The sequence below is a fragment of the Setaria italica genome, chromosome III (assembly GCF_000263155.2).
Source record: "Setaria italica strain Yugu1 chromosome III, Setaria_italica_v2.0, whole genome shotgun sequence".
NCBI lineage: Eukaryota > Viridiplantae > Streptophyta > Magnoliopsida > Poales > Poaceae > Setaria > Setaria italica.
In genome coordinates this window covers 34,334,873-34,479,051 of record NC_028452.1, presented here as the reverse complement: position 1 = coordinate 34,479,051, position 144,179 = coordinate 34,334,873, and the positions used below count along the sequence as shown (strand labels likewise).

Genomic DNA, 144,179 nt, shown 5'->3' with positions numbered 1-144,179 from the left:
CTATTGAGCCCATTGTCCTGGACCCTGTCTCCTCCCACTACATCGGATGGGGTGACCTTGTCCTCACCCTCAAGTGCAACTCCCTCGCTAGCCACATTCTCACCGATGCAACCTATCGCTGTTGAAATAATTGGGCCTAGCCCATTAGTAATTTCAGAATTTCAATTAAATCTCAAAGGCCCATGTGGGCAAGAGGTGGAGTGCAAATCTTTAGTCCCACATTGCTAGTGGAGGGGAGGGATGACCAACTTAAATATGGAAGTTGTCTCCACTCCTCCAAGCTATGTGTGTGGGGAGGGAAGAAAAGCTCCACACGCGCGCGCTCGCTCGCCTCGCCACTCCACGCCTCGCCGGGCCGGGCCGGGCCGGGCCGGGCCGGGCGAAGGGCGCGGGCGCGCGACACCTGCGTGAATGGTCCGCCGAAATCCGGCCCCCCCCCTTGCGGGGGCGCGGCTTCCTTTTGCCGTTTTATTTTTTGGTTACTTGGTCGTTAAGTCAGCGAGATATATGGAATCCTAACCGGTTTAGATCACGATCGCGACGTGATAATCGTGGGCTCTCCTATATATGCGACCTACCGGCCTCTACCAGAAATAGATCTATTCGAGCTAGGATTTTTGCCTCCTCTCGCTGCTGCGCCGCCACCGTAGTCTACTCCATCCCGATTGTCGGCGTGCACCGGCGATTGGGAGAGCAGGTCTCCGGAACCGTCGTCTTCAGCGATCCTGCACCGGGAGAGGGCGAATAAGGTTTTTGGGAAGCGCTCTGCGCGACTGCTCGATCGCTTCCTCCGCTTCGTCAAGTTCTTCGTCGACTCCTTCACCACGGCTCGTCTACCTCTTCGTCGCTTGGGCCTCAGTCGTCGTCGCGAACAACGTCAGGCTGCTGATCGTCGTCGCCTGCTGTATCCGGTAGTCGTCCAGGAGCCGGTTTTCATCAAGAAAGAAACGTACGTTCCCTTAACTCACATTATGTCTTCCATACTAGCTATTATGATCTGTTGCAGTCTGATAGCACTGGATAGTATGGTAGAATGTCTGATTCTATTTGCTATGATAGACTTGTCTAGATCTTGCGTAGACATGTCTAGTTCAATCTCCTGCTGGTTCATCATATTCATGATTTATTTCTGGATTAATTTAAAACTAAAAGTGCTTATATATCCAACAATCGCGACGTCCTAGCATGGTGCCGTGTGGATACAGTCGTACTGTCCTGGTTGTTTGGCAAGGTCACCACTGAGCTCATGGAGATCATGCGCGTCCGTGGTGGCATGGCATGTCGTGCCTGACTTGGAATCAAGGAGCAGTTCCTCAGAAACCGTGAGACTTGTGCGCTTCCAACATCAAGTTCTACGTCTTTGTCCAGGGAGAGCTCTCCATCGCTTACTACTGCTGCAAGATGAATGGCATGGGTGACGCCTTCGGCGAGATCATCCAAGATCGTGCCCTCATCCTTGACGTTCTTTGTGGCCTCAACGAGAAGTACGACCACATGAAGGCTCTCATGAAGTGCTTGCATCTGTTTCCCATGTTTGGTGAGGTGTGCAGTGATCTCCTCGTGGAGCTCACTTTAAACCAATCATCGACGACACCCTCCCGACCTTCCTTCCATGTACACGGTACACCAAAGGGGCCGAGCTCTCCTCCTCCTTCGGCCTCTTTGGGCATTGGATCATCTTTGGCTTCATACAATGTGTGCAATTCCTCCACGTAGCAGATGGACTCCCACTTAGCCTTCTATGCGCCATATCTTCCGTCATGATTGTCGTTGTTTCTGACAATATAATGATGTATATGACTTCACCTTGTCCAAGACTTCTATACTCTCTGGTGAGTTTATACTACAAATACAACGCCCATTCTTTTTCACCATCGGCTGATCAAATGCCATGTATAAATTCACCGTTCATCCTCGGTCTTGACTTAATCTCCTTCCTCAATACAACATCATGTACTCAAAACGGTACCACCATTTCAATATGGTGTGTACTTCTTGACCATACCCAACTTACATTGTCTTTGACTAAAATGATATGTCGAATACAATGTTGTTCACTGGTTCCATCGCTGTTTCATATTGGTGTTCTCTTTTTCACTGTCCCTTGTCAAATACAATGCCGTTCACTTTGTCCATTGGTGGATCATACGATGTTCACAAAAAACATTGTTCACTGGTTAGTTTTTCGCAATTATTTGGACTTTCACTATGATTTGGATGACATGACCATGGGACCATTGAAAGCCTGTAAAGATATGTCCTTGACAGACATGTTAGTCCTATTGATTACGTATACGCTGTCACCCAATCACCAAAATCACAACCAATGCCCTTGAGGGCCATTTTCTTTACAATAGCCCACATTGATTTCTCATTTACAAGCAAGTAACCATTCACCTTCAATAGTGGCTTTCTAATGATCTGAGTCTTGCTTTCATTATTGTCTTTGTTAAGACAACCTCCTTGCAAGATTTCCATGAAACAATACCATCTCCAAGAGTGAATACATATCCATTTGTGGCCTTAAAATCACATGAGCATTAGATATCCAGTTTGAATCACTATAACCGATAACTTGTAGTGTTCTAGTGCCTTTAAATAGCACATTACTCTTAAGAGAATGCCAATGGTCATCTCCTAGATTTGAGACAAAGAGGCTTAGTTTACTCATAGGAAACAAAATATCATGCCTAGTCCCACAAGCTTATGCGTATGCAGGCCAATGAAATGGAAATATCTTGATTGATCCCTTTTTATCATTCGTTTTCTATAGTACCACACTAACATCATATCGTATTGGAGACCGCTTGCAGTCACTATATCCTAAACAACTCAAAGCTTTTTCCACATAATGGCTTGCAAAAGTATAACCCCATCATAACCTCCTCTCAATACTTTAATGTTCAATATAACATCAACTACCCCTTGATCTTTGATCCCAAAATTTTGGGACAAGAGGTCCATGACTTCCTATATCACATTAAGATAGTCCAAAAGGTCAATATGTCATCGACATACAATCACAAAATAAGTCCTCGCAACCACCACAACGACTTCATTCATAATATACTTGTAGATGTTGAAGTTCTCTTCAAACTTTTCATGCAACTGCTTAGGTGCTACTTAAGACCATACAAGGATTTTTATAACTGACACAATTTTCTTTCTTGACTTTCTACTATAAATCCATCTAGTTCCATTTAGATTTCCTCATTCAACTCTGCATTAGGGAGAGTCTTCTTAATGTCTATATGATGGCCGAGTGTTGGTAATCCTTAGCTTAACAGAATTAATCCGCATGTTACGGATGCTGATGCAGCTTTAACCTATGAGTATTTCGAGGTATCACATCCACAAGGAACTAGAAGTGCACTAGTAGCGAAGCTAATTTGTCCAGTGGATATGACGAGAGTGAAGAGGACTAAGTTGAATAGAGATATTTCTAATGCCATCTAGCTAACCAATTACCAAGAGAACTTGACTTTTGCTAACTCTAGCTACTTCAGGGAGGGTGACCCCAAACATGGATGAAAATGGGACTACCGGATTCCAGCACTACTCCCTATGAAACTACCCAAACCTGTTGGCTACAAAGGACCACGGTACCACAGGGGTCTGAGGCGGTCTAAAGTGTAAGCACCCCGCTTACACTATCAACTACTACTTCTATCGAGATGGCAATGGGTACACAAAATCTGAGTACCAGACAGGTTTACCTTATAAGTAGGTAGGTATGGATAAATATCTTCACCAGTGGGTGTGCTAATGAGCAAAAACCTCTACCCATCGGGTGAAGTGTGTGCCAGTAGTGTGCATACTACCCATACACGTATACCCGTGGATAAAATATACTTGGCTATAATATTTGGTGAACTCACAAACTTATATTTTGTTGGTGAGTAGTGACTTGGTAACTTGGTATTGGTAACAAACTAATGATCTACTGATTTATAAGACTATTAGTTGCTGGGGATTTATACTACTGCCTTGGTGATTTATAAGACTTGGTAATGGTAATGAACTAATGATCGTGCTTTTATTTACTCATATTTATTACTATGTGCTTTTTATCATGTGTTATATCCATGATTCCTTTAGTCTACAAAGGATATGCTATCGGGTATGGGTTATGTGCCGGATAGAAATGCCCGTGCGGGTGCGGATATGGATATGTTTATGTACCCTGGTGTGGGTACGGGCATCGGGTGGCAATACCCAGCGTAGCTGTTGCCATTTGTACTTCCACCACCTCGAACGATAAATGCACTATGATAAAACTCGAACAAAGCTAGCTACTGCAGCAGGGAACCCACAACTAAAGTGAGCAAGTATTCAAGTACTATTAAAGTAAAAGAAAAGTACGTGAAGTTACCGACAAAATATGAGGAACTTACTCAAACTCAAGCTTCATTCCTCCAAGGTATAAAGTTGGAGAGGGGCCTACATATCCTGCTCCTCTCCATAACTCTCACCTGGCTTCTCTCCCTGTTTTCTAAGTGTATGTGGGTAGTGCTTTGCTTCGCCTTGGCCTTCCTTTAAACCTATGTGCTTCCAAATGAATAGGATCCTCCTGTTTATAGCCCAATGTAGTGAGGCAATACTGGTATGCAAAGGACGAGGCGGTTCGGTGCCGATGCGGGCTAGCCGGCTTTCCGATCCACCGACTTTCAATTGGACGTCCAACGTTCTTTTTTGCATCAGTGCTTAAGTAACATTCATGGTGGTTGATGCGAATGCCCTCTAAAGTTAATTAGACCGGCCAGCCTAGGGATTTTCTCCCCAGCCTTTGGATCACCGCAATCGGCTCCTAGACGGTGAGGATAAATTCTTCAAGTCGGTTGGTCGTTGTTCGAGTCAACTAATCCTGGAAGTGAACCATTCAATCCCTGTGCAGAGAGATGTACCACGTTTCTAATGCATGCTTGGGACTCATTGACAATGTGTTTCTTCGCATGTAGGAGAAAGTAGGATACATGATGGCTTAGTTGGTAGGCTTGGTGACTTGGGCCGGTCGGCCTATGTTTTTCAACATTTTAAGTCCATCCTTCCTGTGGGTGTTCTTGGGCTCTTACTCCCTCTGTTTATCTTTATAAGGCGTAATATGACTTGACATGGGCTCCCAAATTACACTTTTGACCATTTATTTTATCTTATATTATATTGTTTATGGCTATAAACTTATCATCAGAGGATAGTACATCCAACTACAAAATGGTGGCTAAATTGTTGGCCAAGGATTGTAGAATCTTAATATGGACATACGCCTTACAAATAAAAACGGAGGGAGTATCCTTCACTTGTATTAGGAGGTATATTGTTTACGCGGAGGTGTCAGGCCGGTTAGCCTATCATTGCGGCCATTTTAGCTCAAAATTTGCTCCATATACTCATGCATTCACAACTCAACCAAAACTCGTGGAACTTGTTAGTTTAAATAAAAAGTCGGACGAGTGTTGTCACGAAACCTTTCTTTTATGGAAATATTGGAGGTCAAAATCAATATAAAATGACCACCAACGTACCCCACACTTAGAACTTTGCTTGTCCTGAGTAAAGGGTAGAATTAAGAACAAAGGGCAGAGCAAGAACTAAGGTAGCTAGCATAAACTCTATTCCAAAATGTTCCTCATACTTATGGGGTTTGAAGTGGCTATGATGCTTGCTTCTGGTGGTTGACAGATGGAACTGCTCGAATGAAGATATGATTTCCCCTTTTCTAATTTCAAAAGCAGAATACAATTTGCTTGACCTTGAATGTATTCTTTGGGGTGTTTGGCTACTTAAGTCCACATCTTTAATGAAAGTAAGCATTGCGTACAGGCAAACCATATTAGTCCCACTGGCCATGTGGATATTAATCACCAGAACCCCATGGAACTTAAATCAGTACTGTTGAGCTTTTAGGTGCGGACAGGAGCATTTGTGTCTACAGATCAGATGGCATCATCTGTCCTTGCGTTAATATTTTATTTGAAGACTCATTCATGTGATGCTCCTATACTGACATAAAAGTGCTTACCCTTCAGTTTTGTTTATGCAGAAACTTTCTATTTCAGCACACCAAGATAAGCTGTTGGGATCTTCTGATTTTAATGGTGTTGAAGTTACTCTTGATGTGCTTGCCACACCAGTTCACTGCTCCGACTCCACAATCCATGAAGGTGAATTGAACACAGTATTTCCTGTCTTGGTAGTGGATCTATTTTTCAATCTTCATTTGAAGAAAAACTTGCACTATTTATTTCCTTTATTTAAACAGCTAGTATTTACTTCCTTTATTTGAACAGCTAGTTAAATCTTAACGTGCAGAGCACCACATGATCTCAAGCACGTTAGAACAATTTTCACGAACCTCAAATTGTGCGCACAAAAGAAATGTTGAGATGGCAAACTGGGATGATGTAACCAATGAAGTACTGCAGCGCAAGAAGACCAAATTAGACGGCAGAACATCTGGAAAGAGTTCAATCCAGGTTAAGTAACAAAACTAGTGATAGAGACTACCATGTTAAGAATTGAATTTAGTGAATGATGCATGATCTGTGAACTCCTGTAATTATTAGTTTCTGCTAGTATTGGATGTAGTGAATCTGAGCTGATCGAGTTACTAGATAGTTTAGCTACTAATGTAGTTTGCTATGTAATTTGGGTGTCGGCGCCAGTTGGTTTCTCTAGAGTTTTGCTCTCTTTTCTATCATATTGTTTTTCATATAATGATCCTTACATTTCCTGCTGATTGTTTGAAAAAAAAACCCGGCACCTTACTCGCAAGAAAAGCTGTTCGGACAAAGGTCTGCTGCTATACAGTTCCTCGAGTGCCATCTTGAGTTCTTGACGATCATAAGATCGTTGAGGATTTCATCACATCAGCTGCTTACGTAATCGAGTGACGGGCATGTGAAATATCTTTCGCATGGTTTTTGAGATGTGATAACAGAGAATGAAGGCTGTTGGTGGCTACAATAGCCTAATAAACAATTAAGTATGGATTCTAGAGTAGGAAGGCAACTCAAAGAGTTGAAAACGGAATGTGGCTTCAGAATGTTCAATGTATTCAATTTAGACCTCAAAAATGTTTACAACGCTCTTGGGTTCTGGTATTTAAAGGTCTAGTGAAGGACGAAGGATCCTCTTGTTTATAACTTTACTCCTCGCTAGTATGGAAGGTACCGTGGGGCATGTTCTTGCTGCATTTGCATTTTCCATCCTAGTGTTTTGGGCCTCTGAGTGAAGGATCGGTGGATACTTGTCTTGTACATGTGGTTTCTTCTGTACCTTCACCTTTCGTCTGTACATCTGGACGTTTGAGTCGTGTTCCGATGCCCATCTCCTTCCGGGAGACTTCCGCCCTTGCCGTGTCCCGGTGGTTAGTTGCCTCTCTGTTACAGGTCTTATGTTCGTTCCCTGAGGACCCCGCGGGGAAACCAGCTGTAGTCCTTTTCCCCAACAAAGGCACAACAGTCCAACTTTGCTAAGCCTTGGGCGTTGAGTTGGCATGTTCTTCGTTTCTCTATGTCATATTCTTGAAGTACGTTACCTTATTTGTGAGCGAGAAAGGGAGCTTAGCGATTCAAGTCCTACAAACTTGTCTCTTTACACATAATCCAATAATTTCTATTTCTGAGTCAAATGAACTTGCAGGCAATGAATATGATAGTTACCTGGCTTCACACCGAATCTGTCAGCTAACTTATTAAAAATTATGTGATGTCCAATTAGTAACTTATAAATAACTTGTTTTTGAACAACTTTTGAAAGCATAATTGATACGGAGCAATCTGCCTTTCTCCTATACTTTAACATTTGTATAACAGTCATAACTTATTATAGTACTTTGCAAACAATGCCAATGCATGATTGAAGTAATTCTTCTGCACATGCCACAAGATGGCAATATCAGCACAGCTCTGACCGAGTTTAACCTTTCGAACAGTGACTTCTTTGTGCTTGTAGGTACGAAAGGGTAACACAAAGTTATAACTAAGGAGGTAAACACGGTGGTATGACTAAGGAGCTACCAAATTTTAGTACATAGATACCAATTTTTGCTACATCCTGCTGGTATCACACTACCACCTAAGACGGTAAAACTATGAGCCTTAGAATTTATCCTGAAAGCACTGAGCAGCTAGCATATGGACATGGTAGGCTGGGTTTTCATGTGGCTTGGTTGGCGAATCAAGACAGAATTCTATATATGTACAGGCTGCACTACGCCCATGGAGTCTTGAGACTGAGAGAATCATATGCTTCTTTGTGATGTCCATAACCAGTTGTGAGATGTGGAACGAGAGCTGCATGCACATGTACAAGTGAAACTTGTCGGCAGATTCAGTAGAGCCATGGAAGTACGTGGTCAAGAAGGAAAAAACACAATGATAGGAACCAGTATGTCTGACAATAGTTCGCAAAACAGATGGTTTGTATACACTAAATATGGCTCAGGGCCCGTGTTCATCACTCAGTTTCCCTTCTTTGCTATCGGGCTATGCTTTGGACTGCAGAAGTCCATGTCGAACTTAGAATTTATACAAGAATTTTAGCATTCTAGATGCAACCTAAATAACCACAAAATCCTAGCTAAAAGTTGAAATGGCACAGGGAAGTTGTTTGGTCGTACACACTCTTCAGCCAACAACAATGGAGGAAGACGGATCATGGAAGGACTGCGGCAGGAGTTTGGCACGGCAGGGGCAGCATATCCCCATGTCATGGCCCTGTTCGTCTTTTTTTTAAAAAAATTACTAATATAAAAACAAAGTAAAGGTAATATGAAATTCGATGATATAAGATTATTATCTTGTACTCATATTCAATATCCTAATGGGACATATGTATATAGTTAAATAGATTCTTCTCGACGAGCTCTAGGCATACATGTTTCTTGGTGGCCCATACGTAGGGGTGGCAGTGGACCGTAGCCCTCGTGCCTCCTTCACAATCCAACTCAGCCCTATATATTTTTAGTTTAAAATCATATAATATTGTGGCCCGGTCTTTATTGAACCTAACCATTAAAATTTGCTAGGCTAAATTAGAGGGCTCTTTACCACCCCTACCCATACGACCTACAGTTAATGATGATGCCAGCGTTTTGCCCTATTTTTAGTCTATGTGGTCAATGTTTAGTTTTTGTAACATGATACAGTTTGTTCGTAGTTTGATTTTAATTATCATGTAGCAGGGTTAGTTGTTGCATTGGTACTATGTCTTCACTCTAATATCAACTAGCTACATAGGTACCTGCTACTCTGCTAGTACGATTCCATCTCTGTGGCTCCACTTCTCCAAGGTGTACGCCATATCAACATGGGACGATTTTTTTTTTAATCAAACCAAATATGTACATGCACCATTGAACTCATCATGCTCGGTCTGGTGTGCTGAATGAGCTTGATCTGTCACAAGCCATCACCGTTCAAATAAACGCGTTCGCCATTGAATTCCATACAGCTACCTCTCCCACAGACCCAGGCACACTGCTCCACCCTCTCATATCTCGACGAATCCTGCCGACAAGCTATGGCCTCTCATTGGGCCACGTCGTCTCTTCTTCTCGATCGTTACATCGCTGCTCATGTTTAATCGGACGGAGATAGCAACAGCTAGATTCAAGGGTCTGTTCAGGAGCTTCCCGAACACACCGGTGCCGCATCGGTCTCCAACGCGTGGCGGCTCTCCCCTGTCTCGCTGTCTGCCCGGCGCCCCCGGCCTCGAGTCGTTTGGCCATGGCCTGGCCCGTATATCAGGCGGAACAAACGGCGCGATGGCGCCGGGCCGCCAATTTTCTGGTGGCCGCCCAAAGCTATCATCGTTAGCACTCTCGATAGGGTAGTAGGATAATGGGCGCCGGGGCACGGCCGCATGACCAAGACGTACTCCAGTCTCCAGGTCAGGACGGCAGGACTCCAGGTGACAGGATTACAGGACGTCAGGGCTGCAGCGTGAAGACTAGCGTGTATTCTCGCTCGTTGCCTCACTGCAAAGGTAAAGGTAATTTGCTAATTATTCCTTAATTATGCATGTTTAACTTTTGCATGCATGTTTACAAATTGTACCTTTTAATAGTTTAATTGTTAGTTACGTTACCTTTAGCTTCTGTACGCATGTTTATAAATTGAATATTGATTTATGAGTATTATTGAACATTTCATTTTAAGGAACACCATAAGAATAAAGCAATTGAAATCATATAGGTATGATTCTTGATGTATTCCATTGGTATATAATACATTATACCATGTCTGTTATGTTATCTTTCAATTTTGCTAGTCTAATAAACCCAATTCCGTACATGGTCCGGTTTGTGCCGGTCCAGCCCTACTAACGCCACATTATTACATACATTTTGATTATTTGCATTTTGAAAATATAGGGTCACCATTTTTTTTTGTGAAAATCCATTCCCCTTTCTCTGTTTAAACACATCAGACTATAAAAGGGCAGAGAGACGTGGACCTAGTATAATTTTTAGTATTTTCTTGACCAGGCAAACAACCATTGTGTCTCCACTAGCAGATAAATATCTGTTCACAAAGCACCATAGCATCATATATATCTGCTAGAGCGAAATTCTAATAAGAAAACATTAACGAAGAAAACAAACTCCGAAACTTATTCAGATGAGCTGCTGTCATCCAATTAAGGAAGTAGCCATATATGCCACAATAATGTCCAATTAAGAAAGTAGGCTTTATTGCTGGGAAAACTTCAAAGCACAAAGAAGAGTGCTAAGGAAACAAAGTAGTACCCCACCACAATTCAGTTTATTTGTGCAGAACTGGGTGGTTGGCCCTACTGATTGGATATGTTACAAATGAAAAAAAATAGCAGAAGAAACACTACTACGGAGCCGGCCCTGGAACCCGTCACAGCCGCTTATGGGGTTCGTTGGATAAAGGGCGGCGGTGACGGGTACCTATCAAATTCATGTCAAATTTTAAAAACTAGCCAAAGAAACAAGCTAAAAATTTAAAAAACTTAAAGGATTGTTAGTTACCAACAACCTTAAAATAAGATCACCATAAGAAATATGTTGATCTATGAAGAAATTTTTATGACACATTTGTTCTCGAAATAGATCTACGATGTTTTTGGCTGAAAACGTCATAAAGTTTCACATCCGAACAAATTTAGTGATAAAGTTATAGAATGTCATAAAAGTTGCCACTACAGCAAAAAAGAAAGTTTCCTTTACCTCAGAAACCATCAATTCCCAGATCAGAAATCCTATTTCCAGCTCCTCTAGTTTTTGTTAAACCAGTACTGTTTCTTTTTCCAGCAGGGATATTATCTAAAAATGGGCTTCCAAGGGTTTAACCCTCGTCCCTTACCCACATAGCTTTCTCTTGGTATACCTACCTCTGTGCCTCCTAATTCTGTGAAGTCCTGGGAGCATATGTGCGATTTATTCAGGCGGATTCCGACCTTCTAAAGAAAGAAGTGAAATTACCACTCGCTGTTACATGGTGGTTTTGTGACGATACAAGGTCCGCAAAAATGTCATAAACCAACCAGGATCCCACATGTAAGCATTTGTTGAAAAATAAGGCGTGCAAAAATATCATAAACCGAGGGGATCCCCCATGCAAGCTTGAGTTGAGAAATAAAGTGTTCCAATTCGTCATAAAATCTAGCAGGGTCCCACAAGTTAGTAGGGAGGAAAGTAAAAAGGTAAGAGTGTCCAGAGCCAGATTCGAACTTGTGACCTCTTGATTCTAAAGAGTCAGCACTACCACTGAGACATAATGTAGTTTATGGTTTTTGAACAAGGTAGCTTCTTTATATTACAGTTCTAATACTTTCCACTTCCTAGTTGCAGGCTAGAGCAATGGGTATATTTGCAACAGCGTACACTGCGAGGGACTCGCCGGCACACTACTGTTGGTTGTGGCAAAGACTAGCCTAGAGGAATCGGTAGATCTACAATGGGCCGTGGGAATGGCACATCCTAGTAGCAAAGGGAGAAGTAGGAGCTACAGTCAGGTCAGTCCCCTGTTTTGTGCCGCTACTTTCCCTTTTCCTCGGAGGGAAGGGGATTTTCTAGAACTGGGAATATGGGTTGAGGGCAGTACATTCTGATTTCATCATACACTTAGGTTTGCATCCGATTGATGTTAGAAGTTGATAGGCTATAGTTTATGAAGTGCAAAACTAAACTTTGATTTCAAGTTGCAATGACTTTTTTGAAGATTTTGAGGATTCCATCATCTTCTTTCGTTGGTAGCTACTGCTCGATGACATCTTCTTGCGACACTACCTGTTGGCATCCTGAAAGCAAGTGCGATCACGGGTTGAGAGTTTTGGTGAAGTATTCTTGGACCTTTCTCAACCCAGTCCGTCGGTTTGCTTCCTGCCCAAAGGTAGTAATGGCTACCTGCTTCATAGAGATTTTGGTTCCGTGGTTTCATGTTACAGTTGTCAATGGCAATTTGCATTGTAAAGGGGCATTTAATTTATAGGATGAAAAGAAGCAATGCGGTTACATGACCTAGGTTGATCCAGAATGGGATGATAGGACCTTTGGTGTTCTAGTGAAGCTCATGAAGAATAAGGTGCAAGCTGAGAAGGATGCAAAGAAGTGGAGAAAGAATTAGCAAAAGCTAACAGTGAGCTTACAGAGATTAGGAATGAGCTCAAGATGGTGCAACAACAACTTCAGAAGACTACTGTCGAGCTGAAGTTCATTGGGAATTATAGGCATAATGTCAAAATCGCGCATGTGCTACTTGCTTTATTTGTTGTTGTCGCAGGATTGATGCTTGGTGGCAAGTCTAATTAAGTAGATGGTGAAGTTTGTAGCTATGGTGAACAATCTTAACATAGTTTCCTTTATCTATATTTGGGATGTTCCCATCCATGGTCAACCATTTGGATTCTATGTGAATTTGTCAATTTGTGTCCCGAGGCACATGCCAAAAAAAAGTTGTTTGTGAAGTTGTTAGTGTTTTTACTCCAGGAGTACCTGATGAAAAATTTATAAAAAATATGACAACAAAAAAGTGATTCCTTAGTAGTTGAAACCGAGACCACATGTTTGTGGTGGGCAATCCATGCCACTAGATCAACTGCACGCTTGTGTAGGAAATGGATTTTATAGTTATTCATGGAATGAAAACATGCCACCAAGGTGGGCATTGCCTACTCCTTGTAGCCGTTCATCGGCACATCAACGATTCATATCAGCTATTCGTTGCCACGGCCTCCGGTGGTTGCCGTACCAATTCCTATTCCCTCACGTTCTTCGAGGAGTCGGTTGCCATCCTCGCGAGGTGTCGGTTGCCTAGCTTCCCAGGGAAGCTGATGAAACTTCCCATGGAAGGCGAGGAACTCCTTACTTAATCGTCATAACCCCCACCATCGGCGTCGTCGCCAGTTCCACTACCATCTCATCCTCGACGTGTGCGCCTCACCCTGCAGCCTGGCCGACGCCACGAAGCGATCTGTCTCCACCTTGGTCCCCACCTCCTCTGGCTCTCTGTTATGCTACCTCTCCCCCACAGGCTCCCTCGCACGCATCGAGCGATCCTCCAGCGCCTCCTCATCGTCGCGCTCCCATGATGGTTTCTCATCGTGTTTCCCACCATGCCGCCAACCGCAACAACTTCTCGGCAGCACTACAGCACTACATCGACATGGACCTCAACCCACCATCGCGCTCGTCGTCAGGATCGCGCTCCGACACCACTGACCTCAACCCGTCGTCGCTCGTGGATGGTCGTTGCGGAGCCGCTAGGGGCTCCCCGGCACATTCCCAGCCTCCTCTAGCAGTGGGGGCGGCTTCCTTCACCCTCGCGGCCTCGTCGCCGCTCCATAAGTTGACCTTGTAGGTGACCCTTCTAGCTGATACGTTTGACTCCGAATCCGAGTCCCAAACTAAGACATACTCGTCTGACGACCGTTGCCACTGCTACCCCATGCCCTTCCCCCGGAGGGATGCTCTGCGTGTCTTCTATCATGCAGACAACACCTTCGCGTGCCTCCTCTGCCCTGGCAGGAGGCAACGGTGGAAGATCTTGAATGATGTCAAGGACCACGTCGTGGGGATGGCAACGTATGTGCCCCTAAGGGGCAAGAACAAGAAGAATTGGAGCCGCCACCGTGTCATGGTCCGGAACGAGGGGTGGATGGGGTGAGTGAGCCACGGTAGTGGAAGATCAATGCGGTTATTTTTGCTATGTTGTTAATTAGTAACTTTAGATTTTGTTAGAACCCTATCCATCTTTGCTAAGCCGTTATCTTTTGTTTGTAAGATCAATGGATTATTTTCTATTTTCCTGCTCTGTTTTCTCTGTTTTCGTGCTCTCTATTTCCTCTCCCTCACCCTTTCTCTCTTCCTTAGTTCCTGTGTAGAAATGGTTACTCGCACTTGAAACCAATTTTCGGTGTTCCCTCATTTATTTGCCAAGGGATGGTTCTCCTACTCACATAGCTCGAGAGGCCAAGATAGATCGAATTTTATGTTTCATTTTTTTGTGATTGTAGTTGGAATAGTGCATTGATTTTTTTAGAGGTTGAAAATCAATATGAGACGAACATTAATAAATAATGTAATCCTATTTGGCTCTCTCTCAAAACTAAGAAAATCCTTGCTCACCTTTGTAGCGACCGACCCCTAACCTTTCCTAGTCAGGTTTGATCTCAGCCCTTAACCTCAGTCAGTTGTTCTGTTGACCGCACCTAAGTGCTCAGTCTTCTGCCAGTTCCGACCCCTGGATCCGACCCCTTCCTGCTTCGCTTCTCTCCCGACCCCGGCGAGTTCAACCCGCCGTCGGATCCTGCTGATCTTCCTCACCCATCCGATCTTTTCCCCCGATGGACCCGTGAGATCCTTTTTCCAGATCCCCCGCGTCAGCTGCACTCGAGTTGCATGGCCGCCTCAGAGTTTTCCTGCCGCGTGGCTCGTCTTCTCCGACGCCATCGCCCAGTTTTGTCTCTAGCGAGGAACAGAGTTGGGTCCCGCGCCCTTTTCCCCAATGGCAGCGGAAGCCCTCTGCACCCCTTTCTGCAGACCCTCGTCTCTCGCGCCCATCATCGCGATACCAGATCCTGGCCCCGGAGACCGATGTCGCCCGTCTTTTCCGTCCCTTCCAGCAACAGTTGCGCCGCCCGGTCGTCGCTACACGACGATTCCCCCACCGCCAACCCCGACCGCGGCCGCGACAGTTCCTTTCCCCGCTCTGTCAGAAGCCGCCCGACAATCTGTTGTTCCGCGCTCTCCCCCGCACCGCGTCCGCTTGTCTTCCCACCTGTGCGCCCTCGATCCTAGCGCCATTTAACCGGTCGCTTCTATCACCTCTCCCGCACGACGACGCCCGCTCTCCGCCAAATCCCAACCACCGGTCTACCTGCGCCTACGCCGCCCTGACGGAGTAGCGCAATGATCGCTGGCGTCACCCCCGGAGTTCTGCAGCACCGCCCGGTTTGCTCAATCGCCGCCACGGCAGAGCACTCCATTGCTTCTCCCCGGCCTTCGCGCCGCTCCCCTCCTCTCTCTCCGCGACGTTTCCGTTCCTCTCCTCTAGCAGCTATAAAAGGAATGCCCCCGTCGCCGGAGTTCCCTCCGCCTTTGTTGCCCTTAGCCTCCTCTAGCTCCCTGCTCAAGCTTCTAGCGCCACCCACCCAGTTCTTGAAAAGTTCTTCTCCCAGTTCCTTCTCAGTTCCTCCAAGTCACCCCGCAGCTTGCTCCCTTGTGCTGCGTAGAGCTCTCTTGTGGTCCGCAAGAAGCGCCGCCGCCGGAGCATCGCCGGTCTTAGTCCCTGTTCGAAGGTTTAGTTCCCCGCCCAAGTCTGCCTCTTCCCGACCCCAAGCCTTCCTTTCAGGAAGAAGGTGAGTGCCGACCCTAAGTCCGCCTCGCCCGACCCCTCCTATCCGCCCGACCCCAGTTCCGTCTCGTCCGACCCTGTCTGTTCGCCGACCCTTGTCCGCCTCGCCTGAGGGCTTGGCTGTGATCTTTTCTTCAACTCGATGGTGTATGTATAAAACGTGGGAACCCTTCAGCGCCTACGTCTGAGGATCCCAGTTATCACATCCTCTAGTTCAAGGATCAGACCACTAGTTCCCTTCCTACCCTTACCTGTTGATCATCATCAGCTCTCTCAAACCGCCTCAACCTTGCTCTTGTCGCAAGTTTCTGGGCTCAGGAGAGCTAGTGTTGCTGTCAAATCAAACGTTAAGCTAACCCTTGCATTGCATTCGTGTAGAGCTGCATCTCGCTGACGGCTTCTACGAGCTGCACCCGGCGCCCGAGGAAGAAGCTGTAGCCGAGATCCTGCCCACGGAAGTCGAAGCCGCCCCCGAAGTCGAGCAGTTCCAGCCCTCCTTGTTTGCAGGCAAGCCCCGGTTGCATGAAGATCCTACGTGTTTTTGCCAAACTTGCACATGCCTTCCGAATAGCATGTTTGTGCATTTACGTTTAGGAGTTGTGTGAAACCCTAGATACATGACTTAGTAACCCTTGATATGAGCACTAGCTGTTGGACCGAGTAGCTGCATTGCTTAAATAGGAGACGGTAAAAGCCGAGTGATCTCCTGTCACTCGCGAGTTGTAGGAGTTGCATGTTTACTCTCTGCTACAACTATAAGGACGGTGGACGGGGCAGGGTTTTGGGTAACTCTTTGGTGGTCGGATGGTTGCCCCGTCTGTCTATGAAAACTTGCTAAGGCCCGACAGTGGTGGTGTTCGTGATCAAGTGTTTGAAAGTACTAGCCTCATACTTAGTATGGGATGAGGAAGCCTAGTACCTGATTGAACCTAGACGTGAGCGGTCGCCCCATTGTTCTTGGAATGGAGTTTCCCCTGCTGGTTGTCGCACGTGGTGGCAAAGCGTGGTCACAGAACGGCAGAGACCGGGTCTGTGGAACCTTGCACCAAAGGAAATGGGCCCGACGCGGGTTAGGGGATTGATGGGGAAGGCCGACACAGGAAGCGACCTCCGGGTGCGCGGATGTCGTGGGGCTAGGTTCACCATGCATGGTTAAAGAACTCGAATCGATTCGTCTGCCTCTCACAGTTTGAGATTACTTGATCGCTATGTCACCCTGAGTAAATGAGGAATCTGATGATGGCAATGTTGTTGTTTTTATCTACACACCTTGATTGGCTCGATGTTTGCTTAGAGTAGGTTGCGCAACCTAGACTGGCAAGTAAATCTAGAACCGGAGCTAAAACTTGAAAATAGGTTACTTAGTGCTTTTGGCAAAACAAACCCCTCAGCCAAGAAGCCTTGCATGTCTAGTTGGAAGGAGTAGTTTGCTCCTCCCCGGTTAAGTCTTGTTGAGCTTAGTAGCTCAGCCTTGTCGTGGCTCTTGTTTTTCAGGTGAAGTTGCAGTTCCCGACCCCTCCCTTGTTGGCGCTTGGCCGCCCCAGCTCCCGCCAGGCTGGACGGTCGAGTGGGATCCTTCCTCGGACGGCGAGGAAAGGAGCCAGTGATGTCCCGGTTGGCCTCACCAGGGATGTCCGACCCCGACGAAGTCTTCCGCTAGTGTTTTCTCTGTTGTTTCTTGAAAACTTGTAAAACTCTAATGTTGGATTTTATGGTGGAACCAAAATGAGTAAAACTTGTTCAAAATCCGTGGACTCGTTGTATTCTCTGTAACCGCTCACCTTCGTGTGGGTTTGCTGAACTCGATCCTGTTTAAGTGGTTAAATCGGACGAAATCCGACGGCACTTCGTATTAACTCGGTTTAGGCAGGAGTGTCGCATGTTAGGCGGCTTAACCCTGCTTAATCAAGCTAATCCGAGGTAGTTCCGCCACAGCTGGTATCAGAGCCGAGTTTAGCATATCAGAGAACCCAATGAGCCCTAAACACTTCTTTGAAAACATAAAAGTTGCAAGAACCTTTCGAAAATCTCGTACAAACGTTAAGGATGACTTAGTGCGAGAGGCCCTAGGGGATTTTGGGGTTGTTTTAGGTGACTAATAAGTATCTGGTTATGTTGCTAACTCCTCCAGCACTTCGCCACGTCTATCATACGTGTGCCGAGTTCCGCATCCCGAGCATGCGAGGGTTGATAGGGAGTTCCATTCAAGGGACCCTATCTTCGCGGTTGTTTTCGCCCACGTCTATTATACGTGCGCAGGTTCCGTATGTGATCCATACGAAGGTTGATATGGTTCGATTCCAACGAACCTATTGGCACGGTTGTTTCGCCACGTTTGTCATACGTGTGCCGATGCCGCATCACGAGTATGCGAAGGGTTATGTGGTTCTATTCGGAAGGAACCTATTTCCACGGTTGAGTGTTGTCCATGCAGCCTTAAACGCATGGGTGCCGTTCCTATAGTGAACGGTAATGTTTGGGAACGCTTTCGTGGGTGCTGGCACGAAAGGTTCGTGTGTGTGTTTTCTGCAGGTTGCTAACCGCGTTCGTTAAGACGTTGCTAGAACCGACTAGTTAATATAGGGAGAGACGTATTGTTGCCTTGTCACCGGCGCTGACCGCGTAAGACCCAAGGTTCGGGCAGTTGTTTTTGGTTAAGAGTACGGTAGGCCGTGCATGCGTCATACCAAAAATCTGTAATGTTCTCTTCTCAACAGCAACCCTGTCCGACAGAGTTCTTTTGGATCTAAGGATTTCTAGCTCCTCTTAGTTGCTCTCGGTTAAAGCCCTTCTGCTTCTCTATCCGATCCCTGATCCTAGGAGTTATCTCAGGTGGCTTCGGTTTTCTTGGTTCCAGATGGCTGCTCCCGGGCATGTGGTGTTTGGAGCGGACGGTACCTTCCAATCAACATGCCTACATTTCGAGGGGTTTCCCGCGATCTTGTGGGATACGTTGAGATGGTTTGGGTATCAGTCCCCACCCCTGTATTCTGGGCAGCTGTATGTGGAGCAGGGCATCCAGACATGCCAGGTGCAAGCGCTGGTACCACCCCCTTTTGCGCGGCCCGACTGGCCCTCTCTGGGCATCATAGCCTACGGTCTTTCTCCGGAAGATACGTGGGAATCCGCCGCTCTTCAGTTGCTCACGCAGTTCTGTCAGTTCCACCCTGTGGAGATCACCCTGGACCCGATCGGTCTTTTTCCCGTCAGGAGTCGGCTGGACCCAGCCTGGCTGGACCGCATCGGAAACCTCAAGGTGTTGGCCACTACCTGTGCCACGATCACCATCTCCACCAACGTCCGTTGCATGGCTGCTTTCTACCGGCTGATAGAGCTCCAAGGAAGAGCCATGACTCTCTTTGCCCGGACGGCTGCAGACACCCACGGGTACCTCCAGGCAGCTAGAAGAGACCTGGTAGGCCAAACCTACCAGCTGATCCAACGTGGAATCCAGATCCACGACATGCAAGACCGGATCTCCGAGCTGGAAGGAGAAGTTGCCGACCTCGTGGACGGCATGATCGAGCTCTCAGAGGAGAAAATGGAGGTGGAAATGGAGTTGGCCGTTGGCAATGCCCACCTAGAGGAGCACCAAGCTGAGCTTGAAGATATGCATGCCCTCAACATGCAGCTTGAAGCTCAGGAGGACCCTGAGGAAGACGAGGGAGCGTCCAGCATGGACATAGAAGAAGATGGCGCCCCTTCTCCGACTCATAGTGTCCAGTGGTAGCTTAAGGGTTCTCAGGGAACCTTCTTTCTTTCGTTGTACTCCTCGGCAGCCTAGTTTTGGAATGTTGTAATAGGTTAGCCTTGAGTTGAGTACTCCCTGTGTTGGAACGTCGTTGTGTATAAGCCAACCCAGTGCAGTGCATAGTTTTATCCTTTTCGTATGGTGTGGATGCTAAGGTTGAGTGAGTGGTGCCGTAACCCTGTGTTGTTTTCGGGGAGCCTGTTCAGTTGGCCGACCCTAGTTTGCGAGCTAGAGTGCGCCGACCCTTAAGGCAGTTACCGCCTTATCCGACCCTCTTTGAGTACGGACCGTATCCGACCCCTTGGGTTGCGTGGATCAGATCCTAGGAGTCTGTGTGTGGCATGGGTGCCTGAAGTGAAGTGCCAGGGCAAGTAGAGGTTATCTATGCTGAGGACAGGAGGAATGTCTTCCTCTATGAGGACGTGTGATGCACCATTGGCAAGAGTCGCATTAAAGGATTTAATTCATACGTTCCCATTTGTTGGAGTGCACCTAAGGTCGTGAGCATTAATGGGGCGTTAACTCTTGCAGATGGCGCACCGCACCAGGTCAGGATCTGTGCCCAGCGATAGTGACCAGCGCCAGGATCTTCCCCCGCCCCCGCCACCATCGCCATTGGAGGCAATTCTAGCAACTCAAACCGAGCTGCTCAGGCATCTGGTGCAAGGACAACAGCAGCCACATGGTGGTAGAGCACAGCAGCAGCAGCATATCGCAAGATATGAGGACTTTCTGGGGACGCAGCCCCCGCTGTTCCAAAAGACCCAAGAACCACTCGACGCTGATGCATGGGTTCGTACGATCGAATCCAAGTTCGAGCTCCTCACCGCTCCATGCCCTGACAACAACAAGGCGCGGTTCGCAGCTCAGCAGCTGCGTGGTTCCGCACGGCTTTGGTGGGACCACTACCGTGCCATGCTACCTGCTGGCCACGTGGTCAGTTGGAACGAGTTTAAGACGGCGTTCAAGGCGCATCACATTCCTGAAGGTCTCTTGGAGCGCAAGCTCAACGAGTTTCTGGCCCTCACCCAGGGAACTCGGGATGTGCTGCACTACGCCCAGGCGTTCAATGACCTATGCCGTTATGCGGGATATCACGCGGACACCGGTGAGAAGAAGCGGGACAGATTCCACCGAGGACTGAGCTTGGAGCTCAGGGAAAGGCTGAACCCCATCAGGGTGGATACCTATAACGAGTTGGTCAATCTGGCCATCTCACAGGAGGACTGCATGCAAGCTCTCAAGGCCGACCAGAAGAGGAAAGCCTCTGTGGCTCTTCCGAGCCCGCCAGCCCGAAGGTTTCGGATGATCCCTCCACAAGCCCCTGGCTGACCCCAACAGTTAGGGAAATGGATCGCCCGACCCCCGCCGGCGACAATGCCTAGTTTCCCAGGCCCCCAACCGCAAGTACCCCGGCCGACCTTGCCAACGCCACCTCGTCCGGCAGCCAGTAACAGATGTTTTACCTGCGGCAATGAGGGACATTTTGCAAGGGACTGCCCCAGGAGCAAGACTCAGCAGCAAGGCCAGAACCCCATGGCAGCCAGAGGAAGAAGGCCCAAGGTGCAAGTCCGACAAGGCCGACTCAACTACACAAGCTTGACCGAACTTCCCGAAGGTGCGTCAGTAATGACGGGTACTTTTCTTGTTTTAAATCAAGCTGTTGTGGTGTTGTTTGATTCGGGAGCCTCTCATAGCTTTATCGGAAGTAAGGCAAGGGAAAGATGTGGGCTAAGTGTAGGTCACACTAAGGAACCCTATGTGATCGCCACTCCTGGAGGAAGGATAACGTCGGATCAGGTCGTTATTCTTGTACCTCTCCAGCTAGGCCCCACCCTCTTCAAGGAAAACCTTATCATCCTTGACCTCGAAGGCCTAGACGTCATCCTTGGCATGGACTGGATGGCCCGACATCATGTTGTTTTAGATACATCAGCCCGATCTCTTTACATCAGCTCACCCTCTCATGGCAGTGCTACCCTATCCTTGACCCATCCTGAGTCTTTGACTCCTTGTGCCTATCCTCTCTTGGGAACCCGTTTAGAAGACCTCCCTGTTATCTGTGAGTACCCAGATATGTTTCCAGAAGACTTGCCAGGCATGCCACCTGACAGAGAAGTGGAGTTTTGTATAGAGTTGGTTCCTGGCACAGCCCCGATATCTAAGAGACCCTATCGGATGCCACCCGCTGAGTTAGCAGTGTTGAAGACCCAGTTGCATGATCTGTTGGAAAAGGGCTTCATTCGACCCAGTACGTCATCTTGGGGTTGCCCCGCCCTGTTTGTGAAGAAGAAAGACGACAGTTTACGGATGTGTGTGGATTACCGACCCCTCAATGCGGTAACAGTCAAGAACAAGTACCCACTGCCTCGCATTGTGTCTTGTTCGACCAGTTAGCCGGAGCAAAAGTGTTCTCCAAGATCGATCTTCGTTCTGGTTATCACCAAATCAAGATTCGACCTTGCGACGTACCCAAGATAGCTTTCTCTACCAGATATGGACTGTATGAGTACCTAGTCATGTCCTTTGGACTCACCAATGCACCCGCTTACTTCATGTACCTTATGAACTCGGTGTTTATGCCCGAGCTGGACAAGTTTGTGGTGGTGTTCATTGATGATATCCTAGTGTACTCAAAGGACAAGGAAGAGCATGCCAACCATCTTCATATAGTTCTCCAGCGACTGAGAAATCACCAGCTTTATGCAAAGTTCTCCAAGTGTGAGTTTTGGTTGGATAGTGTCAAGTTTTTGGGACACACTATCTCCAAGGACGGTATTGCCGTGGATCCTAGTAAGGTGCAAGAGGTCATGGAATGGAAGTCTCCTGTCTCGGTACACCAGATCCGGAGTTTCCTCGGACTGGCAGGTTACTATCGGCGTTTTATACCGGATTTCTCCAAGATAGCTAAGCCGATGACCGAGTTGTTGAAGAAAGAGGTCAAGTTTGTGTGGGACACCAAGTGCGAAGAAGCTTTCAAAACCCTGAAGCACTTGTTAACCACCGCCCCAGTTTTGGCTCAACCCGACCCCTCTAGGCCGTACGACGTATACTGTGACGCCTCTGGCACTGGACTCGGATGTGTTCTTATGCAAGACAGCCGAGTCATTGCCTATGCCTCACGTGTGTTGCGACCTCATGAGCTGAACTACCCGACCCATGACCTTGAGTTGGCAGCAGTGATACATGCCTTGAAGATATGGAGGCACTACTTAATGGGAGCTCGCTGCAACATCTATACCGACCACAAGAGCCTCAAGTACATCTTCACGCAAGCCGACCTCAACATGCGTCAGAGAAGATGGCTGGAGTTGATAAAGGATTATGACTTGGAAGTGCACTATCATCCTGGCAAGGCCAATGTGGTGGCCGATGCCCTCAGTCGCAAACCCCGTTGCAACTGCTTGTTGTCAACAGCCTTCACCAACACTTTGTGTCACGAGATGGGAAAACTAAGTCTAGAGTTTGTTCCCCACGGAACCCTTGATCACATCATCCTTGACTCAGTTTTGGAGGACCGGATTCGGTCAGCACAAGCTAAGGATGAAGAAGTAAAACGGATCATCAGTAAGGTCTCGGTAAAAGACGAGGGATATAAGCTTTTCCGGCAGGACCAAACGGGAGGTGTGTACTATGGAGACCGACTAGTAGTGCCCGCTGACCCTGAGTTGAGGAGGCAGATCCTAGATGAAGCTCATCTTTCCAAGTTCTCAATCCACCCTGGCAGCAACAAGATGTACCATGATCTCCGTCAGACCTTTTGGTGGAGTGGGATGAAACCGGAGATAGCTCGTTATGTTTCAGAATGCGACACTTGTCAACGTGTCAAGGCCAGTCACTTGAAGGTAGCAGGGACCTTGCAGCCGCTACCTATTCCCTCTTGGAAATGGGAAGACATCAGCATGGACTTCATAGTTGGGTTACCCCTTACAACTCAACGGTATGATTCTATCTGGGTTATAGTGGACCGTCTGACCAAGACAGCACATTTCTTTCCTGTTCGTACCACCTACACAGTCAGGCAGTATGCAGAGTTGTATCTCGACCGCATAGTTTCCCAACACGGTGTACCCAAGACCATCATCTCTGATCGAGGAGTTCAGTTTGTGGCACGTTTTTGGGAGCAATTACAAACATCCATGGGCACCAAGCTCATCCGAAGCTCAACATATCATCCTCAAACCGATGGCCAAACCGAGAGAGTAAATCAGATCCTCGAAGACATGTTAAGAGCTTGTGTCATCCACTCTGATAAAAACTGGGACAAGTGCCTGCCCTTAGCAGAGTTCTCCTACAATAACAGCTACCAGGCCAGTTTGAAGATGGCACCGTTTGAGGCCCTGTACGGCCGAAGATGCCGAACACCCTTGAACTGGTCCCAACCAGGAGAGAGACAGGTTTATGGCCCTGACTTAGTGGCAGAAGCCGAGGAGCAAGTGAAGGTAATTCAAGCTAATCTCAAGGCTGCCCAATCTCGACAGAAGAGTTACTCCGACCGACGGAGAAGACCCCTGCAGTTCAACCTTGGTGATCATGTGTACCTTCGAGTCTCCCCAACCAAAGGAGTGCAACGGTTTGGAATAAAAGGCAAGTTAGCTCCCCGCTATGTTGGCCCTTATGAGATTGTGGAGATATGTGGACCCGTCGCTTACAGGATCCAACTCCCAGAGCAGCTGTTGGCTATACATGATGTTTTCCACGTGTCTCAACTGAAGAAATGTGTCCGAGTTCCAGCAGAGATCCTAGAACAAGAACAGCTTCAAGTAGAACCTGACCTGACCTACGCCGAATACCCAGATCGAGTTCTTGACCAGAAGGAAAGGCACACCCGATGCCAAGTGGTAAAGATGTACAAGATCCTCTGGAGAAACCACACCGAAGATGAAGCAACATGGGAGACAGAAGAATATCTGAACAAGTGTTTTCCAGGTTTTCTATCCCATCAAGAAGGTAAGAACAGCACACCCTTGATCTTGAATCTCGGGATGAGATTCTTTTTAAGAGGGGTAGGCTGTAGCGACCGACCCCTAACCTTTCCCAGTCAGGTTTGATCTCAGCCCTTAACCTCAGTCAGTTGTTCTGTTGACCGCACCTAAGTGCTCAGTCTTCCGCCAGTTCCGACTCCTGGATCCGACCCCTTCCTGCTTCACTTCTCTCCCAACCCCAGCGAGTTTAACCCGCCGTCGGATCCTGCTGATCTTCCTCACCCGTCCGATCTTTTCCCCCGGTGGACCCGTGAGATCCTTTTTCCAGATCCCCCGCGTCAGCCGCACTCGAGTTGCATGGCCGCCTCAGAGTTTTCCTGCCGCGTGGCTCGTCTTCTCCGATGCCATCGCCCAGTTTTGTCTCTGGCGAGGAACAGAGTTGGGTCCCGCGCCCTTTTCCCCAATGGCAGCGGAAGCCCTCTGCACCCCTTTCTGCAGACCCTCATCTCCCGCGCCCATCATCGCGATACCAGATCCCGGCCCCGGAGACCGATGGCGCCCGTCTTTTCCGTCCCTTCCAGCAACAGTTGCGCCGCCCGGTCGTCGCTACACGACGATTCCCCCACCGCCAACCGCGACCGCGGCCACGACAGTTCCTTTCCCCGCTCTGTCAGAAGCCGCCCGACAATCTGTTGTTCCGCGCTCTCCCCCGCGCCGTGTCCGCTTGTCTTCCCACCTGTGCGCCCTCGATCCTAGCGCCGTTTAACCGGTCGCTTCTATCACCTCTCCCGCACGACGATGCCCGCTCTCCGCCAAATCCCAACCACCGGTCTACCCGCGCCTACGCCGCCCTGACGGAGTAGCGCAATGATCGCTGGCGTCACCCCCGGAGTTCTGCAGCACCGCCCGGTTTGCTCAATCGCCGCCACGGCAGAGCACTCCATTGCTTCTCCCCGGCCTTCGCGCCGCTCCCCTCCTCTCTCTCCGCGACGTTTCCGTTCCTCTGCTCCAGCAGCTATAAAAGGAATGCCCCCGTCGCCGGAGTTCCCTCCGCCTTTGTTGCCCTTAGCCTCCTCTAGCTCCCTGCTCAAGCTTCTAGCGCCACCCACCCAGTTCTTGAAAAGTTCTTCTTCCAGTTCCTTCTCAGTTCCTCCAAGTCACCCCGCAGCTTCCTCCCTTGTGCTGCGTAGAACTCTCTTGTGGTCCGCAAGAAGCGCCGCCGCCGGAGCATCGCCGGTCTTAGTCCCTGTTCGAAGGTTTAGTTCCCCGCCCAAGTCTGCCTCTTCCCGACCCCAAGCCTTCCTTTCAGGAAGAAGGTGAGTGCCGACCCTAAGTCCGCCTCGCCCGACCCCTCCTATCCGCCCGACCCCAGTTCCGTCTCGTCCGACCCTGTCTGTTCGCCGACCCTTGTCCGCCTCGCCCGAGGGCTTGGCTGTGATCTTTTCTTCAACTCGAGGGTGTATGTATAAAACGTGGGAACCCTTCAGCGCCTACGTCTGAGGATCCCAGTTATCACATCCTCTAGTTCAAGGATCAGACCACTAGTTCCCTTCCTACCCTTACCTGTTGATCATCATCAGCTCTCTCAAACCGCCTCAACCTCCTGCTCTTGTCGCAAGTTTCTGGGCTCAGGAGAGCTAGTGTTGCTGTCAAATCAAACGTTAAGCTAACCCTTGCATTGCATTCGTGTAGAGCTGCATCTCGCTGACGGCTTCTACGAGCTGCACCCGGCGCCCGAGGAAGAAGCTGTAGCCGAGATCCTGCCCACGGAAGTCGAAGCCGCCCCCGAAGTCGAGCAGTTCCAGCCCTCCTTGTTTGCAGGCAAGCCCCGGTTGCATGAAGATCCTACGTGTTTTTGCCAAACTTGCACATGCCTTCCGAATAGCATGTTTGTGCATTTACGTTTAGGAGTTGTGTGAAACCCTAGATACATGACTTAGTAACCCTTGATATGAGCACTAGCTGTTGGACCGAGTAGCTGCATTGCTTAAATAGGAGACGGTAAAAGCCGAGTGATCTCCTGTCACTCGCGAGTTGTAGGAGTTGCATGTTTACTCTCTGCTACAACTATAAGGACGGTGGACGGGGCAGGGTTTTGGGTAACTCTTTGGTGGTCGGATGGTTGCCCCGTCTGTCTATGAAAACTTGCTAAGGCCCGACAGTGGTGGTGTTCGTGATCAAGTGTTTGAAAGTACTAGCCTCATACTTAGTATGGGATGAGGAAGCCTAGTACCTGATTGAACCTAGACGTGAGCGGTCGCCCCATTGTTCTTGGAATGGAGTTTCCCCTGCTGGTTGTCGCACGTGGTGGCAAAGCGTGGTCACAGAACGGCAAAGACCGGGTCTGTGGAACCTTGCACCAAAGGAAATGGGCCCGACGTGGGTTAGGGGATTGATGGGGAAGGCCGATGTCGTGGGGCTAGGTTCACCATGCATGGTTAAAGAACTCGAATCGATTCGTCTGCCTCTCACAGTTTGAGATTACTTGATCGCTATGTCACCCTGAGTAAATGAGGAATCTGATGATGGCAATGTTGTTGTTTTTATCTACACACCTTGATTGGCTCGATGTTTGCTTAGAGTAGGTTGCGCAACCTAGACTGGCAAGTAAATCTAGAACCGGAGCTAAAACTTGAAAATAGGTTACTTAGTGCTTTTGGCAAAACAAACCCCTCAGCCAAGAAGCCTTGCATGTCTAGTTGGAAGGAGTAGTTTGCTCCTCCCCGGTTAAGTCTTGTTGAGCTTAGTAGCTCAGCCTTGTCGTGGCTCTTGTTTTTCAGGTGAAGTTGCAGTTCCCGACCCCTCCCTTGTTGGCGCTTGGCCGCCCCAGCTCCCGCCAGGCTGGACGGTCGAGTGGGATCCTTCCTCGGACGGCGAGGAAAGGAGCCAGTGATGTCCCGGTTGGCCTCATCAGGGATGTCCGACCCCGACGAAGTCTTCCGCTAGTGTTTTCTCTGTTGTTTCTTGAAAACTTGTAAAACTCTAATGTTGGATTTTATGGTGGAACCAAAATGAGTAAAACTTGTTCAAAATCCGTGGACTCGTTGTATTCTCTGTAACCGCTCACCTTCGTGTGGGTTTGCTGAACTCGATCCTGTTTAAGTGGTTAAATCGGACGAAATCCGACGACACTTCGTATTAACTCGGTTTAGGCAGGAGTGTCGCATGTTAGGCGGCTTAACCCTGCTTAATCAAGCTAATCCGAGGTGGTTCCGCCACAGCCTTGCCAAAATTCAAATAATTTTTCCAACAAAGGATGGAACATTTTTGTACGTCCTATTCACTTTTCCTATAACGGATCATACGTCTGTTCATATTTTTCGCAAAAATTGTAATGAATTCTAATTTGTACCCAAAGATTAACGTGGCAACCGTCTACGTTCCAACGCTGTGTAATGTCACATCTTCCACATCCACGCAGCCAGTCTTCCTTGGTTCTCGTGTAGGCATGATTACTTCAAACCAACTTATGATATTCCCTCATTTAATTCCCAATGGGTTGTTCTCCTACTCGCATGACCCGAGAAACCAAGATGGATTGAATTTTATATTTCATTTAATGAGATTGTAGTTGGAATAGTGCATCCATTTTTGAGAGGTTGAAATCAATATGGGATGATTATTAACAAATATTGTGATCATATTTAGCTCTATCTCAAAAGCAAGGAAATCCTTACTCACCAAGCATCTCTTTTCCAATAAAGGATCGCAATTGTTAACCCGGCCTATTCAATTTTCCGACAACGGATCATACGTCTACACATTGCCAAGAATTGAATTCTTTCTTTTACCCGATTATTAATGTGGCAACTGTCCACATTCCAGCAACGTGTAATGTCATATCGTCCACGCAGTCGGTTATTTTGGGAGGCTTGCCGGCGAAGGAGTGGTGGTTTTGTTATAAATGCGACACGCCTCCACTTCTTCTTCTTCAGCTGGCCTCAAACATAAGAAAACTCTTGGGCATCTCCTCTTAGCGCAAGAAAACCCAACCGCATCTCCTCTCAGCTCAAGTACAATGCTCTCTCCCTAGTCTTTGTATCGATTTGTATGTGCATTCGACCTTGCCCCCTCTTTGATCAAACTAATTTCTATCTGCGTTTAAGTATCGTGGACATGGCTGCTACACCTCTGCTGCTGGTCACCACCGTCTCGTTGCCTGTGCTGCAACATCCTGGTCTCAGGGAGGGTGAGGTCAGACTAGGTGGTTGCGGCTTGTGTCAGAGAGCAGCACCAGTAGGATCCTTGGTACACCACGTCGGTCTGCAGCGGCGCTGCACTTGGCCACCACAACTTCTGGATGGCGAACGATGACACCTTCCCCCTTGTCTTCATCATGCTTCCATTGTCCCAGGATGTTGATCGCCTTCACAGTCACACCTGATAGCGGTGGAATGAGATCATCATCTTCTGCCGCGTGAGCCGCTTCTACCTATTCATGACCCGCTTCTAGGAGGGCCTCGGGGATCCTAAGGAGATTAATTAGATCGTTTATCTTTGATATGATGTTAATTAGTAACTTTAGATTTTGTTGGAACCCTAGCCATCTTTGCTTTGTTGTTATCTTTTATTTGTAAGATCAATGGACTGTTTCCTTTGGATGGAACATCAATCCGCTATTTTCCTACTCTGTTTTATGTTTCATTTAATGTTATTGTAGTTGGAATAGTGCATCAGTTTTTTTAGAGGTTGAAAATCAATATGAGACAAACATTAACAAATAATGTAATCATATTTGGCTATCTCTCAAAACTAAGGAAATCCTTGCTCACCTTGCCAAAACTCAAACCATTTTTTCAACAAAGGATCGAATGTTTTGGTCTGTCTAATTCACTTTTTCTATAATGGATCATACGTCTGTACATATTTTTCCCAAAAATTATAACGAATTCTAATTTGTACCCAAGGATTAACATGGCAACCGTCCACATTCCAGTGTCGTGTAATGTCACATCCTCCACATCCACGCAACCAGTCATCCTTGGTTCTCGTGTAGGCATGGTTACTTGAAAACAATTTGTGCTATTCCCTCATTTAATTCCCAATGGGTTGTTCTCCTACTCGTATGCCTCTAGAAACCAAGATGGATCGAATTTTATATTTCATTTAATGGGAATGTAGTTGGAATAGTGCATCCTTTTTTGAGAGGTGAAAATTAATATGAGACGATTATTAAGAAATATTGTGATCATATGTGGCTCTCTCTCAAAAGCAAGGAAATCTTTGCTCACCACGCCAAAATTCAGACAAGCATTTTTTTTGCAATAAAGGATTGCAAATGTTAGTCCGACCTATTTAATTTTCTGAGAACGGATCATATGTCTGATTGATGCTAATATAATAAGAAGAATATACAAATCTTTCTTGCATGGATTACAAAAGGATTAAGGTAGTACAAAAGTTCACATAACATCTTCATAATTTATCTTGCAGTGAGAGCACTAACAGAAAAGGATTAAGGCTGCATCTTCTCTTTCTAGGATGATTCCATTGCGTCGAGGTAGCGTTGGATGTCGGTCCTTAGCGCGTCCAACGCCCTGACGAACACCAGGAACTTGTCCGCCCTGAGCGCTTCCACATCCACCTCCCAACAGTTCTGTTTCCCCGCGCTTGTTTGAGCCGCCAAGATCTTCGACCATGCGGTAGCTTGAAGCGCCCTTTCCATCTTAGCCTGGAAAACGGTCTCCTCTACCTCCCGCTTCATTCCATCAACCCTGTTGGTGGCCTCCCTTGCTATTTCAGTCAAAGCTTGAGACGACGAGCTATGGATCTCCGGGAGGTAGTTGCATAGGATGGAGTTCGCGGTGGGTGCTCCATAGGCTTTGCGCTCGCCAGTGGGGGAGAACGCGATGACGGCAACGTGGGCGCCAAACTCCTGGGAGAGGTCTTTTGCTATGGAGAAGAGCGTGTTGGTGCGCTCTGAGAAGCTTGTCTGGCTTTGAGCCATGCTGGTGGATTTGGGCATCGAGGACGAGCAGCTCGTCGGGCGGCGGTTTAGATTGGAAATATGGAGAGAAGAGAACAGAGGCAGCGAACAACATGACATTTCTTTTGCGCCTTAAATAGCAAGCAAAGTATAAAGGACTATCAACTTATATAAGAAGATACACAATATAAGTTCCTCTATTCTGAAATAATGAACAAACCATGACCGTTCTTATTAGATCGCATTCTTCAGTACACATACATAATACATCCCCATAGATCCACACTAGTACAGTGGCACAGGCACACACACACACAACAACAAAACCATATATATTTGAAATACTAAACTGGTGCACTGTCACCAGGCATCGACAGGCTAAAACCACTGATCCAGACGATACAAATAAAGTCATCTTTGTTATACAAAAGTGTCACAACATGCTGATGCAATGCATCGGACACGGACATGGCAACAAGGAGACAACGGACACGGTCATGGAGATGGATATGGCATAAGCTTATTCCGACATACCTGCGGCAACATGGAATGCAGCAAAACAAGCGTCGCTACGGAGGTAGTCCTCCAATGCACGATGCCTAGCCCTAGAGTCTAGGGTAACACGACCCAAGCAACAAATGCTAGATGCATGCTGCACGATGTTACGAATACCCCAAACCTGGTGAGCACGATGGCAGATTGGGTAGACAAAGCAACCATGGCAACGCACACGAATGTGACCGTGGTCCTGTAGCCAAGCGGACATAGATCATATGGACCGTGGTCCTTTGTTTCATCCTCGTCCGCTTCTTCCATGTCATACAAATCATATGGACCAACGAAGCCTGGCTGCTGTGGAGGTGGCACAGCATCGAAGTTGCCTGCTCCGTTCGCTTAACCAGCCATCCTCCTACAAACAAGATGCGGAAACTATGAGCTCACCTCTCACAGGGCGCAGAACCAAGTAGGTCACCGAGCACAACCAGTAACAATGAGTGTAAGATGAAGAGCCGATGAGCAAAGGCCTTGGGGGCACGCCTATTTATTGAAGCACCATGACCGATCAACAACGCAGTGCACCTTCTCGCAGCTCACGCCTCACGGGATTACAGTAGCCATGAAAATACAAGGGATTCTTGGAATACGTAGGCCTACATTGATTAGGAATCCTACCACAAGTATAGGGTGGAATATGCAGGCTTTCGTTTATTGGTAGGCACGCGAAATATTCGGTGGGTACACGAGTGCGCTTTGGTTAAGATCAAAAGAAGGAAAATCCTGACATCCACATGATTTAAAAAAATAGACGCATAGGCATTATAGTTGAAGAAAGCAGTTGTTCCCCTTTGTGGTCAGCGACTGGAAACGCACCCAAGTTCACTGAAGAGTGGGCCTCTTCCAGATATTCATCTCCCGCCTATGTTGTATGCAAGATGAAACGCACCCAGCTTCGCTGACAAATGGGTCCGATAAGAGTGCAAAATCTTGTCAGTGACCCCACAGCAAGTGCACCCTACCAAATTTTCATTACGCGCCCAAGAACTTGAAAGCGGGATCTTCAAATTTTATATTCCCTCACCTCCCCACAAATAATAAAAATATGGCTACCGCAAGTGCCCCTCCAAACTCCCGCTTTGTATTTCCAAAATCAGCACTCTCCTCTATGCTGGCTGTAAAGTCCAACTAGATCTGCGGTGGCAGCTAACCTTGGTGGCCACGAGGTACCTCAACGGCGGTAGCAAGCTCCACGGGCGGCGGGCGTCAAGGTGTGGCATAGTTGGCGGCACTCTTGGAGGAACATCTCAGCATCCTTGCAGTGGCTCCGCCCCATGCTGGCGCAGTTGAGCAGTTGAGCGAGGATGTCGCGCAAGCACTAGCTGCCCCGTCCAACCATGCACCACTGCATCTTCTGCTTCATCATAGAGCACTCATTTCTATCTGAATCTCATTTCTTTTCTTTGTAGTCCCCTCCAATTTTATGAATCTACATCTGCTTCACCGAAGAGCACTCTGCTCCAGTTTATTTCTATCTGGGGAGGAGCCTAGTTACGCCTAGATGTGTCCACGACCCCCATGCTGCTAGAGTATTTCTTTAGCGAACATTAAATTTCACAGTGTATTGTGTTAGATTTGAGATCCTTCTCTTACTTTGGCCGCTATAGATCTATCTGCAAGGCCGACATCTATATTTCTATGGTCATGGTACATTCTGTTTCTTATATCTAAGACAATTGACCAAATACTTATTATGCAGGGCCTAGTACTACGTTCCTACATTGCTGAAATTTAATCACATATCATGGTATGTAACTTGTCCTGCTCCTGTATTCTTTACTTTATTCAGTTGCTTTATTTAAGATTGAAGTTTGACTTCTGCTCCTTTCATTTGTAGGCTGAAATATTGAAAACAATCCTTAGGGTTGCAATACCAAATTCTGGTTCTCATGATTTACAGTCAAGTCCCTTTCTTGATTATGTGGCCGTGCAGCTAGCCTCAGCTACAAATATGAAGTTTCTTTAGGAGGGCTACAAGAAGCTACAGAACTAAGACAACAAGTTGTTGAATAGGAGCAAATGTTGAGCGACTTGAAGATGAAGGCACAAGCTTCAGATGCAGCAATGAAAATGCAATCTGAGAAGATTGAGAGTTTGAAGAAAGAAGTAAGAGAAACTGAGTACCTCCTTCGTCAACTGCTAAACTTCAGAGGGTAAGGTCAATGTGTTTCTTAGGCATCTGCTCCTGTCCTCCCAGCTGCTTGTGCTGGTTCGTGAGTACTGTGGTTTGTGGTCAATGTGTTTTTAGGCTAGCTTTGTTCTTGGTCAGAGAGATATCATGTATAGTGGTTTGTGATCTCTTATGGACAATATGCTTGTGCTTGTTCTTTGGTCGTGAATAATAATGCGTGAAGTGTGCTGAGAAACATTTATTTGTATATGTGGTATATACAGATTAATTGTGCTGTCAATTACAGAATTAATTTCTATGTAATATTAAATTATATTATATTTTAATTAAGCGTTACCTGGGCTACACCCAAAAATAACTGGGTCCAAAATTTCGTGGGCTCACCCCGTCGGCCCATTATTTCATGGACCTAAACAAAGTTTCGATGCTAGTAAATGTTCGGCTAAATTCATTAATAATTGAGCCTAAACAAAGTTATGACATCAGCATATATTGTGCTTCATCCAACAAGAATTGGGTCTAAATCAAGTTATGATGATAACAATTATTGGGCTCGGTCCAACAAGGATTGGACCTAAACCAATCTATATTACGGTTGGATGAGGCATGTGACCTCCGATCGAGACATCCTTAAAAAATAATGCAAGTTACATCTTAATATTGAAATTTCTTGTCTCTAACATGCAGGTTCTCACCACTATAAGTAGTTCTCCACCCGCTTAAGTTAACCCTTGTATACTAGACCTTCGCATCTTTTTTAAGGAACATTGATTTTCACCTCGTAACCAAGTCAAAAATTAGGGCATGATATATTGGTTTTAACATCGCGTTGGTTTTCATCAAGTGATATATCTTACAAACCTTTGGCTCTCATCAACTATTGTAATTTTCTCTATTGGCTTTCATCAATTATTGGACTCTCAATATAATGATTTTCAGAGCACCAAGTCAACCTTCAGAGCACCAACTCAACCTTCGGAGGTTGATTAAAATGATTCAGGGCACTACTCTATTGCGTGCTTAAGTTTTAATCTAAACTACTTTCTATTGGAAGGTTGATGATATGACCAACTATGAGATATATCCTTGCATATGCAAGCATTTCATTCATATGCATCAAAGCATCACATTGCATAGATGCATTACTTTCGTGCATGAATTAGAAAAACCCGAGAGGCTACTACATTGCATTTCTGCGCAATCGAGACTTTGGCTCTCAAACAGTAGAGCAAAGGTTTGCCAATCCCCACAGTGGACGCAAATACCTCGAACCTTGCGTTTTTGCGCAAGTTAAACCTTGTGTTTCCACGTAAGAAAAAAACCTTGTGTTTCTGCGCAAGTAAAACCTTGCATTTCTATGCAAGTAAAGCCTTGCATCCTGTGCAAGCTCGAGCCAAAAGCAACAACACAATGTTCTAATTTTCATAATCAAAGCAACCAAGGGTTGTGAATCCAACCTTACTTTCTCATTTAATTTTCTAAGTCCACAAAACTCGAAGCAAGTTTTGTCAACTTCCTTTTCTCGCACTTACATCTGAGTTCTTTACTAAGGTTCCATATTAAACCTCGGAGTTAAGCAATATGGCAGCAAAGTTCCGAGGATGTCCAAAATATTTTTTACTCAAGAGTAAAAGTGTTTAATGTTTAGGCTCGTCACCCTCACAACTGCCGGCTACCGCATCCATGGCGCCGGCGCCGAGCGAAGCTGTTGCCCAGAGAACACAGCTAATATTGCTTACATCGGCACATGAATGCTCGTCACCCTCGGCGGCACAGTAAGCTCAGGACCATTAGCAAAAAGCGAAGGAACCTCGCAGCTTTGACGGACCATCAGCAACAAGCGAAAGGAACCTCGCAGCAAGAGTCAACCCTCGCAGCAAGAACCCTTATCGCGAGAACCCTCACAGCAGCAACCCCAGCCGGCAAGCGCCGAGCTTCGCACCAAGCTAAGGAACCCTCGCAGCCAGAACCTCCACGCACCAAGCTAAGGAACCCTCACAGCTAGCACCAATCTCTATGGCAAGTTCTATCCTCGCAGCAAACATCAAATCTCCACGACAAGAGCTGAACCCTCGAGGCTGCAAGAACCCTCGCAGCAAGCATACCCTCCGCGGCAAGAGCTCAATGCTCGAGGCTGCTAGAAGCTTCTCTACCCTCGCAGCAAGAACCTTCGCACCTAGCGCCGACCTGCGGCAAGCTCCACCCTAGCGGCAAGCCAACCTCCGTGGCTAGCTTAACCCTCGCGGCAACCCTGCTACCATCACCTCTGCATGCATGCGAGGTTGCTAAGGCACCAAGACAGAGTGAAGCATCAAAGCTACCGAACACCACAAATGGCATCGAAGCTGCTAGGCTTACAAGTAGCAAAGCTAAAGCACAGCTTGTTACCTGCGAGTGCATGGCTGCATGCTCAAGCAACTAGGCCGCGCTCCGTCCATCACCTTAAGCCTTGCAACTAGAACCTCCGCATACCAAACCCTCGCAACTCTCCGAGATGTGTGCATGCGTCAAACAAAAACCACGCATGCATACATTACCTCGGCATGCATGCTCTGCTGAGACCAACTCTCCTGAGGATAACTGCCCACCAAAGCGGCCAAAATAAGTACATAGGCAATTATGTTAAACATCGATGGTTATGATCCTATTCTAGAGAAAAATACAGTTTCAAGCTTACCACCTTCCATGGTTATGATCCTATTCTATGCATGCCAGCAATTGCTAAGCACAGATGGGTTGGGCAATCTTTTTCCCTTGATTGAAGGTATCTAGAGGCACCGGAATGCAACAAATATGCTAAGTTAATTTGCCACCATGACATGCAAATCTGATCAGCCACCCCACTGTTAGAGAATACATGTGCACTATATTGCTTCACTTCAATCACTAATATTTCTGTTTTGCAGGGTGTATCCTTTAGAGTGCTTATTACTTAACCATATGTGAATTTTGCCATTTCTTTTAGTATTCTTTGCTATGTTGCAACTAAGTTAATTCAATATAGTGAGAACTCGTGTGCTAACCCCTCTATGGAGGCCATGTTACCTATAAAATATGATACTTGGTTTTCTGAAAAAGCCAATAGTGAAGGTCGTGACCTTATTGGTATCCCGTCTATATTAACCTATTTCAAAGGTCTGGGTTTTCCGAAAGGATCAGGACGATCAAAGGGCTTAACCTCGGAATCATCCACTACACCGGCTCGAGGGGCTCCACCTCGGCATCACCCTCGACTTTGCCTTTGCTACATCAGCTCAAGGGGCTCATCCTCGGCATCACCATCTACCTCGCCATCACTACGTTGCCTCAAGGGGCTCACCGTCAACTTCAACATCATCACCGACTACACGTACGATTCGACCTCGGCCACCGCTATTATATCTACTACATTGAATACTTCGACTACTTCCACCATATGCAGAGCTTCTCTCACGAACACCAGCCAAGAGAGGCTGGGGGGTGTACTGGAGGATCAGTCCATCCTAGTTGTGTAGTGCTCGTGAGAGAAGGCTTGAAGATGTTGGAGCTACCTTCGCCTACAACTACATCAGCTCTTGAAGCGAGGTACGCTGATCGAGGCTTAGGAGTAAAGCCGTATGCAGATCGAAGCTCATCGTTCTAGGCACTTGGAGGTGTAGTGTCTGGAGTTGGCACATGTAAACCCAAGAGTGTGCATGCTCTTTTCTCCATGCCTTTTTTCTGATTGGGTTTTTGGAATGGAGTTTTTAGCAAGGCATACACGGGTTCGTTGCAAAGGGCATTCCTCGCAACCGGAGTCTAAGTTGTCGGCCTCTTTTAATAGGAGCAACTATTAGGTCTTGTTGTGCTAGCCAAGACCGAATAGTTGAAGGGCTATTGTTGGGGGTGAGTCTTAGGAGACTTAAGGCTAGGGACCTCCTTGTGTGTAAAAGAGGCTCGAAATGGGGTCTAAGAGCTTATTTGTGAGGGTTAGGGACTCAGTTGTAACATCTAGGGATCTTTTTGTAAAGTCTAGGGACCTATCTGTAAAATTTGACCTCACCAATAAAATTAATATAAATAGCCACCTCCTCCTCCCTATAAATAGAGCTCTAGGGCTAGGAGGAGAGGATTTTTGGTCATTTGTTCATTTGGTTCACTTATTCACTTGACTTGTTTTCTCTTTTCCCTTTTTCTATTGTCTGTTCGGGATTCCTAATTCAATCTCAATGGAAGGTTTCATAAGAGTTTCATGAGCATTAAATATGTCTTATCATCATTTTTCTGACTTGGCAAGGCCATTATGAGGAGATAGAAGAAGTTTTCATCCCCATGATACTCATTAAATTGTATGCCTTATCATCATTTTTCTAACTTGGCAAGGCCATTATGAGGAGAGAGAAGAGAGAATTTCATAGATATGAGAGAAGAAGTTTTCATCCCCATGATACTCATCAAGCACAGTTACCAAATTTTCAATTCTAATAACTGTGTAATGAAACTGTGCACCAAGATTGACCTTAACCTTAACCAAATACATCGGCTGCCTTTACCTAACGGGGCATCGTATTATCCGATGTTATATAGATTCTAGTACCTCATCACTGCCGAAACTCCGATGCTCTCAAAATAGACCCCATTGGTCATCGGATCATCCGGTATGCATAACTTGTTCTGGTGACTTGTTCATCTGTATCCAATCGGATATCAAGATCAAAGTCATGATCATGGTATCCAAATAACAGTATGATCATGGCATGGATCTTGCAAAATGAACAGACGAATGATAGTCACTGCCACAAAATCACAAATTGTTAAGAGTATATTAAGCAACACCGAATATGATTAGTTTAGGATTGTAATCCCAGGATAACCTTCCTTATCGGAAAGGCTACTTTGCCCTCCTAACCATATACTCCTATATAGTTGACCCATGAGGCTCAAGCTGTAGCCCATGCATTATACACAATCTTACACAAATGATAATTGGTAAAAGTAGCACACGAGTTTTCAATATTTTATAGGTGACAAGGTTCATATATCATCATCATGATCATCCAGGTGACACTGAAGTTGGATGAGGTTCCAAATCCAGGGCTCCAGCATTTGTTTAATTACTATATTAAATATGAGCGTCGTCCTCCCTCTGCAACTTCATATCCTATTCTTTTAGGGGAAGGCAAGATCGTACTCTCACTGCTAAGCATTACAATAACATCTGGCATGGTGGGTCGGTCTTCCGGCCTCGGTTCAACACAGAGTAGTCCTATCTGAATGCATCTCAGAATCTCAGCCACTCGATCTTCGTCACGCAGAGATGGATCTACGAGCTCCAGTGATCTCCCTGCCGTCCACAATTCCCAGGCCTGCAAGGATTCCCATCAAATTACAGTTCCAAAAGGTAATAATATAATAGCCAGGGGCAGCATGTGATTTAAAGGGATTCCAAGGCACACATTTTACCCATTAATTTTACATAAATTGGAAAGAGAACATGAAAATGCATGTTTAGAATGAAGCAGTGAAAGGGATACAGTGAATTACCTACAACTGAAAATGGCACTGCAGAATCAATAACAGATATTACACGCAATAATTTGTCATATCACTATTGTATTATGAGTTCGATTGCTTTTTATTATTGCAGAGTACATACGCATGCTATAAAAAATTTACTCACATAATGCTCCGTAGCGCCATGTAAAGGACGTTGACAAGAAGGTTTGAAGCTCCTCTTTCCCATGATCATCTCAATAAGAATGACACCGAAACTATATATGTCAGACTTAGTTGAGGCCCTACCCACCAACAAGTACTCAGGAGCCACATAACCACTACACAAGGAAATAAGACGAAGTTATTAGCAAGAAAAACTGGGATGGATAAGAACATTAGCAAGAATTTCGTGGTGGATGATGGAGCCATGGCCTCGTGGGAGTGCCAATATTCCCATCGTTGCCAACCTGTTTGCATTGCGTGTGTACTGGTGTGTTCATAGCTGCACGCGTACTTGTTCCATGTAATTAAAAAGGAAAATCAAAATAGGATGAGTGTGTGCTTAATAGGTCTTACAGTGTGCCCTCAATCACCTCTTCATTCAAAGCACTGCCCAGTAATCTGGCTATGCCAAAATCTGTAATCTTAGGATTCATGTCAGAATCCAAGAGAACATTGCTAGGCTTTAGATCCCTATGTAGAATGGTAACGCCACAGTACTTATGTAGATAAGCAACACCCTGTGCAATCCCTAAAATAATACTGAAGCGCCGAGTCCAGTCAAGCAGCATCCCTGTTCCTGCACCTAAAAGTATTAAAGATAAAGTTCTGTATTAATCAATGAAAGACAAACTAAGTTATACTGGAAATGTACCGCTTATATATTTGTCCAGACCACCATTTGGGATGTACTCATAAACCAAAATCATCTCCCTTCTTTCAGTGCAATATCCTAGAAGCTTAACTATATTTATATGTTGAAACTTCAGAAGGCAGTAAATTTCAGCTTCAAAACATCGTGCTTGACCTTTTCGGTATGAAATTGAACCTGAAGTAGAATATCTTTTGATTGCGACAAGTCGTCCATGTATTTTACCCTGAAAAGCCAAGTCCAAACAATTGTTAACCCAAAAGGAAAGTCTCTACATTATTCCATTTTCAGAAGAACATAGTAATATAAAAGAAGCATATTAAGAACCCTGGTAGGAGAACTTTGACAAAAGTACATCCACCACACGTGCCTTTCAGCTTAAAAGATAACAAAATTCAGCCTATGTTCATGTTCTCTTAATAAGTATATATAAGGAACATTTAATACTTCAAAATTTTCATCATCTTATTCATTTATCATACTCTATCTCTTCTTTATGCTACCAATCTCACTTCCATACTTCCATGTGCTTGACTACTGATTTACACACCAACTATGTTAGTTAATCATTACAAATTTCAAATGCAACTATTCTTGTTCTCCTATGACATTTGCAATTTCTTGGTAGAGCTTCAATTTTACAGGGAAACAAAGAGGCCATGTAGCCGATGGTGGCGTTGGATAGGGCACACAAATTCTGTTATTCGAAGTAAGGACAAAAGTACAAGCAAGGTCATATTCGTACACAAGCTCACCCTGTGTGTGGGCTCCTGGTCAGTATCAGGACATACAATACATTTTTTTCTCGAACACGCAGAAAAGCTGCGTATCATTTATATTAAAAAGAAGATACAATGCATAATTTCATAGTCAAATTTTTCTATGATATGCAGCTGAATGGTAATTTAGCCTTGAAGTAATATTTTCCTCAGAAATTTATTTGTAAGAATAACAGCAAAGAACAAAGATAAAGAACATAGTAATACTGGCCTCATCAAATCTATAATTTAACAAGATTAATCTCATAACATGCATGGTGAAGGAAAGAATGTAGATGTTTAATGAACAACCAGGGGCAACTATAGGTTTGCACAGCAAGCACGCCAGGGATCACTTGTTTGGTTGTGTGAAAACTCCAGTACATACTTCTAAATGTATCACACTCATGGTGCACAAAATTTGAAGGTCCAAAAATTTTTGAGCATAACAAAATGGAAACCAAAAGAAAGAATTTATATAGATTACAACACAACATTGGCATGGCACATACAGTAACACGACTTGCATGGGAGGTAAATTGCTAAAGTTACAGGAGATTGTGATTTTTCATTTTTAAAAGATACAGATTAAAAGGTATGCTTTCTACCTAATTTTAGAGCAATGAGTTCTACTTGGAGTACTTCCTACTCAAGTAATCTTGTACAGAACCAATTACATGAGCAACGAAACATTTCCAAACAATTAACAATCCTGATGATCAACTTAGAAAGTTAGAATATTTGAATCTGTAGAATAAGGATAAGTTTGCATCTTCTAACTTCTATAATAGAAATATAGGGTAAGATAAACACGAGGAAAACGAAACCTGTTAGGTTCTTTTCAAATAACAAATAACTACCTTATAAACGGTAGCGGAACCACCATGTCCTATTTCATTTTCAAATGAGAAGTTATCCGTAGCAGCCTTCAGATGACAGAAGCGGAAGACTGAAAACCCTGTTATAAAGAAAACACTTCAAATAAGAATGAAATTTTCAGATTAAACACTCCACCTTTGTCCATGTTCATGGTTGTTGTTTATCTGGTCTGCTTATTTTATCGTATCATCAAAAAGTAACTGTAGTGTGCTACGAACTATGGCTGGAAACTACAAAAGCATTATTCCCTTAAAAACTAGACACAGAAAATGAAAGGGATGAACAGCCACATAATTAACTGTTTAGTTGATGCTGATTGCTAATACCTAGTTCACGACGATCTAAGGACCTAGGAATATACGGTAGTCTTATCTTGTCTTGAAGCCACCAAAAGGACCATGTAAATCTACTCTTTCTTGTTGATCCAATTTCATTAAGTTCCTGGTGACCTACAAACATAAGCGTAACAAAAAGTGTCATATTTAACGTACAAAGAATTAGCTTTGTTATGCATCTGTATAAATATAACTTCCCACAACAGTATAATTATAATCCTAAAACAAAACAAGTTACAACAAATTTTCTCATTAATAGTCAACAAACGAGAAAAATCTGGTTGAACCAAAGTCTAACTGTTTACTCTAATTACTTACATATACTTATTATAGCTATCACAGTTATATAGACAATACTATTGAGTTTGCATAATACTGTTGTGTCTAGTCTCGGATTGGAGGGCTTGCTCGACAGGATGACAAGGCTCTTTCCTTGTCTCCCTGGAGCTGTGGTAGATGAAACATGAACAGGCACAAACAATTTTCTTGCTTTCCCAGATGATCAGTCCCATATATACAAGGCCAAACCTTTTACAGATCACTCATGCAACAACCAAACAGCTAGAAAACTGAATGCTAACAACTGTGTGCAGATCCTAACCAACCGAATGCCAAAGTACAGGCCAAAGCTTACAAAACAAAACGGATCGAATAATGGAGATACTATCGTCAGCATCTACGCAGCTGGTGCTGCATGCTTTTTGCGCCATCGTTCGTAGACATGGCCCCACATAACACATAGGTTGTAGAAATGTACAGAAACTGCTACACTTGCATTTATTTTACCCACACAATTTCGGAGGCAATCCAACTAGTTTGTTGTAAACACGTAGGCTTTTTGCCAGTTATTGTAACCAGGACCAATTGGTACCAGGTGGACAAAAAATGACTTTCATGGATTCAAAAATCATTGTACAAGTGTACAATTTTGTATATGAAGAAGTTGGCTAGAAAAATAAAATAATTTGCCTGCTCAAATAGTTTACATAGTGAACATAATTTGATATTCAACCTTATATATCATTTAACTTCATGATTCAATTTCAATCCTTAAAATACAGAAAAGAGTACCTCCCTGTTGGTGCTCATCACTTTGATAATGTTCAGCTGCTGATTGGACCGTTTGTGATTCAGTATGTTGTAAGCCACTTCCATCCCGTCCTGTCCTGAATGTACAAATTAATTCAATAAACTACTATTCCAAATGGTTTAGATGTTTCACGAAATGCTTTAATCCAACAATATATATTTCATAAATCACGTTGTGAATAGTTAATTTTACTATTGCTATCCGAGAGTAAAATTTTTTTATCGAACACGCAGGAGAACTGTGTATCTTTGCATTAAGAGAAAGAATAGTCCAATTACAATAACACCACCTCACCTTGGACTAGAGTGAGAGATGTGGGTTTTAAACAGAAAGATAAATCTTACAGAAAAACGAACTAAAAGGGCCTGACCAAGAAAAAAAAACTGATCCAACCACTAGACTACAATCCTACCAAGATCCAAGGCTGCCAGCCCCTTGGCTCCAGCTGATAGCCACCATTGAGATTCATCCTTGAAGACCTGTAGAGCTCCCTGGATGCTAGGAGCAGATCCATCAAAAACACAAGCATTGCGGTGTTCCCAAATGGTCCATGCTCCAACAATGACCACAGAATTAGAACCCTTTTTTTGCTGCTTCTGAACTTTCTTCAAGGATTTGCACCACCAGACAGAAAAAGAACTGTCCCTGTGATTAGGTACCACACTGGACAAGTTCAAATGCCCTAGGATGCTATACCAGAATTGCCTTGCAAACACGCAAGACGTAATAATGTGTTGAACCGTCTCATTCTCCTGGTCACAGAGACTGCATTGCTCTGGGTGAGGGAGCCCTCTTTTCTCCATGCGATCAGCTGTCCAGCAACAATTTCGGATGGCCAACCAAATAAACAATTTGCATTTACCCGGGGCCCAAGATTTCCATATCCGCTTCCAAGGTTCAAAGGAGATAGAGCCGACAAAGAAAGCTCTATAACCCGATTTGGTAGAAAATTGGCCTGAAGCTTCAAACTTCCACCAGTGCTGATCATCAGATTGGTTCAACACTATGTCTGCTAAAGCATCCCACAGATGCAGATACTCGGTTAGACCAACCAGACTGAGAGCCCCTCTAATGTCTGCTACCCAAGCATGATCCATAAGGGCTTGGGCCACTGTTCTCGTCTTTCTCAATCTCGGAGGGACACACTTGTGACTTTCAGGTGCTAATTCTTCCAGAGAACAACCATGCAGCCATCTACAGACCAAAATAATGTGCTTGCCCCATTTCCAGTAGATGTCACCACCGAGATGGCAAACACAGCCAAATTATTGGAGTGCACTGCTATTTCTAGACCAGCCCATGGACAGTCAGATCGAGTCTTTTCTAACCAAAGCCATCGCATTTGATATGCCCAACCCATGATTTCCAGGTTATGAATTCCCAGGCCCCCGAGATCAATGGGTCTGCTGACCTTTTCCCAAGCTACCAGGCAGCAGCCACCATTCAACTCCTTTCTTCCTTTCCACAGAAACCCCTTTCTGATTTTATCGATTGCTTTAATGAACCATTTTGGGACCTTGATGACGACTAGCAAGTATAAGGGGAATGGCAGTAAGGACAAAGCGTACCAGCACAGCCCAACCAGACATATTCATGAGAGAGGCTTTCCATCCTGGGAGCTTATTTGCTATTTTCTCAATCCAAGGTATCAGGTCACATTTCCTTAGCTTCTTGTCAGAGATAGGCAGTCCCAGGTATGTGCAGGGGAAAGATGTGGTTGTACACTGTAAGGTGTTGTTCACAGCCTCAATTATCTCCCCTTCACACTGAATAGGGATCACACAGCTCTTGGACAGGTTGGTCTGCAGGCCCGAAGCTTCCCCAAAGATGTGAGAGTAAAATATAATGTTGCTTTGCTAGTAGGCAGTAGGCACACATAAATTATTGGGCCGTGTATACATATACATACTCCAAATGTATAAGCAATAACAAATCAGCTTTCATCAATCTTTTGTAATGCAAATCATGCAGTATGATTTTTTCAAACAAATGTAAATTAGGTACTAAGATAATTAGTTAGAATCTGTACATGAAAAGTAAAAGAGTTTCATTGCTTCTTCTGTTGTAAGATACTTGTCTTGGCACCATATACGTTCAATGATGCCAATGAACAACTAGTGGGAATCGAGTTTAAGTAACTTTTAACTCTGATCATTTGGAACCATATAAACATGTGTGGGCATTTCGAAATTTTGATAATTAATGTATCAAACAGATAAATCATTGCGAATATCCAACCTTGCATCATTGTTTGAACAACTCATTGATGACCCCAATCTATCTCCAACACCCTGAAATAATAAATAGATCTTCAATTATGCTGTACTTGTAGTGCATGCCAAAAATGAGAACCAAGTAATAGCTATGTTGGTGAGCAATGGCTCAAACCCAGGTGCTCGCAAGTCATGTGAGTACCTTCTTAAAGGTCGATATTCCCCTCTCTTAAGGCAAGCCAGGGGAGTTTCTTGTCCCCATAGTCAAGGGTTTGTTTTGTAAGGTAAAGATCATAAGTTTTTTTCTAACACAAAGAGCAGCTGACCACAGAAGTGCAGTTCATCACTTCTTCAGTAAAGTCAACAAAGGTTTTCTGCAACTCAGGACAATGTTTCAACATACAATTCAATGGAGTCACTGGATCTTGATGATGTGATATCTCTATCATTTCAGCCAAACTGCTAGCTTTTGCTGCCCAATGGTTAATTTTTTTCTGCTGGCTCTTTAAATACCCATTTGGCTGACCATTTGAGGATGCTATAACCCTTGGAAAGGTTATGCAAAAATTGGAAAGGGCGTGGAACACTTTGGTGATAATATAAGAGTAAAAGCAGTTTTTAGCGTAATATTAATGATTGATTGTTGCTAGTTTAGGCCTGGTGCACATCTAGCTAGGTAATTAGCTTACAGTTCCATTACAAGAGGAAGCCACATTTGTTTCTTTTGGTGCTTGCAAGCATCTAGATGACTTTACAATGTTGTAACCTTGGGAAAACTTCTAACTGAGTTTGTGAAGTAGCGGCAAATCTTATGATTGGGATAGTGGCACATGCCTAAGTGGCGAGCATTACCATAGTGAAGACGGCAAGTAGCAACCAGGGAAAGGCCCATTAAGAGATTTTCTGGTGTGTGGAGACCATTCCAAGGGGCTCAAGCAAGGACTAGTGTAAAAGTTGTCATGCCAAGTTTTTATTCTCTCTACCTTTACATTCCATATTTAGTTATTGTTCACAATTTACCTTCCCAATGATGGCATTATGTAGTTTGGTAGAATTGGAGCTACTGTCATGAGCATGGATCAAGGTTGGCCACGGCCAGCACTGCTGTGGACCAGCCCTCTATCACGTACAAGGAGATATGATTAATTCAACTAGAGATTAGGATGTTAAAGACTGTTTGATGACTATTACCTTCTAATAATCACAATGAAACCAGAAAGTTAGTACTCTACAGTCTACAGTTAGATTCATCTGGTTCTTTTTACTCATTGACTGTTTCACAATCAAACAAGACTGTTTCATTTTAACAAAGATGAAAACTAAAATTAATTAATCGTTGTACTACAAGAGCACTCAGACTTTAAGGCTCCTAAACTGACCTGAGCCTGGGAGCATGACAGATGTTCATTTTTGCAAAGTTGATCTAGTCGACGAGTAATATCAATATGACTGATAAAGGGGTAGAGTTGGAGATAGCTATCAATCTTCTTCTGCACCCCTTGAAACTGTTCAGCCTGCTTCCAGCCCATTAAGAAGCGGTATGTGGTGCTACAATTCTGGCAGGAAGCGATGAGCACATATGCCTCCCGGAGCGCATCATCCAGCCCATCAAGCGGCCTCCTGATCTCTGGTTCCTGCATCATATCCCATCCCTGCAGCTTTTGCAAGAGGTCACCAATCATCATAGCCCGGCGAGCAAGATGCCTGCAGTCCTCTTTGTTGCGGCTGACCGTCCGCACCGCCTCAAGAATCATTGCAATCAGCCCACTGGCATCCACTCCAGTAAGCTGCGCAACAGTAGCCACCTGCCCAAGGCCATTCCAGAGGGCCATGGTTCCTCTTGCACCTTCCCCTCCGTGGCCTTTGAAAGGTAAGCTTTTGACTTGCTGACAGAACCTGCAACATCAACTGCAGTTGCGCTGCAGAGAAAAGGCATGTTGGTTTTCTTACGCAAATAGCAACAAATGGCAAACACCAACAAACAAGAACTGAAAAGAAAGTGGCATTACAGCTCTAGTTACCATTGAAAGGTACTAGGAGCAGCTCTTTTCCATGGGAGGTCGCCTCAGTTAGCCACTTGCCAAGCTAGGTCCACAAGACCACAAGCCTTAGGAAATAGTTGGCTTGCAGCAGCTGCCGCACACAGCACCAACTGGATTTGAACGCAGATAGCTCCCAAGGCGAAATTTCCAAGAAGGCGGCAGGGATTGCAAGAATGCCGCCGAACCGGAGACTCTGGGACCGAACAAGACGGGACCACCACCACCAAGTCAACGCTTGTGGGCGAAGACGTCGACGGAGAATCCGCGTTCGCCGGTGAGGCATTTCCACAAACACGTTGCGCACGGCTCACGCATCCGACGGGCAACAAGTCAGGAATGTAGCTTAGCCTCCCACCCGCCGCCTGCCAGGGTGATTGAGGTGGCCGTGCCGACGCCCTCTGCTCTTCCGAGCGAGCGGAGCGCGGCCACAGCGATCCCATTTCCAAGCAAGGCACAGGGGTCGCCCTTGACCGTGGTTGTGAGTTGTGTGACTTGTGAGCAGCATGATTGGCTATGACAAAGATGGGGTCATGGGGAGTGCAGGATTACTGGCCCGTCGCCAATGTCGCTTGGTGCGGTCCGGTTGGAAGCTGGTTCCAATCAAGTTCAGGAAGTATTTTACGTGCCAGCATGTTCAGTAAAAACCGGAATTTATATTTTTTAAGCTGCAAATCAACCCCAATGTAAACAGTAATATTTTTTCACGCAAAATAAACGCAGGTGCGGCAGCCTTCGAACTTATGACCTTCCATTATGACCTTCACATCTAAATGACTTTAAATTAAAAACTTCCAACTACAACATTGTAGATCAGGTCCAAACCAACAATTTCCACATAAAATTTGTTTTCATGCAAGTCCATATAAAAAAGTTACAAACATCCAAATAAAACATGAAATTCAAACTACAAGGATGGAAAATATATGCTAGAATTATATTTTTATTATCTAAACAACTTTAATTTACAAAAATTTTAGCTACAGAGTTGTAGATCTCATCAAAATCTACAATTTTATATAAAGTTTATCTCCATCCAAGTGCATCCGTAAAAGTCAAATGTTACTTTTTAAATATTGGAATATTTCATAAATTTGAGTTTTAGTTTCTTTTTGATTGACACGATATAAAATGCAAAGTGTGAAGCAATAGATAAATCCTATGTACTTGTTTCTTCTACTCAACATCAAAAAGTATCTACATATATAGCTTACTGCGTATTTACAATATCCGTCGACCATAACTGACCGTTCATATCTACATCTGACACGTATTCGTGTCTGAATCTGAATCGGAAAAATAACTATCAGTATCTGCTCCATTTTCATCCCTAGCGGTCACCATGGCTTCCGTTGGACATAGTGAGAAAGAAGAAAATGACAAATGAATTGTTATTTCACCAGGGATGGAGGGAGTATGCATATATTTAATAATTTGTGGAATAACCATAGTTTTACAGATAAGCGTGAAATGGTAGTAGCAATAATATATTTCTGGATGTGTTTCAGTGAGAAGAGGGAGATGAAATTTATACTCGATCAGGATCAATATTCGCGAGGAACCCTAAACTGAGTCATTAGGAATAGTATTGATGAGGATGAAATAAAATTGATATGAATATATTAGCAGCCTATAAAAGCCACCTAAAGAGATTTTGTATTAGCGAGGAGGCAATTAATGCATACATATCAGAAAGATGTGCCATACAGATACGGTTTCAGTACCAATATTGATGAAAGGAGTACCAATAATTTGGGAACAAAATAAATTGCCAGCAGTTGAAGTTTCAAGGTAAAATGGCAGGAATCGATTGTCTACGGTTACTTTGCTTGTGGCTCCACTCTATATAAGCAGGTACCTGCAGCATGGAGGAGCATCATCAAGAAACCATTACTCTCCCAGTCTCCCTACATACGAAAGTCTAGCAAGCCCCATGGCACAGTTCACGGCGTACTCCAAGAGGACTACTGTCTTTGTTGTCGTTCCGCTGTTGATGGCCCTCCTCACTGGCGCTGTGTCAGCAAGCAGGGACAGCTTCCAGCTGCAAGAGGGGCAGCCGATTTGCTCCAAAGTTAGAACCTGTACAGAAGCAGTGTGCACCGCAATGTGCGGTGCCTCGGGTAGGACTGGTGCTGGATCATGTGAGATGGTTGGGCAGGACCCCCACTGCTGCTGCCACCCAACATCTTCCACCTCCATCCCTGTCCAACAGCTTGTTCATTGACCTGTCTCTTGCTTGATGGTCGAGCAATTGGAGTTTTAATAAATGTATGACCGTGTGATTGGTATGGTAGAAAATGTGTGGTGTGAATCTTGCATATATGCAAGCAAGCATGCCTAATAACTTGCCTTTGTCAACACATTTTTTATCTTGTTTTTTGGGTAAAAATTTATTGAAATATAGACTTAGGATAAACTAGTCCATCAACCTGTGCATCCGCATGGGCTAGTACTTTTAGATGACATATAATAAATATTATAAGTTCTTATTTAGATTAAGGAGAACAATCAATAATATTTTCTATTTTTTGCTTTCTTTGATGTGTTATTTTCTTAATGCTTATGACATACAATTTAAATAGTACATAATACATTAATGAGCATTGGTTGATATGATTGGGTAGTGAGACCAATACATTTTTTTATAGTGCATACTATGCTTTAAAATTGGTAATAAGTACATTGACAATAAAAAAAAGGAAAATCACTATGTTTTGTGTCGTCTCCTTGGTACTTCCCAATGTAGCACATATTAATCAAATTTGAGTATATGAGCATGTGGGAGGCCCGCCTTTTGGAACTCAACCATGTAGATATCTACATTAAAAATGGATATTGTTAGCTCACCTATAAATAAATAATTAGCAACATACTTGGATATGAGATGTTCATATTTACTTGCAATAGGTTCCCTACATTGTAGTCCATGTTTTATGTCTCTCGTCAATTTCTTCTTGTTATCTTGAAACACTGTACTGTTGATGTCAGGTAATGGTCTTTGACCTTCTCCTTCCTCAACGACGTTATACATAAATGACACAAATAGTTTAGGGTGTTGAACAGAATGACATGTCATCATAGCATCTTGGTAGTTTTGTTCCCTGTAAATAGTATGCCCTTGTAAAGGAGACGATAATATTATCCTCTTTCCAACATGTCCATCTCTTGTGTCTTCTTATAGGAATGTTTTTTTCTTGGTAAAAGGTTCGTCAGTGTCTACCTCTTTGTTTTCAGTAGTTATTGTGTAGCCTATATATAAGTTGTCTTATACTTTGTTCAAATAATCAAAAAGAAAATAAATTTAGGTCAGAATTTATTTCATCGATAAAGTAAACTTATCAAATAGTAAGGATTCAAAACAAAAGGTGCAATAAAAAATACTTAGTAATAATGAAAATATCTTTGGAAAATATCAAATAAATGTGTTACCTTTTTGACACTTTGCATGTCAATTTTTGAACTGCTCTTTTCTGTTGGAAAAATATCTTTGGAACAGTATAAGCAGGTCAAAAACTTGTCAAGTTGTAGTCGGTCATTCTGAACTGAAAAATCAATATTTGTTCACATATCTGCTAATTCGTTAATTACCATTTGTGCTTCCTTGTCAAAAAGTACACAAGTTGCAACTGCTGTTGGATCACTTATTTGAAGCTTAATTTTATATCTACACACATTGTTCTCCTATTAGAAATAGGAGTACTATAATAAGATTGTAAAGTACTAAATAATTTACCGCGCTATAGGTTCAGCTCTCTTGTCACATTTATTGCAATAGTAGTGATCAAACTTCTATTCAAGTTGCTTCTTACAATCGCCTCTACTACATGAGATGTAGTACAAATCAAAATGTTGCATTAGTTTCATTTATTGTTGCTTCAACGGCAAATATCTTATCCTGTAAGTAGAAACAATACCATCAGTATGTATGTAAGTCTTTAAACAGGATAGTCTATAATAAACAAACTAATGCATACCTGATTTGATGTGTCAAACAATATCGAATTAAATTCTTCTAAAGTTCTTTTGTTGTACTGCATTTGGTATTCCAATGTCCCTTTTAGATGGTCCTTAATATGAATCTCTCTTTGATAATATTATCAATTGAACTAATGCTTTTTTCATACAAAATAATTTATCATGTTAGAGTGCATGCTACATAGCTTAAAATAGAAAAAAAATATCTAAATTTGTTTTTACCTGTGGTGTGCATCCTTAGTTTCAGCATACTGTACCACAGTGAGTACGCAACATTGGAGAAGTGTCCAAATTATGATGCTAGCCGTTATAAAAGTACTGCCAATTTCTTTCAGGACGGTGCAGATTCCGCTATTGGGAATAAGATGAAGAAGGGTGCAAACAAAAGTGCTGGTGCTCAAGTGGAGGACGAGACCTGTATAGGTACTTGTTGGGATACGAGGTAGGCTACACTAGCGCAAATCAAAATTTCTACCGCGTAAAATCAGGAAGAACTGCCGTATAAGGATCACGGGATTACCACTCGACGCACTACTGGTGCGGAAGATGTAGATTTGCGTCGATGCAGCGAAGACGATCAACGTAGTCGTACGTAGTCGATCAACGTAGTCATACGTAGTCGATCACGTCAACGTCCAGCAGCTCCTCAGCAGCTCGTCCACGTGCAGCAAGATCGCCCTCGTGCCGCGGCTCATCGTCGGCTCGTCGTGGCTCGTCGGCGGCTCGTCCGAGTGCTGCAGGTGCAACACCTCCAAGGTATCCACACGTGTAGGGAGGAAGCATCGCAAGCTGGACTGCTAGATCCGCGAGTTGCAACAGGCGAGGGCGTGGGAGGCGCGGCAGATGTGTTTCGCCAAAAGGTGTAAACCCTAGGGCGCCCCCACCCCTCTATTTATAGAGGTTCCTGACGGGCCTCTGGGTCCGAGGCCCATTAGTACTTCTAAACCTAATCCAACTCGGATCAGACCCGAATTGGGCTTCCAGCCCTTTAAGTGTGTGACCCTATGGGTTCGGATACGTATAGACATGGCCCGAGTACTCCTACTCGGCCCAATAGTCGGTAGCGGCCTCTAGCAAGACGTGCCAACTCCTATACGCACACGAAGATCATATCAGACGAACCATCACAACATAATATACATGCTATTCCCTTTGCCTCACGATATTTGGTCTACCTTCAAGCCGACCGTTCTTTCTCGATCCTGTGATTCGGAATCCCTTTGTAGGTTAACTCTTAACCGTACGTAGCATGGCCATGCATTTTCGGATCCGATCACTCGAGGGGCCTAGAGATATCACTCTCAATCAGAGAGGGGCAAATCCCATCTTGATTGACCATGTCTCATAGCATGCTTCTTGACAAACCCGAAAGCTACCTTTATAACTACCCTATTACGGCGTAGCGTTTGATAGGCCCTAAGTAGGTCGATCCACATCTTGAATACATGCGACAATCTCAGGTCTAAGGACAAAGCGTATATGTTGTTTAAAGACAGAACTACTTCTCGTGTTGGGTCAGTCCTAGCACATGTCTCCACATGTGTCCACATTATTAGTTCAACATCTCCATATCCATGACTTGTGAAACATAGTCATCAACTAATACATGTGCTAGTCTAATATTCATGTGTGTCCTCACATGAACTCCGACTAGGGACAACTTTAGAATAACCATACAAGTAAAGAGTTTCACATACAATTCACATAATTGCAAATCAATTCAAGTCGCCTTTAATGGATATTCAATGAACACAATATACAAATCATGGATACAAATGGAATATCATCATCTCTATGATTGCCTCTAGGGCATACCTCCAATAGTACTAACACAATTCAGCGCAGAGTTCCTACCTTAGTGACATGGTACTTGCTGTAGGATCTAAGATACGGACTACAAGGGGTGAATAGGCGGTTTCAACTAGAAAAACAACACTAAATAAATTTAATTAGTAACATAAGAGAAATTCTATTCTACTCTTTCTAGAACTAGGTGAGGGTTTGCAACCTAGGGTCACAAGATACAATTCAATCTCTAGGAATGTAATTGCTCAAAGTAAATTGCAATAATAAAATTGAGCAAACAAATAATCGAAGACAAGAGACAAATTTATTCCATGGTGTCAATGACTTGCCGGTCACCCCTATCCACGTTGAGCTTGATTCAATGTTCCAACCGCTCCTCTATCAAGACTCCGCTTGATCTTGAGCCGCTTGAATCTGAGAACCTCTCCAAACCTCGATTCCACTAAAGTTGCTCTTCACCACTCCGGTGAGGTGAGCACAAGAACCTCTCACAAGAATAGCTGGGGCTCCTTCACAATCTTCTTGAAGGGCTCAAGGACTCCACAACCTCCAAGTCGTATAGGAGGCGGCATTCTCCAAGAGTAACAAGCCAATGATGTTTTCTTGAAGACTCCCTAGTGCCACAAATCTCAAAATCTTGATGCAATGCACTAGAATCCTCTCAATCTCACAAGAATGCAACCTCTAAGCGAAGTGAGTGAGAGAGAGAGGAGGAGAATGGCTCAAGTATGTCAAGGAAACTTTCCAAAGTGCTGAGAGAGCACACTCACGGCCGGGCATGAGCTATTTATAGAGCCATCCCCAAAGCTACCCGTTATGTTCAAAATGTGTGAAAACAGGGGATTGGCGGACCATCCGCCTTTACAAGCGCAGACCGTCTGCAGTTCATCCTAAGAGCTATAACTGCAATAAATGCATGTTAGAAGTGACCCTTGCAGCACAGGCGGCAAGTCTGCCCTTACAGGTGTCGACCATCTGCGGTTCAAAATTCCAACCACGCAGAGTAGTTGTAGGCATGTCTAGAACAGGTTTGTCGAGAAGATTAGTACGGCAGACCGTCCACCTCACATTTTCTCCCAACACTCACAACCAAAATGGGTTTGTCCATCTTTTTCAATTAGCCGGTGGACCGTCCGCCGTTCCCGTCCAAGGACCACTCAGAACCAAGAATGGTTATGTCCAAATTTCAGTTCTAGTGGCGGACCGTTTGCCTCCCACTTTGCGCCCCACATTAACATGTTCTATCTAAGATTTGAGTTAGCTGACAGGCCATCCACTTGACAAGGCCGGACCGTCCGCCGTTCACCTTTTTCAGCACAACAGAACAAGATTGAAAATGGCTAAGTCAAAGAATGGTCTGCCTCAACAAGGGAGACTGTCCGCCATACACTGCGCGTTAGCCATTTTCCAAAACCCATTTTGCAGTCGTTCTATCCACTTTCCAAACAAGATAAACCTCTATGCATGCAATGCAATTGTTTGAGCAAAGTGGCGCTATAAAACCGTCAAGCAAAGGAAATTGACCCCTCTTGATAGTACGACGATCTAGCCTATTAACCCAGTCAATTATCATCCACTAAGCACCTCTTGACTGATAAAATAGAAAAGCCCTACCATATACCTTTGCCTTGAGCTTTCCAATGCAAATTCATCCAACCTATCACCATAGCATCCTTTGAAGCTCAATTCATATCCGGAACTAACCTATACTCATATCTCCAATGAAATTGTTAGTCCACAAATGTTGTCATTAATTACCAAAACCCAAATTAGGGGTCTGGATGCTTTCAATCTCCCCCTTTTTGGTAATTGATGACAACCATCCAAAGAAGTGATATAAAAAAGATTCAAGCCAACTTTACACATAAGGCATAAGGTAGACTTGAGAGTGAATCTTGATGTCACTTAATATAACAAGTAACTAATATAAGAGAGATAAGCACATAAACATCGTTCATCACATATTACAGTACTAAGTTATAGTGCCATGCAAGCCACACAAAAGAGTGCATAATTATTACAAACCAAGTTCATGCAAATGTAAACCACAAAATGCAAAGGTTCAACACAAATGCAAAGTCCATCGCAATGCAACACACAAGTATCATGAGCTCTCCCCTACAAAGGTGAATCATCCCATCACCTCTTCATATACTTCTCCCTCCTTTGGCATCAAGTACCAAAAGAAGCAAAACTAGTCATCTTGAGGCGGCAGTGAAGGAGGAGGATAAAATGGCCGATGTAGATAAAACTGAGGAGGTGGCACATGAGCTGGATAAAATGAGTAGAAGTGATCAGTGAAGCTCGAGAAAGCGAAAGAGAAAGTGCTGAAATCATTTTAAAGCCTCTGCTACTTGTCCACAAGCTGCTGGTGCTGCTCATAAGTGGTCAAGTCACTGAATCTAGCATCCAAAGCCTCTATGTCAGTGTGAAGACCTTCCTGCACATTTTGCAACCTTTCCATCACAGGCTCATACATAGTGGAGTGAATGTGCTGCCCAAAAGCTTAAAAACCAGCATCCAAATGTCCCTGAAAGCTCTAATACATGGTCTGAAAACCAGTGACCATTTGTTGTCCAAACGTCAAACTACGAGTTAAAACCCTGTTGCATTTGCTGCCCAAAATTCTAAAGATTTGCATTCGTATTTAGCTGCATAGTGACAAAGTAGGGATCAAAGAAACCAGCTGGAGGGTCCCACTATGGCTGCATCGGTGGAGCAGGTGGAGGCATAGCCCGAGCATCACCATGACTTGCATTATCACCTCCCTCACCTTCCTCGTCAACATTTCCTCCTTTGTCGGAAAACGAAGTCAATTCTCTGTTAAGAAATACTTTATCAACCTTATAAGGCTTAAGTAAGTGAGCAACTTTACATGGGCCTCTAAACCCTGTCTTTGACTTGACGAGTGACATGATATATGGAGCAAAATAAATATTGATCTCAAAATTGACCTTCTTGTCTGCAATTCGATCCATTAACAATGAAACCACATTCACATTCCTCCCAAACATCACATGATTAACAAAGTTTATATGATGTCCAATAAAATCAACCTTGTTTCCACTTTTTGGGAGAACACTCGCTCTAGCAATTTTATTCATAACAGCAGGATGATCCCTAAGTCCACTTGTTTTCCCAAAAACACATGCAATTCCAGTTCTAGGATGCTCATAAAATTGAATAATGTCATCAACCTCTAGGGGATCCTCCAATACAATATTGTGACTGGACTCATCAGAAATGAAGGCATAGTTTAGTTGATTGACAGCAAAATTAGCAAATGTAGCCACATATCTATTTTTACCAGTCATCCACTCAAGTTTCTATTCTTCCATATTAGTCAGCAGAGGCAACAGATAAGGCTCGGCCTGCTTGGGCCCACACTTGCACAATGGGCGCGGACGGTCCACCTAGTAGGCGTGGATGGTCCACCGTTGAAATTTTGGCAACCCCTAGATCCGTGAACATTTCTGTCAAGTTTTCAATCAATACGCGTGGTTGGTTAGTCCGCCTATCAAAAATTTTCTAGCTGCAGTTCTGCTCAAATTTTGTCCAGATTGACCATGGTTTCAACAATTGTACTGTGAACGGTCCACCTTTTGCTCGTGGACAGTCCGCCACTGACTGTCTAGAACAAGCATCGACCTGTCACTTTGAGATGATTTTGGGATTCAACTTGGGATCATTACTCATGATTGTTCTCAACACTTCCACTAGCATCAATAAATCAATGCAAACAATAGTCGGAGTGTCTTGAATCAAAATTCATTAAAATTTTGCATGACCATGGATAGAGATAAAAATAACTCAAAAATGCTCCTATAATGCTAGTGAATATATGCTTGTGAATGCAATATGCACAAGCAAGCATTTGTAATAATTAGTTTTGAGCCACATTTGAGAAATTAATGATGGTAAGCTCATTTCTCAACTTGCAAAACCATTGCTCATCTAAAGGCTTGGTGAATGTATCTACCAATTGATTATTTGTATTAATTCTATCAATCTTGATATCTCCCTTGCTCACATGATTTCTTAGAAAATGATGCCGAATATCAATATGCTTAGTTTTAGAATGTTAAACTGGATTGTTAGCAATCTTCAAGGCACTTTCATTGTCATATAAGAGAGGAATTTCCTTGAAGTCCACACCAAAATCAAGAAGAGTTTGTTTCATCCATAATAATATAATTGAGCACAACTACTACCCGCCGAGATATATTCCGCTTCGGCGGTGGAAAGAGCCACATAATTTTGTTTCTTTGAAGACCATGAAACAAGTGACCTTCCAAGAAGTTGACAACAACTGGAAGTGCTCTTTCTATCAACCTTGCAACCAGCATAATCGGAGTCCGAATAACCAATTAATTCAAAGTGAGCACCCTTTGGATACCAAAGACCAATATTTGGAGAAAACTTCAAATATCTCAAGATATGCTTAACGGCGGTCAAATCACATTCTTTAGATGCAGCTTGAAACCTCGCACACATGCACACACACTAAACATGATATCGGACCTAAATGCGGTAAGATAAAGCAAACTACCAATCATAGATCTATAAAGCTTTAAGTCTACCGGTTTACCTCCCTCATCAAGATCAAGATGTCCATTTGTAGCCATTGGTGTCTTGATTGGTTTTGCATCTTCCTTACCAAATTTCTTCAATACCTTCACATATTTAGATTGGCAAACAAATGTTCCATCCCCCAATTGCTTGATTTGAAGACCAAGAAAGAAACTCAATTCACCAATCAGAGACATTTAAAATTCCCTAAACATCATCTCATAAAATTCCTCACAAAAGATTTCATTAGTAGACCCAAAAATGATATCATCAACATAAATTTGACAAACAAAGATATCTTTGCCTATTTTCTTAATGAACAATGCAGTATCAACTTTCCCAATTTTGAAGCTCTTAGAAATGAGAAAGTCTGCAAGCCTCTGATACCAAGCACGAAGAGATTTAGAGAGCTTATACACATGATTTGGCTTCTTAGAATCCTCAACACTGGGAGGTTGTTCAACATACACTAGTTCACTAATTCTACCATTCAAGGAAGCACTTTTAACATCCATTTGATAAAACTTTATATTATGTGAGCATGCATAAGCTAACAAGATTCTTATAGCTTCTAATCTAGTAACGAGAGCAAAAGTTTAACCGAAATCCAAACCTTCAACTTGAGTGTAGCCTTGTGCAACCAATCTTGCTTTGTTTCTCACAACAATACCATCTTTATTTTGTTTATTTTGAAAGTTTTGTACCAATAACATTGTAATTCTTGGGCTTTTCAACTAATTACGAAACTTGATTTTGGGTGAAATTATTCAATTCTTCATGCATAGCATTCACCTAATCTGGATCTTGAAGTGCTTCATCTACACGGTTAGGTTCAAGAGAGGATACAAAAGAATACTGTTAAAAAAAAGCAACACGAGGTCGAGTTTGAACACCCTTGCTAATGTCACCCACAATTTGATAAATAGGGTGATCTTTGGCAATAGCATGATGAATTCTTTGTAGATGGTGGAGTAGTAGAAGCCAATTGATCATTTTCTTGAGAAATATCATCATTGCTTGCTTCACCAACTTTTTGAATTTGATCATTGGTTGTAAAAGTAGATGGGTTTACTCTAATAGAGATAGATGGACCAACATCCTCATCTTCTTCTCTTGGATTGATATACCCAATAGACAAAGTCTTGATAGCCTTGCCCAAACCTTCATTTCTCACATCATCCAAGTTTTCTTTCTCTTCTTGAGAACCATTAGTTTCATCAAATTCAACATCATAGGCTTCCTCAACAAACCCTTTTGACTTGTTATATACTCTATAGGCCTTTTTACATGATGAATATCCAAGAAGAAATCCTTCATCACCTTTTCTTTGAAACTTGGATAGCTGGGTATCCTTTCTTAGAATATAGCATTTGCAACCAAAAATCTAAAAATATGAGATATTTTGCCTTCTTCCAATGAGAAGCTCATAAGGTGTCTTGTTGAAGAATCTATGACAATATAGCCTATTTGATGCATGACAAGCGGTGTTGATTGTTTTGGCCCAAAAAAAATTCGAAACATTATACTCCGAAAGCATTGACCTTGCCATGTCAATCAAGGTTCAATTATTCCTCTCAACTAAACCATTTTATTCCGGTGTATACTTAGTTGAGAATTCATGCTTGATGCCCTTCTCATCACAAAATTCCTCAATTCTTGTGTTATTGAACTCACTACCTTTGTCACTTCTAACTTTCTTCAATTTAAGATTAAACTCAGTTTTAGCCCTTGCCACAAATTTCTTAAATATATCACAAGTATCAACCTTATAATGAGGAAAGAATGCCCATGTGTGAATAATCATCCACAATCACAAGACAATAGCAATTTGCACCAATACTTCTATATGTACTTGGACCAAATAAATCCATGTGCAACAATTCCAAAGGTCTTATGGTTGACATAACACTTTTTGATGAATGAGAATTTGCAGCTTGTTTTTCAGCTTGACAAGCACTACACAATTTATCATTCTCAAATTTCGCATCTTTCAAACCTACAACAAGATCATGTTTCAATAACCGATTGAGTTGTTTTCATTCCAACATGAGCGAGCCTTCTATGCCATAACCAACCCATAGATGATTTAGAGAATAAGCAAGTTGTCAACTTGGCATGGATAGATGATATAAGCTCTCATGCCTAAAACCCTTGAATATGCAATTATCTCCATCTATACTAGTAACTTCAAATTTATCACTAGTAAAGGTGCACTTGTAACCAAGATCACAAAGTTGAGCAACCGACAATAAATTGAACTTGAGGGAATCAACCAATAGCACATTTGAGAGATAGTAATTTTACCCAATTCTTTTACTTCACCCTTGCCATTATCACCTAAAGTAATGTTGTCATAATCGGATGCTTCATCATCAAGAAAAGAGAAAATTTTTGCTTCACCGGTCATATGTTGAGAGCATCCACTATCAACTACCCAATGTCTTCCTCCAGCCTTGCAATCCACCTACAATAGAAAATTAAGCTCTTTTAGGTACCCAAACTTGTTTGGGTCCTTGGATGTTAGTGGCTAAGGCCTTTGCACCCAAATGGCATTCTTTTTAGCACCAAATGTAGGCAACCCAACATATTTTGCACAAATACTACCATTAGCATTTTTCTTAAGAACATAGCTAAAATCAAAGGATATGACCTTCTTCTTACAATCTTTCTCAACGTGACCAACACTCTTGCATTTTTCACAATATTTTCCCTCATTCTTTACAAAGATGGTCTTCTTAGGAACAAAAGCTTTCTTCCCTTACTTAGGAACATAGCCAAGACCTTCATTATTTAAAATGAACTTTTGGTTTGTCCAAATATGCTTGAATTGAGCTCTACTATCATAGCAATTTTTCAAATCCTTAACCAAACAATTAACGTCATTTTTCAACATTTCATTTTCCATAATGAGTGAAGAATAACAAGAAAACCATCACTCATGCAAAATATATCACTTGATCTACAACATAGGTTAGATGAACTAGGTGCACAAGATTTATCATTTAGATATCACATCCAGCACCCATGCTCACTTTACCTTTGACCTCATGTGCAAGAGAAGAGTTGTGAGTTTCCTCAAGCTTTTCATGAGTTTATTTTAGATTCTCATGGGAGGTCTTTAGCTCCTCATAGGAACCTTGAAGAGATTGATATTTCATCTTCAAGTCCCTCAACTTTTTTTTCTTTGTGCATGTAGTCATCGGTATCATTGAGCATTCTCACAAGATCATCATAAGTAAGTTCAAGTTCATCATCTCGTGATACCTTTGTGTCACCTTTTGCCATAAGACAAAAGGGCGTAGAGAAGAGTGATGGAGCTTCCTTGATGGCAATGCTGACAATTCCTTTTGAGGGCTTCTCATCATCATCATCATCCGAGTTGGAGCTTGCATCGGAATCCCATTCAACATAGTAAGCTTGACCATTCCTCTTCTTCTTATAATTTTTTCTCTTTTTCTTGTCATCACCCTTCTTGTTCTTCTTCTTCTTCTTGTTTGGGAAATTCACAGCAATGTGACCCGTTTCATCACACTCAAAGCACTTCTAATCTTCAAATGGATTCTTCCTTGATGATTAGCCCTTCTTATCATAGTTCTTATTCTTCATGATTCTTTTGAGCCCTCTAATGAAAAGAGTCATTTCTTCATCAGAGTCATCAGCATTGCCACTCTCATCATTATTCTTCTCTTTTGATGATTGAGCCTTAAAAGCAATACTTTTCTTTTCTTTATTATTTGCTTGGCCATGAGCTTCCCTTTGTGATTGTTTGAAAATGTCATGAGTGAGCAATTCACCTAGCACTTGATTAGGTGTCATTGTCTTCAAGTTTGACCTCACAAGCAATGTAGCTATTGTTTCATATTTCTCCGGGAGGCACCTAAGAAACTGTAACGACCCAACCTAGGAAAACGGCTCATGCCCATTCTACAAACTAAGTGGACCACACTTGCTTACGCTTTCATCCTCGCTTTGCGTAAAAGGGTTAACCTAAGGTTGCAATGCTTTCTAGAGCTAGTTATTTAAGTTAGCTCATCCCACTCTCCACTTCCCATTTGGGACTATTCTAGAGCTACCATGCCTTATACATGGCACTTAAATTGTTCGGCCCAATTTGGCCTATGGGCTGTCACAGAAACTTATGAGAAAAATCTTCATCCGAAACATTGAAATCAAGATCCTTGAGCTCATTCACAGTATCATTCAACCGATTGAACATAACGGACACATCTTCATCCTTCTTCATAGCAAACTCACTAAACTTTCCCTTGTATACATATAATTTTGCTTCGTTCACGGTGGATGTTCCTTCATGAATTTCCATAAGCTCTTTCCAAAGTTCATGAGTGGTTGTGAGATTCTTCACCTAGTTGAACTCACTAATCTCAAGAGCACCATAAAGCACATTCGTAGCTTGATCATTGAGTAACTCATTTTCATCATCATTTCCAATTTTATTTTCCTCATCTAGAATAACATATCCATCATTCACAATTCTTCAAATCCTTTTGCCCATAGCCTTAAGATGAACCATCATTCTAGTTTTCCAATAGTCATAATTATTCCCATCAAGGAATGGTGGCTTCCTCACATGAATATTGTTATCACTAGCCATTTATCTTACTCCGGGATGGTTAAATCCTTGATACACGAAGACCACAAGTCTGATACCAATTGTAGGATCTAGAATACCGACTAAAGGGGAGTGATAGGCTGTTTCAACTAAAAACACAACACTAAATAAATTTAATATGTAACACAAGAGAAATTCAATTTCTACTCTTTCTACAACTAGGTGAGGGTTTGCAACCTAGGGTGACAACATACAATTCAATCTCTAGGAATGTAATTGCTCAAAGTAAATTGCAATAATGAAATTGAGCAAAGAAATAACTGAAGACAAGAGATGAATTTATCCCGTGGTGTCGATGACTTGCCGGTCACCCCTAATCCATGTTGAGGTGGATTCAATGTTCCAACTGCTCCTGTATTAAGACTCCGCTTGATCTTGAGGAAGCTTGAATCAGAGAACCTCTCCAAAACACGATTCCACTAGAGTTGCTCTTCACCGCTCCAGCGAGGTGAGCACAAGAACCTCTCGCAAGAATAGCCGGGGCTCCTTCACAATCTTCTTGAAGGGCTCAATGACTCCGCATCCTCCAGCCATCTAGGAGGCAGCAACCTCCAAGAGTAACAACCAATGACGCTTGCTTGAAGACTCCCTAGTGCCACAAAGCTCAAACTCTTGATGCAATGCACTAGAATGCTTTCAATCTCACAGGAATGCAACCTTTAAGCAAAGTGAGTGAGAGAGAGAAGAGGAGAATGGCTCAAGTATGTCAAGGAAGATTTCCTAAGTTCCAAGAGAGCACTCACATGGTCAGGCATGAGCTATTTAGAGAGCCAACCCCCAAAGCTAGCCGTTATGTTCAAAACGTGTGAAAAAAGGGGACTAGCGAACCGTCTACCTTTACGAGAGCAGACCATCCGCGGTTCATCCCAACGGTTATGACTGCAATAAATGCATGTTAGAATTGACCGTTGTAGCACAAGCGGCCTATCCACCCTTACAGGCATCGACCGTACGCGGTTCAAAATTCCAAACACGCAGAGCACTTGTAGACATGTCCAGAACACGTCTACCGCAAAGATTAGTACGACGGACTAGCGGACTGCCCGCCCAAAACTGGTGGACCATCTACCTCACATTTTTGCCCAACACTCTGAACCACAATGGTTTTGTAAATCTTTTCAATTAACCGGCGGACCATCCACCCAAAGGGGCTGGACTGTCCGCCGTTCACGTCCAAGCACCACTCAGAACCAAGAATGGTTATGTCCATATTTAAGTTCAAGAGGCAGACCGTATGCCTCCTAGGGTCGGACCATCTGCCTCTGTAACTTTGTGCTCCATCAGAACATTAAAAATATTATGTCTAAAATTTGAGTTAGCCGGCGGACCGCCCACCTAACAAGGCTGGACCGTCTGTCGTTCACCTTTTTAGCACAACAGAACAAGCTTGAAAATGGCTAACTCAAAGAACAGTCTGCCTCAACAATGGAAACCATCCGCCATACGCTGCGGATTAGCCATTTTCCAAAACCCATTTTACAGTCGTTCTATGCACTTTCCAAATGATACAAACCTGTATGCATGCAATGCAATTGTTTGAGCAAAGTGGCAATATAAAACCGTCAAGCAAATGAAATTGACCCCTCTTGATGGTACAGCCATCTAGCCTATTAACCCGGTCAATTATCATCCACTAAGCACCTATTAACCGGTAAAATATAAAAGCCCTAGCATATACCTTTGCCTTGAGCTTTCCAATGTGAATTCATCCAAGCTATCACCATAGCATCCAATGAAACTAACCTATACTCATATCTCCAATGAAATTGTTACTCCAAAAACTTTGTCATTAATTACTAAAACCCAAATTAGGGGTCTAGATGCTTTCACTTGCCACTTAAAGCATTGGTTCTCAAACCCAAAGACCACTGAACTGATGACAAGGCATGTTGATCGCCCCATAAAGGACGACAGAAAGCTTCAACACCCCTCCAATGCTTGCTAGTGGAGGACCTTCGATGACGATCATTGAGAGTTTTCAAATGAAAAAAAGGAATGAACAGTTCGCATTGAGTATAGATGACATGGCCAATGCTGATGACCATATACAACCTTTCCCCATGGCTATGACACAAGAAAAAGTTCCTTTTACTAACCATTCTCATACAAGGCCTGAAGCAACCTGGCATCGATATAGATATTTTCCTTGAGCCATTGATGGAAGGTATACATACACTTTTGGAAGACAAGGTTCGAATGTGGGATGAGCACAGACAGGAACAATTCACACTAAGGGCCATTATCTTTGTTACCATCAATGATTATCCTACCCTATTTGCCCTAACCGGTCAGGTAAAAAGGATGATGGCATGCGCAGTTTGCTTGGATGGAACATCATATGTGTACCTTAAGAGATTTATGAAGACAGTGTTCATGCGGCACCGATGCTTCTTATTGAAGCCGCACAAATATCATAGGATGAAGGATTTTTTTTATGCACCAATGAGAATGATTTTGCTTCAAAACTGGCTACACTTAAATGGTATTTGGGATGTGCTGGAAGGTCATGTTTAAAGTCAGGAAGAAGTCACTAGTTGGTGTTGAAAAGAAAAAGGGAAGTAAGCAGGCTAAAACTACAGACGTCGCTGATGTGACATTTAAGAAGATGTCTATCTTTTTTAAGTATTTTCCATATTGACAAGAGTTGGAAGTACACCATGCCATCGATGGCATATTCAAAAGAATGTGTTCAGTAGCACCATCTATTTCTTGGGCTTATCAGGCAAGGCAAAGGATAGACTAAAATCACGCAAGGATCTGGTTGCACTTCAAATCAGACCAGAGCTCGACGTGCAAGAACTTCCTAATGGTAAGCAATACCTTCCCCAAGCTAGCTACAATCTAACACTAGATAAGAGATTGGCTATGTGCAAGTGCTTGCGTGGGTTGAAAGTGCTGATTGGATTCTCATCCAACATCCGGTCACTAATCTCGTTGAAGGAGATGACGCTTACCAGCTATAACTCTCATGATTGCCATGTGATGATCACAGTTTTTCTCGCTATTGCAATTCGAGCTATCAAACCAGTATCGTTAAGATGGTTATCACATGGATGTGTTACTTCTTGTGTTACTTCTTCAACGTTATTTCGCAGAAAGTAATCGATTATGTCAAATTGGCTAGACTTTAGTTGTTTGTGTCGGAAACTCAAGCCAGCTTGAGATGTGCTCCCCTCCATCCTTTTTCAATATCATGGAACATCTCATGATCCACATGATCCAGCAAATAACAAATCTGGGGTCTGGGGCCTATGTACTTCCATCAAACGTGGATATATGATCGATTCATGTCAACTCTAAATGGATACATGAGGAACATCATCTTTCAAGAGGGTTGTATGATCGAGAGCTATCGTACAGAAGAGAATGTTGATTGTTGCATAGACTACATAACGATAATAAAGCTATTGGTTTAGCAGAATCTCGACATGAGGGGAGGTTGTTCGAGAGAGGTTCCATTGGAATGAAAAGATTTATCGACAAGGACAACAAGCAATTTGGAGAAAGCACATTTAAGTGTTCTACAACAACTCACAATAATGGAGCCCTTCATCGAGCAATCAAGCACATATAGAAGAAAGAAAGACAAAGGAAGGGAGCACGGGGCCACAAGGTGGATCTAGTGGGGTTGTTTTTGGAAGTGCCGGTGTCGCCTCCCGGGCCACCCTAGCAAGCGACACGGGAGTCTCTCAGTGCTTGGTGGGAGTTGGTGCACAGGTTTTAACAGTATGTTTTTGAGATAGGGATTAAAACCCTGATATGAAGTGATGGCAAGGGGGGTCCACTCTATCCCGGGATGGAAAATTTCAGCCTGAAGATTGATACCTGATATGTGCATGTTAACATGGCACATTGATACCTGTTTGGAGGGGAAGTAATTGGTCACATCCGAAACATAGGGGAGGCTACTGCCAAGAACTGGAATATCCCAAATACTACTTCTCAAAGCCTCACTACAGAATTGGATGTTAGGATGGACCTTTAGTAGAGCTCCAGTGATCTTAGCTCCAAAGAATGACCCATCCAGCTTCTTTGCGATCGCCATACCTATTGCTGCCATCCTTGGGCAACTCTCCTGAAAATCTGCATCTGGTAAAGCAAGCGCCTTGAAGTAGGACCAGAACAGTTCACGGGGTAGGATCCTAAGTTTGATCCGTTGCACAGTTCCGATGCTGGCAGTGTGGTTGTGAGTACTGGTGACAATGATCTTGCTCCCTTGTTTACAAGATCCTAGTTCCGATAATAGCACTTGTAACATCTGCTTCTTCTCCGAATCAACATTCTCAAATACATGCAGGAACCTTTTATACTTCAACTTGTGTTTGAATGTTTGCAGCGGCTCATTTAAATTGCCAAAGTCACCAATGCTATGCCTAGAACCAAGGACAATCCTTGGCTCACTATTGTCCATAACTGTCAAAAAGAAGAAATCATACAAGAAGATTGATGAGAAATGGCAGTGCACCCTTTTATCGTCACAAACATTCTGCACGAGCGTTTTCTTTCCAACACCGATATTGCCAATAATAGGAAGAATGTCTAACTTCCTTTCTGAGGGGTTGCCTTTGTGTAAAAAAAGATTGATGACCTGCTCTCTTTCAATATGCCGGCCAAACATCTCACAATCCACATAAAGGTTAGTCCTAAGAGGCTTAAAGATTGGTGGGAACCTCTCCAACAGCATGACAAACTCTTTTATACCAACAGATAAGCTCTGCAAATTTGCCAATACGTTGTTGAACTCAAGAATGCTATCATCATGGAAAATAAAGTCTTGATACTACTCGCAGAAATATGTGAGTGCTTTGCAGGATTGAAAGACGACAATAAGAAACGATAGGGTACATCCTTGTTGTCATTGACATCTACAAGGTTTTGCGATACCTCATTTGATATATCAAGGAAGTAGCGACCTCGGTACATACCATTGACAAGCTCTGAGAGCCACTCAAGAGTTCCATGATTAGTGATCTGCCTCCCCTTGGCCTCCTCAACCACACTTCCAATCTTGATCAGCATATGACGTATCCTTTGTAACTTCGCACTGGTGCTGTCTTGTCCAGTAGAATGACCAATAACAAAAGAGATTGCTCTGCTAACCATGTCACCAATGACTGCGGATATGACAGCCTCAGCCATGGTCAAACATTTCAGATGAAAGATTTTTCTATAGTATGGGGAACCTGAGTAGATTTTAAGCGTTACATGTATATCTTCTCTAGAGGGCAATTTGTACTTGAACGCTTTGATTGTAGCTTCATTGTTCCTTCGTGTTAACACTTTTTTTAATGTGAGTTGTTCAATGAATTCAGAGACCAAGTCGAAATACAAGTCAGCGAGAAGGAAAGTGACAACCCGAGGACTGTGGTTCCTCATTCTGCATGGACTGTGCTTCCTCATTCTGCATGATAGAACAGCTCACTTCCATGAGAGGATGGATCTTTCAGCAATAAATTTTTAGAAGACAGTGATCCAGAGCCGAAATTTCCAAGAAGACAACTAGACCATTGAACCAGAGACCTCAGGTCCACCAGCGACAACTCAATTTTTGTGAGCCAGACATAAAAAATGATGGAATCCCGTCCTCTTCTCCAGGAGGTAGCCAATCATCATTCAGTCATACCCCGGATGTCTTCATTCCTTCCTATTGTTGGTGACAATCTGCAACACCTTAAGGATCATCTGCCAGCTACACTACTGAAAATTGAAATAGTTGACCTGCAGTGAGTAGAGCACACAGCCCACGGCAACTGGACTAGAAAACAAATTAATGACACCATAGAAACCGAATTTTCCAAGAAGGCTAGACAGGACAAGCACCAGAGAGTCAGAGAGTTCATATAAATGGTTTTTTAAAGTAGTTCATAGTCGAATTCATCCTTTTAAATGGTTCGCTAATTTTCCACAAATAATGCTTTGGTGCTTTGTCTATATGCAGAGTGGCGTAGCCAAACTAGTGAAGCAAACACGAAAAGCAGGAAGGAGTTGCAGCAGAAATACTGAATGGCATACGTTTAGGATATGTTATTACAAATGAAGAAATAATTTAGCAAAAAACAAATAAAAATATTATTGATTGGTTGTTTAGAAGCAAGTAAAGGGCTGACTCTGTCGGAATTGAACAGAAGAGCCAGTGTTTTTGTGCCATTTTTATTCTTTTATGTTATATCATATTCGAGTTACATCACAGAAGTAGTCAGTTAGAAAATCAGTGTGGCTTCTTAAAAAAAAAAGAAAAAAATTCAGTGTGACGGAATAGCTACAAAAGTCTGGGACGTGTGCTTAGTTGTCAGGCGTCACCTCGACGTGCCATGATGGACAATCACCATTCACTCCAGGGAAAGTCCTGCAAGTCATTTTCCTAGCAATAACTTCTTTTGACACGCGCGCGGGCGAACATGCCCCGGGCGCGCTGGCGTCGAGGCAAGCCGGGCAGCAAACAAGATCGACTTTGGGGGCCCTCCATTCAAGATTTTCAAACTAAACATTCGAATATCCCTTTAGCAAACTTGTAGTCCTATGGTCGGAGTTCAAACTTTACTAAAGGTGTTTGTCCAGATTTTGAAAGAATTTGGAGATAACTAGAGCCAAAGTTTGCCAAAAACTAGAGATTTTGGACTTAAGACATTTTAGCCGATTTGGTGGAATTTCAGGAGTTTGGCTGTCTTTGACTCGAATTTTGGACAGCTTTTGTGTTGAATTAGACCAAGATGCTATAGAAGAAATTGTTTTTCGGTATTAGGTTTTCAACTTTCATTTATAGATTTTCTTGAGTTTAGTTCAATAATTTGGAGGAACACACTTGCCAATAGGCGCACTCTGGATGGTTTCCAGACTTGGAGCTGGAATGCCGAGAGGGCTGAGTTGACTGTTTTACCCGACTTTGACCAAGATTTTGAGCAGGTTCGGTTACAATTTGAACCTGGGTCAGTGTAACAAAGTTGGAACACACTCAAGGGAATATAACTGTTATTAAAGGTTTTACTTGAGGTTAGATGTAAAGTTGTGAGATAACAGGTGGCAAAGTTGAGGAAAAACTTGAATTCCAGGACTTCGGTTATTTGTAGGGTTTAATATACTCCTGGTTTGATTCTTGTTTTTGACCTTCTCCCACTCCGAATTAGCCAAAGTGTTATTAACAACAGTTGTTTGAAATTAAAAGTTTTACAACTCTTATTTGGAAAAAAATTTAAGTTTGTACATAAAACTCAAGTTTTATAATTAACTCCAAAAAGAGCTTTTTAGGGTCAAAATGGACATTTCACCTCTTTTGCTTAGTGACTAATGACTTGATTAAGATTAATTACACCTAATCTAGGCAGAGTTGTTACAATGACCACCGAGGAACTTGCCGAACAGTCAAGGCTTCGCACCGAGGCTGGAGAAGGTCTTGAGCTGGTTGAGTCTAGTAAGGGCATTGCGGACGAGGTTGCCGTAGACGAGGTTGGTGTCACGGCTGCTGTCAATAGCGAGGTGAACCCCACAGACCTGATGGCAAGCAAGGAAGTTTATCTTCCCACCCTACGGTTCGGGAGATCTTTGGTTTCAAAGAATACCATAGATTTCTATGTTAGCAAGGGCTTTTTTTCCGAGGGTATCGCTAGGCCTGTAGGTGACGAGATTGTGCCTGCGCCTAAGGTGGCGAGGCTATGCTGTTAAGAGACTCCTTCACCGCTGACTTCTTCACAATTGTAGATAAGGTGGCGAAGGCGGTTTTTAGGAGGTCTGAGGGGGATGGTGGCGAGGTTGAGGGGAAAGAGGCTAAAGAGGAGGGAGAGGCTAGTCCTACTTGAGGCTCTGGAAAGTCTAAGGCGCCCGCCGAGGGCGATTACAAGGACAAAGCTTTCGACCCCGAGAGTAAGTGCTTGCTCTTTTGCTCAACTTTGACTGTATTTAATTTTTATTTCCCTATTTTTCTAATATGCCTTGCTTTTGACAGAGTATGAGAAATCTGTTAGCTGCTTCGAGCCCAATGACTTGGCTAGGATGTCAGCTACCCTCGGATATAAGGTACTATATTCGACGCTTGTTATTTTTGTTTCTTATCATTTTTGCTGTTATTTAATTTTTCCCTTTGGTGTTTCTGTTTTGCAGTTTGTTATCCTTAATAAACTTGCTGTCGATAAGCTGGCAGCGAAAGAGAGAGACATGCTTGGTCGGAGCATGAAGTTGATGCAGCTCGAGGCTAGGGTTGCAAGGCTCGAGGAAGAGAATAAAATTTTATGTAATCTGAAGAATGAGCTTTCCGAGGCCAACTCCGAGCTTGAAAGAAACAATGTGTTGCTTACAAACACTTGCAGTGACCTCGTTCAGCAAGTTGAGATGTTGGAAAAGAATTCTGAGGAAAATCTTGGCGTTTTGGAGAAACTCCAAAACACCGTGGAAAAAGATGCTCATGCCATTATGGAGAGGACAAGGTGATTCATACCCTTGGCCAAAAGCTTCAGGAACAGAAGACCTTTGCTGAGGAGGTGGAGCAGGCTCTTAAGGGGAGATTTGCCGAGATTTACGAGGGATACAAGGCTACTCTTGCGGAGTTTGGTGCTGAACCCCTTCCGTTTCCAAGTGATGAAGGCATGAAAGAAATATTTGATTGGATGGATGAGGAGTTTCAGGTATTGCCCGAGGTTTTAACTGGGGTCAGTGACTTTGCCACTTCTTTTTGTATTGAAAGCATGCTTCAACTTCTTGAAGAGGGTGGCTGCTCGCATTTCTTAAAGTACGGGGCTCGTACCCACAAGTTTCCCTCAGCCTCAGAGATCGATGCAATGGAGAAGTCCAAAAATGTGAGAGCTGTGAAGCTTAACGTTTACAAACAACTTTGGGCTGCTTCTGGGCAAGAACACGCGAGGCTCATTGCCCAAAAGCAACTTGCACAGGTCAGGGCTTGTTTGACTTTATGCTTCTCTGGCTTCTGTTTTTTTTTTGTTATTTGGCGTTGTTTTTCATTTTTCTGCAGACCAAGGAGGAAGAATCAAAAGGTGAGGACGGGAACGGAAATGGTGGCGTTGATCAAGGAAAGCAGTAGCTCTCGAGTCTAGCTAGGAGTTTGTAGTTGTGGTTATAATCGTGATGATACATTCGATGTTTGATGGGCTGCTTTTTTGCAGACCATGCTGTAAATATTGATTGCTTGGCTAGAACTTTAGTGCTTCAAGCTAGTTACCTTTAACATTGGTACCCTCGCAGATTTCTTTTGTCTCGATGTTTTAATGTTGGTGTGATCTTATTTGCTTGGTGACAAAATTCGTAGCATGAAGGAGCAAGTGCCGTTCTTTCTTTTTGAAAAATGTCACCCCCAGCTCCTTCCTGCGTAGATTTTAGTTGGTTTTATGTGTTCGTTCCTTGAGCTATACGATGGATATTTGTTTGTTGGGCTCGAGACGAAGCTACAAGAACAAAGGGATGAGAAGTGTTTTTGAAAAACGTCACCCCCTGCCTTTTGTTCGAGGGTTTCTCTCGAGGCTGATTTCTCACGGTAAGAGGATGAAAACGGTTTTTGTCTATCAAAAAATGTCACCCCCCCTTTTCATCCTTTTTTGTGGAAGAGATTGAACTTGGAAATAGCTTACGGATCTAGAAGATAAGTCGACGTAAAACTTGGTTTTGAGTTTTGTTGACTTAGAAATATAATGGAAGTTTAGTTGATATCGCAACCCTTGGTTGCTTCAACCATGAAGTTTTGTGAGGTCGCAATTTTGGGTTAGTTTTGCTAACCTCGTAGTCATCCTATGAAGCTTGGTTATGGTTTAGTGTTTAGTTTGGAAAATTAAACTACCAGCTTTTACTTTAAAGGGTTGCACGATGGAAAATCATACTTAGGCCTAAGGCTAAAACCTGAGAATAAAGGGTCGAGGATATTTTTTTGAAAAAAACATCACCCCCACCCTTTTGCGAGGGTTATGGCCAAGGTTGATACTTCGCGTAAAAGGATGAAATGATTTTTCTTGTTGAAAACCATCACCCCCTTTTTATCCTTTTGCGTGAAAGAGGCTTGGACTAAACCTGGCTCGAGGGCTTATGGTGGAAGTCAACAAAAACTTGTTTTGAGTTTTGTTGACTTAAAGATATGGCGAGCAGCTAGTCGATATCGCAACCCTAGGTTGCTTCGACCACAAAGTTTATATGAGGCTTGGTAGGCCTTTTTCTGACTTGCCTCTCAATTTTTAATCTGCAAGACCGAGCATGTTGTTGTAACCCTTGGATGGAAAAAGAACTTTTTGTGCGTATAGCACGCATGTGATACAAGACTATGCAACTTGTCGTTGCTTTCATGTAACTTGCATAGAAATGCAAGTTCTCAACGCGCATAAACACGAGGTTAGGCAACTTGTTGTTGCTTTCAAGCACTTGCGCAGAAACGCAAGTTTTCATTGTGTAGAAACGTGAGGTTATACAACTTGTTGCTTTTAAGCACTTGCGTGGAAACGTAAGTTTTCATTGCACAGAAATGCGAGGTTATGCAACTTGTTGTTGCCTTCAAGCACTTGCGTAGAAACGCAAGTTTTTATCATGCAGAAATACGAGGTTATGCAACTTGTTCTTGCTTTCAGATGAGAATCATTGGAGGGAATTTCATTTCATTGAACTAAAAGAAATTTTACAAGGATCTATCTCGTTAAAAACCTTGCCTTCAGAAAGGAGCCCCCGTAGCAAGGAAAAGAGTGCAGTCTGAATATGAGAAAGTAAAATGCGATAAATTAAATTTGATACCCTCGATGTTGTTTATAACTTCACCAGCCAAGGGTAGCTCCGAACAAGATGTTTAGGGATAGTACTACGCAAACTGTCCACGTTCCACGAGTGTGGTAGCTCCATGCCAAGTTGGTCTTCGAGGTGGAAAGATCCTGGCCTGTTACTTCATGTGACAATGTACAACCCTTCCCAAGCTTCCTGCAATTTCCCAAGGTTCTTCCAAATTTTTTTCTCTTGATGATGAGGTCACCCACTTTGATCTCTTTGCGAATCACTTCTTTGTCCCTCCACCTCCTTGTTTCTTACTGGTACTTGTCAAGATTTTCTGCTGCTTGCAGTATTTCTAGTTCTATCATGTCCTTTTCAACATTTACATCGTCTAGGCTATCCTCGGCCCTCAGCACTCCCAAGCTTTTGTTTTTGATTTTCTCAGGCGTCATTGCCTCAAAGCCAAATAGAAGCTGAAAGGGTGTGAAGCCTGTAGCCTGGGGTGCTGTTGTATTGTGTAACCAGATTACTCTCAGGACCTCATCCACCCACTTTCCTTTCTTTTGATCAAAGAGACATTTTTTTATGGCTAAGAGAATTAAGCCATTTGCTCTTTCCATAGCCCGTTTGACTGGGGATGATATACCGAGGCAAATTTTACCTTGGTACCAATGCTTGCACAAAACTCCTTGAAGTCATAGCAATCAAATTGCTTGCCGTTCTCCATAGTCAGTTCCCTAAAGACTTCGAAACTGCAAATGATATTTTGCCAAAAGAATTTTTGTACTGAGCTCGAGGTTATGTTTGTCAGTGGTTTAGCTTGATCCATTTTGTGAAGTAGTCGACTGCTACTACAGCGAACTTGCAATTGCCTTGAGTTGTTGGGAGTGGGCCCACTAGGTCCATACCCCATCTTTGTAATGGCCAGGTTGGTGAGATGAGCTGTATTGGGAGCGATGGTGCATTCTGCTAGTTTGTCATCTTTTGGCAGGCTTCGCCGCTTCTTACCAGGCTTTGAGCATCATGGATTGCGGTGGGCCAATAGAATCCTTGCCTCAGCGCTTTGCTCTGGACTATGATGTGCGAGTCGCAAAAACCCTTGTGAATTTCTATGAGCAACTCTATCCCGCTTTCTGTGTCTATGCACCGTAGCTAGGGAGTTGATATCCTTGACTTGTATAATTCTCCATCAACTATTGTGTAGTCCCTGGCCTTTTGTTTTAGCCTATTTAGCTCAACCTCGTTGTGAGGCTCGAAGTACCCTCTCAGGTATGCCATAATTTTGGCTCTCTAGTCTAAGCTTTCAATTGTGTTTACAATCCTCGAGGCAGGTTACTTTGTTGATGGTGTGCAGATGACCTCGTAAAAAACATCAAGAGGCATGGGCTGATTCTGTGCTGCTGCCTTTGCCAGTGCGTTTCCTTCGTCATTTTCCACCCTTGGGATATGTTGTACAGTGAAGCCTTTGAAATATTTTTCCATTGCTCTCACTGCGGTGAGGTACTTGACTAGCTCCGCCTCTCTAGCCTCGCTATTCTTTTCTATATGTTCTTTGATTACTGTCGTGTCTGTTTTTATTATGAAAACTTGTTGGCCTAAGGCTATCATTTTCCTAAGCCCCATAACAGTGCTTCATATTCAGTCATGTTGTTTGTGGACCTCGCGTCATCTGTGAAGTTTAACCTGGTGGTGTATCTCATTTTGACACCCGATGGCGAGGTGATGATGGCTAAGATTCCAGCCTCCCTGTCACACCAGGCCCCATCACAATGTATGATCCATGAGACCTCGATTTCCTCTTGGCTGACACATGAGGATGTCCAATCTACAATGAAATATCCTATAACTTGCGATTTTATCACACTTCTTCTATGAAAGTTCACGACATATTCTGACCGCTCTAATGCCCATTTAGTTATCCTCTCTGAAGCTGCTCTATTTGTAAAGAGACCTTGCAATGGTTGGCTTGTGACTGCTATAATTCTATGGCCCTCGAAATAATGCCATAACTTGCGTACTGCCATAACAACTACATACGCGATCTTTTCAAGCTTCGAGTAGAATAATCTTGACCCCGATAGCGCCTCCGACACAAAGTAGACTGGAATCTGCTTTAGCTTTCCATCAATTTCTTTCTCTTGGATTAGAGCGACGCTAACAGCCAAGTTCGAGGCTGACACATATAGTAGGAGAGGTGATCTTGGCTCGGGTGGGCACAACTTAGTCATGTTCGTCAAGTAGAGCTGCTGGAAAGCCTCGCTCTGCTGCTCTCCCTACTCAAACTTTTTAGAACTTCACAGAACTTGGAAGAATGGTAAGCTTCGCTCCGCGGCCCTTGGAATGAACCTGTTAAGGGCTGTGATTCTTCCCGTCAACCTTTGCACATCTTTCACCAAGGCCGGCTCTCTATATCAACTAGTGCCTGGATTTTGTCTAGGTTGGCCTGGATGCCCTTTGTTGAAACTAAGCATCCTAGGACTTTACCCCGCTGGACCCCGAACACACATTTTTTCGAGTTGAGTTTCAGGTTTGCTGCTCTTAAATTAGCAAATGTCTCCGTGAGGTCAAGTATGTGATCTTTCCTCTTATCACTTTTTACAGCTATGTCGTCGATGTAGGCTAAGATATTTCTGGGAAGCTGTTTGGACAAGATTATTGCTATTATTCTTGAGAAAGTTTGCCCTGCATTTTTTAGCCCCTTGGGCATCCTCACAAAGCAAAAAGTTTCAAAGGGTGTTATGAAACCCATTTTTCCTTTATCTTCTCTTTTTATTCGAATTTGGTGGTACCTCGAGAATAAGTCCAACAACGATAACATTTTGCTATTTGTAGCATCGTCCACCACCTTGTCTACTCTTTCCAATGGATAGTCATCTTTAGGGCATGCCTTGTTTAGGTTAGTGAAGTCTATACACATTCTACACTTGCCGTTCTTATTCTTGACTAGTATGGTGTTGGCTAGCCATTCTGGGTAGATAATCGGGCGTATGACATTAGCCTCGAGGAGTCTATCAACCTCAGATTTCATAGCTTGGGCTTTTTTTTCAACATTTTTCTAAGCTTTTGCTTTTTTGGCTTCGCACCTGGCTTTATCTAGAGTCCATGCACGATTATATCTCTATCAACTCCTTTGAGATCACTAGCGGACCAGGCAAAAACATCTTTGTTTTTGTTTAGGAACTCGATTAATTCTTTCTCCTCCTTGGGCTTGAGGTTAGCCCCTATTGTGACATATCTATCCATGACATAGTCATCTAGGAGAACATTTTTTGTTTCGCCATCCTCGCTTATCTTCACCTTCTCTTTGTCCCTCTTAGGCTTAACATATGGCTTTTTCTCTTCTTGCTCCTCAATCTTGTTGGGAGTCGTTAGGTGGTGCACATTCTTTTGCTCCGGGGTTACACCCTTTTCTATATTTCTGGCGGTTTGCTAGTCGCCATAGACTATGATGACTCCTTTCAAGGCTGGGATTTTCATACACAAGAATAGCTGCCTGATTGCTGCATCAAATCTATTAATGAATCCTCTCCCAAGGATAGCAAAGTATGGGTAATACATTTCGACAACATTGAATGTTATGCGCTCCGTTCTTGCGTTACTTAGATTTCTGAATGAGACGGGGATTGCAATTTTTCCCAGAGCTTTGACTGGCCTCCCCCCGAAGCCAAGCAATGGGACTTTTGCTGGCTCGAGCAAGTGAGGGTCGATTTTCATCTCTCTAAAGGTGTTTGCAAAGATAATATTCGTGAAACTTCCGTTGTCCACTAGGACCTTTCCTATTTTCCAGCCAGCGATAATGGCCTTTATAACCATCGCGTCATTATGCGAGGATGTTTTCAATTTGAAATTCTCTTCTGTGAAAGAGATGGGCATGTGTGCCTACTCAGGCTTGGCTGGGGGACCATCAGATATGATTGTGTTCGCCTGCCTGAAATAATCTCTCTTTTGCCTTTTATTTTTGAACTCGAGGGAAGACCCTCCGGCAATTGGCATGATCATGCCATAGGTTGGTAGAGCATTTCAGCTATCCTCGCGATGCTCGAATCGCAAGGATCCCCCTAAGATTGGCATTATCATGCCGTATGTGGGTAAGGCTTTGGGATTGTTATTTTGTGGATTGTTAGGATCGGTTTTGGAATTTCATTGGGTAGATTTGGTGGTGGTAGCGGTATCTCGTGGAGAGGATGGGAAGGTGCAAAATTTGCAGTCTGCGAGGCTAGTTGAGCTTGAGGGCAAAATTGCGGTGAATGTTGCCACATCATGGTGGGCTGAAAGGTTGCGAGGTTGGGATTTGGGTAGTATGGCGGTTGTGGCCAGAAGGTGGTATAATGGATGGTCTTGGGTGCTTGAGCCACTTTCTTTTCTTCGGCCATTCTTTCGAAAGTCTTTTTGCTTTGAGGCAAAAATCGGTTGCATGGTCCAGCTGTTTACCATGAAAGGTTCGGTAAAATGGTCTCTGTTGGTTACTTTGGTTACTTGGCCTCGGAGGTCCTCTACCTCGGCCCCTTCCCCTTCCGGTGTAGCCACCCCTTTGGCCGCTGCCAAAGTTTGGTTGTTGCTGGTGGTTTTGGTTTTGGTTTTAGCTTTGGTTTTGGTTTTGGTGCGAGGGTTGATTACCTTCTACCGCCAACACTTGTTGAGCTGGGTACGAGTGCTATTGTTGCTGGTGGTTGTAACGTGAGGCTTGCCAATTTTGGTCTTTTTCGGCTTGCCTTTCGCGGTTTCTTTCCACCACTCTCCTCCTGTGGTCTTCATCTGATCTACAATATTTATCTAGCTCTACGAGGGCTTCCATTGTTTTTGGTTTTGTTCCTTGATAGCTTCGAGGTTGTTGCGCCTAGAGTAGAGAGTACTAATTCAATGTCGCGCCCTCACATGCTATTATAAATGACTTTTCTAGTACCACGTCATCTCCTCCCGCTAAGGCTACGGCTGTTTTGTAGCTCATGAGGAACTGGCGAGGATCTGCTTGCCTGTTGAACTTTGGGAGTGTGACTGCTTTATAGGTTGTGGGCCATGGGGCTGTTTGCAAGCCTGAGGATAATGGAGAGCTTTTGTCGATTGTTGTGTATGAGCTCGTTGTCACTGGGGCGTTGTGTCCAACGAGGCTAGGATTTTGGTATATGATGAGTGTGTCCTTGGTGTCGAACGTTGGAAGTGGTGGCTGTTGTCGTGTGTTGCGCAAGTATTGCAACTCATTTAGCTTTTGCTGCAACTTTGCTAGCTGCCTCTTGGCCTCGTTTAGCCTTGCCAGCTTGTTGGCTGCCAACCTTTGCGCTTGAAGCTTTTGAGAAAATCTCTCCTTTTCTCTCTTTAACACTTCTAGTTGTTTGAGTGCCGAGGTTAGCTCTTCCTCTGTTTCACTGAGGGGATCATACAGGATCATTGTGTGTGTTAACTAGCGGTTGTACATGGCTCAAGGTCTTGGCCTCAATTCTTCTTTTATCACTTCTCATTCTTAGGTTGGCTTCAACTCTTTTTAGTTTTTCTATCTTATCAGTATTATCTTGCTCGACCGGAACGAGCTTCCTTTCCTATCCTACCTTGTATTTAGTGGTTCTTTTCTTCTTTTGTGGTGATATCGTGGGTCACTTGGTGGCTCAGAACATGGTGGGTGCCAATGCTGGAAAACAGATCTCAAGGGGACTCGAACATTGTTAGTGAAGTACTCGTGGTTTAATTCTAAAAAATGAGCATCCATTTACATCGGGGTAGGGCTACCCTTTTATAGTGTCTCGGAGGACACTTTACATTACACGATTACCCTTACTCAACTACTATATTCCCAGAATATGCTTTACCTAAAGATCCTTTGGAGGTAATTTGTGCGACTTGATCTCCTCCACCGGGTCATGCTTCTCACGCCTTCAGACAATCCCGTGAATAACGCTCTCAGGTAATCCCGCGAATCATGCCTTCACGTTTCCAACGCCTTTACGCCTTTAACCTCATCCTCGAAGTCATCCTAGCCTGGCGCCGGAAAGATGCCAGCCTCGTGCCTGTTTTCCTGGCTTGCTCGCTCCAACGATTCTACGTGAGACACAATAAACAACTCAGCGCTCGGGTTAGCTTCAGGCGCTCGAGGGTGAGCTTCATCATTTCCTGGTCATCAGTGTTCATCTCTTGGCTTCGAGACCAAATTCCCAGAGACAACACGAGGCTAGCATGATTGTCACGCCACGCGGGTACCGCGAGGTCAACAAATTCGCAACGCTGGTAGGCTTGTGCCGAGCGAACCGACCTCGAGGGTGACTATCTTTTTAACTGATCCCCAACAGATTGCACACTCTAGTGGCTCTCGGAGCTCATTGATGGTGAGTGCCAGGGGCGGTATTTGCTTGACACAATCAGAAGTGGTGAGCACGAGCTTGAAGAAGATGAGCACGGTGGCAACAAGGTAGCTCCTCCCCAAGCTTTCACCTTTTCTGTGTTTAACCCTGTAAAGCGTGTGCGGATTGCTACCAAGAACATCTTGTCATGCCCTGATGGCGGAGTTGATGAGATTGACAGGGTTCTTGAGAGCTTGCAGGGCATATCCGGTGATCTCAAGGAGTTCATCATGCTCCTGCAAGACTGCCAACCAATCCGACGGCCTCTACCAACAAACATCATATCTTTGTTGATGGACAGATGTTTGGCCGCCATGTTGAAAAGGAGAGGATCATCAACTTCCTCCTTCATGACGAGGGTGGGTCAGTGGGGAATTTGAGTGTGCTACCTGTTGTTGGTGACATTGGAGTGGGAAAGACAACCTTGGTGCAGCATGCTTGTGATGATGCTAGGGTGCGCAACCACTTCCCAGTGATCATACTGTGTTGTAAATATGCCATCGCGTTGAATGGTGGAACCGTTGTTCTACAGTCAAAACATGTAATTAGAGTCGCTGGTACGAATTTGAATGACCTACTGCAGTTATTCAATGGGAGCTTTGAGAACAAGAAGTTCCTCGTGGTATTTGAGAACATGGATATGCATAAGAAGAAGATATTGGAAGGGCTCCTACCAGTCCTCAGAAGGGGAAAGACAGGGAGCAAGGTAATCATCACAACAAAAAATCCGAAGGTTGCAACCATTGGAACTGCGGACCCAATTATACTCAAGGTCTTGCCCTTCCCGGAGTACTGGTTCTTCTTCAAGGCTCATGCCTTTGCAGGCAGAGATATTGAGGAAAATCCTAGGCTTGTAGCACTCGGCAAAGCGATTGCGAGGAAGCTAAATGGGTCATTCTTCGGTGCAAAGATTGTCGGAGGAGTCCTTGGGGATCATCCAAATCCTAAGTTATGGTGTAAAGTTTTGAGAAGCAACATTGGCGGCTTGTCTCTGCTGGGTGATGGCATTGGTTATGTCGCTGATTTTGCTGAGAATTTGCTTCCGTGTCTTGTGGACATGTGCCTGGTGACCATTTCCATGGACCCCTTTGCTTCTCAGAGGGATTTGGTGAGGTTACAAGATCTCTTTGAGCCTCTGGGCAGTGAAGCCTACTTGGCAGACACGGTTAGGTTCCCCAAAGTATTGCTGTATAAATCAGTGTGCCATTCTGTAATTATTATTACGTTGCTACATGTACTGTAGGCACAGCATGTAGCTTTCAAGAGCTCACTGTGCTATAGTTTAATACCTTGTACATCGATCATCTCTAGTTATTGTTTCATTGGGCATGCAATTATGTTTTTAGTTTTTACTCCAGAGAAAGGCCCTTAATGATGAATCCATTTTGTCTTGTGATACAGAGCAAGGGTATGAACACAACTAAAAATATACAAAGAGATAATTGACACTGTAGTAACTATTGTTCCAATATAGATAATTGACACTGTAGTTGTTGGTGTATGTGTGTATTATGGCCCAATAAGGCCCATGTATGACTGCTATATAGCTACCCACTAGGGTTAGCCCAATAGATAAGATTTACACTCTAATATGGTATCAGCCTAGGTTAGGGTTTACATGGTGCCTGGTCGCCGCCGCCACCACCGCCGCCGCCGCCGGCCGGCGCCATGGCCGGCGACCCCCTTCCCCCTCCCCTCTCCTCCTTCCCCTCTCTTCCTCCCTCGTGGGCGCAGGTCGCATCCTCGGACCGGCCTCCTGCGGCCGCGGCCATGGCTGCCGTCGGGGCGGGCCACGCCGCCGCCGACGGGGCAGCGGACGGCGCGGATCCCGCCGCCGCCGCCGCCGCCGCAGCGACTCGCCGGGCGGGCGCGGGCGGGGATCCCGACGAGGCGGATCCCGCCGCCGCCGCCGCCACCGCCGCCGCGGCTCTCCGCGCGGGCGCCGGCGGGCGTGCGGGCGGGGATCCCGCCGCCGCCCTCCACCAGGACGCGGGGGTTCTTCTGCCGGGCGGGCATGCTCCTACTGGTGCCCCTGGTGATGTCCCCGCGGGCGCAAGGGGGGGGCATGCTCGCCTCCCTTTCCCCGCACCGCCTCCTCTGCCACCTCTGCCCCTACACGCCGGAGGAACTCCCGAGGTAACTCTCGCTGCGGCCCTCGTAGCTGCCCGGGCTGCTGCTGCCGAGGGACAGGCTCGCCTGCGCGCGGCAGCCCTGGCTTGGGAGCGGGAGCGGGATGCGGCCGACGTCATGGCCCGTCAGATCGCCGAGGCGGAGCAGCTCCTCGCCCACCCGATGTCCCACGACAGCACTGCCACCTCCTCCGGCTCCGGTGCTCCCCGTCCGCCTGTGGTGGCCTGGACCGACCCGGCCGATCCACTCGTCGCGCAGCTCCACTACCAGGCCGGGGGTGTTCAAAACATCAAGAGCTTGGTCCCCGTCGTCCTCGACCCTGAGTCACCCTCCTACGCCCGCTGGCGGGACATGGTGCTGCTCATTCTCCGCCGCTACACCCTCGACGACCATGTCCTCACCGACACCTTCCCTGCGGCCCGGACAGCTGCGTGGGTTCGCCTTGACAGCATCGTCCTGTCGTGGATCCTGGGGACCATTTCCCTCGACCTCCACGATCTCATCCGCGGCACCCCCGACACCACCGCCCGCCGGGCCTGGCTGGCGCTCGAGGGCCAGTTCCTGGGCAACGCCGAAGCCCGGGCCCTTCGTCTCGATGCGAGCTTCCACACCTTCGTCCAGGGCGACCTCTCCGTTGGCGAGTTCTGCCGGAAGATGAAGACCATGGCGGACTCCCTCGGGGACCTTGGCTGGGCCGTGGAGGACCGGATCTTGGTTCTCAACGTTCTTCGCGGCCTCAACGAGCGCTACGCCCACCTCCGCACCTGGATCACCCGGCAGCGGCCCTTCCCCACCTTCCTGCAGGTCCGTGATGATCTTGTCATGGAGGAGCTTACTCAGGGCATCCAGCCTGGGTCCCTTCCTGCGCCGGGCTCCGTGTCTTCCTCGACCGCTCTTGCTGTGACTCCACCGCCACGACCCTCCGCTTCGCCACCGTCATCCCTTCTTGGTCCTCCTCCTCCTGGGCCGAGCGGGGGTGGGGGGGGGCGTGGCGGCCACCGTCGCTGCGGTGGGGGGCGTGGTGGGGGGCGCGGTGGGGGCACACCGGCGGGCACACCGGCGCCTCCACGGGGCTCTCCCTGGCCGTCCTTTGCCAACCCATGGTCAAGGCGCATCTCCATGTGGCCCTTCCAGGCCACCGGAGGCGAGCCTCGTCCACCGACCGCCATGCTCGCTGGCGCTGTCCCAGCTGCTCCGTTTGCGTCGCCGTGGGCTCCACCTCCCGGGGCCTCGCCTGGGCCTGTCGGGTGGGACCCGACAGCCTTGGCACGCTCCTTCGGCACCATGGCCCTGACTCCTCCAGTCGGTCAGGATTGGATCGCCGACTCGGGTGCCACTTTCCATACTACACCCGACCCTGGTATACTCTCTTCCGTTCACCCTCCTTCTTCCTCCCACCCTTCGTCCATCATGGTCGCAAATGGCTCTTGTCTTCCTGTCACCTCCGTGGGTACCGCTCACACTCCCGGTTCTTTTCGGGTTTCTGATGTTCTTGTTGCTCCCTCCATGGTTCACAACCTTCTTTCTATTCGCCGTTTTACCACTGACAATTCCTGTTCTGTTGAATTTGACTCCTCTGGTCTTACTGTGAAGGATTTGGCTACCTGGCGACCTCTTCTCCGATGTGACAGCACCGAGCCCCTTTACTCCCTCCGTTTTCCTACGTCCACTTCTTCCGTTTTGCCCTCCGCTTCTTCAGCCGCCACAGCTTCTTCCACTACATGGCACCGGCGTCTTGGTCATCCTGGCCGTGCTGTCCTGACACAGCTTAGTCGTAGTTCCGACATACCATGTACTCGGGCTCATGATGAGCACCTGTGTCAGGCGTGCCATCTGGGCCGTCATGTTCGGCTTCCTTTTCCTACCTCCTCTTCACATGCGACCCATGTGTTTGATCTTGTACATTGCGATCTATGGACATCGCCTGTTCTGAGCATTTCTGGCTATAAGTACTATCTTGTTGTGGTTGATGATTTCTCTCATTATTCTTGGACTTTTCCCTTGCGTACCAAGTCTGATACTTTCCCCACGCTTCTCCACTTCTTCGCTTGGGTGTCCACTCAGTTCGGTCTCACCATCAAGGCCGTCCAATGTGACAACGGCCGCGAGTTTGACAACACCACCTCCCGTGCCTTCTTCCTCTCTCACGGCGTGCACCTACGCATGTCGTGTCCCTATACCTCCTCCCAGAACGGTAAGGCTGAACGCATGATTCGTACCACGAACGACACCATGCGCTCTCTTCTGTTCCAGTCTTCTCTCTCTGCCCCCTTCTGGGCTGAGAGTCTTCACACCTCCACCTATCTCCTTAACCGACTACCTTCCGTTGCCTGCCCCGCTCCCACTCCACACCACGCTCTCTTCGGTACCTCCCCCCGCTACGATCACCTTCGGATCTTCGGGTGTGCGTGTTATCCTAACACCGCTGCCACCGCTCCTCATAAGCTGGCTCCCCGTTCGACTCAGTGCGTCTTCCTCGGGTACTCCCCGGATCACAAGGGGTACCGTTGCTTTGACCTCTCCTCTCGGCGGGTCCTCATCTCTCGCCACGTGGTGTTTGACGAGTCCGTCTTCCCTTACTCCACCACCTCCCCACCTCCTTCCACCTCCGACCCTGATCTCTCCTCCCTGTTTCCCACTGACCCGGTGGACCAGCCACCGGTACCGTTGTGTCCTGCAGGTACTGCTCCGCCGTGGTTCTCCTCCGGCTCGACGTCCACCGGTGCTGTCCCTGACCCTGCGCCCAGCGCGGGTCTGACGGTGCCGGCCTCTGGTGCTGCTTCTACCCCTTCGCCCTGCGCGGGACCGGTGGCACCACCCGCAGCACCTGCTGTCCGGTTTGCACAGCCCGTGCGCGTCTACCAGCACCGGGCGCGGCCGGCTCCCCTGGACCTCCAGCCGGCCACGCCACCGCCGTCGCCGCCTCAGTCATCGCCGGTGGACTCTTCTCCGCCGGCGACGCCTACACCACCACCACCTCCGCCGGCCCCGACTGCCCGTGTCGCGCCGTCGGTGTACCATCCGCCTCTCCTACACCGGCACCCGCGTCACGTTCACCCTATGGTGACGCGACTTGCCGCTGGTACCCTGCAGCCCCGGGCTCTTTCAGCGATGCCCGGCGCGCCGCAGGTTTCTCCTGTACCCTCCTCCGTCCGCGGCGCCCTGTCGGATCCTCACTGGCGCCGCGCGATGGAAGAGGAGTACGCGGCGCTCCTCGCCAACCAGACTTGGGATCTGGTGCCCCGTTCGCCTGGGTCCAACGTCGTCACCGGCAAGTGGATCTGGACACACAAGTGGCGGGCTGATGGTACCCTCGAGCGGTACAAGGCTCGCTGGGTTCTCCGGGGTTTCACTCAGCGCCCTGGTGTCGACTACGACGAGACGTTCCGTCCGGTGGTCAAGCCAGCTACTGTCCGGACTGTTCTCTCACTGGCTCTCTCCCGCTCCTGGCCCGTGCATCAGCTCGACGTCAAGAACGCCTTCCTGCACGGTACTCTGACTGAGACTGTTTACTGCAGCCAGCCAGCGGGGTTTGTTGACTCTTCCCGGCCTGATATGGTCTGCCGGCTCAACAAGTCACTTTATGGCCTCAAGCAGGCCCCTCGAGCTTGGTATTCGCGGTTTGCTGCCTACCTACTGACGCTGGGGTTTGTGGAGGCCAAGTCCGATACTTCACTGTTTATCTATCACCATGGTGCTGAGACTGCTTATCTGCTGCTCTATGTTGATGACATTGTCCTCACTGCCTCCAGTCTGTCCCTCCTACGGCGGATCATCACCTCACTTCAGCAGGAGTTTGCTATGAAGGATTTGGGTGTGCTCCATCACTTTCTTGGGGTCGCCGTCGAGCCTCGTCCGGCTGGCCTCTTTCTTCACCAGCGGCAGTATACTCTTGATATCCTGGAGCGAGCTGGGATGACTGACTGCAAGCCCTGCTCCACTCCAGTTGACACTCAGGCCAAGTTGTCAGAGGCCGACGGCACTCCTGTGACAGATGCTACTGCGTACCGGAGTCTGGCTGGGGCCCTTCAATACCTCACTTTCACCCGGCCGGATATCACTTATGCGGTTCAGCAGATTTGTCTCCACATGCATGATCCCAGAGAGCCCCATCTCACTGCTCTCAAGCACCTACTCCGTTACCTCCGGGGCTCTGTGGACTACGGCCTCCTCCTTCACAGGTCTCCCTCCACTGAGCTCGTTGTCTACACCGACGTTGACTGGGCCGGGTGTCCGGACACTCGGCGCTCTACCTCCGGCTAAGCCGTCTTTTTGGGCGGCAACCTGGTGTCCTGGTCGTCCAAGCGTCAGCCGGTGGTCTCCCGCTCCAGTGCCGAGGCGGAGTACCGCGCTGTCGCTAACGGCGTGGCCGAGGCATCATGGCTTCGGCAGCTCCTTGCCGAGCTTTACACCCCTTCTTCCCGGAGCACTCTTGTCTACTGCGACAACGTCAGTGCGGTGTACCTCTCCACCAACCCTGTTCAGCACCAGCGGACCAAGCATGTGGAGATTGACCTTCACTTCGTCCGGGATCGGGTCGCCATCGGCGATGTTCGGGTCCTCCACGTCCCGACCACCTCTCAGTTTGCTGACATCTTCACCAAGGGCCTCCCGTCACCTGCCTTCACCGAGTTTCGCTCCAGCCTCAACATCACCTGTGGCTAGTTGCGTCTGTGGGGGGGCTTGTGTGTGTGCCTTTCTTTTCATGTCCAGTCTGCAACTCCGCTGCGTCGGTAGTTCAGACTGCGGGGGAGTGTTGGTGTATGTGTGTATTATGGCCCAACAAGGCCCATGTATGACTGCTATATAGCTACCCACTAGGGTTAGCCCAATAGATAAGATTTACACTCTAATAGTAGTAACTATTGTTCCAATATAGTGCACACAGAAAAAGAGGAACATGATGTATCCTCAATAAAATATCGCGACTTGCACTCGAACAGAAAAGGAAGTGAAGAAACATCCGATTATTTGGATCAACGAGAACCTCAGCAATGGCAACAAGCTGCCAAGCTGGAAGCAGGGGAGAAAGTGAGGTATTGCCCTGCAGTCAGCAAGCAACTATTTTGCATCTTGCTGTCACTGGCTGTTGCATGTTTCTTTTCTGCTGTTATTGCACAAGTGCATTGAGATTAAATTCGTTATTATGCATAAAGATTATTTGTATGTCCGAATTGAATTATTTGTAATGCTACAAATCACCATATCCTAAAGTAGCATCAACATATATATTTAAAAACAGTGGGCGGGATTACACCAAAGAAATCTGTTAAAAATAATCTGAGATTAAAAGTCATAGGGATACAGTACCACTTATTTAATTGTGACAATATTGATAAACTAAAACTAACTGTACAACAAAAATAAAACAATAATTTGAAGCATTAGATATGTGGTGGGGGTGTCCTCAAAAAGCAGCACAAGTTTTTTTTATTTGTCAATTCTCAGATTAAATCATGTTATTCTGATCTGAGTGGTATCAACTGGCTCATCGTATCATGACCGATAACCATTCATTTCAGGACACCTCTGGTCTTTCAAGTCACTTTCCTGCAAATAAAGACTCTGTCTCTATGTTGACTTCGGAGTTCTACCAGCAATAACTAGAAGAGGCTGACCACTGAGGCCAAACGTACATCATATGTACATGAATTTCCTGCCGAAAGACTCCTAGCTCTCTTCTCCCGCTATAGAAATTAACCTACAATGGCAGATGCCATCATCTCAGCCATCATCGGCGATGTTGTCAGTAGAGCGATTTCCCTTCTCATTGGGCGGTTTAGCAACCAAGGGAGCAGTGAAGACAAGCTGCAAAGGATAAGTCATCTGCTCATCAGAATCCATAGTGTGGTAGAGGAAGCAAAAGGGAGGCAGGTCTCCAACCAAGGCACCCTCCAGTGGCTCTCGGAGCTCATCGAAAGTGAGTATCAGGGCTTTTACTTGCTCGATTCCATTAGGTGTGGCAACCAGGAAACTGAGCGTTGTGAAGATAAAGTAGATCCCCAAGTTTCCACCATATCCTTGTTTAATCCTACAAAGCGTGTGAGGGTAACTAGGGGCAACATGAGGAGCGCATACTCTTCGCACCATAATTTCAGTGTTGATGAGATCAACAGGGTGCTTGAGAGATTGCAACGCATGTCTTGTGATCTCAGGGAGTTCATCATGCTCTTGCAAAACTGCCAGCCGATCCACCGGCCTCTAGGCACTAACATCTTCCGCGACGGGCAGATGTTTGGTCGGCATGTTGAGAAAGAGAGGATCATCAACTTTCTGTTGCACAAGGGTGATCAGTCAACAGGGGAATTGGGTGTGCTACCTATTGTTGGCCGCAATGGAGTTGGGAAGACAACCCTGGTGCAACACGCCTGCGATGATGCCAGAGTGCGCAACCACTTCCCGGTGGTCTTGTTGTACAATTTCTCCTGTACTTATGACGTTAAAAAGAGTGAAGGAACGCCGAATGACCCACTGGTGTATGTCAAGAGGAATAGTTTTTGTGACAAGAGGTGCCTGATAGTATTTGAGGAAGTAGATGTGCACAGGAAGCAAATACTGGATGGGTTCCTGCAAAGCCTGAGATGTGGCAAGGAGAGCAAGGTAATCATCACGACAAACAGTCAGCGTGTTGCAAACATTGGAACAGTGGAGCCAATCCTACTAACAGCATTGCCCAGCCATGCGTACTGGTTCTTCTTCAAGGCGCATGCATTCGCAGGCAGAGACATCGAGGATAACCCAAGGCTGATGGCTACAGGGAAAGAAATTGCGAGGAAGTTGAACGGGTCATTCTTTGGTGCCAAGATGGTTGGAGGAGTGCTTAGGGATCACCCGGATCCAAAGTTCTGGTGCAAGGTCCTGAGGAGCAACATTGGGGGGATGTATCCACTCGGTGACGGCATCCATTACATATCAGACTTAGCTGACAACTTGCTACCAGGTCATGTAGACATGTGCAAGGTGACCATTTCGAAGGAGCCATTTCCTCCTGAGACGACAGCGTTGGCCAGGTTGAAGGATCTGTGCAGTGCTGTTCCTCATGGAAGCATGATGGCCTGTTGGGAAGATGATGTCCGATTTACGAAAGTGTTGTTGTGCAAGTCAGTGTTACCGTTCTTTAATCAGTACTATATTGCTCGTTGCTCTTGCACTTGCACCGTAGGCTCTGCAAACTCTTGCTTTGTATGATCTCTATTTTGAGATATGTGAATTTTGTTTTTAGTTTTTTAATCAGTCAGTGTTAATTTCTGTATCAGGTTATCTAAAATAGAACCAAACGGATGGTTAGAGAGGATGGATAGCACCAACCAGGACTTTTTAATCAGTCAGTGTTAATTTCTGTATCAAGTTATCCAAAATAGAACCAAACAATACCTAGGATGGTTAGTGGGGGTGGATAGCACCAACCAGGAGTCAAACATAAGGTTTGATCCCCTTTGCATCTCATTAATGCAGCCTTTTTCCAATGGCCGGCTACATGTCCGTTGGTCCACCATCACAAGTAAACCAAGAACCAGCTACCCAAAGCCATCAAAAGCTACAACAAAACGACATAAATCAAATACGAGGACACAAAGGTACAGCAAGAAGTGACTTCACTCCTTGCTGGATTTGACTTTAACATATGTGAGTAGATTATACTGCCTAAATGGTCTATCACATATTTGTTTGGGGTTACTTTGAAAAGAAGTTGCCTGTGACTGGAAGAAGCTCCTCAAAATCTTCTTAAAAGTAACAAAATTATACTTCATTCCACTTCTTTTGCCTCACAAGCACAAATCAACTATTGCTTTAGGTGCTGTCCCAATATTATGGGGAAGCAAACAGTTATTGCAGAGAGTAAAGTGTGATATTGCTAATTGATATGTGCTCAAATATAAGCGAATGAACTGCCAATTCTAAACAGCATCTGGGTACATTGAAATTACTTTACAAACCATTAAGAAGATTACTTCCACATCCATAACATAAAGCAGAATACAATTCAATAGTCAGTAGTTCAAGATAAGACATAGGAGATTAAGAGTACAATGAAAGCGTGGTTAATTATCTCTCTGCTTAGCTTGGCGATGTGTCCCGACCCCGACCCCTGCTCCGCCTCCGGCAGCGACCCCCCACCCACCCCCGACCCCAACCAAGCTCGCCTGCCGCTTTGCCCGTGAAGCGGCCAGGCCTTCAGCCGCCTCCTGGCCCACCACCCAAACCAGCAGCGGATCTGAGGAGAGGTCGCACAGATCTAGCGCCACCTCTACGCAGGACCGTAGCTAGATCCAGTATCCCGACGGGATCCGCCGTGCAAGGTGCATAGGTTTCGGCGCCCCAAAGTCAACCGCCGTGGTGTCGCACGTTCGCCCAGGTCGTCAGAGGCGTTACCCCGGAGGACTTGGTTCCTCTGATTTATTTTTAGCACATGTCACATCGAATGTTTAGATACTAATTAGGAGTATTAAACGTAGACTATTTACAAAACCCATTACACAGCTGGACGCTAAACGGCGAGACGAATCTATTAAGCCTAATTAGTTCATGATTTGACAATGTGATGCTACAGTAAACATTTGCTAATGATAGATTAATTAGGCTTAATAGATTCATCTCGTCGTTTAGCCTCCATCTGTACAATTAGTTTTATAATTAACTTATATTTAGTCCTCCTAATTAGCTTCCAAATATTCGATGTGATACGGACTAAACTTTACATCGAGGGACAAACGCTCCCGAACCCGAAGAAACCAGACGCAAGCACGGAGAGCAGCATTCAATCCAGGCCGGCGCATTTACTACAGGCTCCACCGCGGTGCAGCTCCGCCCACCCACCTCCACTCCGGCAGCGCATCCCGAGCTGAGATGACAAAAACGCGGCGCAAGGCAGCCGCAATGACTCCTGAAGACGTTATGCGGCGAGCCAAGTTCAACCGCCTACGCCTCCATGACAGCGCCTCACCCAGAGCCTTCGCAGCTTCAAAAACAAAACCGACGGCCGCTACTTCACCTATCTCGCCTCCGACCACCGCGCCTTCGGCTGCTGCGACCCCGTCCGCTGCTACGCCTGCTACCGTTCCGGACACCGCGCCCGTGACTGCAAGGAAGCTCACCACTCCAACACCTCTTCTCCAGCCCGCCGGTAGGCAACCCGTCCACCGACACACGCTGCAACCTGCAAGGAATCTAGCCGCTCCAATGCCTCTTCTCCAACCCACCGGCAGGCAACCCGCCCACCGGCACACGCAGCAAGCAGAAGCCGCAGGTCCTTGTCCGTGCTACCGCCGCCGCCGCCGCCGCCGTCAAACCCCTCGGTGGCCATGTCACGTCTCGGGGATCCAGCGACGAGGCCCGAGCAGATCGACTGCCTCATTCAATCCACTGGAGCCATCGATGCAGACCTCAAGGAGTGGGACTCCATGGCGGCCGTCACCTGGGCGGTCCGTGGGCAGGGGCAGTGTGGCGGAACCGCCTAAATTAACTTGGCTAAAGCACACTTAAGTCGCCTAAACGCGATCATGTACTTTAAACAAGTCAACTTGGTCGTCCGTCGGATTTCCTCCGATAAAACCACGTAACGCAGGATCGAGAAAGCAAAACTCACACGATGGTGAGTGGTTACAGAGATTACAACAGTCCATCCAGATTAAACAAAGTGCATCGATTTATTACAACATAAAGTTCAGAAATTCAAACATAGTTTGTAGAGTGTTCAAGCAGCGGAAATAAAACGAACGGAAACTAAACGTCGATGCACGATATCATGAAGAAGCCGATCATGACATCACTGACCCCTGTCCTCGCCGTCCGAGGAGGGATCCCACTCGACCGTCCAACCCGGAGGGAGCTGGGTAGACCAAGCAGAACTAGCAGCGAACTCAGAAACATCATCCTCACCTGAAAAGAGGTGCCACAAACAAGGCTGAGCAACTATGCTCAACAAGACTTAACCGACCTGTGGTACTAATCCACTAACACCTAGACATGTAAGCTTTTTGGCTCTGGGTTTTGTTTTGCCAAAAGCGACTAGTGTAGGTCCTTACTTTCAACATTTTAGCCACCAGTTCTACTGTTGTTTATCATTCTAAGTTAGCAACTATACTAAACAAGCATAGTTTTCCAAGCAATTAATAACAAGTAACAATATTATATCATCATCATCTTTCATTCTTACTCAGTGTAGCATAGCGATCAAGTAGTCCCACACTGTGAGAGGCAGACGAATCGATTCGAATTTATTAACCATGCATGGCGAACCTAATCCCACGACATCCGCACACCACGAAGGGTCACTTCACTTGTCAGCTGTCCCCATCGATCCCTAGGTACGTGTCAGGTCCAAACTTCCTTTGGCATGCAATGCTCCACAGTCTCGGTCTCTACCGTACTATGACCACCATTGCACCCACATGATGCACCATGGGAACGACGTTCCAAGGACAGCAGGGGTATAAGCCATGTCCCAGTTCAATCAGGTACTAGGCTTCCCCATCCCATACTAGGTATGAGATTAGTACTTTCAAATACTTGATCACGAACACCATCACCTTTCGACCTTAGTCCAAATTTCAAGTAGACAGACGGAGCAACCACCGAGTACCAACATAAGCCCGGCCCCGTCCATCATCCTTATAGTTGAAACAAAAAGAAAATCATTCAACTCCTATAACTCGCGAGTGACAGGAAATCACTCGACTTTTACCGAGTCCTATTTATCATTGCAACTACTCGACTTCTTATACTAGTGTTCAGATCAAGGGGCACTATATTCATGCATCTATGGTTTCAATCAATTCCTATAAACGTAAATGCATAATCAAAACAACCAATATATTGCAAGTATTTAAACATAGGAATTTATGCTCCGGGGCTTGCCTTCACACTCGGAGTTACCGAACTGGTCCTCGGCTTGCTCTAGCACGGGCTCGACTTCGGCGTGGTGTAGATCCGCTACAGCTTCCTCTTCGGGTGTCGGGTGCAGCTCGTATGTACCGTCGGCGATGTTAACTTCTACATGAAATGCAGGTGCAAATGATTCAACATGCAAAACCAAGAGTCTGAAAGGCATTTCATATATTATTCCTTTTTATCTTTCTCTAAAAAGGAAAGAGGTTTTCATTAACTTTCAAACCAAGTCTCATAATTTTCCTGTGAACTACACCTCATTCCTGAATTATTCCAAGTGGTTTCATATTTTTATCATCTCTGGATTTATCATTATGCAAAAAGAAAAATCTACCCGTAGATTTCAATTAATAAACTAAAACAGTAACTTAAATGTCTAAGCTAGGCTCTAAACCATTTTTCTAAGCTTTTATTCTCTGAAACAAACACTTGAGAGTTGGATTTACCTTTTTAGCATTTTTCTGTGATTTGCTATGATTTAAACTAGCTTAAACAAGGATTAAATCATATAACATTAATTCTAACAGAGACAGGTGTAAACTTATTTTTATATGAAACTACACAGAATATTGAGTTTAACAAAATTTATCTTGCATTTTTATCATTTTTCTACACTTTTCTATGCCTTTTTAAACTTTCAGCCTTTTTAGATCTAGGAAAAAAAAGAAAACCGAGGCAATCTTCCAATCTAGCCCTCCAGTCTATGGGTTAAATGCGTAGAGGCCCCTGGATCTTGTGCCTACACCCCTGGACAAAAACCCACCTCAAACATAAATCCCACGATTTTCCCCATAACCCCCTGACTTTCTTTTCCACTCGCAACTAGACCCCTAGCCTTCTTCTTCCTCTGGAACAGAACGCACAGCACAGCAAAACAGACAGGCTTGGCCGGCGTTCGAGATTGGGCCAGCGGCGGTAGGGGGAGGGCAGCGGGGCGGCTTGGGGGCGAGGAGGGGCTGCGCAGCAGGGCCAACGGCTCCCAGGAGCAGGTCCAGAGACGCGGATCGGGGCGGCGCAGAAGGGGCTCCGCGGGCGGCGAGGAACGCCGTCGAAATGAGCGGGAACGAGCGCGGAAAGTTGACCCCAGAGGAAATCGAGCGCGAGCATGATGATCAGTGTCTTACCGCGGTTCCGTTTGAGTGGTTGGTTGACGACAAGGATGACTGGAAGATGGTGTTCCGCGGTGAGGCAGTGGGGGTGGCGGGTGGAGTTCCTGGAGTTGGGGAAAGTGGGATTCCGGGCGATGGGGTGGATGGCAGGCGACGAGGAGTGTCCGAGGGTGTGGCTGAGGAAGTGGAGGAGCCTTAGGCGTGGGCTATTAGACAGAGGCGGAGGGAGCTGGCCAGATTTCGTCGGGGAACGGGAACCTCTCGAGCTGCCGGTTTGGGGCAAGAACTTTCTGTTGGAGGGCACTGGGGCTTGGAAAGGAGGCAGGAGACTTGAGGAGGGTGGTTTGGAGGATGGGGCGCTAGTACGCTGCTGCGGGGTGGATCGGCCACGGCGGGCACCATTGGCGGATAGGGGAGGCGACTTGGCGGGCGTGCTTGCAGGCGGGCGCCGCAGGCGAAGCAGGCGTGCACGGGTGAACGGCTCCATCAGGGTGCTGCAGGCGAGGCCGAGGAGCTGTGGCGTCTTGTCTCGGGCGTGCGTTAGCGGGCACGGCGGCGGTGGCGTGCCAGAGCGTCGCAGGGCGCGTGCGGATAGAGCAGCGGCAGGGGGCAACTCGACGGGGCAGCGACGAGGAGCACGTGCCATGGGGCGGCCGACGAGGGGAGCGCGGCGCACGCGTGCTCGGCGTGAGCTCTGGTGCGGGATTTGCGGGATCGGACGATAGGGCAATCTTCGAGCGCGATCTTCTCCAGATTTTTGAACTGCACAACCCCTACTCCCTTTACAAAAGTTGTAGGCCTAGGATCTAAGTTCAATTCTTGTAATTGTCTTGATTTCAAATTCGAAGCCGAATTGAAGATAAAACGCTTCAAAGTTTGGCAAAGTCCGAAACTTTCAGACTTGAACACTTCAGCCATTTTTGACAGTGTTGACCAGTTTAGCTGCGTTTGACCTCATTTTTGAAAACCTTTTGTGCAGATTTTGGCCTAAGCCCAAAAATCAAAGTTGTTAAGGACTCGTAGAACTAAAACTTTCATAAAAGGTTTGTCGTGAGCATACATTCGAAAAATTGAGAAAAAGGGCTCCAAAGTTCTGGCTTTATTTGATCTGCACCTTTCGGCCCAGATTTGTAATTCGATATTTTGACCCTTTTCTGATCAGTTTCAAGCAAAAAGCTAATTACAAAAGTTGTTAGAATTTGTGAGTTATACAACTCTTAGGTGGGCAAATTTTTAAGTTTTTGAGCAAAAAATTTGAGTTATGGCTTGAACACGTGCTTAGCTTGTGAGGGGCAAAAGGGGTCATTTTACTTGGGTGCAAAGCTGTTCATTGGTTCCATTAAGCTCTAATGACTTCACTTAAGCTCAAAGAAGGTAAATTTTGGCTCATTTGCTACAGGCAGTCCAACCAAGGGACGTGGAGAAGGCCATCAGGGAGGAGTTCAAGCTGCGCCTGGTGAGGTATCTGTCTCTCGCCATTTCCCAGAAGCTTTCCTGATCAAATTCAAGTTTGGCCACCACTGCTCGGCGGCTCTTCAGAAGGGCAAAGCTGCGGCCACCGGGGTGGAGGTGTTCTTCACCAAGTGGTGGAGCCTCCAGGATGCCGAAGGCGCTGCGCTGCTGTTCCGCGTCCGCCTCTGCCTCGACCGCGTGCCTATGCACGCCTGGAGGACAAACATCGCTGAGCGGATCATTGGCAGCAACTGCGCTCTCGAGGGGATTGACACCAACCTCGACCAGCCGGAGGAGACCAAGACAATCAACCTGTGGGCGTGGATGGCCAATCCGAGCTCCATCCCCAAATGCGTGTGGCTGACCTTCACTGGCCGTGCGCGGGACGCTCGCCTAGAGGCAGTGCTTGTATCAACCACGCCGCCAGAGCGCTGGCAAAGTGGGGTGAAGCACTGCGTCATCGTTCATCTGGAAGAGATTCAAGATTACATGCTGGCGTCCGTAAACCTCGACGACCGGACCTCCTGCACTCCGGCGATCCGACGGCTGCCTTGGCTACATCGACGGGGAGACAACGCCGCGCCGGGCTGTCGAGCGCGCGGCGCGCTCTTTCTCGCCACCATGCCCGGACCATTCGCGCCATGCCGGAGCGAATCTGCAAGGGAAGACCCACGGCGCGACGACAGGGACGCCAGGGAACGCCAACGTCGGGGCTACAACAACGACCACCCGAGCAAAGGCGAATCCTGGCGGCGACGGAAGGATGACGACAATGACCGGGACCACCACGGCGGCGACCGCGCCCGCCGCGAACACGAAGCGAGCAAGCACGCGGACGGCCATGGCGGGGAAGGCTACCGCGAGCGGGAACGCTCGCCCAGGCACAGCATGGGGCGCGGCGAGCAGTAGCCATGGAGAGCGTCACCGACTCGCGGCGGCTGTGCCTGTCCAGAACGCGGCGGTCACCCCACAGCAACTCCTCCAACTCGGCGCACTCCGCGACAGGAAGGCAATCGAACTCCGATTTCTCTTTGCTAACCAGGCAGCCACGATTCAGGAGGCAGCCAAAAACTTCCTCTGCAGGCAACAGGGGACGCCGGACGGCAAGCTGGCCTCCCTTCACGCGCAACTCGCCGACTACATTGACAAAGCGGTGGTGCTTGGTGACAAGTTTCACTTGCTGCAAGAGGAGGATGAAGCCTGGTCCGGTGCTGCGGGAACCAAGTCCGGGTGCAAGGAGGTACCGATGGTCAAGGTGAAGGGTGCATTCCCACGAATCCTGGGCGACTTGACGCGGCCTCATGAGGACTGCACGGTCCAGGAGGTTGATGCCGCGCTCCACAACTTGCAGGTGGCAACGGCGACACAAGAGGATCAGCCGCTCTTCTCTCCACCTTCTCCAATTATGCTTTCTTCACATAGCAATGAACTGAACAATATCTTTCCTGATCTGTTTCATGCGGCGCAGATTGAGCAGAACCTTACAGGTGAAGCAGGTGGGGAAGAGCCCGTGCACAGCCAAGATGGTGAAGACTTCAGCAACTCCAATGCAGCACTACAGGCCGCACAACAAGAAGGGGTGCAGGACAGCCCGGCCAACAGCAACATCCTCGACGTCCTCTTCACCAAGCCTGACCACGTCGTCCCCGACAACGTGGTGCCAGTGCGGGAGAACACGGAGGACAACAGCCTGGAGAACCAGGAGAACCCACCGGCACCCACAGAACCAACCAAGCGCCGTCGTCCTCGCCGAGTATTTGACATGTCCACGGTACGTCGAAGCGCTAGATTGTCGTCCTGCCCTCCAATGCCAGCGGTTCAGCGGGCACAGCACAATCTGTGCCGCAAATTGGGTCTGATCACGGATGATATGATGCCAATTGAGGGGATTCTGCAGGACTTCTTGAAGATGTTCCGGGGACCCCTTCCTCAGGACATCATCGCTGCTCTGACGGTCATCTTCAACCTGGAAGAGCCGGGCGCTGACGACCTTGATGAAGCAATGGCGGCGATTGCAGGCGAAGCCATCGACGACTTCCAGGATGCCAGCGACAACCTACAGACAGAGTCAGTTCAGGCAGCCGCCCGAACGTTGCCGCCGCCAGCTAACCAGAGGCGCACCTTTTGCTATGTTATCTGAACCTTGTGATGTTCAGGGTGTTGCAGCAAGCGTGCCCAGTAGCTGCTGCAGTCCATTTCCACCCAGTGCTTGTGTATGCAACTGCAATGCTTTCCTAAGGAAAAAACTGAACCCTGCCGTTCTATTTCAATCTGATTATTCATCCCTGCTGGTTTTGTTTCTGCTACTGCATATGTTGATGATGACAATAAACGGCATGGTATGCGGGTGTGTGTGTTCTGCTGATGGCGGGAATTCAGGCTGCCGTCACCACCAGAGTACTCCTCCAGCACGCTTCGTCGTTGCTACTGGGAAGCGGTCGGCCCGCTGCGGCTGAAGCGCACGCGCAAGTCCTTGTGCACGCCCGAGGGCGCTGTGTTGACACCTCTCGTGGACCGGTGGCTCTGGCAGGGCCTGGCGCCGGGCGCGTCATCGAGGGGCCGCCGCGTGATGCTGGCCGGAGACGGCTGGCACCCCATGACGCCGGCGGCAAAGCGCGCGTACGAGCCGGTGCGGTGGGCGTCCGTGCCCCCGCTGACGGCGCGGGCGGGGCTGCTGGGCGCGCTGGTGCAGTGGCAGATCAGACTGTGCAATTAGTTTAATAGATTCGTCTAATTAGGCTTAATAGATTCGTCTCGCGAATTACACTCTAACTGTGCAATTAGTTTTGTAATTAGTCTATATTTAATACTTCTAATTAGCATCCAAATATCCGATGTGACGGGTGTTAAACTTTAACAGGTTGGAGCCAAACGGGCCACAAGAGTGGCGTACGGAGGTCCAGCCGCCAAGAGCACCATCCTTGATGGCGCACGGGACAAGCACATACAAATGCAAGGACACGTCCAGCACTACCGTGACAATCGCCGCCGACACAGTGTGAGTACGATGCCATACGGAGCACCACGGTGAGACCGTCGCTGCCCAGACGGTCCAGTTCGTCTCAGCCCCAGGATGCAAGGCGCTGCTCTAGCCGCTCAGCTTTTACATGTGCTAGCCAGTCACCAGCGCTGCAAGACAGGCACACACATTCTAGCGAGCTTGCCCAATGACTCCAATGACAAGCTGCAACCTTGAAATCCTACGTTGGAATGTGAGAGGGCTCAATCAGAGAGCGAGGAGGGACACTATTCGTGAAACGATTAATGGCACATCTTGCCACATAGCATGCCTTCAGGAAACAAAATTAAATGAAATAGATAGATACACGGCGACATACTTGAGAGGGTATAGGCTGGACGAGTATGTGTTCAAACCAGCAGGGGTCTCAGTGGCTCGAAAGGCAGCATGATGCTCCAGTGGAACTCCAATCACGTCAAGTTGGATGTTGGGGCTCGTCCAAACATTAGGCAAGGTAAAATAATGAACGAAGACAATGACAACTTGAGTAAGCGTAACAGTAGCTATCCTATCAATGAATAGTGCCCATTTTAGGGGGGACGGTTCACCTCCCTTTATAGGGCCATAAAGTTACATTTCCGCATTCCTATTATACTCATACCCAACAACTACATCATGGGCATATCTCGTACAAGACAGTAACTTAACCCCTACTCAAGATGTCGCTTTCAAAGTGGGATTACATTTCTAACCCTCTCCAAGATTCTTATTACAAAATTGACCCACAGTAATGTGGTCCTAGGGCTGTCTTGATCCCTTCCTTCCCTACTCGTTAGCTTCGTCGGGACTAAGCATGCTTCCGTATGCTTTCCGCCTTCATTGGTCGAAGTCAGCTAACCTCAAGTTTTGGTCACAGGACCTCCCCGAAGTCAAGTCGCCGGGGGTTCCGTGGGGGCTTCAACTTTGGGAACCTTCGCCTGCAAAATCGCAGAATGGGCATCTTCGTACTAGTTAGCTTCGGTTAATTTTTAGCTTCGTAAAAGAGTAAAATGACGAGGTCAGCGTCGATGTCGAGGAGAGGTTCGCGCCAGCTTCGTTCAGGGCGCGTTGTGGGGCGGTCCCCAACGCGCTGCTCTAGCCGCTTAGCTTTTATATGTGCTAGCCAGTCACCAGCGCTGCAAGACAGGCACACACATTCTAGCGAGCTTGCCCAATGACTCTAATGACAAGCTACAACCTTGAAATCCTACGTTGGAATGTGAGAGGGCTCAATCAGAGAGCGAGGAGGGACACTATTCGTGAAACAATTAATGGCACATCCTGCCACATAGCATGCCTCCAGGAAACAAAATTAAATGAAATAGACATATACATGGCGACATACTTGGGAGGGTATAGGCTGGACGAGTATGTGTTCAAACCAGCAGGGGGTCTCAGTGGCTCAAACGGTGGCATGATGCTCCTGTGGAACTCCAATCACGTCAGGTTGGACAATGTTAATTTAGGAGAGTTTCACATCCCGGCGGAGGTCATGGTGCTAGAAACTTTCAACAAGTTCCTCATATCGGTTGTCTACGGCCCAACCAGTGCGAGGAGGAAACTGGATTTCCTCACCCAAATACGGTCCCTAAAGCCCCCAGCGGCTCCCAATGGCTACTCCTAGGCGACTTCGATATGATATGCAAAGCAAGCGATAAGAACAACAACAGTTTAAATCTAAAGCTAATGTCCACATTCAAAGACGCAATTGACGCCTGTGACTTGCATGAAATCAAATTACAAAACAGAAAATTCACATGGAGCATTCTCCCATCCAATCGACGACTCGGTGTGCAACTGCGTCGAAGTCCGAGGTGAAGTCGCCGGACAGGCTAATTCCGAGCTAGCATCTGTTGTCGCCGAATTGGAATTCGAAACGGAGTGTGGAGTGGAGCAATTTAGCTGCCGCTGATCGTCTCTAAGCATCAAGATCAAGATGGAATAGAATTGGACGGCGTCAAGACGGAATCCTACAGGGAATCAATTTGCTTAGTCGAGTCCAAAACGGAGACCAGCTTTGTTGATCAAAGATGGAAAAGCACGCCAAGCATCAAAATAAAGAAACAGCTACAGATGTTCCCTCTGGCGCTGAAAATCAATGGTGTATTCAACTATGCGCACACCAAAAAAGCTACCAGAAGGACTTCAGCTTGCAGGGCAACACCAACAAATCTCTGATGATGCAATCGACTAATTCTGCAAGAGCAAGATGTCTCCGCCGGCTCGCTAACGACTACTTCAACTACTTATCTAGACTAGAAAACTAAGTCAAGGGTGGGCCTCACACTATCGATAAGTAGTCGGAATCGACTCCGACTAGTCAACTTCATCACCAACCATCACGGCTTCACGACAACTGCCACAGCTTCATCGACAATCGTTCATGAATCAAGCTAAGTTACTTTTTTAATTATGTTATATAATTTTTTTGGCTTGTTTTCCGCTTGCAGGGCAACACGCTGAGTACTTATTTGTGTATGCCTCTCGACGGGAATTGCCCTTCAGAGCTACACTTTGCCGACTACTCTTGCGGCATGTTGACCGACAACCATGGACTTGGTACATCGAATTATGGAGGCTATAGCCACGGGTTTTGTGCACTGAGTTCTGGAGGCACCACCACAGGCTTGGTACACCGAATTAGGAGGCTCTGCCAAGAAGTTTGGTGCACTAAGTGCTTGAGGCTCACAACGCTTACACCCTAAGGAGGCATAAATCCTTTTGCGCGGCAACACGTGCTCTCCTCACCAAAAAGGCAAAAAAGTCTCAATGACTACTTTACGCACAATCGCGCAGTCTTTTTGTCGCAATGCCGACTACTTATTTTAAATGTCTTCCCTTAGCGGTTATTAATCTACTCGAGCAGAACACGCCCTAATTCGTGAAAGCTTCAAATCTTCTGTCATGCCTAAACGCTAGGATGTGAGACAAAGATCTCCTTAGCAGCAGTGCCAGTATGCGTACACAAGATAAAAATCTCACACATAGTGGCAATGGCTAAATAGGGACTGAGAGCCTAAACATAACATGCTAACTACTCGGGAGAAATATGGCTGAAACAAGAGCATGACACACAACATTTACATTCATTACTGAATAAATTTTGATAGTATCTTCAAAATTCTACAAATATGCTACATAATGTATGCATATCTTTTTGTAGGTCAAGCTTCGGCGACGACTCTCTAGAACGCTCAGCGTACCTTCAATGGCTCCGCTAGCTCCCAGACTCGTGGGCTAAGTGCCAATTACTACTCGGAATATCTCTAATTTCTAAGCTAGCTTCCAAGCTCGGGGGCTAAACACCAAATAGCTACTCAACGTGGCTTCTACGGCTCACCTGGCACATAAGCCCGGGGGCTGGACGCTGCAAAACTACTCAGATGATGTTGGCATGAAGACTAAAGCTCTCTAGACCCTTAAATTGATTATTTAATTATTCCAAGGGGGTCTGATAAGTTACACCTAACAGTTGATTTTTTCAAGATAAAAGAATAAGATTCAAGATTTTATTGACCCTCAGATTCTTCAATTCAACCTAAGGCTCGAGGGCTACTCCATAGAGTGCGACTTTCGCCACCCTCCATATCACATTCCAAAGATGAAGATTACAAAATCAAGATGATCAAGGGCTTGAGCACACCATAGCCTCATGGCAGTTTTGAAGAACTTTGAAGATTTAGCTAGACAAAGTACTCGAAGAGCACCAAAACTACTCGGCGAGGATCTGAAAAGTATTCAAAGGCTACTGCATTCGACTATGAAGTGCTAGAGGCCTTGTCGAGGATAGATCCCCAGTACCCACAAGGAAGGAAGAAGACGGAATCCTACTAGGATTCCTCTGTAATCCTACTAGAACTCATACCATGTAATCCTGCTAGGACTCCTTGTAACCGACTAGTAGTTCCGCCCCTTGGAATATATAAAGGAGGGCAGGGGTCACTAGATTGATAGGCGAAGACCTCATAGAACCACAACACAAGACCAAATTCTCCACACCAAATAACACCCAAGCTCAAGGCGCAATATACAACACCCCAAACAGGACGTAGGGTATTACGCTACTCTGGCTGCCCGAACCTGTATAAATACGTATCTTGTGTCCTCGCTTTTACCTTCGAGTTCCAGGTCCGACGATCCCCCACCAACCAATCTACTACCTCGGAATACCCCTCGGTAGGTTGCCAGGTATAAAACACCGACAGGGGCCGGCCGGGTCTTGTGTGCGGAGAGAAGGGATGAAGAAGGGGAGCGGGGAGAAGGGGGGGCGGGGGGCCGGGGGGGAGGGGAGGGGGGTGGACGGACGCGAGGTGCTCCGTCCAAATCAGATTTGATAAAAATTTCAGGTCCAAGAATACCATCACCGCCGGTTTATAATACGAGTCGACGGTGATAGCTATTCATCACCGCTGGTTTTGATGTCTCACAGCTCCATTTACTGTAGAACCACTACATCACCGCCAGTTTACCTAAAATCGTTTGGGATAGACCGTCTCGGATAGCTCGTTCGGTAGTAGCGAGAGCTAGCACTACAAGAGGAAGGGGTATTAACGATGGGATATGTGGTCGTTAAAAGTTATTAACAACCACAAAAATATCGTCGTCCATGGTCGTTAAAAGCTCCGTCGTTAATACTATTAACGACCGCATACAATTTCCCATCGTTACCTTTTAAATGATGGCACAATGTGTGGTCATTGATGCTTTACTAGCAACGACCACATTCCTAATAATAACGACCACAATTTTTATTATTACGCCACGTTGCATGAGGGATCAACGACTAGTTCTTAGTAATAACGACCACAATTTTGTTGTTGTTAACAACAATTCACTAGGTATACATAGCATTAATGACAAGTTACACAACATTAACAACCACACTGTTATGGCTAATATTTTCACATCGGCTACTTGTGGGGAGTTAACCACCACTTTGCACCATGTAGAAAAATGATATATATTTTGATAACAGGAGAATTCATATAAAATAATTAATTTGCATCGACAAACATAGTTCAACATCACAGTACTTCAAGATGTTTCTTTGAGATGGAGAAGAAACAAACCAAGACATGAAACTAACACAGGCTAACTTAAGGCCCATCCCGTTAAAAAGACTAGAAGCAAAAGCACATGCATATTCATGCAACGGTGACATCCTCATGAACCATTCACTTGTCCTGCTTCTAATATCCATCATGATATCTTGTTCCCTACAGTACGTAAGTTTCATATCAGCACCCAAACAAAGGAAAGAAATTTGGAATAAATGATATTTTTAAGTGAACATGCTTACCGTTGATCCTGGTGAGTCATGTTGGCTAGCACTCATATGCTTCTTCATCTGTACCCATTCTTCTTCCATTCGGCTCATACGATTGTTAACCTTTCAATTTTCTTCATGGACTTGATTATCTTGTTGAAGTGCCTCTCTTGCTTGCTCAGATTGTGCTAGTTTTTTTATCAGTTCAGTCTTGGTAACAGATAGACTTCTCAAGTCTCTTGCTTTTATTCCACCACCATGACCAACTACATGGTGACGTCTTTTCGTTGGGAAGCACTTGTCCGCAAGTCCACATTAGAAAGAGAAGGGTTCAACAACTTTTGCTCTGAATTTGTGCCTAGGAACAAAAGCAATCTAAATTAGAGGCTTGTACCAACATGTCACAATCGTGAGGTAACACAGAACAAGAAAGCATCCATTTGAAACTAGAAACTTACATGTTTGCTGGAGGCTTCAGAATCTACAAAAGTTCTACCCTTCCTGTGAGTGATAGAAAATAAGGTGTCCAAAGTTGGAGGATTGTTTTTGTTGCCACCCTATTATTGATAGAACATTATTGGAACATATGTAATGGAAGTTGACATGTGAAAAAGTAGTGAACAATAGTTTGTATAGTCTATATATATATTGTCCCAGATGATCTCTTTGTATGGTTTGCTTCCACTTTGATGAAGAATTTTTAAGTTGGATCTATTTCCGGAGTTTCTCATGCTCTTTGCCTACAGTTTGATGAAATTACATTGCTCAGGGTAATCACAAGGTGTCACATGTAAACCAAACAAGTTATTGTTATATAAGAGACATGATTAACACATACTATGAACTCCTTGGTATGGAAATGTTCCTTGACAAGCCACTCCCAATCAGATTTTGGGATCTCCTTAGGACAGTTCTTAATAGCATGATGCATATTCCTTGCTGGCTTAACAAAATGCTGGTTCAAGTCTCCATGACAATTGTTCCATAGATCTCTAGCATGCTCCATGATCTCATCTTTGTAGACATCAATTTCAATGTTTCGATCTGCATTTTCAAACTTGTCCTGCATATGTGTCAAACAACTAGTGTAATATGAAGATATGATCGCTGAAGGATAAAAACAAAGAAAGGAAAAAAAAAAGTAGTGCTCATCTCTGTGTTGTTGGTGTAAGTAATTTTCCATACCATAATGCATTGAATATTGAGGAATATGAGGAATGTAACTCCTTGCAGCGTGCGTCCTACCTTGATCGACAACCCTGTCTTCATCACTGCTCCTTCCAGTATGTAGCCTATCATGATTGATAGCTCTGTCATCATTCCACCTTCCAGCATGCGACCTACTTCGATCAAGAGCATCTTGGTTTCTACCTGCAGGACAGAAGCAATTAATGAGAAAAAATGAATTAACGATGGATTTTCTAGTCTGTTTGCTAGGGTTCAAGTCTCACTTAACCACTCCTTTTCCCTCTTGTTCCATTCAAACTATTCATCCATCCCATCTTCATCTTCTGAGTCATCACTAGCATCTGCAAAACAAGCCAAATTTGCACCTTTGGACTTCTTTGCATTCGCCATCCTATCAAATAGAGTATCTCGTGCATCTCCATGTTTTGGGTCATCCGTAGGAATCTGGAGCTAAGTTGGGTAACTGGAAACCACATATTATGTAAACACTTGAGACATCCATCCTCATGGTAGAACTAATAATATTAGGATAACGTAGCTGTAAAATCATTTAGCTTCTGGTACTCGGAAACAGTTGCTGAAAGTAGTAGCTTTCTTGATGGAAGCACCGGCACTATTGGTTTCTTCATCAGTGCTGTTGTGGATTGGTGTACCACTACTGATATTTGCATAGACGCACCTTGCAGTTTGTTGATGAAGCGGTCCATGACTTATATATTGTGACCTAGCCAATGCTGCAGGCGTTAGATTTCCATACCTGCTCCGTTGCATAGTGAGAACCTGCACAAACAGCAGCCATTTCAATTACTTAAAAGTGTTCTATCAGCACAAGAGAAAAAAGTTATATTAAGCACTGAACCTCGTAACGAAAATATAGAAAATTACTTAAAAGTGGTGTGCTGGTACAAGAGATGAGATCAGGGCCAATTAATAAAAGGATTGATCATTACAGTACTGATCTCTAGGCAAGACTCTGAGTGAATGGAAAGACTGGACAGCTAAAACTACTGACCCACACTGAGGCTTAGACTAACAGGCTAGTCTTAGAAAAAAAATATCATCATCATAATTTCAGTTCTTGAAGCCTTAATTTGCATCCATAACTAAATAAGAAGTGACAAGCCTCCGATCACGAAAAAAGCAATGCTACATCAAGGATAAGTTGCTCTGGAAAAATATATTTGAAGAAACATAACTAGTCTTCTTTTCTCTCTCTTGAAAGCTCACTGACATCCATAATATTGAAAAGGCAGAAGTTAATTTACATGTGAAGGTGAGCTGAAACTTTGCCGTCTCTTGTTGTTCTGTTTTATTTGTCTTTTTAAACCTGAACAAAGATAGTACAAATTGAGCAAAAGGAAGACAAGAATAAAAAAAACTGCTATGTAAACTTCCGCACACATGTAAATGAGTACACCAAATAACTTCAGGCTGATACAATATATGAATCTTTATTAAGTATATTCAGGTACACTAATTCCAAAAAATCAAAATTACCATCTAGATGTAGAAGAGAAAAAAGTGCACACTTAATTCATTAATCCTCAAGATCATGTGGGTCCACATGTTTGATCTACAGGAAAGTATATCAAATCATCCGTTCAACTAATTTTCTATGTTAGCAAAATCCAAGAAAGTTGATCCGGAAGAATACTGATTACCAATGTACCATCCAGAAAACAAGGTGGTGTGCCATTGATCAACATCGCAATTCCACGTCCAGCGCAAGAGAGATCATCGCCGCCCCTCTTGTGATGTGCTTGTGTTGCCGCATGCACAACACTGAGGCTGCCGATGTGCTTGTGCTGTTGTGCTGCCGGCTGGAGCTGCCGATTTGTTCCCCGCAATGGGAGTGACAGCCAAATCAAGGTTGCAGCCTTTGCAGGTATATGGATTCTGGCGCAGTGGTGAGGAGGCTAGAATGCACCAAGTGCATCTGCGAACGATGCTCTGTCAGATCGCGGTGGGACGGCGGCTCCGGCGACAAGCACAACGGCACAGGGATTAGTGGCAAGAGGGAGATGGGAACCGCTATTATTGTGCGGGATGATATGGATCAGGCAGCGATTGTGTAGAGGAGTTGCTAGGATGGAAAGGCTTACGGGGAAGGATCGAGAGAATGTTGGGAACCGGCGGCGCACTATGGTGCTAATAGTTGTGTTTTCTTGTTAGTCCAGGGCAACCAACCCAAAACAACGATGACATATAGGAAAAATTAGCAACCGCCAGTTTTTTGGTCGTCGGTTCCAACGATTTGCTACCGTGACAACTAAAAAACATGATCGACGATCACAATTTGTGCATGGTCGTTAATGTCTGGTCGCTAAAGCTCAGGATTCTAGTAGTGTAGGTAGAGGATGATACTTGTTTGTTTTGTGATGAAAAGGAAACCTGCAATCATTTATTTTTTGAATGTGGCAAAATGTGGAACCTGATATCTCAGGTTGTAGGCATTGAACTAGGTGGTGGCTTTGAGAGCATAGGAGCTCGTTGGCTATGTAATAAAAAATTTATGCTTACCAATATGATTAGCTCGGCAGCCTTGTGGGGCTTGTGGAAACTAAGGAATGATATGTCTTTTTAGAACTTCTCGTGGAAGAACATGGGGGAGCTGCTGGGAAGAATTGTGAGGCTGGGACATAATTGGACAATTCTGTGCTCGGTAGACAAGAAGGAAACTTTGACGGGTACATCTCAATTTTAAAGCTATGTGCAAGTAGGCGAGAGAGGCTAACCTGAAATCATCGAAATGGGATGGTAAGCTACTTGACTTCCTAAATAAGAATGCATCTAATTGGAAGCTGGATGTAAATCCCTCCCGACATGCAACTGTGGATATCGCAAGAGAGTGATCTGGAAGTTGCCACAAATTCTGGCAAATGGATTGATCTCAAGCTAATGGTGGAAGGGGCATGACTGGAGAAGACCTACCAGCTCAGGAAAAACAGGTGCTGTGTGGGGGAGGAGGAAGCCGCCATCGCGAACTGTCTTAGTAGTACCAGAGTGTGTCCCTGAGAGAATAACATGTAATGGGAGTGTGAGAACTAGTTTTATGGGTTGTTCTTCTTTGTAAGCCGATGGCTCGGTCCATGATAAAACTGTACTGTAAACCGATCAAGATCTTTTGCTTTTTGGGTAAGACGGGGCAAGGCCCTAAAACTCTAAAAAAATATTTAGCCCCCTTCGGTTCTCTCGGAACTATCCGGAACAAGATCTATTTCGTACAGATTGATTTGACCCAATTTAAAATCTGACCTAACACAAAATAACTGTTCAGTTTAGATCGGAATAGAGCTAGCCTTGATTCTATTCCAGCTTGTTTTAACTATTCCTGCTTCTTAGCGACTCGGAATCAATCCTCCATGTCTTGACCTCTTGAATGAAACCCTTTATGATCGAGTGATACAACCGGATCCACTCATTCCCCTCCAGGAATGAATCCGTTCCATGATTCAATCCTGAACAACCGAACAAGACCTTGTGTGGATCATCTAGGTCCAAAATCAGCCACGCCTCACTACATCAGAATACCCACATTGGAGATGGCTCTAGATGCTAATTGGAGACGGTAGAAAACTGCATCTCCAAATTTGTGTATCCAATGTAAGTTATATTGGTGATGGGTAAAACCCCGTCTCCAATATGTTTAATCTGAGATGGGGTTTTAACAATCCGCGTCTTCGGTTATGGCTATCGGAGATGTTTCTAGGCAAAATGCGTCTCCGATTATGGCTATTGCAGACGTATCTAGGTAAAACGCTTCTCCAATTATTGTTAGCGGAGACGTATCCAGCAGAAACACGTCTCTGATGAGGGTCATTGGAGGCATATCTAGCCAGAAAACATCTTCAATTTTGCCTTCATCCGAGACTTGTTTGGGCTGGATGCGTCTCCATTGTGTATAAAAATTCAAAAAAAAAGCACACCACTTTCTTGGAGCTGCCTGCTTGGGTAATCACAGTTCCTCCTCTGTATCTACATACATACATACATGTAAAATTTACTGAGTAGAAGTTTAGCACAGAAATGAGTACACCAGTCAAGCAAAGAGGCTCAACATTCAAACTGAGCAAATCTTCAGTTAAATACAGATACAAAATAAGAAGAAAAAAGTTCGTTTTACTCCCCTCACCTATTTACTTTGTCCACTTACTCCCCCCAACTATTTCATTTGGTCCAATCTACCCCTAATTAGATTTCTCTTTTTTGTTTCTTCACGTACAAATTGAATTTTAATTTCAGATTTTGTTAGTTGACTTATAACATGATGCTCTATGTTAGAAAAATATATTAGAATTTTTATATGATCACTTTTCGTACAATTTTGCATATCTAAGATTAATTTCTTATTAAATATTCCTAACCTATAACAATAACCATGAAAATTCTTAGTATAATTTTCTAGCATAAGGCATCATGTTTTGTATATGCTTACAAAATTTGAATTCAAAATTCAACTCATACACGAAGAAACAAAAAAGAGAAATCTAATTAGGAGTAGATTGGACCAAATGAAATAGTTCAGGGGAGCTATTTAGGGGGTTATGCGATAAAGTGGATAGGTGAGGAGAGTAAAATTGACTTTTTCTAAATAAGAATGAGCTCATGGAACCAGCATCTTCTCCTGTGACAGGACCACGGCTTGTGATTGGAGGCTGAAAGCATGCGAGCTTCATTCCTTTCCAGGTCAGAAACAGCAAAACCACTTGTTTAGGCATACTGAATGAACCTGAAAGAATGTAACAATGTTGCAGCCATAAACATCAATAAGAAGTGGGTAGAGAAATCAGTTTTGAAATATTAACAGAAAACGTTGAAGGGTAGCTAGAAACTCTAGCCTCTCGACACATTAGCAACAATGAATTAGCATTTATTCTAATAAATAGTATCTAAATAACATCACATCAGGGTACTTAGAAAATGTATGCATGGCTATCTAGTTTTTTTTTAGATTACGTTAGTATCACCATAGGGTCAAGATCTAGAGTCCTTGTTTCAGTAAGAAAAAAATACCATCCTTGCCATGCTCAGTCATATTCTAAAGCATTTCCAAGTCTTAGTTGCTAACGACATGACCGTTTTAGTGCATTGAGACAGGGCATCAAGGCAAGCATGGTGGCTAGAGTTTCAGGTTTAACAATTATTAACATTATATATCATGTTCCTTACCTGATCAAGCGACCATCATTTAATCAGAAATTTATACAGTACACTCTGGTTGGGCAAGTAACAGTTAGTGACTATTATCCAGTAATACAGAGGTATTGATATTCACATTATCCAGTAATACAGGGGAATTGACATTCACATTATGCAGTAATACAGAGGAATTATCATTCATATTTGCACATCATGGTATAACTGTATCAATAGATGCTGTGAGATTAATGTGCAGGGACAAAAGGCTGCTATTAGCAATGCGAGAGGATAAAAGGATGCTAATGGATACGGTTCCTGACCTTAATCATTGCAGTTCCATTCTCACAGACAAGAGGCTGGATATCCTCAGTCAGCAATTTTCTACAGATTTGCTCTGCAAATATGAAGCATGAAAAAGGTACAAGTTAACAGTATACTAAGTATTTAACAACAAAGAGTTTCCTATCAGGCTAAAAAGGTGCGCTGTATGAGACTAAAATTGTGATATCATTTAGATAAAATCCACTATCTACATCATATGCTAAGTTCACCTAGAATTGTGTAGAGCTTTCAATCTCAGTGCACTTGTTCACCCAGGCACCTGAGCATCAATTTCTGGTCTACTATCTAACTAAAAATATTGCTCTACTCAATCATCAATTAAAAAAAACAACTACTGTGAAAGAGGATACAGCTCACCTGCAAAGCATATTGACAGAGCCTCAACCATCTTTCCTGTAATAGAGAAGAGGATTTTTCATAATCTAGACTGGAAGAGTGGCCATAAATCTAACTGGACTGAAGCCAACTCTAACAAACTAACAGTTCACTAATGATTTCATAGCACAGACAAGGTAGCAAAGCAACTAGTGCATGGACAAATGACAACTTCATAAAGCATGTTGGTGCCTGGAATTGCCACAAATTGCTCAAGAAAGAAAATGTACGATTTCAGGTTTCATTAGACAGTACTGACAGTCACAGCTGTTAGAATCCAATGGGTCCAAAGTCTGAAATCTAAACATATCTGAAAATATTTGGTGTCCAAAGTCTAAACATGCATGAAGTTTAAATATAAAGAACATGCATGTAGTAGGAATTGCAATGAGTAATGAACATTGTGCTGCTTGAACTGTCATATCTACATGGCATTTATCAAAACAAACTGCACAGAAGGGAAAGGAATTCTGAAGTAAAGAATGGCCAACCTGTCCACATATAGAGTCTAATCTAAGAACAACTTCACATACAAACTCAGAAATAATGGTGATTGGCATAGGGCTTGCCTGACCATGAAATGGAAGTGTCCCTATACAGATTACACATTCGACTATACGAGCATACCATTAGGCTAACATTTTAATGCCAGCCTAATCGAGGATGAAATCTGAAACACGCAGCTAATGGGAGACACGGGCAAACTGGGCAATTAATCAAACAGCCTAGTGAATCTCACCTCTGCCGCTCTGCCTGCACCGACGAGACAACTAATTTTTGACGCGAGATTCACTCGGTATGAGCTGACATGGCACGCTGATTGTGTAGCGACGTGGCACCTGACGTGTGGTCCCCACATGTCAGCCTCTCCCCTATCCCCCCCCTCTTCTCTCTTCATTCCCTTCCCTTCCGCTATCGTCCCTGCTCGCCGCGCCGCCGGCACCTCCGTGTCGTGCTCTGCCCACAGATGCATTCGTCAACGTGTGTGACCCGATAAAGAGCCCGATGTCAGGAAACAAACACTGTCCATTTCTTCAGTTTCGTCAATCCGCCTTGCTCCCAATCCGCCCCTACTCGGCTACTCCCGATCCGCGCCGCCTGGGGAAGGAGAGCCCATGATGTGAGCTTGAGTTCGCAGGCCTTGCTCATCGCTGCGTTGCCGATCCAGTCCTCCTGCGACCCCTCCAGGGGCCCTCGTTCATGTGCGCGTGCAGGATTGGGGATTTTCCCACCCTGTTGCAGTCCATCTACAGGCAGACCCACCTCTCTCCTATCTGCTCCTTTCTCTCCAAACGGCAGCCACACAACTCAAATAAAAGCCGGCCATGGAGTCTTCCACTTCAATCGGCAAGAACCAGGAGCAGCAGCAGACAGCAGGGTCGTCCTCGACTCCTCGTCCATCAGCCCGTGACCGCAGCCGCTTTTCTATGCATGCTCCCATGTCCGGCTCGGGGTCAAGGCTCGCGAACCAACCAGAGAGTCCCTGCTGGCCCCGGCGCCCTCCCGTCCGTATCCGGCAGGAAAGCCCCGTGCGCGCGCGCCCAGCCGCACATCTGGCGAGCTACGCAACAAAGCCGCGCTCACGGGTCGCCACACCGGGACCCGTGGCCCCCCGGGCGGCGCCTCACGGCCACGAACCACCACCCCCTTTCCCTGCTCACCATTCCGCTTTCCAACGACTAACCGCCTGTCCTCACCATTCCGGCTTACGCTGTCGCTCACGTAGAGCTCGGGGCTTCTCCTCTTCAGTGTCACAGCAAGCACGCACCACCTTAGCTTGTCCCCTGTTTCTTGAAGCAGAGCTTTGCTTGGCCATGGGAGTAGCAGTTAGGCTGCTCCTCCTGCCGCCGTTGATGGCCGTGGCATTCTGCTGCTACGGCGTTAGCGGGAGGAGCCACTTCCACAAGAAGCCGCCTCGTGGCAGCGGCGGCCGGCGGAGCGGCGGCGGCGGCAAGGAGGGCTCTGTGGTGTCGTCGCCGGTGGTTCCGCCAGCGGATGACGACACGCAGCCGGTCACGCCGCAGCCACCGACGGGCATTGTGCCCTCCGACCCGGCCACTCCGGATGAGCCGTGCGTGTTCGACGTCCGGGCGTACGGCGCGGTGGGGGACGGCACGACGGACGACACCCAGGCGTTCCGGGAGGCGTGGAAGGCGGCCTGCGCCTCCGACTTCGCCGTGCTGCTGGTGCCATCCGACGGCACCTTCACCATCACCACCACCACCTTCTCCGGGCCGTGCAAGCCCGGCCTCGTGTTCCAAGTAACGAGCAATTCCAACTCTTGCAAAGCCATGGTCTTCAAGTTCAGGTCTTGGTCCAAACTTTCAATGTGCGTGTGGTGCAGGTGGACGGCGTGCTAATGCCGCCGGACGGGCCGGACTGCTGGCCGGCGTCGGACAACCGGCGGCAGTGGGTCGTCTTCTCCAACCTCGACGGCATGACCCTGCGTGGCTCCGGCACGATCGAGGGCAACGGCGAGGACTGGTGGAACCTCCCCTGCAAACCTCACAGGGTACGCCCCCCCATCGGCATTTCAGAATGCTTGGGAATTGTTGCAATCCCAATGCCCAAGCATTCGTGTCAACTTTGACCCCATGTCACGTCGTCACAAGCTCCATGCCCAAACTCTCTCTCTCGCTCTCTGCAGGGCCCGAACGGCTCCACGCTGCGTGGCCCGTGCGACAGCCCCACGGTATGTGGCAATGTGCCGTGGCGTCCTTCCTCTGCATCATCGCCATCATTCATCATGTTAAATGCAGCAGCTTGGTATGTGTGTATGTGTGTGTGCAGCTGGTGAGGTTCTTCATGAGCCGGAACCTGGTGGTGGAGGGCCTGAGGGTAGAGAACAGCCCGGAGTTCCACTTCCGGTTCGACGGCTGCAGCGACGTGCGCGTCGACGGGCTCTACATCAGCTCGCCGGCCAACAGCCCCAACACCGACGGCATCCACGTCGAGAACACCGAGCGGGTCGCCATCTACAACTCGAGGATCAGCAACGGTGGGTAGCTGACTGCCGCGGATCCTGATTTGAGCTAGTTTTTCGTTAAATTTTGTAAGAAAATAAACGCCGTGAGAAAGTGTTGGCGACTGAAGAGAGATTTTCTCTGGAGTAGGTGACGACTGCATCTCAATTGGCACCGGGAGCTACGACGTGGACATACAGAATGTTACTTGCGGACCTGGGCACGGCATAAGGTTTGTAGGCCCCTGTTTCCTTCCTCTGTTTTCCTTTTCGTTTTTCGGCTATTGTTTTGTCCTAGTAGCAATTAAAAAAAACCATAAACAATGATGCATGCTCCCATGTCCTAGTAGCATCGGCAGCCTTGGCGTGCACAACTCGCAGGCGTGCGTGGCGAACGTGACGGTGCGGAACGCGGTGATCCGGAACTCGGACAACGGCCTGCGGATCAAGACGTGGCAGGGCGGGATGGGCGCCGTGTCGGGCATCACCTTCGACACGGTGGTGATGGAGAACGTGCGCAACTGCATCATCGTGGACCAGTACTACTGCCTGGACAAGCGGTGCATGAACCAGTCCACGGCCGTGCACGTCACCGACGTCTCCTACACCAACGTCCGGGGCTCCTACGACGTCCGCGCCGCGCCCATCCACTTCGCCTGCAGCGACACCGTGCCCTGCACCAACATCACCATGTCCGAGGTCGAGCTCCTGCCAGCCAGCGGCGAGCTCGTCGACGACCCCTTCTGCTGGAGCGCCTACGGGACGCAGCAGACGCCCACCATCCCGCCCATTACCTGCCTGCAGGAGGGGCTGCCGGATGCACTCCTCGACAACCCGGACCTCAAGTGCCGATGACAAGCTGTGCAGCTGTACGTAGTGCTAGTAGAACTTACTCTGATGAATCGGTCGTATATATCTATTCTAGGTGACTTAATTGGGTACAGTACCACAAACGTCATCTGAGTTACGTGGAGTTGTACATGTGTGCTTTCGCTCCCTCTCAATAAACTTGCATTGACCGTTTGTAATGTGGATTCGAAGGATAATAATAAGTCCAGACAATCACGGGTGTGTTCGCAAATCAATGTACTGTACTAGCAAATTTACCCGTGCGTTGCTACGGATCAAAAAATACACAGTATCACTATCGATATATGGATGACACGGGATCACGCCGCCATCTTGGTGATCTACGTCAGGGTGGCCATTCAGGAGGAGCGAGTTGAGGAGGAGATAGCACTATGTAACATCCCAAAAATCGGAATCCAAAAAATCACACGAATTCAAAAACTAATTTCTAATTTCAAAATCTAATTCTGAAAATCTTATGCACGTGTGGGCTTATTAGTCCTTCAAGGCTCAAGCAAGATTAATGGCCCATCCGGTCCATGTTCACCTCCGCACGTTAGCATGCTGCTGGGGGGTTTTCTATATGGTGCACGGAAGCCGGATAAGATAATTGGCTTCCGGCCCATCAAGCCCAACTCCTCCTCTTCTTCACCTCCGCTCTGGCTCCCTCCATAGCGCGCCGCCACCCCCGCCGCCTCGTCCTCCGCCCCGACCGGCGGCTAGCTCGCCACCGCGCCGCCCGCCCACTGGCCACCGCTGGCCTTCGATCCCGCCCTTCCTACCCCAACCTTCTTCTTGCCCCCGCCGCGGGTCACCGACCCACCGGGTGTCCAGCCCCGCCCGGCCGGCGGCGCTCCTGCGCCTCCTCGCCTCCGCCACCGGCCAACCCGCCACCACCGCCGGGCCTCCACGCCGCCCCCGAACCCTCCTCTTCTATGGCCGCCGACCATTGGAGCCCCTACCCAGCAACCTCGAACCCTAACTCTAACCCCACCGCCGCTTCCCCCACCCACCCTGCCGGCGAGTGACGGCAGCGTCCGCGAGCGGCGGCGGCGTGTGACGGCGTGAGCGAGCGAGAGAGAGGCGAAGGAAGAAGAAAGGAGGAAGAGATCGTCTTAAGGGCCACACGAATCTTAAAGTACCGGAAAGCCATATAAGATACTGGCTTCCGGAAGCCAGAGTAGGATTGGCAGCTGGAGGCGCATGCACACTTGCCGGCCCAGCCCACTGCTATCGGGGGAACAAGATCGAACAGAGGGCCCTCTGTGCCTTTCAGTTGAAGTTCCTGGGTGTATGCTTTTCTATCTCCAGTTTCTGGTGGTTCGTTCTTCAGCTAGAGGGCCCTTTGTGCCCTTCAGTTGAAGTTCTCTTTTGTTTGCAGTTCAGTCGGTTTAAACTTGGTTGTAATCTGTACCTGACTCTGTAATTTCGTTGCTTCTGGTAATGAAATTCGGGCAAGGCCCTAAGTGGAAAAAAGATCATGCACAAACCAAAATGAACTCTGAAACATTATGTATCATCTATATATAAGACAAGTGACCGCTTTATTCAGAAAAAATCCATTCTGGGGAAAAAGAGCAGTATCGTGAGTGACCACTTTAAATCTACAGATAATGTTTCTTACAAACCTTCCACTATCACCGTTCCAAAGAGGTGCACAGATTGCCACACTAATAACTATTCAAATGACTCTGACCATGTAAAGAGAACACGACCAAATCGTTGATTGCATACGCAGGAACGTGAGGAACTTCAGCAACTCCTCCAAGTTCTGCACACCATACGCCAACCTGTATCATGGATAATAATTGGGAGAAAGAAGACGGGCCTCTCAAACGAAAGGAGTTCGTCACCCATAGTTGATTTGCATATCAAACGGCAACATAGCTTTCTTGAAGATCATTGCTGTAGAATGGTATTTGCAACAAGAGACCTCCTGACACCTCCCATGCCTATGACTATCATAGCAAGCAAGTAGGAAGTATACGGTGGCCGCCATGTTCAGGTATATATGTCACTTTAGTATCAAGAAGAAATGTCCATCTATCATCTCCCTTGGGCAAAAAAGAAGGGAGGGAAGACAGAAATCTATATCTCAGCTTGTAGCACACTTATGTAGTGCTCGTTTGTTCTTTTATCGTACCAAAATAGATCACAAAATCACGTACAGGTACCGTCCCATCGATCAGCTAGTACCTTCAGTTTAGTTCAATATATATTTGCTGTGTAGCACATTCATCAATTAATGCACGACTTAATTAGTCCGGAACCGTCAAACCAATTGGTGATGGGCTACAGGCCTTGTAGTGGTGTCATTGATACATTGTAGCTCTCTTCTTTGAGCCTCAATTCATCAAACGGTAGTTCACTTCATCTATCAAATCAAGCCGCCGTAAGATCGAGTTAGAATAAACCAATGTGTCTTGAGCCTTTCACAGAAAACCCCCTGTATCTTTTGGTTTCCCTGCAAACCAGTCCCACCCGAGATCTTTAACACAGCTAACCCTGAGCCTTATCAATTTTGCGAGCACTATTTATAGTGTCTTGTAGAACTTCCTTGCTGGCCCCTGTCACCTTTGGTTAATCATGATTAGACCCCCTCAACCTTGTTTAGCTTGTGGATTTCACGTTTTAGCTCCATTTAACCCGTTCTTGTTGTGTTAGATTAATATCAACTTCAACTACGTGTTAGAAGCAAGTTTTAATCATGTTTTGTGTTTTGAAATTTATTTAAAGTATTAATATGGTTAATTACTTACGCACTTGTTTCCTAATTAAAAGCTATTTAGATCTTTAGCTCGCTTTCATAATTAAGTGCTAATAATTAATACCTATTGGACTAGTTTTCTAATAAAATCTAATTAAGTGCTACACCATGATTGTTCATAAGTAAACTAAATTGATTAATGTTTATTTTAATTTGTTTTATAACTAAAAGCTATGTAGGTTATATCTCGAATTTTTATAATTAAATGTTAATTTAGCTAATGTAAATATAAATATGTTTTTTTAATTATAACTTGGTTCGTTCAATACGAATCATAAAGCTATGCGCTTCGATGTTTTCATCTAAGTTATTTCCGAATAAATGTTTAATTTGTATAATTTACACATACACATTTACAAATGAAATTTGATTAAGTTTATTGCAACCTTTTTCGGATACTAATATAATTTGGGTTAATTCTAACATAGTGTTTCTTTGAAATACGTTTACACATGATTTTATTGAGTTAAAATATCTCTAGCACATAGCCTTTGTTGCTTGATAATAATCTAAACATCTCGATAGCCATGCCTTTTCAACCTTAGTTCCGTTTTAAGCATTTATTGCATCCTCACGATCTTAGAATCGAGCCCTATCCTTTAGTGCGTTCTTTCAAAGCTTTTCTTTTGATTGATGTATTGTTCTTAGTTATGCTTGTTTGTTTGTTTGTATGCTTGCTTGTGCCGATAATTGATGTGAGTAGAAGGAACGTTGTTCGAAAGCTTTGAGGAACAAGAGCTGAAGATAATCTGAGCAGCTATTCTTTGGAGAAAGGCAAGTGTGCCCTTATGCTTTTGTCCCAATAACTATATTTAATCATATTTGCGTTGCTCTGCATTTAATTTTTTACTTTGATGGGTACTATTAAGGTTTGCCTAGTTTTTATGATTATTTCTTGTTAATCTGGGTTTTACCTTTTTGTTGGGTAGATTTGCTTAGCTGCTATACTTGGTTATGATGGTTTTAATGAACTTAATGATTAAAATTATTTTATTTATGTTATATCTTTCAATAATACAAGATCACCATGCTTAATTGGAACATGGAGAACCATCCAGAAAAATAGTGTAACCACAAGGACTACATGGCTCTGGTCTTGACTAATTAATTAGAGACTCTAGTTTGGGGTAATCTTACCAAAAGGGCAAGATGGGAGGTGTTGATGGGGTATAGCCCGGCCCTCAGGCTAATCTACTCTATGGTAGCTTCGCAGTCTTGAGAGAGGTTTATGCTCTGCTTCGACCTGAAACCTTAGCAGGTTACCACTTATTAGGGAATCTTTGTAAAGGCCTTGTAGTGTCCCTATGCAGTCACACCTCGGCAGTGTGATGAGTGCCTGATCAGCACAACATGGTTGGGTCTAAAGTTTTTTTAAGCTTTTACATGACTTGTGGGTAAAGATGTACAACTTCTGCAGAGTGTAAAATTAATATATCAGCCGTGCTCATGGTCAAGAACGGTCTGGACCCTCACATGATAATTGAACTTGAAGATGGACTTAAATCGTGGTTTAACTTATGGTTATGTTTCTGCCATATGCTTATGGTTATATTTATGTTAATTATGGGTTGGTATATATTTATACTTTAGCAATCAGGTGCTAATAAAATTTGACCAACTAAAAATGCTTAATGCAGTCAACTAGTAAGCCTTTCCTTATTTAAACCTTGCATTCATATTTTTCCCACACTTGCTGAATACGACATGTGCTCACCCTTGCTATAACTAACGTTGCTCAGAAGAAGAAGCTATTATGAAGTTGTTGTGAAGATGATGCTGAGTTCTAGGCGTACGCAACCCCCAGTCGTCTGTTTGTGAAGTTTGGAGCCTTCGTTTCCATGATTAAGCGTATATCTCTGATAGACTCTTTATATTTTTTACGTGATATTGTTACTGTTATTCATTGATAATATCGCTATATAAAATTTAATCCTAGTATACGTATAGATAGCACTTGATTTTGTTTTAAAATCAGGTGTGACATCCTGACCAGCCACCCTACCGCAGGTAACCTACCAGCTCATTTCTGTGATGCCCGGCCCAATCACAGCCCAACCAGTGGCATTCCACTGTCTGCTCGCGGCTCCCTGTCACGGGCCAGCCTGCTCCCCATGGCTCCCTCTGTAAATTCGATTGCAATGGTTAGGCGTTCTTATCAGGGGGCAGCTATCTTGTTGATAAGGATGGGAACAGACCCATGGTGGTGTGTACATTATGGTCAATTCCCATGCAAATTAGATACAAAAGGAGCCGAACTTACACTCCTTACGCCTCCAGTCCTACCACAGCAAGCCCTATGAGTTCTCTATTCTCCCAACTCCATCCGGACTCCTGTAATATAATGTGGCATATTTATAGCCTGTCCGATGTAATATCGTATGGACAGAAATCATAAAATGCATAGTTCAGTTCAATGCAATTATTTATTATATGTACTAGTCCATGCCTCTAGATTGGTTCAACTATATATATTAACAAGTAGAGTGAATATACCTCTAGATTAAGACAAAGATCTCAATTATCGAGTGCAAAGAATTGAATGATATGTACCTATTCTCATGTTGGCATTTGTCTCTGTGTTGAGATGTTCAAAAGTCAGATCTCATACATATGAAACCTCATTTGCTTAATTTTGGTCACAATATTACCACAAATCAATTTTGGGCAAAACTTATACATTAATAGATCAATTGTTCGTCAAAGGGTTGCGCTGTAATTTCAAACATAAACAGTAACAATCATGGTCGGCTTAATTTGAATGGATTTCAATACATTATGTTGTCTAACCTAGTTAAGTTTTAATCATTTATTTATTAGAATTAACAAGCCAGATCGCGCTTTTACTTGTGAATTAAAATAAACTTAAATTTGATTAAAAAATAAGCAAAGATTCCAGTAGTATTCTGGTTACCATTGTTTATTGGCAGTACATAATACGAAGCGCGGTTTCTTATCAAGTAAATTACCTATGTGTCGGCAACGAGATCTCACTGTGTTGTTATACGCGACAAATGTCTAGTCAATGATTCTTCATATTATTGTAGATTGGCATGATGGCAGATGTCTCACAAATTATTCTTTCTCCAATAACATCTCCAAGACCTCGGTGCACAGATTAACACCATTTATAGCCAAGACTAATGTGCTTTCACCTTAATTTTGTCCATGTAAACACTTAGAAAACATGGAAAATGTACAATAAATATATAAAACACTAAAAACACAGCGAATTTGTGGAACAGAGAGGACAGGTACATCGCTCGTGATCTCATCTGGTCTTCAAGTGCCTCGTCCTACTTCCATGACCTGCGTAATCTGAAAGAATTTTGACAAGGAGATGAATTCCGTTTCTCAAAATGAAAGATATATGTACCTTTGGTTAATCCTACTCCTGTGTTACTCTGGCATGGCCTTGCTCAACATCATCCCTCTAGAAAGAGGTGTATGACAAGAGAGTTCTTGACACCTCCGAAGCCTATCACTGAAGCAATGGAGTAGGGTGCGATTCATGGGAGACATCTCACTTTCATCCTAGAAGATAAAAATACATCTCCTTGACACAACACAAGATGACGAGTATATTAAAATTCCATCACTCAGCTCTTATATAGCTGAATAGTAAAGGGCTTGTGACAACACCATCCGCTCTTTAATGGACTCAAAAGAGAGCACGCGGTATTTCATAAGGAAGTACCTTTTCATTTCATTCAACTGAATTTATACTATATTATTTCCAGTTCAGAAGGCTTTGAAGAAATTTTAATCCATCATGTTGGTTAAGCTAGCTAGTTCTAGGTTTTAAGAGTTTATTTATAATGAACAAGCCAGGTCCCTTTTACTTATAAATAAAATAAAAGTAAATTTCATTATGAAATTAAGCAAAGATACGGGTAACTACCTTTGCTAAGTAGGTTTATTTGCCCTACATAATACAAGAACTCAATTTTTATGGCAAGTCCTATTTTAATAGGGGTAAATTGCCTTCGTGCCGCAATGATAGTTCATTGTTTTTTATGTCCGACAAATGTCTCAATGATTCTTCATGATGTGGACTGGCGTGATCGTAGATGTCTCGTACATTAGTTTTTCTCCAATAACATCCAAGATATGCAAAGATTAACACCATTATATATTTAGTCAAGACTAATGTACTTGCACCTTATTTCTGTTCATGTAAGTATTCAGAAAACGTGTAAATAGTATGATGAAAAATATGTAAAAAACTAAAAAAACAATGTAAATTTGGTGATTGCGTCAGCCAGCACTACAAGATTTATAACATACGCTGAGAGTTATTGAACAAGTGGCTGACGGGGACTTTGTGTTTTTGTCCATTCCGTCTGCTATTATTCTTGGTCGCAAATGGTTGGTCAGGAATTCATTTTCACTCTTGGGAAATCCTACTTTACTGCTAAACTACCGTCAGCCATTGGAGAGGAGATACTAATGATGCTGGAGTTCCCGTCGGCCACTTGTAGGATACTCTAGGCAATATTTATAAATCTTGTAGTGCAGAGTGCGCATGTCAAATCGCGTGTGACCTCGTCTGGTCTTCAAGCGCCTCACCCTACTTTTGCAGGTCTTGGAGCTGCGTAATGTGCAACAATTAAGATAACGACATCTCAAAATGAAAAGAACATATGTGTACCTTCTGTTCATCCTATTGTATTACTCATGCATGGCCTTGCTGAACATCATCGCTCTAGAAAGAGGTGTATGACAGGTGAGTTCTTGACACCTCCCAAGCCAATTACTGAAGCAATGGAGTAGGGTGCAATCCATGAAGAGACATCTCACTTGCATCCTAGAAGAGAAAAATACATCTCTTTGACGCAACACAAGATGATGAGTAAATTAAAATTTGATCAATCTCAGCTCATATATAGCTGAATATTAAGGGGCTTGTGACAACAACATCCGCTCTGTTATGGACTCAAAAGAGAGCACGGTATTTCATAAAGAAGTACTTTTTCATTTTATTCAGTTTAATTTATCGTGCTTCCAGTCCAGGGAACTGTAAATGTACCTCAACATGTTCATGGTAGACTGCTCACTTCGCTGCCTTAAGATTTCATTCAGACCGTGCCAGGAGATAGATGGCCAAGCCGGTCTGCCATCAGTGCCATCTTAGTGTCTCTATTGCAAAGCGAAATTGTAACCCTACTTTTACTTTAAGGCTCTTCTCGATCAAATACCAAAAAACTATTAGTTCCGTATATGACAAAACCAATGCTTGTACTGAAATTAAAATAGATGTGCAATTATCTAATGTTTTTACGAGATACAAATCATCTAGTCCTCCCCAAAACATATACAGAAGGTCATGCCTTTAGGTGCCTGTTTGGTTGGACCATTTTGCCCCGTAAACGACACCGCATGCAGTTCATTTCCATATGGAACTCCTCCAATGCTTTCTGTATCATCATTGTCTTTGAATGTTATTTGCAACAAGAGACCTCCTCACACCTCCCATGCCAAGCTATTATAGCAGTAAGCAAGTAGCTAGGGTGGCCGTCATGTCTAGGCATTTTTTTTTCAAAACGATGGCAAAAGCCTTTTGCTTTGCCGATAAATTAGAAGAAAAGAATTGGCCGGGTTTATAAGGGAAACCGGGCAATAAAACGTACAGCTTCTAGGAATTAATCCCCACACTAAGAAATGTCCATCATCTCCCTTGGACAAAAAAGGAAGGAGGAGAGCCATGAATCTCTCTCAGCTTGTAGCACACTAATGCAGTGCTCGATCGTTTGCTCTTTTATTGACGCAAAATGATGTATCTCACAATATCATGTATTTGATTCCATCCCATCAATCGGTACTTTTTGCTCAGTTCAATATATATCTGCTGTAGCATGTTCACTAGTTAATGCACTACTCAGTCGGCACCATCAAACCAGTTGGTGATACATTATATTGTACCTCTCTTCGATTTTGATCATCATTTTTATCAAACAGCAGTTCACTTTACGTTTCAAAATGAAGCCGTCCGTTTGAATTAGAATAAACCAGTGCATGTACTGGAAGCTTACAAAAGGTGTACTGTATTCACTAACAAGCGAATAAAAAAAAATACTCGCAAGAGGTTGGTATGATCTGTAAGGTCACAGTAAGTCCGCTGATGGATCCCTCGTGTTTGCACAATCCCGTAGTACTTCAGAAGCACAATAAGCGTTGCTGTGACCAATGCCACTCAGTTCATAGGAAGCACAATCCTGCAGTGCTCTGCAAGAGCATAGACTCCCGCTGCCTCCCATGGATGGGAAGAGACCCATGGTGGCATGTACATCGCAGCGAGTTCCGGTGCAGGTTAGATACAAAGGAAACTTAACTTATATATACTCCTCATGCCTCCCAGTCCTACTCCTATACCACAGCAAGCCCTATGAGCTCTGTGCTCTCCCAACTCCATCCGAACTCCAGTAATATAATGCGTCCTATTTATAGCCTGTCGGAGATAATATCGTATGGACTATAAATCAGAAAATGCACTGTTGGGTTCAATGCAGTTGTTTAATTATTATCTGTATCCTACTTATTGAATGCACATCAACCGATATGGTGCTTTTCTCATCCTCCCAATCGACCATATGAGGTTTGATGTAGATTAACAAGCAGAGTAAATATAGCTCTAGATTAAGAGAAAGATTTGAACTCGAATTGAAATATATAATTGATGATATCGCTATCCTCATGTTGGCATTTATCTCTGCCTTTTTTTTTTGCGAATGCATTTATCTCTGCGTTGTACATTTCAAACAGTTGATTGATGCTCGTTAGGAAAAAGTAACATACATAATTTAAGTACTCCCTCCGTGATGTTGTTGACACCATTTTTTGACATACGTCAATGATGGCTAAATTACTATTCGTTTTAGATGTTGTTGACACCATTTTTTGACATACGTCAAAGATGGCGTCAAAAGGAAGTAGAGATGCTGATGCATAGTGGAGAGACAACGGCTAGTGGAATCGGCTGATGAGGTTGCAGAGGACTCGGCCGATGAAGTTATAAGAGATCGGCCGATGATGGCGAAAGTTGTGCCGATAGAGGAAGACATAAGCCTAGCCGATGGGATCACAAGGGTGCAGCCGATGGAAGATGATGGAGGCGTAGCCGATGGAGTCAGCCGATGCGAGCAGGAGGGTTCTAGCCGATTAGAAATGTTGGAGGTTTAGCCGACGACGAGCAAGTTTTAGCCGGTAGAGGCCAAGTTTGTTTCCGATTCCTGCGCAAGTTATTTTTATTTTATTTTATTTAGAAAGTTTGTTTCTTTAAAGATAGATCTTATGATTTGTCGTAACTGACTAGGATCAGAAATCTTGATGTATAGAGTATAAATAGGAGCCTTGAAGGTCTGGAAAGACACACATCATAATCAATACAAATCTACTATTTTCGCAATTTACTTTCAAGTCGGCGACTTCGCCATCATTTTCTTTTCTTCACAAGTTCTTCCAAACTAGTTGGGCTGCATCGCCTCGATCTCCTGCTAGACTGTAATTTCCGCGTTTACTGAATACTTTCTAGGCTTTAACTTCGGGCGCATCGCTGTCGTTTCGTCTATATTTATTCACAAGTTATCGATATTTGCTAGATTTGCAAGTTTTATTCGTTAAATCTTGTTGTTTTAGTTTTTATCACAATTATCCAGCTTAGAACACATTTCGATCGGCTTGTGCTTTATTTTCTCGTACCAATCTACTGTCATATAGCCGGTTAGATCTGTTTTGAGTGTTGTGCTTTATTTTCTCGTACCAATCTACTGTCATATAGCCGGTTAGATCTGTTTTGAGTATTGTTCTAAAAGAAACCATCTAGCTAAAGATTCAAATACCATCACGGCACCACCCGTATGGGTTAACTTTTGTTATCTTGGGACAAATAACTGATTAACTTGAACAGTCACTATCTATTAAGTCTGGTAGACGGTTGTTGGAAACAATTGTCCTATATGATATATATGCGATGGAAAGGAAAAAAAATAACGCTACCAAAATTTTGCAAAAAGTAGCCACCACAGCTAAAAATTAGGGTGACAAATTTAAATGTGATATAGCTAGCATGGCTTAGGTAATCTTTCTGATCTAAACTCTGATACAACGCAATGCTATATTTAATCTTTACCATGTAGTGGAGGAATTCAGGACCTCAATCTCAATGAAGCGGTGGAAGAAATCTGGATTGAAAATTACGTGGTGAATGAAATCATGGTCAGGCTGCATAATGGAAGGCACGGGGGCTGCAGTTGAAGACTGTGGGTGCAGCCAGGGGGAACATTGGGTTACTGAGGACAAAGGCGACAGTGGTGCAGAAGAATGCCGGAGCTAGCTGCGTGCCGGGTAGCATGGTGGAGGACGTCTTCTATATCATCGTCGAAGCCAGTCGCTGTGTAAAATTGTTGGCGGCCTTCGATGCATACCAGGCACAGATGTAAAAACGCAGCATAAACTGTCAGCGAAAAGGAACTTCACAAACTGTCAGCGAAAATGTTAACCGTGTTTGTTTAAGGCATATAATGCATTTTTACACTTACAGACTTCTCAATGAAAAAGCATCGGGCAAAGGGTATTCAGGAAAACATGAAATTTCAACAAAAGGCATAAAACGTTCTTTGTATAATTTTCTATTGCACCTTACGCATACACAATTAGCACAGTCAAATTGCAACATACAAGGGAAGGAGCATATAGGTTTATCTTATCGTAAAAGTGACATTTCTCAAGGAATGTATTGTTCCTTATCATATAATTGGACAACAACAATGGCTCAGAGACAAGTGAAGTGAAGGTTTGGGGCAAGCAAGCAGTAGTCTGCATAGGTTCGAATGATCTGTACAGCCATGGCTAGTCGATCCCTCATGCATCTCCTTTGCTGCCTATGGTACACAGAGCTATAGGCACAAACCCTATGGTGACCGCAGCAGTGCAGGACTACACAGACACACATTGTATCAATCTTTGTTTGGTGGTGCTATTTGACCTTCAATCCCAAGTAACATAATGAATAGTAGCAATATTGACGTAGCACACATCTGTTTAATGTTCATCCGTATGCAACAGGAAAAGAGACTCCTGCTGCCTCCCATGCCTACCACAACATGCCACCCTACTAGCACATCCATAGTAATTAATCTATCAGAACTCCGATGTCTGTGTGAATCCTCTGTTTTTTGACTTGTAGACGACCACATCTTATTTATAGGGAAAGTATTCTGCAATGGAACCTAGAAAGAAATGTTCTCGCTGATTTAGCGCATTTATTTATTATTTGGAGAGCACAATATCAAGGGGCTTGTGACGATATCGTCTGCTCTTTTCTAGACCCAAAGGGGAGCACAGTTTTACATAAAGATGTATCATTTCATTCCAATCCATTCAATCCTTTAGTACTCCCAGTTCAGCTAAATGTATATGTAACACAACATGTTCAATTTTAATAGACTGCCGTGCCTTCAAAGTTGAGACCATGCACGGCAGTTAGCCAAGCTGTTCTGCCAATAGGGCCATCTTAAAGTGTAACCTTGCTTAACCTTGAGGGTTTTCTTGATCAAATGGTCAATCAAAAACCAAAAACTACCAGTTCGGTTATAATTAAAACCAATGCTTGTACTGAAGTTAAAATGGATGTACAATTATATTATCTAGTATTTTTCTTACGAGATACATGTTATCGTCCCCAAAAACCTTTTTACAGGACATGCATCTCCCCAGGCCAGTGCATCCGTGCTCCGATGTGTATTCTTAGACCTTGTACATAAGCATGATCCAAGCGAAGATGGAATTGCGATGAAGCACCAGAAAAGCATGATCCAATCATCTGTGCAACTGTGAGGTGCGAAGGAGTGTAGAAGTAAATATGATATCAGAGCCACAGGCCTTGACGGCTAGTGCAATTTAATGATTGAATTGTTGCTCGCTTCACGTCATGTGCTGAAATATAACTTAGTTGCCCATCTTCACTGCTGGAAAACTGAGCATTCATCCCGGGACTCAGTACTGTTTGCATTTTGCCCAATACTAATGTGAGCATTAGTACCAGGCCTAACGGCTAGTCCCCGACGAAGCCCCCGTGAACCCCTTTAGTACCAGGTGGAGGCTTCACCCGGTACTAAAGGTTGCACATTAGTACCGGTTGAAGCCTCCACCCGATACTAATGTGCCTGAGGGTTTGAGGGTTTTTAGTACCAAGTGAAGTCTCCACCCAGTACTAATTTGGACTTCATTGGATTGAAGTCCACCGTACGCATCCATTCCTCACCGTCTTATCCGCACGCCTCCCTCTCTCTCCCAAACGGCCCTCCTCTCTCCCTTCTGCCCCCACGGCGACCTCACTTCTCTTCCTCCCATTCTTCCAAGCGTGCTCCTCCCCTCTCCCCTCCGTGCGTCCCTCACTACGACACCGGTGAGGACCGGCGGCGGGACGAGGTGAGGCGACAGCACGAAGGTGGGGGAGTGCAGAGGAGGAGTGGTGGGCAACGGCGCGTGGAGCAGTAGCGGGCGATGGCGCGTGGAGCAGCGGGATCTACAGGCTAGTGTGGTGGGAGACTATGGAGGCGCGGTGGGGGCAGCGGGATCTAAAGGGTGGCGGCGCGGCCGGACGAGGTGCATGGCCTCACCTCTCTCTCACTCTTTCTCTCTCTCTAGGTGAGGGCGGCCGGTGGCGCGAGGGGGCTAGTGGAGCGCGTCGCGAGGGTGGCTGGTCGGGCGAGGGGGCCGGCATGGGGTCGCGGGGGAGGCGAGGCGATGGGTACGAGGGCTGGGACCAGGCTCGGCCGACGAGGAGGAAGGGTGGCCGGCAGTGACGAGGAGGAAGGGCTGCCGACGGTGATGAGGACAAAGGGCAGCTGGCGGGGAGGGTCAGAAGGGCGGCTCTCTCTCTCTCTCTCTCTCTTCGGTGCGGGGCTTAGGTGTTGTGCGGTTGGGGCTCCGGTGCTCGGGCGAACGGTGGCGGGCTGCGGTCGGGGCTCTGGTCGGTGGATTTCTTTTTTCTTTTTAATTTTTAATACCCCTTTAGTACCGGTTATCTGACCCGCCCTTTAGTACCGATATAGCACTACCGGTTGCACAACCGGTACTAAAGGGAGGTTTGGGACCGGTACTGAAGGTGGATTCCCAGCGGTGCTTTCTCCATTAGCTTAGACTTTGAGAGAGATATATACTATGAATGAGGAGGGACTTGGTCACATCTTCAACACCTACTACGTGATTGCCACAATTTAGCCATCACTAAATGAATATGATGCAAAAACCATAATGTACTCCAAAACATATATTCTGTATATAAGATGAGTAAATATTTATTCCTTTACATCAAGTGATAAATTTAAATATTCATATAGTGTTTTTCTTACAAATCTTCCAATATCATACACTACTGGAAAAATGTGGACACTTTTTCGTCCGGTACTAACGCCGCGTGTTAGTACCAGTCGTCACGCACAATGCCACCGGAGCCCATGTAGTACCAATTTGGAGTCTCAGCGGGTACTAAATGGCGCCATGGGGACCGGGTGGCCAATGGCTAGATTCCTCTGAAAGCCATTTAGTATCGGCTGGTAGCTTCAACTGGTACTAAATCATGTTCACGCATATGTGTACCGGCGGGTAGCTTCAACGGTATTCAATATCATAATTTAGTACCGGCTAGAGCCACCCTATAAAATAAGCTCCTTCTTCCTCTCCGATCCCGAGCTCGACCATTTGACCGAGAGCTCGAGTTTCTTCACTCCTTGAGCGACCTAGGGGAGCTGCTGACCATTTTTTTCATGATTTGTGGGGATTTCACTCTTCCAACTGTTCTAAAGGTTAGCAATTTCATCCTCCCTCCTCTGATGATTATATTCTATATTTTATGCTTTGTAGCTAGAGAAATTTGTGCTTCTTAAGAGTGAGGATGAATGGAGAGTTTTTTCATTTATATATGCATGGAAAATGTAGATTTTTTACTTATCAAAGTCAGTTTGATATTGAGAAAATCGTATTGCATGTAAACAAATATGTGTTGTGTTAATTACTTTTAGTACCATGTTGAAACCAAAATAATCAACTAATTTTGTTACTTTACATAAATAGCATAGTTGAGCTCAAGCTGATGACGATTCGGGACAAAGGGAGTTGCTACCGAAATTCCCCACAAAATTTGTAGGGATTTAATTTACACATCAAAAGTGGTCCATTAAAGGTCAGCAATATTTTTCAGAATTTTTTTTACATTTGTTGCTTTACAAATAGAGAAGTAAATTAAAAACTTTTTGCAGATGGACTAGCAATGGATGTACGACGTCTGGGCTCCATACCATTCATTAACAGCCTAAAGATTTTTCTCAAAGCAGTAGAGGCCAACAAGTCACTGAAGGGTTTCATGTGATATCCATGCAGAATGTGCAAAAATAACAAGGATTACTCTCAAAGAAATACTCTACATGGCCACATATATATTTTGTGATATATTTTGTTAGGGTTTCATGGAAAACTGTATTCTTTGGACAAGCATGGTGAAAGAGGAGTTGTAATGGAAGATGGTAAAGAAGATGCTGATGATAACAACATTCCAGTTGACTGGGCTGAAGGCGGTGCCTTTGCAGATTTTGAAATGGGCGAGGCTGAAGAAGATTTTGCAGAAGGTCAACCAGCTGACGAACTAGGTCAGGTGTTGCTAGATGCAAAGAAAGACTCCGAAAATGAGAAGGAGACAAAGAAGTTTAAGAACATGTTGGAGGATCATAAAAAGTTGTTGTACCTCGATTGCAAACAGGGTCACAAAAACTCGGGTAGCACAATGGAATTGATGCAGTGGAAGGCAGCAAATGGTGTGACCGATAGGGATTTAGAGAGCTATTGAAAATCGTAAAGAACATACTTCCTAAGGGTAATGAACTTCCCTCAACCACATATGAAGCAAAAAAGGTTGTTTGCCCTCTAGGATTGGATGTATAGAAGATACACGCATGTACTAATGATTGTATCCTTTATCGCGGCGAGGAATATGAGAAATTGGATGCTTGTCCTATTTGCAACACATTGCAGTTTAAGATCAGGCGAGATGACCCTGGTGATGTTGAGGGGCAACCTATCAAGAAAAGTGTTCCAGCAATGGTGATGTGGTATTTTCCTGTAATACCACGTTTGAAGTGCTTGTTCAGAAACAAGGCACACCCTTAGTTGATGTGATGGCACAAAGAAGAACGTAAGCAAGATGAGAAGCTGAGACACCCCGCAGATGGTTCCCAGTGGAGAAACGTGGACAAGAATTTCCAGACTTTGAGAAGGATGCAAGGAACATGAGGTTTGATTTAAACACTAATGGGATTAATCCATTTGGTGAGTTCAGTAGTGCTCATAGTACATGGTCTGTGACTCTATGTATCTTCAACCTTCCTTCTTGGTTGTGCATGAAGTAGAAGTTCATCATGATGACAGTCCTTATACAAGGCCGAAAACAACCTGGCAACGACATTGATGTGTACCTAAGATCGTTGGTTGATAAACTTTTACTACTCTAGAAGAAAGAAGGTGTACCTATGTGGGATGAGGACAAACAGGAGACTTTCATTCTCAGAGCATTGCTTTTTGTAACCATCAATGATTTGCTTGCACTTAGTAACCTACCAAGACAGACGAACAAGGGATATCGGGCGTGCACCCACTATCTAGATGAAACCAACAACATGTATTTAAAACACTGTCGGAAGGTGGTGTATATGGGCCATCGTTGATTTCTTCCTGCGAATCACCCTTTAAGAAAGAAAGGAAAGTATTTTAAAGGGGAGCCCGACACTCGTGCTAAGTCTTTGCACCGTAATAGAAAGCGTGTATTTTCTATGATAAAGGATGTGAAGGTAGTCTTTGGTAAGGGTTTCGGTAGCCAACCTGTTTCAAATGATAATAACAGACGTGCAACCATGCTGAAGAAGAAGTCTATATTCTGGGAGCTACCTTATTGATCTATCTTTACATGAACCTACTAGGCTTCCTCGGTGTTTATGGAGCACCAAAGGATACATTGGAAGCAAGGCAGGACTTGAAATGTACGGAACAATGAGCGAACTCGTAAAGCTATGTGCGTTCCTCAATGAAATTTTGCAAAAGGCAATTGATTTAAACAATCTAATAAAGCTACAAAATGACGTGGTCCAATGTCTTGTCAGCTTTGAGATGGTCTTTCCACCTTTCTTCTTTAATATTATGATTCATCTCTTGGTTCACCTTGTTAAAGAGATAACCATTATGAGTCCAGTATACCTGCACAATATGTGGCCTTTCGAGAGGTTCATGTCGGTCCTAAAGAAGTACGTTTGCAATCATGCCCATTCAAAAGGAAGCATTGCCAAGGAATATAGAATAGAGGAGGTCATTGAGTTTTGTGTTGACTTTATTGATGAACTTAGTCCGATAGGGGTCCCCTTGTCATGCCATGAGGGCCATGTGGAGGGAAAGGGCACACTCGGGAAGAAAGCTAATATGAACATACATGAGACTGAAATCCACAAAGCAAACTTCACAGTGCTGCAAAATTCAACCTTGGTGGCTCCATATATGGAGGAGCACAAGGATATTGTACGGTCCGAAAATTTAGGGAAGTTTGAAGCCTGGATTACACATCATCACATAGATACGTTCGCAACATGGATCCAACGACACCTTATGGGTAACAAGACGATTGATGAATGACTTCAATGGTTGGCTAAGGGACCATCTATCTCGATATTGCAATACCAAGGTACGAGTTAAATGGGTATACATTTTATACAAGAGCCCAAGATGAAAAGAGTACCAACAAAAATAGTGGTGTCTGTATAGTTGCAATAGACAATAATGGAAATAAGGACATTTACTATGGTGTCATAGAGGAGATATGGAAACTTGATTATGGGTCTTCGAAGGTCCTTCTATTTCGCTACCAATGGGTTGTTCTAGGAGGTGTAACGAAAGACCATTATGGGATGACAATAGTGGACCTCAACAAGATTGGATATAGAGATGAACCATTCATCCTAGCCAAGAATGTGAGTCAGGTTTTCTATGTGAAGGACATGTCAAGCAAACCCAAGACAAAGGCCTATAAAATGTCAGAAGATGAGCCAAAACGCCACATAGTTCTGTCAGGAAAACGAAAAATCATTGGAGTTGCGGATATTTCGGACAAGTTAGAAGATTTTGATCAGTTTCATGACCTTCCTCCATTCTCAGTTGAGGTTGATCCCAGCATCCTATTATCCAAAGAAGATGCTCCGTGCTTACACTGCGATCATGACCAAGGGACGTTCGTCAAGAAGAAGATTATCAATGTTCCATTGAATAATGATGAGTAACTTTAGAGCTTTAATATTATGTGGTATTATGTGGTCATGTGATGAACTATGTAATGTATTTTGTACAATTCAAACAATTATGTGATATTTCTCTCGACTAATGATACTATTCGTACAATTTGGATCAAATAAAACAAACAAAAATTAATAAATTATTTTTGCATGGTCAAAATATTAAATATTTGCACTATTTGGATCATCAAAAGTCTGGAAACATTAAATTAGAGACAATTATACAAGTACATTGTATACTATGGCATAATTGTTAAATTTATTATAGCTAATATTTCTTAATATTTTTACATGTTCAAAATAGTAGTTTTTTCCTTTTTTGATTAACAATAGTATGGAAACATTTCATATCCTATTAGTAATTAGAAAATTCAAATTTTACTATATAAATAAATTGTTTTATGGTGTACAGATAGTCAACAGTAAGGTATGAAACTTTTTTCAACTTTTTTTCCTAAGTTTACTCCATTTATTAAGCATAAAAAAATATAGCAGCAATTTTAGAAATAAGAAAAGAAAATAGAGTGCGCGCGGAAAATGAAACGCTGGAGGTAGATTAGTACGAGGTAGGGGCCTTGCCCGATACTAAATTCCCCCATTTCGCCTCCCGCTTTTTTGGCCAGATTAGTACCGGGCGAAGGCACTGCCCGGTATTAAATGACACCATTTAGTATCGGGTAGTAGCTAGCACCGGTACTAAAGGCCAATTTGAACTAGGCAAGGCCTCCGCCCGGTACTAATCTGGCAGATCTAGAAAAACCCCACCCATCTTCTCCTCCAACACTTAGCCGCGCAGTCGTTCCCTCTCCCGATCCCGACGCCACTCCGCCACCCCCGACGTCATCGTCCACTGTCGCCCGCCGCCCGGCTCCTCGACGTTCGGCCACGCCCGACGCTCCCCAGCATCGCGACGCACTCTGCCCCGCCGCAACCCGCGCTCCTCCTCGACGTCCGCGCCACCCGCCACCCCGGCCAACCGGCCCCCTTCCCCGCCGGCCACAACCCTGGCTCCCTTCTCGACTTCCTCGACGTCCGGCCACATCCGGCGCTCCCAGACATCGTGGCACAATACGCCTCGCCGCAATCCGCGCTCCTCCTCGATGTCCATGCTGCTCGCCACCCCGGCCAACTGGCCCCCTTCCTCGCCGGCCGCGGCCCTAGCTACTCCTCGACTTCCTCGATGTTCGGATGCACGCGGCCTCTGCCCCCGCCGCCGCAGCCTCAGCCCTTCCGCGTGGGTATGTAAACTCCTAAACCCCCCCTCCCCCAACCCCGATCGCTGACGTCAGCTAGCCCCATGATGATGTTAGCAACTAGAAATTATAAAACATAGAAAATTGCTAGAAATCAGTGAAACAACTACAAAATGGCTAGAAACTACATGCTGCCTAGAATTTTTTTTCTTTTATTTCATTTAGTTACATTCTATTTACAATTACTTTCTTAATTGTTTCTTTTAGTAATGGCTAGAATTACTTGTTAGTATGGAAGATAAACATATAGAAAAATATTAAAAAACATAGGAAATTGCTAGAAATCAGTGAGATTACTGCAAAATGGCTAGAAACATTCGTACATGCTGCCTAGAATTATTTCTTTTGTTTCATTTAGTTACATTCTATTTACAATTACTTTCTTAAGTTTTTCTTTTAGTAATGGCTAGAAACTTTCTTAATTGTTTCTCTTGTTTCGTTTATTCTGAATTACTTTATAAATACCTTATTTTTTTCTTGTACTAGTTAAAATGGAAGACAGGGAGGAAGAGGAGTTTCTGCAAAATATTATTAATGAAGGCAGCAACTACAACGCAGAAGTAGATGATGTTGCAGGCGAAGAGGATGATGGCAGCTAGTACCTAAATATGGCTCGTGATGGCGGTGATGATGCTCCAGCCGAAGAGGAAGAAGAAATTGTCGAGGTATATGAATCCCTATATACATAAATATGATTTGAATTCTCTACCTATCAACAATGGTTATAATTAATGCATCTATTTTTTTAACCATCCGGATCCTCAACGAGGCCTAAATGGAAATGGGCGGGAAAAAAAAGTCTGAGGGGCGTACCATAACCACAGATGTGGACGATGAAGGCACACCAATTGCTCCCCCCGATGTGATAACAACATTTGTCAATCAATGTGGGTTTGTTGTTCGGGAAAACATCCCCATAAGCATTAAAAAAAGGAGGGCAACCGCACTTACTAATGCACCTAAATCCCTAAGCGAGAGAATGAAATGTGTTGGCAACAGTTGATACTGCACTTCAAATATCCAGAAGGGAAAGCAAAAGAACCGAAGGAATTTTCCTTTAGGAAGATGGCAATTGCTTTCCAGACATTCAAGAAAAACTTGCACAAAGACTTTATAAAGAAGGGCATCGAACCAGATTTGGAGAACAAGTTCTAGAAGCTACAACCTTATTGGAAAGCATTCAAGCAATACAATTTGTCAGAACATGCCAAAAGGCGAGCTCAAAGTGCCAAAGATAATGCGAGCAAAAAGAAACATTTCTAACATCTTGGCCAAGGAGGTTATAAGATGGCGATGCCGAAATGGCAGAGGATGGAAGATGACCTAATGGCAAAAGGAATCATGCCGGCAACTCTCGATTGGCCATTACGAGCAAATAACTTTTTCTACGCTCATGGTGGCATACTAAATAGGAAATATGGATCGTTTATTACTACCGATTCATTAATAGCAGAATTCACCAAGTTGGAAGCTGCACTAAAGGCTAAACGGCAAGAAACTTTCAAGCCTGACGGAGAGAAAAATGAGCAAACGTATACACTTAGGAATCCAGAACACCCTGGACGTGTCCGAGGCATGGGTGTAGTTCCATGGAAGAAAGTTTCATTCAAGATATCGAGTCTTACAGAAGTCGAAGAAGAAGCAAGGCTGTAACAGAAGAGAAGCTACGTATCCTAGAAGAACAAGTAGCTTCGACTAATGAAAGAATGGATTGACTTCAAGAGGCGTTAGCACTTAGCCAAGCAGGAACTACATCAGGTGCTAATGTGGACATAATAAGCCCCGCTTCCCAGTGTCATAGCAGCATTGCTTCCACCGAGTTCCAACCAGAAGAATCGTCTGACATGGTTGCAGGCAACAACCAACACTACCCCATGGACGACATCACTGTGAGGACCCCACGTGAGCTTCTTACTTCGGTAAGGAAAATGGTCAAATTAGTGGTTCACGATATTGTTGAAGTACCGGTACCAGGCAAGACAATTCATGGCGTGCAGATTCTAGAAGGATATGCTAGAGTCCAGGTTGACCGAGTGGAAACAAGATGGGAGGACCTAGACCTCGAGGAGGCGATGGTGAAACGGAGCTGGGACACACCATTCACACCTGGATTTGTTGTGCCAAGTGCTACATAAGATTTCTGCAAGTAGCACAGTTCCCGCATGAGTCAACGCCACCATCCAGGGATGCACCAGCTACAAGGGACCAAAGCATGAGTCTGTCATCCCCACCAGCCACAAGGGACCACAGCATGAGTCCACCGTTGCCTCAGCCTCCACTTCTTAAAACAAAAACCTGAAGGCTTCTATCCCACCACCTCCTAAGCGAAGAAAAACCCATGTCCTAAGAAAGAAAAGCCTGCACCAAAGAAGTTGGCATATGATCTAACAAATGAGGAATGTCACCTGATATCTATGGCTAAGGTTGCTGCTCACTTTGGAGGAAAGAAGAAGCCCAAGGTACCACCAATTGATGAAGCAACGAAGAAATACTTTAAATCCCTGGTGGTTAAAAAAGTGGTAAAAGAACCCATCTTAGACTATGACCGCTCAATCACAAAGTCATATCAAAAGGAAAAAAAAGATCACGGTCCACCATTCCTCAACTTGGAGAACAATCTTAAGAATCGATCGATCCGCTCAAAGTGCTTTCAAAAGAAGATGAGATTCTAGCCGAATGGATTGCCACAACCAAACTCACAAAACAACAACTCCTAAGGGCGGACGATATCCAAACTCACCCAGGTGCTGGTAAATGGGAGTTTAAGTTGGGGGAACCTCTTGTGTGGCCACAGTTGGTGGATCACCTGCCAACAAAAATGTATGCATTTTATAAAGGAAAAAGTCCATTTTTGACCATCCAATTATTGCCTACGTTTGAGTTTGGCAATCCAATTCCAAAACCAGGAACCTTCAACCACTCAACCATCAAAACCGTTCACAATTGGCCATCTAGTGGTTTTGATGGGTGGTTTTGCTGACGTGGACAACACATAGCACTGGGCCCACATGTCAAATACTCCCTCTTTCTTCTCTTTCTCCTCTTCTCTTCCTTCTCTCTTCCACTCCTACACTGGTAGCAGCAAAATCACCCATCTAGTGGCAGCGGCAGCCCTACGCCAGGGTTTGACGGCAGCGGTGGTGGCGGTGCCGCCGCAAGGAAGGACGGCGGCTGCGGCCGTAGCCGTAGCCTGGCGCAAGCGGAGCGGGTAGTGGCGGCTCGGCACAGGGGTGGATTGCGGTGGCCTATCGCTGGTCGAACGGTTCTGGGTGTTCAATCGCCGGCGGTCCAGTGTGTTAGGGGTTCAGATTATTGGGGCAGGAGATAGTGGACGTGGAGGGCTTCGTACGGAGGTGCTCACCAGTGGGGAAGGTGCTCGGGGATGGCCGGAATTGAAGACAGTGGTGGTGACGGCGGCTGGCTCAGGATCCATGTGGCGGCGACGCTCCGGTGGACGATAAGCGATGAGAACTGGCGCGATGCATGCGGCTTGGCGAAGGTGTCCTTGTGGTGGTGTGCGTTCTTGCTGGCATCGACCAAGGTAGGCGAATTGGCTTGGCGAAGCTCATCGACAATACGGCTCGGTCTTCGTGTAGGTGGAGCTCTTCCGGCGGCCGCGGGCGGGCCAAGACGACGACGGTGGCGACCCTGCACGAGGAGCAATGGCAGCAGCAGCCCCATGGGGGAGGAGGGCAGAAGAGAGAAGAGGAGAAAGAGAAGAAACAAAGAGAACCTGACATGTGGGCCCAGTGCCATGTGTCGTCCACATCAGCAAAACCACCCATCAAAACATTAGATGGCCAATCGTGAACAGTTTTGACAATCGTGTAGTCGAAGATTCCTGGTTTTGGAATTGGATGGCCAAACTCAAATGGAGGCAATAGTTGGATGGTCAAAAATGAACATTTTCCTTTCATAAATGGTACATGGAGGCAGCTGCAGATGAACAGATCATGTTCCCTGCTTGAGTTCCAGATTGTGATTACTTTCGAGGGCTAGATGACACATGGATTGAGTTTGAAAGTCTTCATTACTTGTACCATCAAGACGTGCTTGATAAGTCCCTCATTAGTGCATGAGTTCTATAAGTGTTTGCTCTCATTTCTACATCCTAGCTCCTACATTAATTGTGCACAGTCTCATCCCATCTTTTATTTTGTATCATGCAGAATGGAGATTCAATAGTGCCGGAGAAAACAATACTATCATGTCGGTTTCATGGACCTGCATGTTATAAACAAGGAATGCTTAATGAAATGGTCAAATCGGAAAATGAAGACTCTTTTCAACTTCCTGGATAAAAAGCATCACATGCAATACATACTTTTGTCGTACAACTTTCAATGAGTGATTCATCCCTTTTTTCATCCGTTCAAGTTAATAATAAGTATATCTAACATTGCATGTGTATATGTATATGAACAGCTTCCACTGTATACTGCTTGTTATCGAGATTGATCGAAGCCACATCATACTGTTGGACCCAAAGAGGAAACCAAAATCAGAGTACTAAAGCCTCATAGACATGCTTAACAGTGTATGGGCTCGCTTCATAAAAAAAATACCCAGGACCATTCAAGGAACAACTTCATATCAGGGATAACTTCCTATATGAATTCAATTTGGACATCTAGTGCATGTCATTTCTTTAAAAACCACGACTGCTTGAATATTTCATAACTCCTTTTTCCGTATTTAGTGTTTGAGGTAGGAGGATGGAAACAACTTATGTGGATCCTACTGTTTTGAACTCATCCACGGCTTTGTAGGTCCCAAGCAAATAACAGACCGTGAAAACCAAGTACGTAAACACAATTCAATATTTTTCATTCTGCACATATAGTGGTTTAAAATGGTGAAGTAAATTTGCACGTGACAGATTTCTGAAATGAGAGAAGATCTCATCGCCCCAGAATGACTCAGGGCAATTCAAGAACAACTATGTGGATTCCTTTTGGAGGAGGTCGTAAATCCAAAGGGAGAATTTTATTACGATGGAACAAGTGTGGGTCAACTTCATCCAATCAGGAACTCGGATGATGACACGTAGGGTACTTGTAATATTTGAAGTGTATATAAATTGTATAAATATAATATATGTAACCTTTACGCTAGATCAATATATATTAGCGTAATATTACTATTATACGCAATATTGTACACTATATGAATACTAACTAACCCACGAATTAAAACGAAAGGAAAATTAAAAAAATAATAATCATTTAGTAACAAAAGGAAAATAAAAAAATAATCATTTAAGTACCGGTCGGTAAAACCAACTGGTATTGAACTGTCGTCCGCAACAGTGCGACGTGGCTCACAGTTTAGTACCGGTTGGTACTACCGAAGTGTAGTAAATGACATGGCATTTAGTACTAAACAAGCGGTATCGGTTAGGTGTCCAGCAGTGGTAGTTCCAATTAGGTGTCGATGGTCCAGTAGTGATAGTTCCAATTAGGTGCACAGAGACCGCCACAAGTTAATGATGGTTAATGTAAATCCAAAAGACTCTAGCCATGTAAATTACTCAGTAGTGTGTAAATAACATAGCCACTATGCAAAGAGAACACAGCCAGTTCGGTGATTGCATCTAATAGTGGGTGGATATATAAAGGCAGCTATGTCAGGTCCTGCAGCAAGTTGTTAAAGCTAAGCATAATGCTTCTGCATATCGTAGTCCCCCGTTTGTTTCTTGAGTCATTGTTCTTGAATGGTATTTGCAACAGGAGACCTGACACCTCCCGTTCCTAGCTATCATAGCAGCGAGCAAAGTGGGTGGCCTCCATGTCGGTATGTCACTTTGTATCAAGAAGAAATGTTTATCACCTCCCGTGAACAAAAAGGAGGACGGAGGGGAAGCAACAAATCTCTCTTAGCTTGTTGTAGCTCAATCGAGTGCTCATTTGTTCTTTTATCGACCCAAAAGAGATCACGATATCACCCCATTGATCAGTACCTTTTTGTTTGGTAGCAGTATGTTTGTATTAATGCACCTGCTCAGTCCGGCACCGTCAAACCAGTTGGTGATAGCCTAGGCCTTTAGTCGTGCAATTTCAATACACTGTAGCTAGCTCTCTACGATTTTTTAGCATCATTTTAATTTTATCAAATGGTACGTAGTTCGCTTCAATTATCGAATCAAGCCGTAAGATTGAGTTAGAATAAACCAATATGCGTGTACTGGAAGTTAGCAAATGATGTGATGTATTTACTAATAATATGGCTCCAAAAACACAAATGAGCGCGTCAACGGAACTGGCAAGAGCTAAGCTGGTATGATATGTAAAGTCTCTTAGTGTTTGGTTGGGTCAAATATAACGTAACCTGATTACACACGGTATCCGATTGCGTTGTTACATGTTTGTTTCAGTGCTTCCGCGATCACATCCCGTGTAATCGGATACTAATCATATGGCGATCATTGCACTGCAGGACACAGAAACCTTGCACCATTCTGTCATGGTGTTACTTGACCAATGGTACTCATTCCAGCGGCAACTCTAGTTTAGTGCACAGTAGGAAAAGGGACTCCCGCTGCCTCCCAGGCCTACCACAGCATGCAGACCAGTAGGCCACCCTACCTTCACATCCATACTAATCTGTGCTTACCGTGTCAATTCAGGGACCTTGTCTTATTTATAGGCCATACCGATTGTGTTTAATTCACAATAATTCTGTTTGATTCTATCCAATCAACATATAACCAGTCCAGATCATAAAGACAAGTAAGCTTAAGATGGAATCAGGTTAAAAGGCGGAATAAGTTTATATAGGTCCAAATTAGGATCTATATATGCCTCTTGATCTTGGAATACAAAGGTAGAATGCGCATATATAGGTTCAAATTAGGATCACTATACAGGTTAAGTTTCTGTTAGCCTTTTGAGCTCTTAATTATGTACATAGACCCCTGAGCTCAAATTACCGGCAGGCAGAGGGTATGTAGGCGCGTAATGGAAGAGCTCCCAATGCCTCCTAAGCCTATGTACCATGTCCAAATCCACTGGAGCTGACCCGGTGACCATATATATAATGTGTCAAATCCATTGGAGCTGTGTCCTGGTAACCATTTATATGGTATGTTCCTTGCAACTTGCACACAATCTTGCCGCAAGCCAGTAAGTTTTCTCAAAAGGACGATAAAAGCTTTGCTGCAAAATTTGTTAGAAGAGGAAAATAAAAAACAATTGCTAGCAAAGTTTTTTTCTAGAAAAGGGACCCAAACGATTACGTACAAATAAAAGACCTCACCAAGGTACATTGACAACAGCAACAACCACGTCCCACACTGGGTAGCCGCAACTAATATCCAGCATGCACTAGCGTGGCACACCCAAACCAACTCTAACCACTACAAACCTTGATTCACTAAAGAAACAACTACTGGACTGACACCACCAAGGTGATCATGGGCATCAAATCCTTGAACTTGATTAAAATTACACTGCTGAGCCGCACTGTCGACTTCATCGGAGGCTGGGAACGCCTAGGAATACATTCAAAATCACTAATTCAGCAAGAACTATAAATATTTGTTCAATCGTGAACTACTCTCCGCAAATTGTTAAAACTCGAACATCTGCCATAGTCAAATCAGGAAACATAAATCTCTAGATTTTACTAGAGATTTATCAGAAGAGTGTGGAATACAATCACAGTCCCGCACTTGTGCACTAGATTCAAGAATTGTCTCCAGGCGTCGTACATTCGTGAGTAAGTGTAAACGAGTGAAAAGCATCGGTCACCTCTGATTTTCTCCCTGACGACTACGAGCGACAAGCCATGCCTATCGACTTACCTCAAATCACTTGATAACCTTTGCTAGACTCGTATCTGCTAGCTGCAACCTATCTGTCACAGTAGTGGCGTCCTAACGATGAAACTTTTAACTCTGTCGGCATGCGAAGCATATACAGCTACGACTAGGGGTGGGCAGTATATTGTGGAGGACATCGAGGATGCAGCAGCATGGGAGCTGAGATTTCTATATCGTCATCGAAGCCAGTCCCTAAATAAAATTGTGTGCAGCCTTGTATATCGCATACGATGGAAGCAAGAAAGCGTCAGGAAAAAAAGGAACGTCAGAAACAGTTTCAAGAAAATATCAACCTTGTTTGTTTGAGGCTATCAAGCAATTTCTACATTTATAGCCTTCTCAGTGAAAGGATTGGCCAAAAAGTACTTAGAAAACATGGAAATGGTGATCTTCGTATAATTTTCTCGCACCTCTTACTCATACGCAACTATATATCATGCAAACCGTAGGGATGTTGCAACAATACAAAGGAAGGAGCATATAGTTTTATCTGATGACAAAGTGACATTTGTCAAGGAATAAAGTGTATCCACCTTTTAATAATTAGGTGCACCTGGAATGTTTTTGGGGTTTGTGTCAGGACATGACTCGTGGGCAAAGCGAGCAGTAGTCCGTATGAAGGTTTAAATGGTCTGTACAGCCATGGTATGCCCCCTCATGTATCTCCTGTGGTACCTAATGGTACAAACAGCAGCATTTTTTTTTTTGAAAATGGAAAAAATACCCAGCTTTTGCAACTCCACACAGCCAAGTTGTTACAAGAAGTTCAGCTCAATAGCTGATCACAAAAATTAGGAAAAGAGCACACAAAAAGGTAACTAAGCAAAAGTTCACTTTACTCCCCCACCTATTCACTTTGTCCATCCCACCGCCTAAACAAAATTTTAGCTTAATTTACTCCATCCTTCTATTCTATTGATACTACCGGGTCAATTTAACCCCAGGATTCCCACCTTGATTGTCCTACATGGCATGGTTCTGACCAAAGTCTTTGCACATGTGGACGTTGACGTGGAAAGGTTGGGCATGAGCCGAGCCGATGTGCTGCAGCGGTGCACAGCACAGACCGCGCCAGCTAGGAAGCCATCGCCGCCAAGCCGAGCCGCATCGCCTCCATCTATCCGATTCCGCGAGACGCGAGCTTCCTAGGTCCCACATCACATTGCCCCTGTCTCTCCCCGGTCCCCGCTTGGTTCTGTTGTTCCCTACTACGGATGTTTCGCTCATCGTCTTCGCCGCCGCAAGAACTGGATGATTGGAACGATGCTGGTGGATCATGAACTGGGAACGGATTAAGGTCAGCAATGGGTACCCTGCAGTACCAATTATTTGTCCACAAGATTCGATTGCGATCATCTAGGGTTGTTGTTGCACGGTGGAGGGTGAGTTCATGAGATTGATTGATTGATTGATTGATTGATTGATTGAGATGTGTGTAGGGTTCCAATTGATTGGGATTCTTGCGCAAATTTTTTCAATCCAACAATCAGGAATATAGTCTGTGCGAGATTCAGTTTTGTTAGTGACATATTCTTCAGTTCTATCAGTCTTCAGAAGAATAATAGGAAGGAACTAGCTGTGAGGAGATCATCGAAGAAGAAGAATAGTTGAGTAAAATAGTTGCAGTTTACCGCAGTCGTATCCATATCGATGAATTAGTATTCGTATCTGCTCTATTCTTGGTTAGTGAACTTTAATATCGATCACTGATGTACTGTGTGTCAGTTCTGTTGCCTCGATTGAAATAGCTTCATGCTGCATCATTTTTTCCCTCCGAACTTGACAACGGCGCCTGGTCTGTACATGCGAATGCAGTCTGCCATTTCAGATCGGCAGCAAGCAGAGCGATGCATTTACAGAATGCCGGCAAGCAGACGTTTGCTTCTTTTCAGTGCGGTGTTTGGATTTCTTGACATCGAGGGACGGCGCATCATCCGCAAAAACACGCATGGCAAGTCAACCGCTAAACCAGGGGAGTGGGACTCAACATGGGGCGTGCGAATCTCGGCTTGTGATGTGTAGATTGGCTCGGCTCGTACCTAGCCATGCGCTGATTTGGCGTCTACACGTGAATGGACTTGGTCAAGATCATGCCACGTAGGACAATTATGGTGGGAATTCTGCTTAGGGGTTAAATTGATCCAGTATTAATAGGAGGGAGTAAATTAAGTCAAAATTTTGTTAGGAGGTGGGATGGACAAAGTGAACAGGTAAGGGAAGTAAAGTGGACTTTTTCCTATCTATTATTGCTTCTCTATCCATTCTTGACAAAAATATCCAAAGCCTCTAATGCTTTGCTCGCCAAATGGACGATCTCGCTTGTGTCCTCATGCTGCAAGAATCGCAGCCAATATGCTTCCTGAAGGTATCCTCCAAAATGACGCTTATAGGTAGGAATCAGATGTCGAAAAATACCGCCGATGTGGTCCGGTAGAATTGAGACTAAGTTTTCACTCAAAGGTAGCCAATGGTTATGAGGGAGGAGAGCCCCACAACGACACCTCCAAGGAGGTGTACGTGTGGTGGCGGAAGATGTCATCGTCGTCATCACCAACACAAAGTTGGGCATGGCTTTCGCTAGGTACTCCCCACACCAACCACACAGCCGCACCTCATCGTGATACACTTTGCACAAGTCATAGAGGAGATGCGAGCACCTCCTAGCATGTATCCAGCCTGTAGCGATGCACTTGCTTGCTGTTGGCTCACTCCAGCGCCAAGGTTTCCCATACAATCGCACAGTGCCACTAAATACGTGGTGAGCATCACATAGGGACCGATAGGTATGCATCCGATGAAAAGCGACCATACGCCATGTAGAGGCATCGGCGATTATGCATCCACCAAGACGGCCTTAGAGCATATCATCACCTCCAGATAACACTGCTTCGACATGTATTTTTACTTCTATCCTTTTAATGAAATACGTGCGTCGCGAAAAAGGATGGCCTTAATATGGTTGGGAGATGTGCAGATTAGATCCGGCTTTGAGAATGCTAGATGCGCCCATGGATGCTTCGTAGTAGCTCCGTAGTACTGATGTGCATGGCACCGGCGCCAATAATCCACCGACGAAACCACTCCAAGTCATCACTGTGTTAACAACCTCGCCAGCATGGGTTGAGCGGATCCCGACCCTGGTGTCAACACATCATCAAGCCCACCAAAGCCGCTCGCACACGGATGCTAGGACACGTGCCGCTATGTGGCTCTGGAGGAATTGGCCACAAATCCACCCCCGCAACCGCGGGGCTCAAGCATTCGGCGGGCAATTCAGATATCCAGAACGGCCAGCCATCCTTTGTGGACTGGGCCATCGTGTGGATGATGGCCACCAGCAGCCTTCTCGTGGAGGTAAAAAAATTGGAGGGCCCTGTCGCCGCCTTCATCGCCACCATGCAAGCCGTTAGCGAGCTTGGGCAGCGGCAGGGGAAGAGAGAGGTAGGAGAGGTGTCGGCTAGCGGCTGGAGCGGTGCCGCCCGTGTCGCCCTACGGGATGACATAGCATGTTTAGTGGTTCTACTTGACCTTCTCTATTCTAAGTAAAGTAATGAGAATATCGACCTAGCACACAACT

At 45.0% G+C, this 144,179-nt stretch overlaps 6 protein-coding genes, 1 long non-coding RNA gene and 1 pseudogene across 22 annotated transcripts in view; 4 read left to right on the top strand and 4 right to left on the bottom strand.

The window, feature by feature from the left end:
* Nucleotides 1–6,161, top strand: part of LOC101777003 — a 13,701-nt gene extending 7,540 nt beyond the window's left edge. For all 5 annotated transcript variants that reach the window (XM_022825532.1, XM_022825533.1, XM_022825536.1 and 2 more), the window contains 2 exons: nt 3,507–3,632; nt 6,041–6,161. The gene's annotated coding sequence lies outside the window, so the exon portion shown is untranslated. The remainder of the gene's footprint in view (nt 1–3,506; nt 3,633–6,040) is intronic.
* A 23,815-nt stretch (nt 6,162–29,976) lies between these two features.
* LOC101772943 lies at nt 29,977–30,447 on the bottom strand. Its single transcript, XM_004963879.1, has one exon. It carries the CDS (start codon nt 30,445–30,447, stop codon nt 29,977–29,979), a length of 471 nt encoding a protein of 156 aa, XP_004963936.1.
* A 7,421-nt stretch (nt 30,448–37,868) lies between these two features.
* Nucleotides 37,869–47,309, bottom strand: LOC101773473 (cysteine-rich receptor-like protein kinase 25). Of its 10 annotated transcripts, none has more exons than XM_012845037.2 (11): nt 46,734–47,302; nt 46,092–46,631; nt 44,738–44,790; nt 42,481–42,575; nt 41,401–41,523; nt 41,056–41,153; nt 39,594–39,663; nt 39,441–39,518; nt 39,143–39,371; nt 38,751–38,904; nt 37,869–38,436 (listed from the first exon to the last, which is right to left on the bottom strand). In XM_012845037.2, the coding sequence occupies exons 2-11, from the start codon at nt 46,542–46,544 to the stop codon at nt 38,188–38,190; spliced, it is 1,602 nt and encodes a 533-aa protein (XP_012700491.1). In that variant the 5' UTR covers nt 46,545–46,631; nt 46,734–47,302; the 3' UTR covers nt 37,869–38,187. The 10 variants fall into 10 exon arrangements, with proteins under 10 accessions (XP_012700491.1, XP_022681135.1, XP_022681137.1 ...); XM_022825400.1 differs by having other exon boundaries at nt 39,441–39,530; nt 39,615–39,663; XM_022825402.1 differs by having other exon boundaries at nt 39,143–39,359; nt 39,441–39,530; nt 39,615–39,663.
* Nucleotides 47,310–60,227: 12,918 nt separating this feature from the next.
* LOC101772539 lies at nt 60,228–66,870 on the bottom strand. Its single transcript, XM_004963878.1, has 3 exons — nt 66,616–66,870; nt 65,591–66,445; nt 60,228–60,590 (listed from the first exon to the last, which is right to left on the bottom strand). Exons 1-3 carry the CDS (start codon nt 66,868–66,870, stop codon nt 60,228–60,230), a joined length of 1,473 nt encoding a protein of 490 aa, XP_004963935.1.
* Nucleotides 66,871–76,863: 9,993 nt separating this feature from the next.
* Nucleotides 76,864–88,216, top strand: LOC101772133 (annotated as a pseudogene).
* Nucleotides 88,217–94,277: 6,061 nt separating this feature from the next.
* On the top strand, nt 94,278–96,591 carry LOC111256828. Of its 2 annotated transcripts, XM_022825546.1 has the most exons (3): nt 94,278–95,672; nt 95,790–96,092; nt 96,219–96,591. In XM_022825546.1, exons 1-3 carry the CDS (start codon nt 95,085–95,087, stop codon nt 96,459–96,461), a joined length of 1,134 nt encoding a protein of 377 aa, XP_022681281.1. In that variant the 5' UTR covers nt 94,278–95,084; the 3' UTR covers nt 96,462–96,591. The 2 variants fall into 2 exon arrangements, with proteins under 2 accessions (XP_022681281.1, XP_022681280.1); XM_022825545.1 differs by having other exon boundaries at nt 95,790–96,591.
* Nucleotides 96,592–108,244: 11,653 nt separating this feature from the next.
* On the bottom strand, nt 108,245–111,070 carry LOC101772805. Its single transcript, XR_214916.2, has 4 exons — nt 110,369–111,070; nt 109,612–109,647; nt 109,233–109,306; nt 108,245–108,502 (listed from the first exon to the last, which is right to left on the bottom strand). It is a non-coding gene; the product is annotated as an uncharacterized LOC101772805 (long non-coding RNA).
* A 230-nt stretch (nt 111,071–111,300) lies between these two features.
* Nucleotides 111,301–113,673, top strand: LOC101772400 (polygalacturonase At1g48100). 2 transcript variants are annotated; one of them, XM_004962490.4, is made up of 6 exons: nt 111,301–111,890; nt 111,974–112,141; nt 112,277–112,321; nt 112,420–112,627; nt 112,743–112,824; nt 112,942–113,673. In XM_004962490.4, exons 1-6 carry the CDS (start codon nt 111,444–111,446, stop codon nt 113,444–113,446), a joined length of 1,455 nt encoding a protein of 484 aa, XP_004962547.1. In that variant the 5' UTR covers nt 111,301–111,443; the 3' UTR covers nt 113,447–113,673. The 2 variants fall into 2 exon arrangements, with proteins under 2 accessions (XP_004962547.1, XP_022680591.1); XM_022824856.1 differs by having other exon boundaries at nt 112,939–113,673.
* The last annotated feature ends 30,506 nt before the right edge of the window (nt 113,674–144,179 follow it).

Excerpts from the sequence above, each read along its gene's own strand:
- LOC101772539 (XM_004963878.1), bottom strand. The coding sequence starts at position 66,870 with ATGGCTGAGGCTGTCATATCCGCAGTCATTGGTGACATGGTTAGCAGA. Across the intron at positions 66,446-66,615 it reads TCCTTGATATATCAAATGAG|AGCTTATCTGTTGGTATAAA; the intron begins GTATCGCAAAAC and ends GCAAATTTGCAG. Across the intron at positions 60,591-65,590 it reads ATTACTTCCCCTCCAAACAG|AAGAAGAAGAAGAACAAGAA; the intron begins GTATCAATGTGC and ends TTCCCAAACAAG.
- LOC101772943 (XM_004963879.1), bottom strand. The coding sequence starts at position 30,447 with ATGGCTCAAAGCCAGACAAGCTTCTCAGAGCGCACCAACACGCTCTTC.
- LOC101772400 (XM_022824856.1), top strand. The coding sequence starts at position 111,444 with ATGGGAGTAGCAGTTAGGCTGCTCCTCCTGCCGCCGTTGATGGCCGTG. Across the intron at positions 111,891-111,973 it reads AGCCCGGCCTCGTGTTCCAA|GTGGACGGCGTGCTAATGCC; the intron begins GTAACGAGCAAT and ends CGTGTGGTGCAG. Across the intron at positions 112,628-112,742 it reads CAACTCGAGGATCAGCAACG|GTGACGACTGCATCTCAATT; the intron begins GTGGGTAGCTGA and ends TCTCTGGAGTAG.
- LOC111256828 (XM_022825545.1), top strand. The coding sequence starts at position 95,085 with ATGACGACAATGACCGGGACCACCACGGCGGCGACCGCGCCCGCCGCG. Across the intron at positions 95,673-95,789 it reads CCGCGCTCCACAACTTGCAG|ATTGAGCAGAACCTTACAGG; the intron begins GTGGCAACGGCG and ends CATGCGGCGCAG.
- LOC101773473 (XM_004962491.2), bottom strand. The coding sequence starts at position 46,544 with ATGGCCCTCTGGAATGGCCTTGGGCAGGTGGCTACTGTTGCGCAGCTT. Across the intron at positions 42,576-44,737 it reads TGTTCAAACAATGATGCAAG|GACAGGACGGGATGGAAGTG; the intron begins GTTGGATATTCG and ends TTGTACATTCAG. Across the intron at positions 41,524-42,480 it reads TGATGAGCACCAACAGGGAG|GTCACCAGGAACTTAATGAA; the intron begins GTACTCTTTTCT and ends TTATGTTTGTAG.